This window comes from Pholis gunnellus (assembly GCF_910591455.1).
Source record: "Pholis gunnellus genome assembly, chromosome: 7".
Taxonomy (NCBI): domain Eukaryota; kingdom Metazoa; phylum Chordata; class Actinopteri; order Perciformes; family Pholidae; genus Pholis; species Pholis gunnellus.
In genome coordinates this window covers 14729330-14872601 of record NC_136533.1, presented here as the reverse complement: position 1 = coordinate 14872601, position 143272 = coordinate 14729330, and the positions used below count along the sequence as shown (strand labels likewise).

Genomic DNA, 143272 nt, shown 5'->3' with positions numbered 1-143272 from the left:
CACGTTGCAATAGACTTCACTTTTATTTTCAGCATGCTAACCTTTTGTTTGCCTCTGGGGTTCCCTGAAGATGTGCACTTACAGAGGATGTGCACGACTTGTTGTTTGTTACCCACCTTTGTAATAGAAATGTTTTGCTTCCAGGTGAAGAAGCAGGAGCGACTTGTGAGGTTTGTAAAACAAATAACAAGCAGAAATACAATTTATTTGGAACAAATATGGCAACTTGCACACCACAGTATGATCTTATGCTGTATGACATATTATCACAAAGAAAGGACAGGAGGATTGAGAGCGTTGAGAAAAAAAAAGAATTAAAGCTCCCTTTATGCATCTGCAAGATATGCATTTTGTAAACTCACTCACACTATTCAAAATCTTAAGTGTGCCAAAAATAGCCAAATACATTACCATATTTAACAGACAGTAACTTAAATAAAACGACAGAAACTAAACTAAAGGATTTCTGCATGACCAAGATTATGCCTTATAATCATTCATTACATTCCCAATGGGAGGTAGGCTTCATATTCATTCTCAATCCCTGTTTAATGCCATATATTAAACTCTGGTGGCAACCCAAATGGGGGACAACCAGACAAGTGGGCTCAGTGGGCTCATCTGAGACACATTTAATTAGCAGGACAGAAAATGAAATGTTTTGTGGGGTCTTAACTAACTGTTGTATCTTTTGTAATAGAATGAGGAGCTGTGAGAAGCTATTACAAGGAGGAGCATGACGAACGGTACTCTTTCCTCTGCCAGTGTTTTATAAGGGGGAATAAAAGAACACATATTAAGATAATAAGCTCCCACATCACAGAAACAAAGTGCCATATTTGCAAAGTGCTACGTTTGAGAGAACAGGCTTAGCTCTCTCTCTCTCCCACTATCTCACTGTCCTGTTCTCCAATTCTGCGCTGATCAGACTTTTATAACCTTTTCGATTAATTTACTTGCTCAGCAAGCAGGTAGCGGCTCTGAGTTCGAACTGTCTGTTTATGTGTGGACTTGAAAAAAGGCCCCTCATCAAGTGATCACCTGACAGTGTACCTGTGTGTGTGTACACTCACAGAGAGATTGAGGAACAGAGGAAGACAGGGCATGGCTTACCATTAATATGTTTGTATAAAGGACTGAGGTTGCTCTGTTGTTTTTGCTTCGATCTAGCACTGCTTTTTAAACTCCACCGTGGCGGGGATGTCCACTACGTCAATCACCCTTAAAGCCTCAAAATGGAAACATTATGCAGAGTAAAACACCAGAGCAGTGTAAGATTCAGATTCAAATGACTGGATGCTCTTGATTAGAAATCCACACAGAGACACTCTCTCTCTCTGTGCCTGCCAGAAGGATGCTTCAACCCGGTAATTGGCCACAATGAGCAGACTTGCATGTGTCAAACTCTCCTCTTCACATCTGGTTATTGTCTCTCACAGCAGGTGGACATCACAGGCATCGTCTGAGCGGTCTCATCTGCTCTCTGTCTCTGTGTAACATGGGATGCACTGCTATTATACTTTAAAAACCAGCAAAACTGCATGCATAGTTTGAAATATGAGATCTCTAGTGTGAACGGGTAACATGATGAAGAGATGTGGGTCCTTCACATGTCAGCGCAGTCTGCGAGTTAATGATTTTCAAGGGCTTTATGAATACACAAACACGTGAAATTGGACAGCAAGAGGAAATAGTTGAATGCGGAGGTTCGAGGTTCATGAATGTAATCATGTTCACACACACAAATAAAGTGTGAATCGTGTGGAACCTGAGCTCATCTTCTCTCATTAGACACACACTGCTACATTATTGGCCTCATTAGCAGTCCCCACCGTGCATCACCCAGCATGTGGAGGAGCAGGTAGAGGAAATCAACACTCACAAAATAACGAAAACAATACAAAGCTATTGGTTTCTTTCTCAAAGCTTATGGTTTCTGGATCATTTTAGCTTTTAATTGCTAATGACTGAGACGTTCTATTTTTAGGTGTATGCATGAACAGTGTTTGCAGGCTTGACTTCCAGCATACGCATGAGGATTCATGTTGCAGTTGGAGGTTATGAGTTGTTATTGATGTGGCTGGTCTTTGCACCGTGCAATGTTCTCTCTGAAACTGTTCAGTGTTATTAATGTCCACAGTGTCCACTCTGTGCTGTTATTAATGCGACTCATATACATAAAGAGTTTCCCCATTAGTCAGAGTCGAACTGTGTCACACAGAGTCCTCTCCCTCTTTATCCTCCTTCACCTCTTCCCCATCGTCATCACCCTCATCCAAATGATAATATAGAATCACGTACACACATATTAAAATACAACAGCTCTTCTTGAGTCCACAGATTTACTTATCAGGACTGAAATACCTTTAGTGATCCGGTGACTCAGGAGTTCTCTGATTAATTTAATTATCTTAAGATGAATTACACATAATAATTTGAATGTAAAGCAACAACCTAGTTTTAGGAGTAGGGTTCAATTTAGTTCAGTTTAGTTTAGTTGAGCAATCGTTTCGTCAATTGACAAATTAATCAACAACAGTTTTCATAATTGGTACTTTGGTATTTTTCAACCTGGACCCTATTTTCCCATATTTTCAATTGGGGACAACACTTTTTGAATTGGTCCAGTATTAAGGGATGACGCTGCAGTCGGCAGCCGCTATACGGGCTGAAATGTAATCATGTCGGGCAATGTATGTCCAGTAAAAGTTCTTCTTGTTTTTGCCACTGACAGGCTGAGATTATTATAGGTTATGGAAAGGACTCTACAGAAAAATCAATCAAAAGATAAAGCAAAGGGTAAAGAAAATCTTTTTTTTCTCTCTTGAGGGTCCTTTCTCTAATGTTCTCACACACTTAAAATAACAATCTGAGCCTGTCAGTGGCCCCTTTTTGTGGACCTAATATGATTGCATTGCAGCCCGTGGACGAGATCCATCAATACTGGACCAATTTCAAAAATGGTTTCCCCCATTAGTCACTTAGAAACAAAAACATGGTAAAATAGGGATTAGGTTAAAAAAACACTGAAGTTACCCTTAGTCAAATTGTTGAGCTAACCTTTAGTATAGCCTCAAACAAGAAAGAAAATAAAAACCTTCAAAACATTACTCACTAAATAATAAATAATAATTAACTATTTGGAGAACACCATACACAATAGCTGTACATGATTACAAGCTGCTCTGGTTCCCCAAGTCTCAGACACTCACACAATGAGTCTCTGTGTGTTTTTCTAGCGGGTTGAAGAGGCCACTGGCTCTGTGGAGATCAGTCCAAACAATAGTGAGGTGGTGCCACATTACAGATACAACAGTAAACATGGCTAACGCTGCTTCTCTCTCCTCTGAAGTCTTCCCACACATCCTTTCATCCCTTTGGAGACACTAAGAGATTCAGCCAAAAGAAAGATGAGGCTGTAAACACCTCTGCATGCAGTGTGATTTAGTGATTATTGCAGATGAATGTAAATATTAATTTTAACCTCCCCTTGATAATCCCCTAATCTGTTCCTCAGAAATGGAAGAATCATTTGCCTATAGCTCTTAGTAAGCAGAGGAGTGTGTGAGGGAGCAAGAAAATTAAAGACACATCTCTCTGCGTTATTCAGCACTCTGTCAGAGAGGAAGATGCAGAGACAATACAGCCCACAGGGCATCACGGCCTCATACAACAATCCTTTATATCTACACTTGATTAATGCCAGGAGACAAATGCACTTCCTCTGGGATATTCACTTCTCTGGGGGAGAGCGAGTGAGAAGAATGGAGGGAAAAGTTTGATCGTTGCTGGCCCGAGGGATGAGTGAAGCGGGATGATGAGCAGGCTTCAAGTAATGGGTGGACTTTTGATTATGGCAATATTGAGTGTGGAAATGAAATGTTTATCAGATGTGGTTTTGAGGGAGAGACGGGAGGAGCGAGGGAGCAGGGGGAGGCCTAGGATAAGCGTTAATCTGGCTGCTAAATGGAGGGTTTGACATGTTGTGTCTGTCTGGAGAACCCAGCGGGACACATCCACTCTTCATCTCCTCTTTGCACACTTTGATCAAGCTCACAAGCGCTCACAATTAGCACCTCGGGATGTTGAGAGGAAAATGCAGGAGCATTTGGAGAGTGATATATATATATATATATATATATATATATATGTGTATATTTCTGAGTCTAACTAAAAGAAAGAGTTCTGAGTCCTGAGACACATATTTTTTGGGGAAAAAGGAGGTTATGACAGCAAGAGGGAGTGAGATGAAGAAGAGAGGAAAGTATCTTCAAGCTTTTCCTAAAAACGCACAAACAGACTTAGTAAGAGTTAGTCATGGTTCTTTGCGCACTCACAGTAGATTTGGATGCTTACACTGGAGCAGAGACACCCTTCCTGTTGCTTATCCGCTTCCTGAGCCTCAATTTGTATTGAAATCCCTCACAGGCAATTATCCATATGCGAATGGTGTACTTACTCTGAGCTTATATAAGTTTCTTTCTCGGTAAGCCGCACCATTTTCATTTTAAAACTCTGATTACAATTTCAGAGTTTATTGCGACGAGAAAATGGCAAAAATGGGTGCTCATAGTTAACACAGAGCCTAAAATCCAGCAGGACCTCTCGCTGGCTGTATAATTTGAAAGATTGAATAATCTTTCCCTGACGTGATGTTGAAAATCCCTTTGCAGGAAGAGAGAGACCTGGGCAGCAGTTGGCATCTATGTGGTCAGGAAGACATTTTGTTGAGTAAAGTGTTGGCTGGCAGGAGGAACCCCCCCCCCCCAACCGCTCAACCTCCGCCTCCTCACCCACCTCTCTGGCTGTCAGGAGTGTCATATATCTGGGGGATATCTGAGGGCGAGGGAGATCGCAGCCCAATTACGGGCTGATAACTAATCAATAGGCCACTTATTCCTACAGCAGGAAGTAAAGGAATGGGCCCCTGGGACACGTAGTTCAGATTACTCTCCCCTCAACATGGGACAGCCACTAATGATGAGACAGAAAAAGGAAAGCCGAAAGATGGGGGATATTAAAGAAGAATAAAAAATGGGCGGGGAGAAGCTACAGTGTACCAAAACACAGACACATAAAGAGGAAAGAAAGAGACGGCGACAGAGAGTAAATGGGGAAATCGTACAACAAAGTCCATACTCAAATGGCAGTTTGTTGAACTCAGCCACCGATGTACAGTAAACACAAACTAGATCTATAGAAATTTACTAGCAGGTACTTTAAAGGGTTGGTTCACCCAAATTACCATCACCAACAAAAGCAACAGCAACTTTCCATTTAATGGAAATTACAGAAAGTCACAAAATGAATCTATAAGAATGATAAGTCAATCAAGCACCGTCTTCACACGCCCACACCATCCTGAAGCTGCAGGTAGACCTACATTCCAGCAAAATATCCTCGGTTGGTGTGGCCAAAAGCAGGGGGTACAGGAAATAGTGTGGGTTGGGTTGTAAACATACAGGGCTAGCAAAAGCAGTCCACAAAGATGTAAATTATACAGCAGTTCATTAAACCTTTTACTGTCAATAACCTCTGTCAGTGTGCTTTCATTCACTACAGACAAACATCATCCTTTCCTCTCTGCTGCTTGTGGGCCGGTTCAACTTGCCAGCAGCAGCGAAGCGTGTCTCGACCCGTTCCACATACAAACGAATGGAAAGCAAAACTTTAGTCTGACGGCGTCTCATTAGACAAAATAAGTGATAACACCTGTAGAGTCTGATAAAAGTTATCTTTTTTCTCATACATTAGTGATCTCTGTCAAACCAATACAAATTACTTAAGGACATAGTCGTCTAAGAAAAAAATCGTAGTGAAGATCACTGGCAGGATGTCCCAGTTTACCTTTTACTTTTAATCCTCTTCTACAACCTCCCTTCTTAGTGGTGATCAATAATATGTTCTGTTTTCTGCCTCTACAGAGACTCAGGGTAGTTAGCAGTCATGCTAGCTGCAGACTTGGTCCTGGTATCTGCGTCAAAACGTACCGCCCCTTGATGCTTGATGGGTCCTCTTTCCATGGAACACAGGAACTATTCGTTCTCATTTATTTTGACAGGCCATTCGTTTTGTCGCTCCTCTGTCACTGTCGTCCTCATGAAGAAATATGGCAGCAGTCTCTGCCCCTGTCCCCCACACCTTGTGCCCTTAGCTGACAACCTGCCCAGACCCCGGTCAGGCCCCCCCTACCTCCTCGTGCTCCTCATCCAAGGCCCTTGTCACGCCCACCATTCTTCCATAATATCATGTAAATGATCAACAGTTTCTGGTTCAGACCCTGCCATTTCAGCACAATCAACCCAGGGGCTGGGAGTCTTTGTGTTATAAAGTTTATGCATTATCTGTCAGCACAGGAGTAAAATATTTTTTTTTTTAATACATGCTATAGAGAAGAAATTGAAACTATGGGCATGGCTAGTCTATAGCTGTTTTTTCAGTAGCGCTGTCTAATCAGTGGAATGGTGTTTTTGGCCGTCAGGCAGAAGGCATCAGTGAAAGACGAAGTCCTAAACCGTCACCATTAACACTGATCAGGTTTCTCCCCAAACGGCTTGTTTATCCTCCTTTCTCCCGAGACCAGTACAAAGCTACTTTACAGCCTCTTAAACCCGACATGTTTCTCCCAGACAATACAGACGAACCACAAAACAGTCCTCAATGACTCCAGTGATTAAACACAAGCAGCAGCTTTGGATGAAATAAGACAGGAGAGAGAAACGGCAGCAGAGAGTGAGAGTCTCTCCTCCGCACAACTTCATCTCACAATCAGCTGCATTTGGCATCGTTGGCCAGATCCAAAGTTTTCCACTCAGAAGAACAATGCCATGCTCCCTCCAAATCGATTGGTAATACGTCTCATCCCATTGATGCCTTCTCTAATCCATTCTGGGCTCTTTTGCAAGATGGAGATGGAGAGGCAGAGGGGGAGGTATGGCAAGGAGCGTGGAGAGAGAGGGAGAACGCGTAAATACTGGCTGAGCGGCCATGTACTCTGAGGAATTTGTGTTGTGTCTTTTTTCTCTCTCTCTCTCCCTCTCTCCCTCTACTGCAATGGGGCTGTGTTGTTAAGCTCTTTAGTCCGCGTGGCTAATGAAATAGGGTTGGCAGGATTACACAGGGCTAAAGCACTGTGCCTGGTGAGCCTTGGAGAAACCGCTGTAGCTCCGCCAAGTGAAAGGGAGGGAAAGGAGGAGGGGGTTTGTAGAGCGGAAGAGGGCAAGGACAGGGTTTGGGGGGAAGGGAGATGGTAGGTTAATGGTAGAAATGAAAACACCTAGCAATACAGGACCATTATCACAACTCTCATTCTGGATTGTTTTTTAGACGTTTGTTGCAATGATCCAGAGGTAGTTGCCCTCTGAGTCTGTTGAACCCTATGCTCCCTAGAGGCTCTTAATTTTTAGGGTGGCCAACTGCTGGTGGAGAGAGAAAATAGAGTGAAGATAGAAGATAGCTCACACTTGGCTTCTAATAGCCATAAAAGCAGCAGAAGGTTTTTAACTAGTCGTAAAATCAGTGGCAGGAACAGGAGGATATTAATTAGATTAGCGCATTCATGGTCCTGTGATCACCTCTTCTGCTCCCATGATCATTTCTGAGAGATTGAATTAGATCAGTTCATCATGTGATGGGCTGTGTTTTGTGAATAATATGAACACATTGACTGAGTGATTCTGAGAAAAAACATTTTGAACATATATGTAAAGGCTGGTTTAAAAGGTCAGCGAAACATCTTGAAAGTTTTAAATATTTTTCAGCGTCTAATTTGCAATGATAGAAAGCACTTCCAAATACAGTTTACGATCCGCTACATCTTTAAAGGGGCATTCCTTAAAGAGGGCCTATTTAATAGGCTACATAGTTGTATTGTTGTCGGCTTTTTTGTAATATTTTGAAATGATAGTAATAACAAGCCCTTGCCCTAAAACAACACCTAAAATAACATCCCAAAATTAATCAAGAATAACTTCATCAGGCTTACGTGCACAATTCTGGTCTCCTTTGAAAGGAAAGAAGCTATAAGCAATATTCTATTGTAAATAAACTAATTTCTATTACCATTCATGGAGATGCAATGATGGAAAAAAGAAGACATTTTAGCTTTGCCTGGTACATAATCTAAATTTCAAAGGCAATATCACTATCTTAACCAAGATTCAATGGATATTGATGTAACTGAATGTGTTCTACTCTCTACTACACCTGTGATACAGCATTAATGTTGCACTCAAATATACTGAGGCGGGCTCCATGTTTTGGCCACGCTTACTGTTTACATGTTCACTATTTACTGAGAGTTTTAGCCATGATACAAATGATATAAATCTCCCAAAACATTGAAATTGAAATATTCACAATAAATATTGATCCAAATGCATATTTGTATGTATATGTGATCTCCATCCTGGCAGATAAATGGAGAATGCCAGGGCCCACATGTATGAGTGAAGGTCTGCTGACTCGCCCCTGAGGCTCACCGCGACTTACTGTAGGCCAACTCTCTACTGCACAACAGTGAGTAACTCAAATATGCTGTTTTTGGTGAAAAGAAGGTGGATTCATGTCAGTGTGACTGTAAAATAGGAAGTTCGACTTCGTCTTTTACCCTTTGATAGCGTACGCTGTGTGTGTTGAGTCGTGGTGCACAGTCCTCCCATTCACTTGAATGTCGCGCGTTTAACCTGCAGCGGTGGGGACGGCAGGGAGTGCTGGAAAGAAGACAGAGCGGCCTGCAGAAGTTGAAACAGAATCAACATTTAGAGAAACGCAACCCGATATTATCATATCTATATATGATAATATATAGATATGATATATATGATAAATATATATTATAGTCATGTAACTGCCCATCCAAAACTCAACAACATTGTCATGAGGGAACAAAGGACTTTAACTGTTGTTCAATCATTTGGTGTTAACGGGTCATTAATTGACACTGCTACACTCACACACCGCGCCATATTGCGGCAATGCCCGATTTGGTATGAATGCAGCCTATAAGTCAACATATCCTGTCCTCTGCTGCCTCGACTTTGACTATTCTTTGTTAAATATTCCTTTTGTGATTCCCTCAACTTTATGAAAGTGCGATTCTTAATTGCTGTGGTGCTCCTTTAAAGCATCATTCAGTTGAACCCTCGGTTTGTGGCAGGGAGTCGTCTCTCTATAATCCTTCCTTCTATCGTCTTCCTCTTCCTTTTCGTCTCCCCTCCTTTTGTCACATCACAGGAATAAATCTGTTTCCAAACATAATGGAGCCCACCAGGGGGGAGGGGCCTCAGTTTAGTATGCCACTCTCTGATTGGCTGCCTGGCTTGTTGTCGTATATGATGATAAATCTGGCCCAGGTGTCACCTCCTCGGCAGCAGGTGAGGATTGATGGGATACAGGAGGACTATCCATCATCCTGGGCAGGTGGCACGCTATCGGAATTTGGGAAATCTGTTCCCAATCAGGGTCCCGCAGTGCTCGGCGGGCTTCGCAACGCTGTTTGGGAGGCGTTACTGGAAATCAATGGCAAGCACTCAAGGTCAATGTACTGTTAGAAAACTCCGTAAGCTCTGACGGATAGATCCCTCCACTCTTTCTCTGCCTCTTTCACTTTCTCTCACTTTCTTCATGGGTGAATGCGAGGAGACACTGACATCTTCTATCCTCCACCACCCCGGCCCCTCTGTTAAAGGAGAGGTGGTTTTTTAGGTGGATGTCATAGTGGCTGTCTGGAGTCATTTGCGAAGTAGCCCTTCTCTAGGTGGAGCCAGCGAGTGCCAATCTGGGGCCGAGGCTGGGACTGGGGTTGGGGCCGGGAGTATCGGAGATCTAATAAAAGCCCAGGGCGCCTGCCTGGCTCCTTATTCTTATAGATTACCTGTAAGTCACCTTGTCCCTGCTACTGTAAGGGTTGGGAGTTAAGCTGCATAAAGGCAGACATTCACCCTCACCTCCTTGGCTGGCTGAAAGTCAATTCAAACTGCAGATCAGAGGGAGAAACTTTGTTACAAGTCTGCTGCAAGTCAGTGATTCAGCATCCAGTTAAACTGGTGTCAGGTGCAGCCCCAAAAAATAATTTTCTTTTGCTGCCCCTTTCTTTGTCTTAAAAAAAGTGATTGGCATGTAATAACAGAGTTCATCCATAGCTTGTCAAATAAATACTGTATAGTACGACATGTGTTGCCAGGTAAGTTGTGCTTTATCGCTTTTTACTTCAGCTTTTTTCAGACAATAAGGAATAATTGTATTAACAAACAATAGAAGTAAATAAAGTGTAATTTTTATACATTAAAATACCTTTAATTTATTGTTGAATTACAAAACTCAAAAACTTCAAAGTTGTCTTTCCTTTAAAGCAGCTAAAATCAATATTTTGATTGTTACAGCTGATAGTGCCGTCTTGACCGACGGCATCCACCCCACGTTCCCCCTCAGGTAAACACTGTTAGCTCTGTCAGCACTATGCTGTAGTTTGCCCTATAAGCGCTGTTAACACTGTTAGCTTTGAGCTGCCGGCTCGCTGTCGAAACTTTAAAAGCCGTTTAGAGGCAATCGAAATGCTCCCAATCTCGGATCTTGCACCTTTAACCAAAATTAACTAACTTGCTGTCATATAGAATAATCATCAGTGAACATGCTAGGGTGGGACCAACAACACCTAGATCTTTTATCCAGAATGAACATATCACTGAATTTGTGATTTCTTACAATGTTGCCAACATGTTTTACGCAATTGACTGTATTTTTCTCTTTGGATATTGACAGTACGAATAACAACTCATTTAGTGGCAGAGAAATCTAACCATTTTCATTATCATTATAAAATATAATTAAGGTTTCTGTCTCTAACATCTATTATGCAGGCTTAAGACAACAGAAGAAGAATGTAGGTTTCTATCAGTTTTAATGAGTTTATCTCATCTCATCATATAAAGAAAAGTATATCGCAGATTTGTATCAACATATTTGGTTCCATCTTTATACAGATTAGAGCTATATTTTGAAATTAGATTTGTTGTAGGTGCTTGAGAACACATAAGTTCCTGAAACTCTATTTGATGTGTTAAATAAGAAAGTACCAGAAAGGTAATTTACACAAGTGCACCCCCACCTCACACACACACACACACACACACACACACACTCACACACAGTAGCTATCTGTCTCCGTACGTTGACCTCATTACCTGTCTGGAGGTCAGCTGCAGGGAAGGTCACAGACCTAACCAACTCTGTTTCTGTTCCTGTACACTTTAAGCTCATATCTTCTTCTCTCGCTCTTCACCTTTCATGTTCATTCTTTTTTTATCAACATTCAACTGTACAATACTTTATTTCATACGTCTGTCTTGTATGTCTTAGTCCATCTTACCTTTGCTTCTACTTGTCTTCACATTTGCCACCCTACCCCTCTATCCCAAGGTGACCCTGCCTCCCAATCCCCACTATCGGTCAGACTCGGGCCCCTATTAATCCTACTTCATTTGTCCTGCCTCTTCCCTCCACTTTCGGAGGAATTTATGACAGTACCTTAAATGCTAATGGAGTCTAATCTGTGGAGAGCTTCGCTCTTTTCTAAAGACTCCTATCACTCTTTGTGCCACATGCATACAATGAGTCCACACATACAGGGGCCGAGCCAGACTGGTATTAAGAGAAAGTTCCCTCAGTGAATAGACAGCGTATGTCCATTCAAATGTATTTCCACTCAGGAAATCATGTCCTCTTTGTGGAATAGTGAAAATAATATTTTTTTTTTTGTTAAAAGTTTCAAAAGATGAATCCTCTATCAAAGTTCAACGGCTCTGGGTAAGAGTCACTGCAGTTAACTGGAGAGATTAATTTGGGGCTGGGTTAATTCACTTGGACTGAGTGTGCGTCTGTCCCGTTGTCTGTCTGGCTTCCTCTGTCCGTCTGTCACGGTGACAATTAATGTGGAAACTCCTCGAGAATGTTTAGCCTCACTCAGGGATAAAACCTGTACAAAATAAGTGCTTTCTTTCGAAATTGTGTGTTTATAAGGGAGAGGATAAAAATGGACAATTTTCTGCCTCACTAGTTTATTCAATGCAGGGGTAAAATAATGCACATTTTAAATGGATGTAATTACTAGTTATCACTGGCAGTTACTCCAAGTCACTTTGTGCTGGGATAGAGTGAAGGGACCAGTGATTTCTCTTCAACACTGGAAGCTATATACCAGACAAACAATGGTCCTGTGAGGGGAACAATTGGGACACTTCAGTTCAGCACTTATATCCTCTCCTTTTGACCAGAGGGAGAAATAGAGTGAAGGAAGATATTTGTGAACAACAGACAGAAAAAACTGTTAAGATGCTGTGTTGGAGTTGGACTTAACACATGAGACATAAAACACTTATGTGACCATGCACATAGAATACGCACGCATACAGTACGCACACGCGCACCATCATAGACCACAAGCCGTGATCTCGATATAATGAAGCGTTAATTAGTGAAGCATTAGTCTCTTCTACACATCTATATAATGCCCTAATCTGTTCTAATCCAAATGGCTTCATAATGAAGTGCTGTCTGCCTGCAAAGACCCCACTTCTGTCAGGTGATATATCAGGTAATGGAGAGAGTGCTTTGCACACACACACACGCGCACACACACACACACACACACACACACACTCATTATTACAGCAATATTATTTAGCATAAATACAGTTCTATGTTAAATATGAAATGTATAGCCGTAATTGTCTGGCAATTATCAAACAAAGACAGGAAATCCACTAAATAATTGTTCTTACTTAAATTCGATTTTGCCACTCTAAAAACATTTATTAAAACGTTTGCTTACTTATTCTATAATAAATACTGGTATGAAATGTGGCTTGCATTCAATGTCACATACTAAACAATATTGTATATTTAGACATTTAGGGGGGATTCCACAGACAAATTGGCCTTAATAATCAACTCGGTATAATTGCATCCGTAATATCAATGGAGAAACATCATATTAGAATGCACTGAGGCGTGTGTGTGTGGGATTGTGTACGTGTGAGAGTGTGAGAGTGTGAGAGTCTCTGTGTGTGTGTGTGTGTGTGTGTATGTGCGAGTGCACGTCCATGCGCATGTTAATTCTGTGCTGGTCACTGGAGTAAGCTACGCTAGAGAAGGCAAAGCTGTGATTGCGTTGAGCGCTGTGCTGCGACCGACAGACTTAATACCAGCCCCACTGGGCTGAGATCAGCTATTAAGATAAACCAGGCCAACTTAGTTTAATTCCTGGGCAGAATTACGCTCAGACCTGGCCTACATTTGCATTCATGGGAATTTCATTAAAAGACTAATTTTGGCAAAGATTTAGGTTCTCTTGTTATTTCTGAAGTCAGAACATTGTCATGTGCATGAATGCATTATGTATGAGAAGCACTGTGACATAAAGCACTTTAGGAAAAGACACACCTTTTATTTCAAGCCCTTTTTTATTTATATGAGAGAGGAAGGAGTAGGTGTATGATCCAGTATCATGTGCAGGCCACATCTATTACCAACCTTGTCAGCTGTGCTCTCTTTAGGGTTGTGACCTCTTTGAAAATGCCTGTGTGTGGTACGATTGTTGGTTCATTTATCTGAATATAAATTGAAGCAGGTCATTGACTGATCTGGCAGTTCAGTGAAGCAACCAGAATAACGATAGCTGCTGAGACTTCAGTGAGGCTTCAATAATCAGACCGTAATAAAGCTGGTCATCCTACGGTTAAAACACAGCCTGACAGTGAGCTATTGTTTCCTGGAACTGTGGCTACCCATAAGGCAGTGCTATTCTCATAATCACCACACGTAATGGATGATATGGGTCAACGTGGAGGTGGGGTATTTTTCATGCTCACTTTTAGCCAGCCAGCCTATTCTTTTATAGAACCTCTTGAGCGAGTTGGAACATCGCTGAATCTCACACTGCATTTCTTCCTGTTTTAACCTTGGTTTGACTTGTTTACCTCAAAACGTCAGGGGGAGGTCACACTCCAGGCTGTTTTGGAGGAAAAGAAACAACAGGGTAGCAAGTTAGGGGTAGGGGTAACAAGTTTTACAAGACTGTGTTCTCACTGGCCAACAGTACTGTGTGTTAAATTGATTCTCCAAATTGAATTTAAAGGAGAAATAAGAGAATGCTTTTTAAAATACTCGAAACACACAAACATCACAATCTTTTAAAAGTCCCATTTCTGAAGATGAATGTGGGGGCACACTTGAGGCCCTTGTTATATTTTCATATATGTTTCCATATTAAGCCATGCATTTATAACAGCGTATTGAATATAAAACACAATAAACCATATGGCATTTTTATTTGTTTTCTAGTGCAGGTTTACAGCAACAAATAAAAGTAAATGTATAGGAGTTTTATGACACAACAAATTAAACAAGACTTTTCACTGCACCCTGATGACTGAGGACAGTAAATGTGACAATCAAGAGCAAGAAATGCAGCCTTACAACATAGCCTTTGCACAACACATCTACTCATTTCTATTATAAGACACATGCATATTGTTCATGGTGGTCACTGGTTCCCAACACTGCTTAAATTAATTCAATTCTCATGCTCTGACGAAAACATAATCATATTCAAGCAGAAATACATGCATTTATCAGATCCAGTGTCTTCTGCTTACGTGCAGTATGTCTACACACAGAACAACTGTAGCCTCATGCACTATTGCCTCCTGCTCCCTAAATCCACACTGTAACACTGTCAGGGGCTTTAGTGAACGTGTTTACAGTGCTGTACGGCCACTGATCATGAAGTAGCCTCTTTCTCCCCCCAGCTCCATCTCAACCGCCTTAAACTTTAATAGTGGACAGTTAAATATTAATAACTGATATCAGTGGGGGCTGCTTTACTGTTTTGGCAGCAGTACAACATTAGCCCGCTTGAGCTCCATAACTGCTGGGCTGGTCCTGCTCCAAAGAACACACACACATACACACACACACACACACACACACACACACACACACAAGCTCATACATCGCACACACACATGAAAACACTATACTCTCGGCATAGGCAGACATACACACACAAAAAGACAATTTACAGAAGCATAGTATCACTACGGTTATTACTGCTACTAGCACAATTGCTTCCAATTTTTTTAAATGAATGTTACTGGCAGGAAATGCTAAAAATACACACAAAGGTATTCAAGGTAAATAAAGCCAAACCAGGGCAGACAGCGTAGATATGCACACACTGCAGTGCACTTTACAATAGAGGAGGTTTTATGATTCTGCATAGGAAAAAGTGTGATTCTTTTTCTTTTCCTGAGCCTGAAATAAAATATACATAAGGCCGGAATTTTGTTCTGGTGGGATTCCTGTTTCTGCCAATGTAACACAAACAAGGGAGCATCTTAGTGAAACCACAAGACGATAGTATGAGTAACTATATGGCAATAGTGGAAACATTCAAACAGTCAACTGCTCCCTTTGAGTAGTATATGACAAAATATGCTGATTAGTTGCTTTAGGTTTTAAAATAGTTTGCCCCACAGTCATTTTGGTCTGTGTTTTTGCATGTAAGTCTAAAAGAGCTTTCAGGCGCTCTGTCAAGTCTCATCTTCACCTCTAACATTCAGGTGCACTGGTTTGTCAACACAGATGTCTCAGTGTGTCTCTGTACATCTTTACCTAAATATGCAGGGTCTCCACAGGTCAGCAGACATCACATACGCTGTCTCCTGGTGCCTGGAGGGTCTCAGGTTTGAGCCCAGCCCAACTAGCTCTGCAAAAACACAACCTTTTCCGCCTCAAGGCTGCTCTAAAACAGGCCACACTTCAATCACAATTACCTTAATTAAGACAGAAACTAAAGCTCAGCATTCGCACAAGCGGCAGACAATGCAGGAGATCGTCAACAGAGGTTTAAATCAAAATTTCAGCTACATGCCCAAACTTGTTCATGACTCCATCAGCAAAAGCAAACTAGTTACCAAGACCTTGACGTGAGTCCTGCCTCTGTGGCTACAGTCCCTCATTAAGCCACGTTTGTGGTCAACTTTTATGAGACTTAAACTAAATCGGCACAAAATATCTGAAAATTCAAAGAGTTTGGGATTATATTGTTCTAGAGTAATATTTCACAAAATTCAAAGTAAAAGTAAAGAAAAACATGAATAAATGATTCTCAGTAAAACACATATTCCCAGTGAGCATTTGCTTATTTGCGTTTTATCTCAGGAAACGAGTCATCCAGCCGGCTCAGAAGAGCGAGTGTCAGCACTTTTGGCCCGTTCTCTCTGTTCTTGTTTTTTTTCTGTTTCTCTCCGCCTCTCTCGCCCTCTCGCCTTATGTTGTGCTTTGCATTTCCCAGATGAATCAGACGGGTTAAGGAGTGAAGTGAGCATATACACGTTAATCCTTTATTTGCCTGATGAACATATTTGTTTACTCCAGGGTACTCACTCTTAGAGGCAATTACATCCCCCTATCTCAACCTCTAATTACAGGTTTTGTAATACAATCAAGGTCTTCAAAGTCAAGTGCACTGAAACACCTTTCTTTGAGCTTTCTTTTTTTTGTAACCTGCTAATCATATACTATATTTATGGACATGCTTTTAAATATCTAGAGACACTTGAAGAACATTTGTTTTTAACTTTACAAATGAAATTTAACAAAGTTTCAGGTCGAAGCAGAACTCCCAAATGTCCTCTCTCCCGTAGCGCCATGTCCGGTGAATGTCTCATATAACAGTTCATCCCGTGAAACTTTGTTGACTTGCAGCTGCTGTGATGAGGCTCGGGCTCGCGGCTTGTAAGCCCGTTCTCATCCAGAGGTCATTGTGGAGGAGAGCTCAATGGGCCGGCACCGGCCCCTACTGTGCTGCCAAGACGAGAGCAGGAGCGCTGCTAATCTGAGAATTGGGGGGATTAGGCTGCACTGTTATTGTCTGTTTGATGAGGGATTAAATTTGGTTAATCCAGACCTTCATATGGGATTCCTCATTTAAGATAGCAGCGCAGTTCCATCACACAGCTTAACCAAGTCTCTCTCACTCACTCTCTCTGTCTCTCGCCCTCCTTTTCTCAAACCAATCAATATTTATTTTGCTCCCTCACTCCTTCCCCATGTGTATTTCTGTGTCTACATCTTCACTCCCCGTTTACCTGTGATTGTGATCGCTTCTGATAAAAACTGAAAATAATTAACTGCGCTATTTAAGTTGCATATTACACAATATGTAACTTGGAAATAAAAGTAGTACATTTGGAAATCATATCTGTTATATGTGTGAAGCAAACAGAACATTAGCTTGTGTTAATATGTTTGCATCATAGAACATCATGAGAAAATATTTTACAGATTAATTTAGAAAAAAACTAAAATCATTACTGAGGCCACTACATTGATCCAGCATCCTTCAGCCAGCGAGTTATTTATTTACTAATATTTTTTATTTATTTAGACAAGGTCAGAGGGTCTAGTATTTTCAACTAAGTTACATTAAACCTGCTCAAAAGAGATAAAAAACGATATCCAATTTTGCAACCCAGTCCTGTGTTTTTCCTCCAAAGATAAATGAATAAAAACATGACAAGACAATGCAGCTCACCTGTTTTTTCACAAGAACAATATCGAAATTACATACATGCAGATTCAGCTTCAATACAAGGTAAACTCTGTGTCTTTGCATCATTTCTCAGAGATATATTGACATTATTTCTCCTGTTCATAACACAGATTGATGCATGTGAATAAATAATTTCTCAACTTCAAATATTCATGATGTGAATGTGCTTTTCTATATATTTCTGTAGGTATAGCTGCTCTCAGGAGAACACATAAAAGGACTATAACAATATTCTAAGTGCCATTTTGCTGTATCATCACTGTCCTCGCTGATGTATCCAGTTTTATTGTACTTTTCATTCAGTCAATACAAAAAGAAAGTGGTTTTTACATAGCTCGTCACTTGCCAATACAAAGGCACGACCATAAAAGTATATGATCTAATTGATTCGTAGTGAAAATATATTCCAAAGTTTTATGCATCCGGGTAGACCCTGCACAGGAAACAGATGTAGATATATTTCTTAATCTCCCAAAATATGCTTACTAGTGACAGGCAAATAAAGCCACATATGTACATTTAAACAGTTAATAAAACAAAGCCTGTTTAACAATCAGAGCATGTGGGAGGACAGGAGAGGGAGATGGGTGAAAGTCAGTATATCATCCATTTATATCTGCACAGCAGCTTGTAAAATCTAGAGCATTGTCTGTGCCACACGTGCACCGCTTCCCTCTCGCTGACATCTCCCCCTCCTCCTCCTCCGTTCTCTCAGCCACACCATTTAGAACAGTTGGCATCATTAATGGGAGGGATTGCCTCTAAATTGGCAACAATGAAAAGACAAATTATGAGTGGCAGAGTGCTGGAAAGTAAGAGAGGGCGGGTGGAAGGAAGAAGGAAAGAATTAGAGTATTTTAACAATTTAGCCCCCTGTGGCTGGGATGACAGGAGTGTTATTCTGAAGGAAGGCCCCGCTGCTAGAGAAATGAAAGGTTGTAATGAAACTTAAGCACGTGTGTGTGTGTGTGTGTGCGAGCAACGCACGCATTCGCACACGGGCGAATGTGTGCGTTGCTCTTCCTCAGCGGCTCAGTACATTTGATTTGGCAAGTATTTTCTCACTTAGCAATCAGGCTGGTTATAGAGAGGGCTGGTGTGACATGAGCCCTGTGTGTTTTTCTTTTCGTCAGAAACAGAGAGGCAGTTCAGCATGTCAGCAGTGAGGTTTTGTTTTCCAAGCTCTGTACACACTTTCTCCGAGCAACTACTCTATTTACCAGTGCAACTATACGTACATCAGACCAGCGCTTTCAGAACTTTAGTGTAACTTTTCCAAAATAATAATGAAAAAAAAAGATACTCCACAAACTGTTACCCCCCCTAAAAAATGTGGTGCAATCCATGAAGCATTTGTACTGGACCAGTCAAAGAGTCTCTGTCTTCTATATGTGTGTGTGAATGTGGGCCCAGTGACAGCTCCGTCCCTCACCTGTCCCCCACAGCGCTATCTAGGGACCCCCTCCCTGGCCTTCTCTTTAGGGAAGAGGGGAGACACCCCAGACACCTCCCCACACTCAACTCCACTTCTTCCTTTGAACACTTCCTCTACTTCAATGGCAACTTGTCTCAAAAAGCTCCTGCACTCCGTTCCTCACACAGCCACTTATAAGAAAGAATTCTCTCTTTCTCTCCTCTCTCACTAGCTCTCCTCCTCTCTGCCTCCTCTCTCCTTCTCTGCTGGCACTTGTAATTATCTTATGCCTGGGAGACAGGTTTTAAGCAGAGGTGTCAGGCCAGGTGCTTCCTGACAGCTGGGGATGATTAGGAGAATTCTGGAGTTCTGTCACTGGTCTCCATGGTGCTCCCCACGGCGACCGGGATGCCTTGTTGTCACAGCAACAATAGCAATTCTTAATTTGTTGACGGGGAGAAATTCATCAAGGCCTAGGTGGCTCTGCAACCCTAAACAACAGGCCCTCTGGGGGGTAAGAAGGCGCACCAAGGGACCAGGGATGGAGGGACAAAACTTCTGCAGCTCCTCCTCACTTTGCTCATCACATATTATACACAGTGCTACTTCTCACTTTTTATTCATTGCCTTCGCTCTCTTTCTCCATCTCCCTGTCTCCTGATGTTCTTTCACTGTTTTTTGTAAAAATCTTAAAACTATCCATCCCACTAATTGATCTCCACCCATGTATTTCTCAGTCTGTACACACACACACACACACACACACACACACAGGCTGAGAGACTTAACCTTCATAGTTCGTTAAAGCTCAGCTCACTGTCCTCAGCATTTTGTCTGCATCTATTTGTTTGCCGATGTGAATGTTGTCATGTATGCCAGGTAATGTGCTGTCAAGAGTACGGGCGGCAGTGTATGTGTCTGCTCCAGTGATATAACTTGTGCTTCAGGACTACAAGAAGCCAGCGACTTACACACAGACACAAAGGCCTCATAAATGTTGGATTGGGGTCCCTCTGCTGTGACACACACACTCTCACTCAGCCTAACGATTGAACCACAGGGCTGCTGGGATACATTACAGCCCCAAACTACACATGCAGTCTGCACAGGTAGAGAATGTGGTGTCTTTCAACACAGCTGGCTAAATTCAATCACGTTAATAATACAAACTGTACAGTAACATTATACATTCTAAGGCTTACTTTTTTTTTTTTTGCGTCTGATTGGCTAGAAGATGTGGAATCTGCCAGACTTTTGAATAACGTTAATGTTAGCTGCGGTGAAGCTGGTGGACTGCTGGTCTGAGATACATTTGCAGAGGAAAAGAGAGTGGAAAAGCAACCAAAACTGCACAGAAAGTAAAAAGAGATGTGTAGAAGTCACAGGTAATAATGTGAGAAAGAAAGAGAGACAGCGTTAGACAGCTTATTGGTTAAAGTGTCTGTGTGTATCTGTGACTAAACATGAATTATTCCTTATTTAAAGGAAATTCTAGTTTATTACAATGTAATATTTCCTCAGTTTGAGCCATCATCTCTATCAGTCATGACTGTTTGCTCACCAAAGTAATTTCTGACTTCAAGAAACAGCAAAACGTTGAGCTAGATTATTGCAAATAGTTTATTTCAAGCTTGCAAATTGTGATGGATGTTTACATTGGACAGTTTAGGTAGTGATTTCATGTTTGACCTTTGTTTTCTGTTAAAAATAGGTTCTGGGATTTTATTTAAAACTTGTATGGTTGTCTGACACGTTGGGTTTCTCGCCTCATTTCTTTTTAGCCACTGAATTCCCAGGTCTCGTCAATTAACTTGGTGAGTACATTGATATTATTACTGATACGAATGACGTGCTGAACTCAACAAATGAGTGCAAAGCTTTAACCGGACTTGTCCTTTAAATCCAACTGGCCTTGACTTTCCTACACCTGTCGGTTGCACCGCTGCTCCGTATAACCTCAGCTCTGTCTATTTGTCAAACAAACACTTTAAAGTGCTGCATATATTCATTGAGCACACACACACACACACACACACACACACACACACACACACACACACACACACACACACACAGATGAAAAAAGAGAGGGAGATGGCCTGTCCAATTACGTCTAAGTGATCAGTGAGACAGATTTTCAGTGGAAAGACTCCTCAGTTGCCTGTATGATGAACTCAGCAGGGTGAAGGCGAATAGAAACACACACACACACACACACACGTACACACATGCTTTGTGGAGGCCCAGGGTGGCGAAGCGAGAGGGTCTAATTGAGGGGAGATAATGAGTGAGTTTGGGCCTCCCCGCTGGCACCGCCATGGATGCTCTCTCACCTCGCATCACGTCTCCATTCACTGACAGAGCCAAGGTGCTCAACATGCAAAGGACCATCTTAATGTTGCTTCTATTGATTGGCTCTGAAATTAATATTGATTCAAAAACATACACGTGTTGAATTGATCATGTGCTTGGTATGTTGGATACATCTTGAAGCCGTGAAGAGTGAGATGAGATGGACACGGAGGAAAGCAGCTATGAGCTCTTCTTTGCTGTTCTTGTACGTGGTGACATGTTGAGGGAGAGAGGGTACACTTTGAGAAGTAAAGAGGGAAAAAAAAACAAGTTAAGAGGGAAAGTTAAGTAAAATGCTGACATCTTCAGAAGAGGCTTCGTTGTTAGCATTGTTCATACGCTTTCTTGCAAATACAGAAAAGAGGAATACTAGAGGGGAATAGGAGCTAATTAAAACTAAGATCAAAGCCTCCCTTTAAGTGTTTTTCCTCGACACATCCGGGAAAACTCAAAACACTGCTTTTATTTTTCTGCCACCTCAGATATTTCATTTTGGGAAAAAAAGACAAATACAGTGAACTTTCTTTGAGTACATATTGTTAACTAATCATCCCATTCAGTTTGCTAACATGACCTGCTAACAAAAACAGAGGGTGTCAGTAGTGGCTTGTTCGTTGTTGCAATCAGCGCTCCTTTATGACCTTCCCTCATGCACCTCGAAACCTTTTTACAACCAAGATCGCCCCGGATCCTGATTTAATTTCTCTTCATAAACGATCTTGTCTCAATCCAGCACCAAGCAATTAAGAATGGAGTCTTCGCCTCCATTAACATTTCAATTAATTTCCAGCACAATGTGTGTGTGTGTGTGTGTGTGTGTGTGTGTGTGTGTGTGTGTGTGTGCGCGTGCGTGTGTCTGTGTCTGGAGCCTAGGGTACTGATAGATCCCCTTTAGCTCTGCGAGGATTACACCCCTAATCTACACTGTCACTCTGAATGAGCCCAAAGACACACACACTGCACTGAGGGGTGTGGGAGCTGTCAGGTCCTCTTATTGCAGATGGTGCAGCTTCACACAGACACGCACTTACACACAGAACCCACAATGGATTCTGACGCAGGTTACATATTTTACGTATGGCTCCTACAAGGTTTCCTGTACCTCATCAGTAACTCCTGGTTACTGTCCCGGATTTGGGATCTTGGTTATTTGTCTTGCTAACAGTATTAGGTAAGAATATGAGGCTATATGCGCCTATATGTGTTATAGAGTCATATATCAGGGTGAATGACAAAAGTGACATTTTTCACTCTTTGCACTCACACCATCCAGAAGATATAATGTGGGCTCGTCCATTTTATGTCGGTTCAAGTGACTGAAAAGGTGTGTTTTTTGGTCAGATTCAACAAAGGACCCGACATGCTGCATGTTTTCTCTACAGTTATCTGGGGTTGCCAGTTATTAGCATTATTGATTTATATGTCTTATATATATATTTTTCAAATAATTGATTAATTGCTTGGTCAATTGAATGTTAGAAAAAGGGTGTCCAAGTCCAAAACCCCAAGATATATATTAAAATATACAACTGAGAAAAGAAAGCAAATCCTAAGATTTGAGAAGGTGAACCAGCTCGGTAGACAACTTAAATGCACTCCAGCAATTTGATTTTGCACCAATGGGACTTGCGAGACACAAAAAAAAAGAAAAATGGATATCCTGCCTTACAGTCTGTGGAGGCAAGTAAAGAAATCGCATGCAACCAAAAGGATTCTGTTAGTCACTTCTTGTCAAAATGATTGTTGATTTATTTTCTGTTGATCGACTGACCAATTAATGAATTTATTGTTTTAGCACTACAATCAACATAGACTATCGTAAAATATAGCATATTTCAATCTAGAACTAGAATCTAGCAATTAAATGTGGATCGTTTGAAGATTATTTGTTCTTTTTGAAATTATAAATGACACCTTCAGCTCACAAAAAGCTCTGCTGTCACTGTAAAAAAAAACTACGATGACAATCTACTGCTTTTACCTGCGTGACCTGTGTTGAATGGATTCTATACAATACACAACATGGAAATTCATTTCTCTATTTTCTGATTTATGTCAAGTTTTTGGAAAGGAACAGTATTTCTGTGATCTGTCCATGCTGCCACACTATTTTATTCAAAACGGCATCCTGGTACAGTTTCAGAATAACAAATTCTGGTCTCTGCAGAGTCTGTACAGAAAATCAAGTACCGGAAAGTAAGAGTTTGCTCTATGAGGGAAAGCAAAGGACCATATGTAGAATCCAGGTGGGACTGTAACATCACTATCACTCTATAGGTTTTGTGGAGGTCACATTCTTCTTGTGATGCTCTCAGGTCCAATAGGAAGCAACATTATTACATGGTTCACTTAGGATTGTAAGTGATTGAGCTGTGCTGTTATGTGACACTGTATTGAGTTAGACCCAAACAGGTCACACCAACCCTTCGCTCCTCATCAACATCACCAGGCCTTAAAAATGGCCTGCTCACCCTAATCAATGACCCTAATATACATACATTTGCATACTAACCTAATGGATCTTTACCTTGATCAGACCTGAGCAGCACATGGGCATTTGTCTGTGTATCAAGCACTTACTTTGTCACAGACAGCAGCAGCAGATTACATGCTGGCATGCATGCAGGCTCAATTTGGTTTCATCCCATCTGCAATGTATATTTTAAAGTCTAGTAAAAGATGTTGTTTCTCTTTAATTTATCCAAAATGAACCAAATGGAATTTGTATTGCTAATTAGTTATACATTTTTTTATAAAGGTTTCATTTCGTTAATAATAATTACGTTATACAGCAAAACTTTGGGCCAAATTAAATATTCTCCTCCTTATGTGCTCCTTATCTTTGAGCCTGGCCCTGTTTGTTGCAAGTTTGACATGAAGCATCAGTGGCTAGAGTCAGACTCGTCTGTGTAATGTCCTGTGACTAACGTCCGGTTATGCTAGAAAGCAACTAGGCTTGTATGACGTGTTGTCCGACCTCGTTGGAAGGCAAAAGTGATTATAGCTGTTCTGAACGGTCAAACTCAAAGGCGGATTGAAAAGTTAGCCGTCATAGAGAGTGGAGACGTAATATAGTTTAGATATGTGGATAAGGGCACATTTATAGACAGTGAAATGCATTCACAGTGTTGCACTTAGTTGTTCACATGAAAAGTGAAAGAAATAGTTGTGTAAATGATGAAAAAAACCTGCTTACTTTCTCGCCTCCTAACATCTGACCAATTACCGCAGGAAGTGGGTGTTACAGAAATAGTGGGCGGCAGTCACAGCTATTCAGAAAGATGTGGGGGGAGGGGGTTTCCCAAGCTGTTTATCTATCTGACAACCAGTTCTGCTCGAGCATACTTGTGTTTTAACTGTTTTGCTGAAACAAAATAATACAGATTTAGATTTCCATCCCTCCATTTTCTGTCCACTCGCTTACTTGTACACTACAGATGCTTTTATCCAAATCGACTTACAATTCAGATTCTATCACATTCTACACCGTAGGCACAGCTACGGGAGCACTTTTGGGGTTAAGTGTCTTGCTCAAGGACACATCGACATGCGACTAGCGGAGCCTGGGATCGAACTGCCGACCGTCTGATTGAAGGACGGCCCTGCTCTCCACTTAGCCACTGTAACTCTCTGAATATTGTCTCTGCGTTTGGGTCCATATATTCATGTCGGGTTTACTGCTCCTGCAAAAATGTAATGCTTTCAGAGATAGTTTTCACATACATCCAGGATTTAATCTTTACTTCTCGATATTTCTCGATATTTCTCGATATCCCTCCCTTTTTCTCTGATCTCTAACAAAATCACTATCACAAAAGAGAAAGCGCGAGAAAAAAGGCCAACTGCATAAACTCCTGCCAAGTATCCTCCTCGGGGCAGGCTTAAACGGGTCTGTGGCAGTCCATTTATTTATCAGTGGCTAAATTCAATAAAACGGTCCATATATGAAAGAGGGGAAATAGCAGCGCTGTCTGACCAGACAATTTATCACAGCTGGGAAACATGTTGTTGCTCTTATCTGTCCAACACCGCTCCATTCTTTCACTGCTGATGACATATAGCTCTCCCCACATCCACCCACAGTGACAGGCTAGAAGATAGCCTGGCTAGAAGGCAGACCATTGACTGTATATGCTGTATACAGAAACTGATATCTGTAGAATAAAAGCTGAATTGGAGGTTTGCAACTTGTTGTCATTTGCTTGTTAGCCTCTATTTATCCTGCTGATCGTGCTTATTTCTTTCAAAATAAATGCTTCATTCCGTTTGAACCGGGAAGTCGTAATTTCCCTGTTTCCAGTCTTTATGCCAAGCTAACTGGGTGTGGCTCCAGCAACATATTCATGTGGAGACATGAGAGTAGTATTGGTTACCAAGAAAGCTAAAAAGCACGAAATGTCCAAAAATGTCACACTATTCCTTTTTTGAATTAAGATATATGTTCAGTGACAACAAATATGTAAAGGAACAGGCTTAGATTGTTCTAACTCATCAGTGGAATGAAGCATATGTTGCTTTTTCTTTCTTTTTTTACAAAGTTTCAATATGATGATAATCTCATGACAACCTTTCAGTGATAATAACACCATTTACTTGAGCAGTTACCCCTCAACACACACACACACACACACACACACACACACACACACACACACACACACACACACACACACACAACCCTCACTAAGTTTAAAACCAGAGTTGTTTACAGCTAACAATGTGGGAAGCCTCATTGGACACTCGGTGATTAAATGAGCAGGTCAGGCCAACAGCACATTCCCCTGTCACTCAACTGATGGCAGATTAGTTGTTTGAGTGGCAGCCATCAACTGCCATTTTTGCAGGTGTGTGCATGTACACACACATAGACACACATCGATGTCAGCAGGTCTATGTCTGTTGACAGGTCTGGCCACAGGTCTGCCTTTTCTATTGCCTGTCCAGTCCCGTCGCTCCATCCATCTGTCTTCAGGTACTATAGCAACCACGTCACACACCAAATCCTGATCCCTGGTTGCCTGTATTGCTATTGGTGCCATGTCCACATATCTCCTCTGGCCTCAGACAGACAGACCGACAAACTGAATGACACTTGGACAGATCCATGCAGGTCCCCAAGGACAGTTGCAGTCAGTCTGATTAGGCCCACTCACAGCCCAATGCAGCCACTTGTGCAAACACATTTAAACTGGCACATGCACGGTACAGTGCACTCCAATATGATGCTTGTCCATTGATATTGTGGATGTAATTATACCAAGTTGAATATTAACGCTGATTTGTCTGTAGAATCCCTGCTAAACATCTGAATACGATATCGTTGAGTATGTGACATTCAATCAATCCACATTTGATAGGTTACCAGTTAATTCAAGTTTGGTCTCTTTTGTCTCTTTATTCCATATTGTAAAAACGTCAATGAAGAATCACCAGAGAATTAGTGATATAAATTGCATATTTAACATATAGTATTCAAGAAATTTGGATTAGAAGAGATTAGGAGATTAGCGTGTATATTGAGACTACGACTTGTTGTCTATGATGGTACGTGTTTCCATATGTGTGCATACATACACAGGGTTACCCTAAATTGATATGGCATCATTTTGCACAGCAACCATGTCACTTACTATGGGAAAGCTAAAAAATCCACACCTCAGACATGCCATGACCTCAAACACAGTCTCCATTCTGTTTAACCAGACATTGTCATTATTAGAACATTTCAGGTAATGGATCATTAGGTAGAAATGACCCAAGCAAGGGGCAGTCTGGTGCCAGCCGTAACGTTATCTGTGTCAAATCACCAGATATTAGTTCAATGTTTTAATCAAACTGTGGTTTGTTTGTCCTTAGATGTCCCAGTGTGCAGTTGATCGATGGTGAATGATATAACGTTATATGAGGTAAAGAGATGGATCAGTCTTTATGTCTGGAGATGATTCTGGTGGATGTTTATTGATTGACAGTTAACCCACGTTAAGGTCACTTCCTGCAGAATGTGTCGGTGAGTTCAAAGATCTATCTCAGTAAGTGGGCTATCCAATGGATATGTTTATACAAAGTTCATCAGCAGGTAAGCAAAAATACACTAATTACCTTGAATAATGTGTGTAGTTTTAATAATTTGGCAAATGACATTCAGACATTAAGATTAGTTGAAATTAATGGCGATTTTGGATGTATTTTAATCAAGTCTGAGTCTACTTGAAATGGAAATGTGAACAGTAAACGCTTCATTATCACAGATGCAAACATGAAAAAGTTAAAGAATGATGTCACTCGTGTCAGATCCAACAACATGGCAGAAACAGATTCATTCATTTTGTAAAACTAAATTTAACAATGCAACAAATGTCAGTTATGTCATCAACGTGCAGCACCATCATAATTTAGATTTTGGCATTTCATGTTGCTTTTTTTACTCTCGTACGGTAAACTTACAGTGTTGTACATATGCTGCTAATGTGCGCAAAAAGCTTACTGCACATATTTTATTTACATTTTAACTCATTTTGTAAAAATACAAACTGATTTTAAGACATTTTCGGATTAATGAAAGAATATACCTATTATAACTGTTAATACCACAGGAGTGGAGTCTCTGTGAATTGACTGTGGTCAGGTAGTCTGCGTCAAATGTTATACATGTTGTTATACATAGTTGTTGCTCATACGCCTCTCAGGCGTCTGTATAGGTGTGTTAGAGTTATGCAACAATATTGTTCTGATATTATACAAACTGTATAGCTAAAAAATATCTCCAATCCTTGTTTCTACATAAAATTAAAACACACACACACACATTGCAACCAGCAAGGGAACATTCTCTGTGGTTGCATTCCCATGGTAGTTTGCACAAACCCCTCAGGCAAAGCTTTATCCCCGAGCTAACATGCTGGAAAGCCTCTGAGTACCCCAATGATCAAAGTTGCCCATTTGTTTGAACACACTGAGACAGTCATTAGAAATGCATATTACACGACAGCTATTGCATATTAACACAGTCGGGCAGCCAATTAATCATTAGCTCATCAATATCTCATTTGCATGAAATTATTCTCTTTTAAGAGCCTGTGTCTGAGGTGACGGGGTGAGCTCATCGATAATGCTAATGTCCCTGTGGGCCTAGGAGAGGAAGGGGAAGGGGGGAGAGACGTGGGGAGACCTTGTTCAAGTGTTAGACTCCCACTTTAAATACCATATGAAGAGAATTAGCATGTGCATCAGCTAGAAGAGTTTTATATCAAAGTGTGTAGGAGAGTTTCTGCGAATATGCTTAAGTGAAATGAACATATGCATATGAGACATGCTTGACATGCACACACCCATACAAACACACATACAATCGTGCACACAGACACGCAGACTTATGCTATGGGCTAGGCCAGAGTGAGTGGAGAGTCTCAAGGTCGCCTAAGGCTCAGGGCTCTTATAGATTGCAGCTATGGTGCGTATGTGCCCTGGCCACACCTTTGTGTGTGTCAGTGTGTGTGTTACAGGGCTGGTAGATGGAAATGGCAGCACAGGGAGTGCTTCTGTCACCCTTCCCTAAAGAGGAAGGTGAGATGTGCCATGCATGTTATCCATCAAGACATTGAGTCCACAGATGGAATATGGGAAAAGGGAGAGAGGTGGAAACGCAACAAGAAAACGCATCAGAATGACTTGTTAGCCAATTTGAATAATGGTGAAGCAGACAGCAATTCTAATGAACATCTTTATCATAAAGTCAGTCTTTGTAATTTTGTAATATTCCAATTAGGCATTGAAGTTGAGTCTTGTCCTTGGATATAGTGGTTTGAGAAAAAACAAAAGGTCACTGGTATTCACCTACAGTCCACTGATGAAGACCATTTGATACAGTTCGAGGCTCTAGAAAAAGCTAGTTAGTGGACCTTGAGTTGGGATTGTTTTGTCAAACTATTAACAAGGTCAAGTCATGTTTAACTTTCAAGCAGCGGATTAATCATAACAGCGAATGAGATCTCAATGACAATTTAGCAAAATCCATCTTCTGATGAAGACTGTGTGAAATGGCTGAAAGCTCCAGGAGAAGCTGTGGACCTAAGATTGTTTTGGAAAACTAGTCTCTCAATTTTCCACTTTCTAAAAATTCTTCTACAATCAAAGCTTCGAGACATAACTGAGAAACTACCTTGAACTAAAGTATCAACTGCAGGGTTTTGTGGCAGCTAATTCAATTAAGTGTAATTAAATAAAATAGACTAAACTTATATGAAATGTTTTCTGACACCTATGATTATTACACAAAGTTAAAATGCTTCTTTATGTGAATCTCACCTCTTGTCCTCTTTCAACAGGCTCTACCTTTTCTCCTTGTTTCCCCTTTCCCTCCTCGTCTTCCTCCAGCTCGAGGAGGAGATGCAGGTACTCTTAGCTGATTACCAAACATAAAAAGGTTTTCCTTAGTTCAAGACTTTTCATTGATTACCGACCCCCTCCACCTTCTGCTCACTCGATGCCTCTCCTCTCCTCCTCATTGTCAATCCTCCTGTCTCTCCCCACCCTCACCCTTACCTCTGCCTCTACCCCTTCCCCTCTTTAACAGCGCCAGAACCTGCCCATGTCACCCATGTTAAGTGCGTCAACTTAACACAGCACTGCCAGTTGCTATAACTGTGCAAGTGTGTGTGTCAGTGTGTGAACACAATCTCTGTCCGTCTATTCAAGTGTTTGTGTTTGAAGATACACTTGAGGCCTAATTAGAACCGTTATAGCTGCAAAGGGAGTGGTATAATGGCACATAATGAAAAATGACAAATTTCTTCTCCAATAAAAGCGAAATTGATTAATGAAAAGCACTTTGAGATAGAAGAGGTAAAGCGTTGTTGGATATAAAAGATGATGTATTAATCCTCTGCCGTTACAGATGGTTCAACCCTCCTGACAACTGCTATTCTGTCGAGACACTGTTAGCATGCATAATTATGCTAATTAAGACCTAATTAAGTGCTAATTCTTTAGAGAGTCTCTTTCTTTGGTTGTAATTTAACACGACTCAGCATTTAACACTTCTTAAAGAATTTCACACCCCCCTGTGATTCATTTGTAGTCCTCATTTCGTTTGTTATGTGTTGTAGACACATGTAGACCTCCGCACTGGTCAAACAATGATGTAAAAAAAGGCCACGGTTGAGAGAGAAATGGGCCTGGAGCAAGAAAGAAGAAGAGAGAGAATTCAGTGCACTGGCATGGACAGACAGATAATGGGAAAACATATGATAGGTTGTGTTAGAAACTGAGATATATTAGGTTGCAGTACTTTTTTTCGAAATGGGGAATGACAGGGCATCACTATTCACTGAGTGGTGTTTTCACTCTCCATCAATGAATACAGTGTGCATTGGTTACAAACTTAGTATTTTTTACTGCGTTTGTATTTTCAGTAGTTCATGTGAGAATTAGTTCTCCAGCGGGCTGACAGGACATTGTTATTTTGAGTGACAGACAGATCACAAGTTGTTACAGTATATTGCGTCAGAGGAGAATAGAAATTGTGTGACAGTGATCCAGTATGTGGTCAACGGTGACCCTGCGTACACACGAGCGATGACTCACTGTCATTAAAACAAACCCATTACAAAGTTGACATGACATCTGTCAACCCAGTCATCATCACAGGTCAGGACTCTTGACCTCTGCCTGTCATGGTGCATGTAGTGATCAGACTTAATGCAACTCACTGATTGGCTGTGGAGCCCAGGAGCAAAAGCTGTTTCATAATGCAATCTATTGTACAGACAGGAAGGACTTTTTCCAGTTTCTGCAAACTGGCTGGTGTGTTTTTCTTCAAGAAGAAAACTGAAGTCCTGTTTTTAGAGCCCTGATGGTCTGCAGGTTCAGCATGCCTCCTCTTGTTGAAAGTCACAAAGCAACTTAATGTTTCATCAGATGTAGTATCATATGGTTTTTGGTAACATATGAGACTATATCCTCAAGTTTAGATGGTCAAGTAAATCACAGATTTTATCTTCAAATTCAAACTCACTGAAACCAAACGTTATATAAATTTCAGACTGAAAAATGTTTTAAGAGAAGAAACAGATGCAACTCAGTGTGGACATTTTCTATGTTACCTTAAATCAACGATAGTCCTGTTGGAGCAGGAGTATGTGCAGATAATGAAGTGTGGCACTAAGTAACTGTGGAGTCCCTGCCAAAGCTTAATTAGAGATTCATCCACTGGTATATATCACTGTTAGTGTGTGTCAACAGGGTGCCGTGCATCAGCCACTGGCAGAAAAGGGTTTATGGCTCAAACTGTGTGTGTGTGTGTGTGTGTGTGCGTGTGTGTGTTTGTGTGTGTGTGTGTGTGTGTGTGTGTGTGTGTGTGTGTGTGTGTGTGTGTGTGTGTGTGTGTGTGTGTGTTTGTGTGTGTAACAGCCACACAGGCCTGTGAAATTATTGACCAAAAATTAATGAGAGGTGGGAAGTTTAGCACCTGTTTCAGTCCATTGTTAAAGGAGATCTTGCAGGAAATTCACTGTGTGGGGCCAGTGGTGACTTTAAGATATACAAGGGAACGTTAACATCTGTTGTTTTTCTTTTTTTGTTTTACTTATGTAATGTGGTCCTACAATATCTGATGGCTTGCCTTTATGTGCCAGTGCCACTTTGAGAAAATAAGATGGAAATAAAACGTCGATTCATCAGAATCAATTCTATTGGACCAACTCAAAGAAATACAAAACTCACCTTGTCACTACACTTTTGAAAGCGGAATAAATAAGTAAATACATAAAGTCAGTGTGCAGTATTTAGTTTAAATAAATAAACTTCCAAACAAACATTCAGATGAATTGCTTAGTGTGCTATTTTTATCATACAAATCATTCAAATTTAAACACAGTATTTCCTTCAATATTGCACATGCACCGTTTTGAAAGTGAGGCTAGCAATAAGCATTTCACTCTTCATTAATGACCTGTCATTTTGTGCTGTGAGTCTATGTTGCGTTAAATATTCAATACAATATTAAAAATTCAATATTTAGACATTTTTCCTCGTTTGTGTGACCATCATTCAAACACTGGTTGTCCAAGCAGGCATTGTTGAAACCCATTAAAATCTGGTTTGAATTGGTTTGAAATCATCTTTAAAACAAATACTGGACGTCAATGGAATACTTGACTCCATGGAAACGTGTAAAACGACTTATTCATTCAACTTAGGTTTGAAAATTTCAACACAATATGCACGATACATCCCAATCAATAAAACACTAAAATAGATCAATCAAGGCTCTAATCAGATAACTGGCGATTCCTTTCATTATTCTACATGGTTTAGAGTCTCCTTTCAGTTTAAAATGCATAATATACAGCAAAGTAATTTAACTGTGTGCACCAAAGAGGGCGTTAATGTGAAATAATTAGGAGTACAAAAGCGCTTAAACTCTGTCAACCTTCACAGCTGATACTCAGCCATCCTTGCATCCATGTGCTCGTGTTCATAGTAATTGCAGAGGTTTTCTATATGAATAAGAGGCACACACACATTTGCAAGAGGATTCATGGCACATTCATCCCTTATAGTGTATGTGTGTGTGTGCGTGTGCGTGTGTGTGTGTGTGTGCGTGTGTGTACACTTTACATGAGGAGAAATCCCCTGAGGTTTGATTATATGCCGGTGACCATAGTACCCAGAATATTTGCTAGAGGAGGAAGCACCGACGACGGTCCAGTGAAACAGTAACACAGCCCCTGGGACTCGAGCTTATACAGGCTCTGTGATGTTGCTGGCTGAGGCTGGAGCGGGACACAGACACACACACACACAGACCCACACACACACACACACACACACACACGCACACTGGGTAATGACGAGGTCCCACTGCAGACAGCACACTGCTCAGACAACACTGAGGACTTGTAAGGGGCTAGTAATTGAGGGCTCACCACTCCAGTGGCTGTGAACTTTTATTTCAACCGTCACCAAAATAAATATTTAGATTGTGTGTGTGTGTGTGTGTTTCATTAAAGAGAGAAGCTGTTTAATGTAGTGGGTCCATGAGATGGTTCACATGCTGTGCTTTCCTTTATCTTCTGTAATTTCCTGTTTTTGTTGGCACTTGTCTGCTACTTAAATCAACAACACACACACACACACACACACACACATAAAAAACATCAGTTTACAAAACGGGTAAGGAGGTGAGTAGTAAGACTGAGAGAAACAGAAAGCAGAATAGCGGCAGTGAGAAAGAGACAGCTTCAACTCTCTGTATTAGCAACATGTTTCTTGGCTGTGTCATTTAATCTGGCTAATTGAATGCTCTAATAATTCTAAAGAGATTATTGTCCGACAAAGTGTCACACTTGGGTCAGAGGTAAAGCAGGCCAATGATCTATTTGTCAAATACATCAAGCTCTCCTCTAATTTCCTTTGATTGAAATTGATCATTTTGTAAATGCACGGTCCAGATGGCTGATAAGATTTATCCCCTTTGTGTTAGGGGCGGTTGAGCTAATATTATGGAAAGGAAGTGCGGATAACTCTGGATTAACTCAAGATCCACATGAAGAAAGCTGGTTTTAAAGCTCTATCTGCCACAAGCTGGTGATTCCACGTAAAGCTATCATGGTTTTATTTAAGCCTGTTCTACTTAAAATAGACTTACAGGGTGAAACCTCTATCTTCACTCTGTATTATCTAATTAGGGATCTTTCTTTTTAATAATTAATGTATTGCCTAACAGAGGCTGTTTGATAAAATTGTGACTATTGGTGTTACAACGCTTGGTATGAGCAGTTATTTCAGAAAGAAAGACAGAAAAAACATATATTATGAAGTCTCCAAATGTCTGACAAGTTATTGAAAAGACACCAGACATTCTTCAAGGCAAAACTTTATGGTAAAATCCATTCATTTTTCAATTTCAATCAGTGTATTCGACAGCCAGGGCAAAGCAGATCTGCACACCTTTGTTTGCATTGAGTACAACTTTGGAAACATTCGACAATCAGGATCGCGTGCCAGTAGCAAGCCATCCTCAAATTGTTCCACCTGGTTAGTGTGTTAGCGTCTAGTTCATAATTCACCAACTAGCCCTGTGAGTAGTCACTACTTCTACATCAAGAACCAAATTTAACATAAAAACATGCAGATTCATTTGGATGTGGCCTGCACACAAACAGGAAAAGCAATGTTTCACAATGAAAACGGATCCAGTGAGACAGAGACGAAGAGAAAGAGTAAGGGAGGTGACATTTTCAACTGCAGACATTTTTGAGATTGACCTGTCATCTCTGATGCTTTGTATATGGCTCTATAGTGCAGCTATAACTGCTGAAGTGCATTTCTCTTCTGACGTTCCACAATATAGGGAGGAGGGTCCAGATTATTCCAAAGTCATTCCAAGTTTACCAAAGCAGTTTGTTTCTCCCCTAAAAAGTCACAGTCTATGTTACTCAACGTGAACCCCACTCAGCATTTCGGAGAGTTTTCTGTCAGCCTTGCAAAATAAACAGCTCTCTCTTATGCCCCCTTCTTTCACCCCCCTCTCCTCTTCTCCCTCTGTCTCCCTCTGTCTCCCTCTGTCTCTCTCTCACCCTGTCACAGTTGCTCATTCGCAGGTTGATGGGGGGGCATCAGAAGGGATGAGTAGGAGGCATTTGAGACAAGTGTGTGAGAGACACAGCGTAATATCGGTGGAGAGGCACGTCTCTCTCAGAGCTTGTCTCTGGTCATATCCACAACTGGGAGACAACAGATGATGCAGAAGAAAGGATAACCCGGGCAATCACCCAAGGGCAGGATGGCAACGTGGAGAGGTTACCGCAGCGCGAGGGAACACACAGAGAGGAGGGGTCACCACCAGGCCGACTGTGAGCTGGCTCTCCCGCTCATGTCCCATCATTTAACTGTGTTTTTGTCTGTCTGATGCCCCCCCCCCCCCCCCCCCCCCCCCGCTCTACTTGCCATTCTCTTCCTTCCCAATCTTTCTCTACATGTAGAGCCTCGTCAACTAGATCTGCTCTGACAGGCCCTAGCTGCATGCTTACACTTTGACCGACTGCTCTTTTTGACTTTGTGTTTGTGTGTGCGTGCATGTGCGTGCGTTTGTGTGCAAAGAGAGAAGGGGGAGTAAGACTCTTTTCCTGGCGTTTGAAGGGTCTGATTTTTGTGGCAGGGCTGTCAGATCTCCGTTCCCTCCACGCCAGATCAATGCCAGCACCAGGCAAGTGGCAGCGCCTGATGAGAGCCACCCGCCCCTCTGACGGGTGCCCACTACGACAGGGAATATGTTCTTCCAAATAGCAAGCTGGTAGCAACTGAGTGACGCACACACAGAGTGGCACCACAGAGAAAATTGGTCCCTTCAATGCACACGGAGTGCTTTTTGTTGAAAGCGGCAGGTACGGAGGCTTTGACGTCTGTATGTTGCATTGTCAACACAAACACACTTGTGGATTATTCGTCTTGTATGTGCACAAGGTGTGGTTTCAAGATGTTAATCATAACAAAATAGATAAGTGACTGCCTTCTTAAATCTGTATTCAGCGGAGATATTTGTGCATTTTCTGTATTTTTAGAAGCTGATTCCTTCAACTGAATATGATTTGACATTTTATACAAAACAATTCCTTTCAATTTATAAAAAGATTGTGCAATTAAAAGGTTTTACTTCTTTATCCAAAAAGCAAATACTTCAGCTCGTTAGTGTTTCTGACAAATGACTGCTGCAGTTTTTGCTTGAATTTATTGCTGTACTTCAGTTACAATTAATAGCTTGCTTCCCAATATGCTGGTGGTGAATAAATTATACAGTGTATTGTTTCTAAATAATTCAGAAAAAATAGTTCTCAATCATTGTAAGTAATAAAACACGTCATGTCATGCACATGCAGTACATTAGCGCAGTTTTCAATTCCATTGTCGTGATCAACATGTGAATATCTTTGTGCCCACAGAGGAGTAACACTTTCTTCTTAAACGTAGTTCCGCCTGAAACTCAGTGTAGTAAATTTCACCAAAACACATTCTTCACCAAAAGCCAGATGCATAACACAAGGTAAAGGTACGGCAACAGAGTGTGGCATTTAATGCTCAAAACCAAAGCCATAACACTAAGTAGATGCTGCCCACTTAAATCTTTACATTCTTCATTCACTTTAGCTCACCAAACAGGACAGTCCCCATAGGCGAGTAATGAATAATCATTAGCAAAAGGTCCACAAATTATTGATGTAAAATAAGCAATGATTCTTTTTTTTGTTTTGCAATTTATTGCCATTAACAAGTAACTTGCAATCCAATAAATGTCAGCATGGCTTTCAGTTAATTAAAGGGAAAGATATTATACAGTAATGCAGGGTGGCGTTTATATCTCGATTTCCACAGACTGCAATTTACTGCTGAGCCTTTATTTGAAGGGACCCACAAATAATGGCTATTAAGCCGTCAGAGGATGGACAGGGGATCACATTAATGAAATTAGATAAGGTGGAATGGTGATCTACACAGCCTGGACTCTGGAGACTCACACTGACGCACAAATCCACACAGACATGTATGCACGCAGTACACTAGCATGACACATTAGGACTGGGTGCTGTTTAGTTTCCTCTTTCCACCTCTTTTTATTTCTCTGACCTGCTTGGCTTGTGTTTCCATTTTTCTTCTTTCTTGCCATCACCTCTTCTGCACTTTGTCCAAGCACCAACGAGAGCCCAGTTAGGTGTTCAACATGAGGGCCTGTCAGCTCATCAGGGAAAGTTTCCCTGTTTGTCCTGAGCACTGTAGGCAGCCAGTCAGTCCACCAACCCCGCCATCAACACTGCTAACACACACTCTCTCTCGCGCACACACACACTGGCACACATGTCCACATCTCCCCCACTAACAGGGAGGTGTCACTTGGGGAGGCAGCTGCAGTCGCTGGTGTGACTGCTCTCCTCAAATCAGAGACCCTCGTCCCTGTCAACAGCAACCTGGCCCTGAGGCTACCACTGTCACACAGTGTGCACCCTGTCGTACACACACACACACACAGACACACACACACATAGACAAATGCACACTAGGGGGGAGGAAGAGGAGGAGATGGAGGAGGCAGGAGCTGTGTTCTATCTGGAGAGCTGATTTCCACTGTATTAGGGGAAAAGGGTGATGGAGAGGGTAGGAAGAGAGGGAGAGGGAAAAGGGGTAGAAGGAAGGATAAAGGGAGGGGTGAGGGATGTGTGTTTTAGTTAGAACAGTGGGCCTGATTTCCTTCCTGACAGAGAGGCCCAATTATTAGCTGTGACAGTTTAGGGAAATTGGGCGTGTGAGTGTGATGGGACAGATAGGAGCCGAACAGATAGGAGACCTGATAATTGTTTGACAGACGCCCAAGTCAGGTAGGAATCCAGCTGCAGAATTCACCCCGCTCTGTTTTATGTATACAAATGCAAAAATGAACATGATCCACCAATAAGACATAATTTTACCTAAAACTACCGACACTGTAAAAGTCTTAATATTTCCTTTTTTTCCAGCTTTGTTCTCATCCTCTCAGTCTTTCTCTCTCTGTGTGTGTGTGTGTGTGTGTGTGTATATATATGAATGACTTGGCCTGTATTTGTGCTGGCAGCATACATAAGAGGCCCTCTGTGCAATCGGACAAGGTGCCGATATCTCAGTCATGTGACAGTGACTTCCTGTCTGTATGTCCGACAGCAACTGAAGGCTTGTCAATACAAGCTCGTGCTCACATCCTTTCCCATCTCTTCAAACACAAACTCCCACGGCCAGCAGAGAACCATGAAAAACACTTTCTTCTTTTTACTGTTTGTCAAGCTTCTCCTATGGGAATGAATGAAACTTTACACTATATGACAATTGCTATTTTTACAAGTGAAACTGAAATTGTTCAGTTTTAGTTGTAAAAAATGTAGCCAAGGTCAGAAAGTGAATTAGTTTTTTTTGGCATCAGATCAGTATCATTCAGTGTGACAGGTTGTTCCACCCCAAAATAGTGTAATACATTTGCATTCATCAATTTATAATATGGATATTTTCCAGAACATAGCAGTCGTATACAGTCTCCATCCATCCTATCTACAATCCCTCCAGTTCCTCCTACAGTTTAGCTTTTTGGCTCCGCAGCCTGGAGGCTATTTCAAAGGACAACACTGCCCTCGTATGGCTGGACGATGCTATTAAAATGACAAATTCCTGCCGGCTTTACTCTCAAGTTACATGGGTTGCAATTTGACACATCTGAATTTGGCACATCTGAAGTCATCTGAAAAAGGTGTAAAATGCGCCTCGCGATCAGAAGTATACACGCAAATATTCTCTACAAGTGCCTTTTAATTAATGTGTAGTGAAAAGTAGGATTTGACAGAGTCTGCCCATTTAATGCCACGCACACACTCACACAGAGGTTCATCAGTTAGCCAGCTATGCCGGCAGAATCGAATATTGTTTTTGGACTCATAGATGGCCGTATCTGTTACTACAACCCATCCACTTTCTGCTTAACATTTGTCATTGATCGCAGCCAAGCCCCCATTGGCAAGTCTAATTAATTTACGAACTTGTCATTCCACATCATTGATTAAGTTGTCCTTCAACCAAGCTTTAATTATATGCAAAGATAAAAGATTTCTCATTATTGTGTTTAATCTAATGAAAGGCCTTGTGCTACAGCAGGGGTCGGTTCAGAGGTCCAGACTATTGACCTTGGAGGACACAGCTAGAGGATGAATGTTTTTAATTAGACAGAGCAAACAGCTTTGGGAGGGAGAGCCTTAAGTTGTCTGCTGGCTAGAGGGTGGGACAGGTTGGCACAGAGCAGTTCAATAGATCTCAGCAGGTCACTGTCTCTCACCTATATTGTCTACAGTCACTCTTTAGCACACTGCAAAAATATCTGTCTTAAAAACATATTCAATTAAGTTCAGTCTTTTGAAAACTCATTAGGTGATCGGTTTTCTGTAGCTACGGAGGAGTTGAATTACTTAACTCCGTTTGGGTGAAATTATTTTCTCCCAGAAATTTAAATATGAGTTATACAAGTTGTTAAAATTTGCTTTTTGATATAGAGATGCAGTTTGAGTGGCTATTTGCAGGAATGGAAAGAGTATTAGTCTATTTTACTCAAGTACCAGTAGGCCTACTACTACTTTAAGAAAAATGTGTCAAGTAAGTAAAATCACAGTTTTTTACGGTCCAAAAACTAACATTTCATTAAAAAAGAATAATAACTACTCTCGGAAACAATGCACCCTCAAGCTCCCAGTCTTCTTCCAACTTCTCCTCCCCAAACTACAGTCCATCTGTATTTTAAAATAATGTTCCTCTATTGATTCTCACAGATCCCTAGAGTCGTCGTCTTCTTCCTTTCATTGCAAAATGAAGTTTTAGGTGCATACCGCCGAGGGCTGCAACAACTAATCAATCAAATCGATTAAAATGAAATAACAGATTAACTTAACTAACTGTGAATATAACTATAAATTATATTAAAGTTAAGAAGAACATTAAACAGGTCAACTAAGACAGAATCTTCTCTGTGCTGAATACATTTTTCATTACCAGCTTGCGTTGTGTTTAATGTTTAAAACACGTTTTAAACATTCAAATTCGTTATGAACTTGAAATTATAGGTTGTGGTCTGTAAAAGACAAAGACATTCAGACATCATTCAGCTTGATTTACATTTCCTGAGAATATCATCGTCTCAGATGTTCAGAAATTCAGAATATCTGAAGTTGAAATTACAGCCCATTAAGGGAACTCATTTGTCTTCGTTGTTGGTTCTAAGAGAAAAGACATGTTGGTGGAGGAGCATCTGACTGGATGGAGATGAGATGAGAAGAGGTATAAAAAGTGTATTTTATATTGCAGTATACCATTCAATAAAAAGTCACAGTATAGCATGCCAAGTGTCATAAAATGTTACAGTACTCCATAAAATTTTTTCCTGAAGATCTTTCAGTGTATAGTATGCCAAAAAAAGTATCATGAAATACGTTACAGTACAGAATGTCATTAAAACGTCTTGAAATAGTCATAGTATAACATGTCATAAACAAAAATGATAGTATAGTATGCCATAAAAATTGCCACATAAAAATGTCATGATATATTATCCCATGAAAATGTCATTAAAAATGTCCTATGCCATTCAGTTTAATAACCAATGTCATAGTATAATATGCCATCAAAATGTCATGAAAAACGTCAATGTATAGTATGCCAGAAAACGTTGTCATAAGAAATTCATAGTATAATATTTAATAAAAATGTTCTAAGAAAGTCATAGTATAGTAAACCATAAAAAAGGCCAAGCATGTTTGGTATAGTATGCCATTACATTGTTGTAAAAGATGTCATAGAATATGCCAATAAAATATCATTAGAAATGTCATAGTATAGCATGCTATAAACAATGCCATAAAAATGTGATATCGTAGAAAATCTCATAGTATAGTACGTCATGAAAACGTTTTTTATGTCATAGTATAGTATGCAATTAAAAAAGTGTAATAAAATATGTAATTGTATAGTATGTCATAAAAGTGTCTTGGAGAAAGTCTTAGTACAGTATGCAAGAAAGAAATGTCATTCAAAATGTCATAGTATGATATTTCATAGAAACGTTCTACAAAAGTTATAGCATAGCATGCCATGAAGAATGTCATACAATACATCAAAGTATAATATTTGTAATCTATTTTATTCATTTTTCGAAAGAAATGTCATGAAATTGTCATAGTACAGTATGCAATTGGAATTGTAAAATTTGAATTTTTTTAAATTCATAGAATAGTACGTCATAAAAATTATATGAAAAAACATCAAATCATAGAATGCCATAAAAAAGTCATAAAATACTTTCATAGAAAAAACAAATTCATAGATTAGTATTCCATTATAAATGCCACAAACATGTCATTGTATAGTACGCCATTAACAATTCATAAAAAATGTCTTGTGTGTGATAGTATAAAAATGTCTTTAAAAAAATTTAATAAAATAGTATGCCATTCAAATTTCAATAAAAATGTCAGAGAAGAGTAGGCCTTTAAAATGTCACGTAAAAATGTCAACGTATAGTGTGCCAGCAAAGTGTCATAAAAATGTCAATGTACAGTATGCCATTCAAAAAGTATCATAGAATATGTCCTAGTATAGTATGTCACAAAAATATTATGGCATGAAAAACTGTCATAAAATACATCATAGTATACTTCAGGAAAAGGTCATAAAAAATCATAAAATAAGTCATTGTATAATATATTACAAAAGGTCATAGAGTATGCCATAAGAAATGTCAAAAAAACGTCTTAGTGTAATAGTTATTAGCTGATGTAGTTGTAGTTGTTGCAGCAGTATAGTAGGAGTTGTATTTGATGTAGGAGTGATTGTAGAAGTTGTTGTTGTAGTAGTAGCAGTTGGCAAATATATATTTGAATGAGGTGCAATTTCTTCGTTTCTTTCGATCTCTCCAGATGACTGCAGTTTCTGGACCAAAACAACATCATCAACACTTCTAAAAGGACACTTTAAAAAGTAGGTTTACTTCACAATTTCACAAGCTACAAAAATCCAATTATTTTTTTGTGCAATTTTATAACTTTTATTAAATTAACAATTAACAACAGGAGTGTTAAAGCATGAAGCCAGTGCACTCAACATAGAAAAATAACTCTTGGATGAACAAAGACATCCTCAGTACAAACTGTCTGACATTTCTTTCTTTCAAAAGTTAAACAAATGATTTAACTTCAGGTCTCAGAGAGCACAGCTGTAAAAAAACAACCAATCAGAGAGCTTCAGATTATAACGATCACATCAGAAGGAGAGCTTTGTAAAGCATGCTGGATAAATTCACAAATTTGATTCAGTTAACTTTTGCATTCATCTTGGATCATTCCATTTAGGATGGGTTAAATGGAACTGATAGTTGAGAGGTTAGAGAGAAGGTCAGGAGCTCAATCCAAGAACATTCCATGGATGTGAAACTGAGGGATCAAATCCTGCCCTCCTACTCCTCTAAGCTTTCAGAATATCTGTCGTCATTAATGCGAAAAAGATCAACAGATCAACAATGAGCCCCTAATATCTGACCAAAGAAGTGGCCTCAACAAGAAAACGTGAAAACTACAACAAAAGTCTTCAGTGGAAACATCAGATCGTAGCTCCCCTATCTTGCTAAAAAAGCTCTAGGCAAGATGTTCTAGCCAAACATCTCAAATCAAAAAGCTCAGGATGATAGCAGACTGGTCTGAAGGCTGTGGGTTTGATCCTTATGTGGTGCAGGAACCCGATGTTGGAGGAAGTGAAGAAACAACGTCGTCATCAGTTTGGGTCCGGAACTCTGCACTCATCTAGTGAGAAATGAAGAGGAGGAGGACATAAGAATTTGCATCTGCTACAACAAATACAATAACGACTACAACAGGTTCTCCAAATGTTGATGAGTGAGTGCCAATATAGGGAGCCAGCAAAGGATTGAGGGCCACTTCAAAATACGACATATTTTATGTCGTCATGTATTATTACATCATCTTTTATCACATACTACACTATGATTTTTATATGGCACATTATGTTAATGATATTTTCATGAAACTCTTGAAATATACTATAATATGTTGATTCCATGACGTTTTTATGACATACTACACTAGGATTTATACTATACTAGGATTTTTTAGGACATAAAATATGTTTTTTATGACACTTTATAAATTCTTATGGCATACTATACCATGACTTTTAATGACATACTCTATCGCGATTTTTTTTATGGCATTCTAAGGAAGGATTATTTTTATGAATAACTATACTATGAACTTTTTATGACATTGTTTCTCTTTATCTCTTTATGGCATACACTTGTTTAGGCCTTTTTACGGATTCTTTAAATGATACTTGAATGACATACATTATTGTATATTTCTGAAATATGTTATTGCATACTATACTTTGACTTTTGAGTGATGTTTTTATGACCTGTAATATTATGACATACTATGCCTTTTTTAATGACCACATAAAATATTACATTTTAATATTTTTTATGACTTACTATACTATGATCTTTTTATGGCTTACCAGCATATGACATACTATGCTATGACATTGTCCCCTCTTTCATGGCATCCTATATACACATACTTATATTTTGACCTTTTTATTGCATACTATACTTACTGAAACAATAATCAAAGTGTCAAGACAACGTTTTCTCACTCTGAGTTCATTCAGCATCCTCTTCTGGTCTTAGTGCTCCTCTAGGAGGTGGCAGCTGATTCTGATGAGCTTCTGGTCTTCCAGCGTCTTCTGGAGGACAGAGACGAGAGTAAAAAACTCATTCCAGGCAAAAAACCCTTCAAATAAATAAAAAAAATAACTCATTAACACGGGAACTCTCGTGTGGGGGTTCAACACATCATGGCAGTTCGTGAAATGCTCAAGAAATGTAATCTTTTGGTTTCGTGCAGAGTCACTCGGCAAGACTTCTTTTTCTGCCAGTCGAGATGACATTATGCAACAAATCGAACAAAAACACTTTGTGGTTTACGTAAAAGAAACATAAAGGTTTGGCTTAAAATGACTCCGTACAGTTGGGTATGGGAAACAAAAACAACATTAGAAACCCATCACGAATGAGTCACCTCGACAACATTTTGGGAGAGGCGGGTCTTGTGGTTCAATATATATAACGATGAAAAAGAACATTTACTGTCACTGCACACGTAACCAATAACTTTCATTTTGTGACTCTTTCACGAACTGCCCTGAGGCTGGAGGGGAAGATGACGTGCGACCTGTTTGATAAACTACATAGACTGTTCCCACACCTCACTGTGATCCGAACACCATGCAAGTCAGGGCACTTCGGCATGTGGTCTGATAATGAAGGACACTCACCTGTCTGAATGACTCTGAAACATCTGCAAGTTTACACTTCTCTGCTCTTTCATTCTTAAAGCGGTCCGCTCAGCCTCTCTAAAAATACTGTACGCTGGCTTTTCACTTTAGATAATGAATATGATGTTGTTAAATGTTTTACTTATTTGCTGCATTACAACTTTTTCCACTGATCGCTTCATCCCGGAGACATGAAAGTGAATGGTTGTTTTGTAGAGTCGTGAGGCAAGAGAAGCAAACGGAAGTCTTTTTAACTCCTCATCCTGCCTAACCGTGTTTGATTGTATCTATTGAGCAGCAGGAAGCTGCTCCAATGACACCTCAGACAAGAAACAAAATGAAAATACATTTCCATAAATTACTGTATTTCAGTGATTTATATTAAGTGACTGCATTATCTCCACCCTCGAGGTATTGCATGCAGATGCAATGAAGCATGTGACTGCAGAAGGAGCAGGAGTCATATGGTTGTATTGTGTTTTAAAATAATTGAAAAGAAATAGGACTTTCACAAACAACAGTGATCGGTAAAACCTCAAAATACACAATAATAATACAAATAATAATAAACTTTATTTATATAGCACTCCTCTAAACAATGTTACAAAGTGCTTCACAAAAGAAAAGAAAACCAGGAAAGCAACTTGTGTCCTATAGGAAGATATGTCCCTGTCAGTTCCATTGGTGACCTTAGGCAACGTTATATGTGAGGGATCGAAGGCTTTTATTCATTAAATAAATCGTCCTACCTAAACAAACAGGGCTGAGAGGTATTGAAGTGTGAGGCTAATCAGATGCAACAGACAGGCTACACCACTAGAGGACAGTACTGCCTCATATCAGCCATTATGGAAACAACACGTAATACTGTCCTGTCTGCATGGGGGTGTAGCTCACAAATATTAAGTTATTTACAGAAACAGCTTGTACAACTTGAAGCTTCCAGAGTAATCAGACACCGACAGAGCTGAACAGATAAGTCTGTTTTAGAGGATGTCATCATTTTTATCTTAATTTGCAGGCAGTTTGGTCTGACTAGTTACTACCTTTTGGTTTCTTTACTCTTTATTAAATTGCATTTAATCTCTAATTAAACAAATACAAGAGTTTCAAGTAAAGACCATCCATATAACTTGTGCCAAATCACCATCTTTATTGGCACTTCGATAGGAGCAGGATGTTATTACCAGCATACTCTCCATCTGAAATAATATACTTTTAGGGGTGATACTTGAGTTCTTTTAGATCACCTAGAGCAACATTTAAAAATTAAAAGTAAACAGTGACACCAGCTAATTTGTGATACTACAGTTGGCCCACTGTATGGGAGCAGTAGAAAACCAAAAAGCACACAAAAAGGGCACTCTAACACATTCTTTACAACGTCATCAGCACAATTATTGGATTCTACACTTGTGTTTCTCTGTTAAATCACGGACAATAACAGTTTTATAGATTATTCAGCTCTAGCTGATGATGCTACTCCACAGTCTTATTACCACTGATGTCCAAAGAACACAATCGGCTAGATTTTGGAAATCAAGTCAATTCTTTTCTTAAGAAAAGGAGAAGACGAGAGTGATGAAAAACAGAGTTTTCAATTGTTCCAACTACTCCTAATCGTATTCCCCTACATTCTCACACTTAACAGAGAAATCCAAATCCAGTGCAGTTCATTATTAGTCAATGTACTGTATATTGTTTCATTTCAACACAGTTTGTATTAACACGTTTTGCAACCTGATAAACAAAACAACTTCAACCGTTTTGTATCAAATGTGGCCTTGACATTTCTCGCTCCATCCATTATGAATAGATCCACCCATCGTCTGTCACATCTTTACACCCATTATCCATCTGTTCACAGCTCACGCTCGTTGATCTCCATACAGTATGTAACAGTTAGTGGCCATTTCAGCATCAGGCTCATGATTTCTTGTAAATGTTCAGTGTGAACACAAATAATCCATCACCTCTTCCCACTAGGTGGCATTATGCATTCACCTGGTCGTCCCCGTGTTTCATTCATACATTGATTGAGCCAGGCCCGTCTGCTTGAAGGTCTCAGCCACCTGTCTGGAGTGCTGCATTTTAGCCGACAGTGCCTCTAGAATATCACTCCGGTCCACAGCGGTGGCTGTCCGATAAATGAACGTCCCCATTGACTCCAGACCTCGCATACCTAGATTCACTCCACAACCTGGAGGATGAAGAGGATGATGAAGCGGAGAGGGAATAAAAGAAAAGGAAAGGGAGAACATAAATCACAGACATCGTACACGCATCAAATAAAATCGGTCTCAGACAAACATATTCATGATAACAATTATAGCGTTAATCATTTTGCAGACAAATAGTAAACTGTAGCCTTGAAGATATAGTTATGGCTTAAATGAAAAGAAAATGGCAGCACATAAATAAACATAGAGCAGCATGAAAACAAAACCAGATAAGCGTCAGCTGAAAGGCCACTGAGTGCAGTAATGACTCACACAGACATACTGCACGCATACAAAATAATTCATCCTCTCCTTGCATCTCTTTTATTTCCATCTCATTTATTTCTCATTTATTCAAAGTGCTCTGGGTTCTGCTTGATGGTTTGTCTCACCTTCAGCAATACTTTGAGGATAGAAAAGATGGCACTTATCAGAACATTGTATGGGTTTTGGGCAAAGACCCTCTCCTATTTTCAGCAACACAATAACTGGTATATAATAGACAGATGTACCTGTGTCGAAGTTGAGGACGCGTGCCGCCTCCCCCTCCACGGTGACGGCCACATTGTCGCCCTCTATGAAGGCAGCGCTGATGCGTCTGTGTGATAACTGAATCTCAAAAAGACGCCGGCTGCACTGCATATGGTGGAGCGTCACGTCGTTGAGACGAGGCTCTATGTCCGTCTTATAAACATTGAAGGACTGGTGGAAAATGTTCTTCATGATCTGGGCAGCAAAACAGAGACAGATAATTTCTAGCATCATTCACTTCACAAAGACTATTGATGAGTCTTTGCATGTCAAGTCTTATACTCTGGGATGAGAGAATGGAAAGATGCATCATGACTGAGCTGAAACAACTAGCTAATTAATCGATTTGTTGATCGACAGAAAATGTATCTGCAACTACTTTGATCATCAAGTTAAATATTTCAGTCATTTTATAAGCACCTTCCTGCTTCTTTTTGCACTTCTGGTCAGACGCTAAAACTGCATTTCGTTGTACTACTTGTACTCTGTGCAATGACAATAAAGTTGAATCTGAACTCAAACAAACTTTTGTGTTTGTCATATATAATATTAAATAGCATATCTTTTGATTTTGAACGGTCTGTTGGAAAATAATACCATTCTGACGACATCTTTTCAGACTGTGGTAAACTATGATTTTCATTCATTTTCTTTGTACAATTTTTTTTACATTTCATAAGAAAAGCAATTCATCAACAATAAAAATGAATTGGTTGCAGCCTAATCCAAACTTTGTCTTTTGATAGTGTGCTGTAGGTCAAGACCAAGTCACACTTCTAAAGTATCAGGTTTTGTTGCATCCTTTTTTCTATCTGTACCAAAGCAACTCTGACTCATAAAAGCTCTTTCTCATTTTATGTTAATGCAGGAACAGCGAAGAATAGCTGCTGTGTGCCTTCTCATTGATTCTACAGTAATTGTGGGTATTGAGTGACAAGCCTCTCATGCTCTCTCCGCCTCTTTCTCTCTGCTAAACTCTGCTCTCCTTCGACCCATACTTGCACAGTCATCTGTTACCAAGTAACAGTGCATCTGATAGCCACCCACATAGCAACAAGCGCTCCGAGGATGGTCTTGCTATGTACCTGCGTGTGTATTACATGTTGTTACTACAGGCTGACCAAAGCAGTAGACTTCTTGACAAATAAACCGAGAGAGTTTAAATTAAACACAGACTGCCCATCGGTTGTAAATGCACCCACGGCCTGTTGTTTAGCACAGGAACAAAAAATCCTACTATCCATTTATTCACTGATGTGTAACAGCAGCATACAGATGGCCTCCCCACACACACACAGGCGAGGTCTACTTTCTCCTCCCCCTCTTTCCCCATTTCTTCATCTCCTGCTTTCTCTGGCTCAGACACACTCACATTTAAATAACACTCACTCACGCAAACATAAACCCACATAAGGACACTAACTCCCACAATAGTGCACTAACATGGAAATACAGCTGCGTATGGGTCATACTTCTTTATCAACAACAATAGGTAACAATGCTCAGAATTTATTTTTTTTTTTAAATAAAATAAGGACAAGAGTCTCACAGAGGAGTTGGCCGTGTGCCTGAGGAAGCGAACCATCTTGGTGTCAGATGCGGGGCAGACGAGGGCCATGTAGCGATTTCTGAAGGTGCCATAGATCTTGAGGTGAAAGCCAGGTTTGGCCGCGGGATTTCGGGGCTCTCGGAGGGCCTCCACTCCGTAAGCAGACAGGTCGAAGTAGAGGCGGTGGGCACGGATCTCAGGAGTGGGTACCTGAAGGTAAGAGAGAGAGGGAAAAGAAGAAAAGACACTGGATCAAATAATTTCAGATATAATAAAATATACAAGGACCAGCAGTGAGATCAATGTAATATTTGATACCGTCACTTTGGACAACAATATATCAATACAACAATATATCTGCTTAGTAAATCTAATTCTTGATATACATGCACCCTACATTACTTATATACCATGTCAGCCTATCCGGCTGTAGCCACTTGAGTGGAGATTAAGAGTAACATGATTTGTATTCAGTGGTTCAGCCTGGCAGTTACTCCCCATTTTCCCTCAAGCCAGAATTGATAAATTTTCTTTTCAATGACATAAACCAGCCACATTGGATCAAACAGCATTTAGAGCAACCAAAGTAGATAGAGAGGGAAAAGAGACGCAACTGGGAGGGGATAGGAGGCATGGGAGGGATGATGGGGATGACCAGGTCATATTCCTGGGAGGTAAATTCAATCATTACAGGAAACAGCCAGGGAGAAAAGGCTCCAATAAAAGGCAGCCACAGAGCCTCTTCAGAGAACGTGATGTGAATGGTTATGGTGGCATAAAAAAGCAATGAAGACCATGCTTGTGTTCAGATATTAAACGATATGGGCCCGAAAGCTTTTCACCTCAACCTGTTTATTTGTTTCTCCAAACTAATCATTTCTTCTGTACAGATTGTCACTGCATTTAATCATGAGAGCAACCTTTCGTCCACACAAGTCAATCTCTATGAACAAAACGATTATCAACAATAGCTAATGTCTGGTTATCTGTGCAGGATAAGGAGCAGACTACTGCTGTAAATATCATTTGTCTGCATTTCAATGTCTCCAGTTCAATGGACCAGCAGGGATGGGACATTTCTTATTTTCTGTTGTTATTTCTTAATCTGAAGTTTATGATTACAGTCAAAGAAATAATTAATTAAATCAATTTTACTCTGTAAAAGTGTTCCATATGTATCTGTTCAGTGTTTTCTGGGCCTCTTGCTAACATCATTCAGTCAAGGAACCATCTGCATCTCTAATGTCAAGTGACCTTTGTCGCATTACGTGAAAAAAATGCCAGCTGATGTTTTCATATCTTGATTCATATTCACCTGGAAGGGAACAGATTATGAGTCTGGCAAGGGGAGGGGGGGGGGGGGGGGGGGCATAATGGATCACAAGCTTTATCATCCCCATCACCTGCCTCCATCAGAACAACAGCTGCTGTCATCAAATTCAATGAGTAAATCAAAATAGGGCCAGTGTTGATACTGACGAGATTCAACATTCTGCTCTAATCTGGCTGTTTATATGAGAGTCAGATATTGTGTTCAGCTGCTATTGCCAGGTCCACATCACTGTTTGCTCAACTCAGCTTTATGAGGTCAAATAAAGTCGCCTTCTCTGTAATATCCGGCAATATCCTGTTTCTACTGCCTTCATTCTTTACACAAACAGCAACCTATTGGTTATTGCCTGAGTGTGTGCACATGAGTGAATGCATCCATTAGTGTATGTTCATGTATGCGTTACAGACGGTGCATGTGTGTCCTGACCTGTCTCTGGTCTAGTCTCTCTATAGTTGCATTAGCTCCATAAGCATGGCAGGACTCCACGCTGTAGTCAGAGCTGATGCCCAGCACCGAGCAGGAGTCACCACACGACCCATCGGCCACCACAATCACACGTGGCCACTGATTCCGCTGGATCCGCCGCAGGTATTCCTCTGTAAACTGAAACAAGAGATGAACGAAAAATGAAAGAAATGAATGTTTATTGGATATTTGAGCTGTATCATAGCTTTATATTGACTATACATTATTTGTTCAGTTGTGGCTGTATTCACTTGCAAAACAATTCACATAACATATACAGTAAATCATTATGCATAATGTGTTTTTAGGCTAATTTATGCTCGTTAGACCAACACCAACTTCTAAAGACTTTTAACAGGTTATATGGCTGCAACTAATGATTATTTTCTTAGTTAGTTAGTTAGTTCAATTGTCTTCACCACACAGTCTTTACAGTAAGAGATAATTGACAGACAACAGAAACATACACAGCTAGCAGCAAGCAAAGCAAGAAATCCTCACCAGGGAAAAGCTGGAACTAGGTAATGTTTTGCATTCTTGATGGAAGAATCCACTATAAGGATCAATCAGTTCTCAACACAATTTGTCAATTGATGATTTAGGTTGTGCTTGTCTTGGCAACAGTGTATCTCTCAGAAAGATGTATTATTATGGCTGTTTATGCATCACTGCCCCTCAGTAAACAGCAGGTACTTGCCTGTGCAGAGGAGGAGACAGAGCAGGACAAAGCCAATTGACAGGATAAAAGGGAGAATAAAATGTCCTTTCAGGGGTTGTAATGGCTCAGAGCCTAAGAGATCTATGTTAAATCCATTAAGAGTGCAAACAACAAGTAATTTAAAACACCTCTTTGCACGCTCAAACATTTGAACCACTGATAGGGTGGGTGAAAAAAAAACATTCTTCAAACATAGTGTCCTGTCTAATCAAGAGGAAATAGCCAGCTTGGCAGTGACTCTAAAAAAAACTGAGGTTTGTTGTGATCAATGACCCTATTGAGCTTGCCACGTTCCAAAGGTTGGTGAGTCACTGGATAGCAGGGAGGACAGCAGCAGCAGCTATTAGGAATGACATTGAAGCTGAGGAGGAAAGAAGCTGCTGGCCAGAGCCAGAGAAGAGCGCATGGCTACACACAAGTATAGTGTACCAGTATGTTTTCTACTGTCACACAGCATCTACATTGCTGCAGCGACGCTCTAACTCCAGCCCAACCTTAATAGAGCAGCAATAAAGTCTTGTCTCTGGTTTCCAGCGATGACACAAATATTCACTGAACATTTCATAATTGTTTGCCCACTTTGATCACTCGTTGCTTCTCCCTTTGAGGTTTTTGTGTTAGTAGATTATTTCTTTGTTCTAAGTTGAGGTCTGGCTGGCAGGTTTTGTTTGCATGGTATTGTTCTCTTGTGTATGTTATGTTATGAAGCCCACAGTGAGGGGTACACAAATAAACACAATGTTTTTAGTAAAACAGGGATAACATTAATGATCTTTATCATAATGCAGTAATCACAATTTCTGGCCAAGTCCCGGTCGACACAGTCAAATGTCATTGATTATGCATTTGGTTTGGGGATACCCTCAAAAACATCTGTTGTAGAAATATGCAATTAAATCCTTACCAGTCTAAATAGGATTATTTTGATCATAATAGGTTTGGACTGGTTACTATATTCTCTCTTGTCCGCTCCACTGGCCTAAAAACTGAAGTGAGGATTCTCCTCAGGTTTGAGGCCAGCTTACATAACAGGTTATCTCAGTCTGACATTATACAATGTTATGAGTAACTTTGGGAGAACTGTAGAATACGATATGTACATATACAGTATGTCTGGTGTAAATGAGGATATTGATCTACAGAAAGTCATATATAATGATGATGTTTGCTGCAGTATGAATTTATAACTATATATGACAAATGAACAAATGTTTGGTAAGAAAAACACAGTATGTTTATGATTCAGGGTGCTTTAAGCGAGGCACATGACGAGAGCATCGAAAGGCTCTAACTACCAGAAAAGGAAGGTGTGAGCTACAGGATAGACAGCATCCTTGCTCAAGGGCTTCTGATTGGAAATAGGACAGATCCCTGCTGAAGTGCATGGACCAGCCGCTCTCTTTTGACCGCTGCCACTTAAGGATCAGGTTTTGACTATGAAGGCACAGTCATCACAAAATGAGGTAGCATGAGACTTAAAGTCTTTCTCTACTCTTCACAAAGGCATTACACACTACCTTTCAGATGAGTGTATCATTGATGAAATTGCTGAGAGGAAATTGAAGTTATGCAACATAGGATTTATAGCCTAGATAGCACATGAGGATTATTTTGAGCATAAAGCCCTACGTGTTGAATTGACATAAAAGCCTTGTCACTGTTGCACACAGACTTGAGTGATAGTGGTTTTACCAAACTGTATAGAAGTCAGTGAACAGGCTATACCTTGGTTCCCAGCTGCACCTTGACGTCCACCTTCAGCTTCTTCTGCTCCAGGATGCTCAGCAGGTACTCCTGAAACACGCCTATCCTGGTGAAGAAATGCTCGTCGTGCCAACAGCCCTCCATGTTATCAAAGTCCACTCCGAGTCCCAGCAGAAACTTCACACTCCGGGGATCCAAGGCGATCTGCTGGGGCCGGCAGAGCAAGGCAGTCCGGTACCTCTCATCCAGCACGGTCAGTTTCAGCACCTTACCGGAGCGGACAGCGACCAGCGCGGCCGTCAGCCCCACAGGTCCCGAACCCACGATGAGCACCGAGATCCTGGCCCGCCACTGTCTGAAGCCGTCCAGACTCACTTTAACCACCACATACACGGCCACTGCCACCAACGTGCTCAGAGCAGTGTCATAGGCTAGAGCGCGATACCTCTCCTCGTCGTTTTCCCCAATGCCGCCAACTCCAGCATTTTCTGCCTGCAAACCGTCCATACCGCGCGCAGAAATTACACTCTAATGTTTGCCAGCAGTTGTGTCTTCCCTTATCTATTAGCCCAACGCCTTATCAACATCAGTGCATCCACTGAAAGAGAGAAAAAGGCTTTACATCCATGCACACAGCCAAACCAAACCAAACCAGCCGAGCTGTGGCACATGCGTCCTCTCCGCTCCCTCCGCTGCAAGTTGAGTCTCTCTCTCTCTCTCTCTCTCTCTCTCTCTCTCTCAGAGAGCGTCAGCAGAAAATGAGCAGTTTAACGTATCAGCAATATACATGCAAGGGTTTGAATCAGACATCTTTTTGAAAGTGCCAAGACTTTATAAACTCAATGGAAAACCCACAGGCATGTTAGTCCCGTCCTAGAATCCAATAGAAACAAACTGCAGCTGCTGATTTACTGTTGCTAAAACAACAGACGTCGGTCGATTCTCTCTCTCCCTCACACACACAATAAGGCCAGACAGCAGCACATCAAACTTACTGTATAAACCCAAAGGACTGATTGCAAAGTGTAGCGGCATCTACTCCTATTTCCCAACAACAGTGCTCACTAGGGAATGGAAAGACAAGTGCTGTAAAAAGCGGAAGGTGACGAATATGATTGGATAATGGAAGTCAACAGTCTAAAGCTGCTGGCGAAAGATTAAGAAAAAAGCCATGAGGTCCGCTTGTAAGCTTCACATCCTCTCTAATCTCTTCCATACCAATTGCCATAAATTTCTGACTTATTTGGATTATTGTTAATTTCCCTTTCTGTCCTCTCTGAGCTAAAGGAAGCAGTGGCTGTGAACACACTTCACCATGATGACTCCTCAGAGGACAAGGACAATTTATATGAAAAGATCCATTCATGTGCTGCTCATAGAAATGGATTGCAACGTTACATCAGCAGAGCAGAAGTGATGATGCAGTGGCACTGTGGTGGAGTAACCAGTCGACTTCTAATATCCAGAGTAGTGCGTTCCCTTAACCATTATTTAGTACAATTTTATTCATGATAGCTTTTTACTGTTTTTAATGAACAGAGGCACATCTTTACGCGTCACAGCACTTTCCATTCATTACACGTTACTCGATTAACTTGCACTTTACTGAGTTGGAAGTTCCCGGAACATCATTTCCTTCGTATGCTGCTTTTTGTATATGGAGAGAATGACAATAAATTCTACCTTGAATCTTGATACGCCTCAAAGAAAATAGCAAATTAAGAAGCTGAGTAAATAAATGAAGGTTGTGCTACCAAAGAACATCATTCAGTACCATATTGCTCTCCTTCTCCTCTATGCTGCCACCCTTGAATGACACTTATCAGATGGTTTAGCGTTTTAAACAAGGCTCTGACCTTTAGGCCCCGTTTGAGCCCTGCTAATAAAGTTTGCACTTTGAGGGTGGTAATGACTCCAAGTCAAAGCCTTCACATGAGACTCACAGGGAGGTTCATAATTGCATCATTGTCTGTGACAGGAAAGTGAGTATTTCCATAAACACATTTACATCAGCATGGGATCCCGAAAGAAACGGAGGGGAGAAAGACAAACACAGACAAACAGAAAGAGAGGCATATTGGTGTGATATACCATGCCTCCACCAGTGATTGGTTTCCACCTCTGCAGGTGCCTGGCAACGATCTGTCCAGCCAGTCCAGATGAAAAGAGAAATTAAGCTTTAATTACAGTTAAGCCCTGCAAGCTGGCAGGCAACCATAGACAAGCCATTTCCCTGGAAATGAACGGAGAACGGTCACCTGGAAACAAAATGAGCTGAAATATTCCATAAAGGTGCAGCGATCACAAACTGATGTTTTGATCTTAATTCAGGATTAGTTGAAAGGGCGGCTTGTTGAAGACAAATTCAAAGCAGAAGGTGCAGAGAACATACTGAAACTATCAAACATTAATAACCTGACTAAATAAAGTTTCTACTCATTTGTGAATAATTTTGACCTAAATTGGGATTAATTGAGGAGTGTCTCACCAACTGCACGATTACTTCGTCACATGATGCAGCATGAAACAAAACACTAGAAAACAATTACGCAGCAGCACTCTTGCTTTGATTTCAATATTGGCATGCTAATGTAAGCAGTTACACAGGAGCGATGGAGATCGTCCTGCCATGAATCCTGGGGATTTGAATGTGATAATGAAACTAAGTGGATCCCTCACACGTCCTGCTCTGACACAATACTACGCCTGGACAAAAGGAGCACAGAGAGCAGGTTTTTATCAGCTTTCCCAGATTACAGCCAGTAATGAGACCATGCATACATCTGAGGTCATTAGGGGAAAACAATTTAAATAGTTAGGCCCCGACATAATGAATACAAACCCTCATTGTTGTCAGGGAGTTCAGGCCGTATTAAATCAGCATATTCACATTACATTGGTCAGTGCCAAGAGAACGGGATGAGGCCACCTATTTTTTTGCAGTCTTTACAACATCTTCGACTAGTGTGGACAAGTTAACGTGAAGTGAATACAATCAAGAGAGTGAACGTGAATCAGAGTATCATCTTTTGAGATTCAAAGCATAGATAAATTCAAAGTAGTGAGCAGAACGTGTCACAGAAACACATCAGCTGCTCTCGTGCTAAATGTATCAATACTAGGAACAAGAATATGTTGTGTAACTGCAAACTTGTTACAACCATAAGCATCCAAATACTGCAGTGTATCCAAAATGCAATGTCTTTTTAGCCATTTTTTCCCTTGCTTGCCCAAACATCTTTTTCCTGCACAGCCCACCCACCCGTCACTGTGCTTGTTCTAAGCCAGACATCAGTCTAACATCTGCCTAAGAACCACAAAACTACAATAGGTTTCTCGTGCCTCACCAAAAAACGTGTAAGGATCTCAGAGTAAATCTGTTAGTTTTATTGTGTTTTGAAATTTAATTTAGCTTCTATTTAATCTCTGGGATGTCCACCTAAAATGAAGTGTTTCCTTTCTGTTGGCATAGCACTGGTCTGAAAGATAACGTAGCTCACGCAAACAGCCAGGTGTGATAAAAAGCAGTTATCTTGTTCATTAACAATGAACTGCAAATACTTTCCACCGCACCATCATTTCAAGGCCTTGGCCAAGCAAACGTCACAGCTGACACAACACATTTGTGTGGACAACAGCCAAAAATATTTAGCTTAGTTTTTCTTCAAGGACCGGAAGATAAATGACTCCAAATGAAAAGAAAGAAAGAAAAAGGAAATGGTGAGGGTCAGCTGTGGGTGGAAAGCACTGGTCTTATTCACAGTATTTGCACTGCCAACTGTCAACCTGTCCAGCTGGGTCTCAAGCAGTGACGCGCTCAGAGCCGGCTGACTGCAACTGTGGTAACGTGCACACACCATAACCACAAGGAACAGATCACCATGGTTACCCAGTGTAATAAGGTCAGTGTGTGACGCTGGATGCTACCATCTTAGCAAACTACTGGAAGGTTTCCATCAGCAATCAGTGGTGGCAAATCTTGTTCTGTTGCTTTGAAGAGAACACGGATTCCTTAATTGCCTATTTTCATCCGACTAGTACTAATGAATCCTCAGGTCACACAGTGGGCAGTCTGAAGTGTTACTGAAGCATGTCATGGCACATTTACAGAGAGTCCTTCAGCACAAACGGTTTCCCTGCAGACACACTTTCTAATTACCAAAGAAAACAATGGTGGCTAAAAATAGTCCCATTCAGCCGTCAAGCTGCAGAACACGAGAGAGCAGATCGACAATTTCAGATCAAAATTTATTTTGAAGAAAAATAAAATCCTGGCAGCTGTTCTAACAAAACAAACCTTTATTTTCTTACTAAGATAGTACAGGTACACACATAACTGAATCTGCATTGTCAATAGTTATGAAGAGTTAAGAACTGCCATATTCCACATGTAATAAAACTTACACTACTGGAGCATTTTTGACTAAATAGGTTTCCACATTATGAAAATAAACCCTTATACTTGCTTTCATATGTTCTAAAGTAGGACCGAATGACTGAATATTAATAGCATGACGGGTGAATCGGTTTTCCCAGTAGTTCACAAGTCTTAACAGGACTTAAGGGTTGTTGAGCATCTTCCACTTAAATCTAAGATATTTTCACTTCTAAGCTGGATGACAACTCTGATCGTATACAACAGGTCTTACTCACACAGTTCTGGTCAAATTATCTATTTTCTCAGACCCCCAAAAAATGCAGCTGTTCTTGAAAGCCCTTGATTTACAAGATGTTGACCAACTTCTGCTCAGCCACACTGTCATGCCCAATTGAGTTGCTGCCAAAACTACCATATTGGATTGTGATACAGCTGACCTGACAGCCTTGGCATAAGTTAAACTGAAGTTACAAGTTAAAGAGCGTTGTACTCCACACACTTTGATGGAACAGTCGTGAAGTGTTTCTGGCAGATAGTCATTAGCCTCTTCAGTCCCTAAAAAAGAATAAAAAACAGAAGGCAATTAAGTTGGGAATGAAAAGTATCAACACGGGTCAACTATATCCCACCTGGTGGTTCATTTCTCAAACAGCCTTGCAGCATATTAAGATTGCATAGACACGTAAACATTGCATTAATGTGTATACGTCATGATTACAGTGTTTTGGGAGATATATTGATATAATGTGATGACTTCTAGTAACTACTGTATATGACCATCTATCTATTAACCTCAGCAGTCACTTTAATACACATTATTGACATAGAACAGGTGCAGTGACTGCACACTGAGGAGAATAATGCAGCAACACTTAAATATGTACAGTGCTCAGCACAGGAGGTGTCCCTCATCAATCCCAGTCATACAAATATGTTACTGTATGAAGAGTCAAGATGCATCTTTCTGATGTTAATAATAGAACAATTTCACAGTAAAGTTAGGTCTAAGAACTAGTGCACAATCCCTAACATTTCAGTCCTGGTTGATGTAAAATATATATTTGAGTGAAAACAATGGCATTGGGCTTAGAGTTCAGCAGTCTGGAGTATTTGTGTTGATACACAAGCTTCCAGTTATAAGAAGTGTGTGCATAGTCAATTTTGTGTCTGAATACAATGGAGAAGTTTCTTTCTGGGAAAGTCACCACAGACACCCAGTTTGTATTACTACAAATATTGAATATACTTTCATCAGTGGGATGTAGACTGAATCATCATTGTGTTACCTCCTTCAGCGATAGGTTGTGAATTAACAGACATTTATTTAAATGAAAATCCTTTTTTAAGTAATCAAAATATCAATGGGAATAAAAATGATTCTAATTTGTAGAGTAAAATAAGCCTGAATATGGCATTTCATTTATCGGGAAATGTTGGTACATCCAACCACACACCCATTATTCTAGAGGATACAAAGATGAAAATGATAAAATCCTACAGTGACAGGGTAATATATTTGCGGGTCACAGTTTTAGAAATAATTCTGAAAGCAATAGAGACTCAGATAATCTCAGGGCGTCTCACCTGGATGTACTTTCTCTGTGTCTCGTCGTTGAGAACGTGGGCCACATGCTTGGAGAAGATCTTTTCTCGCCCAGTACGAGCGTGGATACCCACCATGGTCACACCGATTGGCCAGGGAGCATTACCAATGGCCATCTGCAAGTAGGAATCATTTGCCTGGACAAAAGATTGAATTAAGTGGATACATATGTACATCAATAAAAAGGGGCTAACATGGTCAAAAACACTGTTATACAGACGACTAACCTTGACATATTCTCTCTCCAACATGAATTTAATGATGTCTGTGATTGACTCTTTGATGTCAGCTGGTAAAGTCTGAAAAAAGATTAAAGAGAACTTAAAACTATTAGAAATGAAAATAAAAACCAACACATAGTGAACAACATCCTTGCGGCTTCTTTCACGCTCCCCACACACGCTACCTTCTTCCTGAGCTTCCTGAAGAGAGGTTTCAGGTACGACTCTGTCTGTGAGTGAGTGGCACTGGCCAGCTTGCCCTGAACACTTCGCTTCACGTGGTCCTTTCGGCTGTTCAGATCTTTCGCCCAAACACCAAGAAGAAACTAGAATACAACAGGAAACATGGCTATTGACTAAATACTGAGAAAGGGTAGGAAGCACAACAGTGTTGGAGGGGGTCTGACAGCGGTGAAAATACAGGCGTGAAGGAAAATAGTTGCAGACACCATGTTTAAAAAGACATGTTTCAACATAACAGCCATCTTCAGGGTATTTAGGGACGAAACAGCTCCACGAACATTCAATAGGGGATAAGAAACAGGTGTGCTCTATCGTGTAGACGCGTTTCCTCAATTTATATTTACATATTGTAGGAGGAGCAAGCCTGATTCATTCTGTCATTTAAAAAACACATCTAGGCAGAGTACATTTGATAAAGATTTAGGTTGTACAATGCATCAAAAAAGCCAAGCATCTACAAAACAGTCTGATGAAGACACATAACGTTAAGAGAGACATTAAGGATATTATTTTAAGGAGATAAAACTAAACTAAAAACACTCCTGGCTCCAACTGGCTCCCTAGGGGATCGTGTTACACGTGATATCTTAAGTAGATGTAGTGTGAACATATTAGAAATATATTTGTTGTATAGAAACAACTTAATATAAAAAGAACACAGAGAAAATAATGATATCTTGATAAATCATATCATACAGAAAAGGTTAAGGACAGAGAAAGATGGAAGACATCTATACGTATAGACGATAAACTCTACAAAGTCAGATAATGAGGTTTAACTCAAAAACAACATTTAGGTCATTCGGGGCAAGGGTCTTTAAGTAATAGATCCGAAAAGCCTCTCTTTTCAACAATGTGCTAGGACCCTGAATAACATGTTTAAACGCTGGTAAATTATTAAGTAATATTTTTTGCATCATGGCTACGAGTGTGCAATCATTTTCCTGTATCAACAACATATTCTATACGATACATTTGGACATTTATACAACATGACAAATTATGACTATTTGTTCTTGAATGGTTAAAGATACATCGCTCTAAAAACTCCATCATTAAAATAACTTAACATCTCTTCAGCTAGTTAAGAACAATGCAAAGCAACACTGTATATTGAAAACCCGAATAGCAGCCACAGTATTGTAAAATATTTGTGATCCAACAGCTCCCTCTAGATCAAAAGGTAGAGCAGGATTTTCTCGCATTACCTTCAAAAACTTGTCGATGACATCCTGGTCTCCATTATCATCTCCTGTGCCCAGAGTGCTACGAAGAGCCTGAAGGAGAGTTTCAGTATCAAACATAAACTCAATCATAACCATATCTTACTGAAGAACACAGTTCATAACTGATACAAATGTTGCAACTCACAGCTCGTGACACAGAATGAGTTAACGGTTACTTGATCCTGTAACCTACGCAGTATTAACGATGCAACGTACCTCCAATTCTTCTATAGTGGTGTTTTCTTCAAGCACTTTCAGGTCATGCTGAGTGTCCACTTCTCCTGGCTCAGTTCCTCCAACGATCTCATTCAGGTACTGCAGGTCAATCTTGTCCATGGCTGCTTTAAGGTCATTCCTCAAGCCCTGGATGCAGAGTTAAACAGGGTCAATCTGCAAACTGTGCTTCAAAATGAGGACATATCAGATTTGTTTCCGATGAAGGCTCATAGAAAAGTGATGGTTACTTGTATTTTGAAGGCCAGATAATGACGTAGATGATGTGTCCCGCTCAAAGACTACATTGTCCTACCTTGTTGACTTCTGGGGTCAGAATCTCAATCTTCCTGAGTCTCTGGAAGGCATCGTAATCAGACTCTCCAAACAGACGGACGGGTTCCCCTCGTTCTCTTAGTCGTCGAATTACCTACACACACACAAACAGCAATGCAAAAAATGCATTAACCTTTTGTTAGGAAAGAAAAAGCACTTTGACAGAAGTGTTAATATGTTATATCGACTCACTTCCTGTCGTGACAGTGTCATTGGCAGCTTCTCTTCTGTTAGTTCCATTTCTAACACCGGATTGGCTGAGGTGGACGGCTCATCTTCTTTCTTAGCAATCTTCAGGACAACATGGAGGAAACAGAAATATACTTATTATTGAAGGGATTAGTGAAGGTTCATTTCATTAATATTGAAAGATTGCTCTTTCTGGGACAGTGCAAATAAAAAATATACATAACGTGGATATGTGAAAAGCATCTGCAATGTCTTCATGAGATGAGGCCTCAGGAGCGACGAGGATGTGTCACTTTGATGTGTTTGAATACACACATTCACATCCCCATCTTACCTGCAGGCTCCTCTATGAACACAAGGCATCCAATAACTTACCAATAGAAGCAAGCATTGTGAATATCACATAAATATTTCATTTTGAATGTTGGCTGCACCACACACAAACCCAATCACAGGCAAAACATTCAGTATTTTTATATTTTTTTTTTCAAAAAGGAAACTCAAAGTATGCGGCTAGATCATGCTTTTATAGGCACATGCATCCCAGCACTCTTAGATTGTGGTATGAAGAGCACAATCTCAAAGCACAAACAGAAAGACAACAAAAGCCTTCCAAACAAACAATGGCCCTTGATCAAATAAACACAGTATTTTGCATGTGTGCAAATAACACCGCTTCATACGCTAAGACATTTTAAGCCTTGCACAGAGTAGAACAGAAACACAGTTTTCTATAGAGCAGCAAACCAGGAGAAACGTTTAGACGGTCTCAACATTAAAGCTGCCGTCATCGATTATGTGCAAAGAAAGAAGTGCAGCTTGGTAACAGAATTATCTTTTATTTCAGTTCAGTATCCCATGCTGAAAATCACACCATGTCTGTGTCCCACTTTGTGGTTTCGTTTCCTTGTTCCCTTGCTTTCTGACAAGTGAGTGTTGCAGTGTTCGCAAGTAGTTTGTAACATATAACTGGCCCGGCATGTAGTCTAGATGTCATAGTGGCTGCTGCATATGAAAATAAATTGTTAAAAGCATAAATATTGACAATGGTGGCGCATTGGACGGTGAATTTGAATAATTCATATTTTCAAATGGATTTCTGTAATAGGCTATGAAACTATGACACTTAACTACTAAAATGAAAAGAGAAATCCATGACTTTTCAAAATGACTTGGACTAGACTAAATTGATCACGCACAATAAGCAGAGGAGAGCTGGTTTAAATTGGCCCGATATCCAATTAGTATAGGTTTACTGATTGATTGAGATGTCTGACGTAGAATAAATGTCATTATCTCCGGCCTTCATGCAGTGATTTCTAACCTGCACTGGAAAATAAAGATGTCTCCACCATGTTATTTCTGCTTTTATCCTCACTGGTTTTGGAGAGTGAACTTTCAGAAAGGGTGCCAAGGAAGCGGAAGCCTTTGGGACACAGTGTGTTTTATCAGTTTATCATGCATCCTGTCAGCTACTTTCACTGTGCAATCCCATACCTGGCTCTCAGGAGACTCTCTCTGAACCTACAGATGCAGGCAGCAGAGGCAGGTTGGAGGAAAAACAGCACACACAAACACCAATGTACACCTGGGCATCAAAGCCTGACCTCATTTTATTTCCTAGCAAAAAGTTAAACTACAGTATTACAGTTTCATACTAAACATGAGGTAAAACTGAACCAAGGAAAGGCAGTGATTTATATGTGTGTGAGAGAGAGAGAGAGTAAGGAAAAGAGAGTGATCTTGACATCCACCTTATAGCCACATCTTCTGAAGTAATCTTCTTCTTCCTTGCGTGCAAGATCAGACCTTTTGAAGAATGTTTTCGAGTCCTGGAAGCAGAAAGATAATCGACTTGTTTTACATTTTTATTCAAACTTGATGTACAACGCAATGAAAATATCTGGTGGCAAAGCATGAAGTGGCATTACATAGGTCTCACAACAAAGATGCTATATGCTTACCTGTTCCTTCTCTTATGCTATGATTGAAGTGTGTATATCTTTAATACAAAATATCTAGTAATGTACCATATGCATATGGTGTATTAACGTTACAGGTGTGGATGTCTAACATTAACGCTACGTATTTGCTTGCTATTTTCGTTTAAGTTAACCTAGCATTGTTATTTTGAGCCCGTCTATTATCAGTCTGTCCTACCATGTCTAACATTTGCGTTAGCTATATGTTGTGCTTTACACAGTACTGTATCAATACATCTAACCATAAACGTAGCGTTAAAAACATGGATGACTCTGGAAAGGCAGCGTAGACTAAACTAGCTAGCAGCTAGCAAGCTAAGTTAACGCTAGTAAACATTTAAGAGTTGAGTGACCAAGCTAACAAAACTACTACTTTATCAGCCACTCACGTCAACAAGATTTTTGTCTTCGATGAGTTTTCTTTTCCTGGCGATCTCAGCTTTCAGTGTATCCATGTCAATAACGTGTGGTCGTTATTCGTTTATTTCGACAAAGTATCTAGCTAGCTAAACATGTAGCACTGATGCAGAACGCTCAGGCTGCAACACTTAACCCGGAAGTTCACCTCTTAGCCGACCTGAATTTCAGTATAAGAGTCCTCATTTAATCCATTTCTTGTGTTTTGTTGATTGTGTTTCAAAATAAAAATGTAAAAATAAAATGTAACTTGGCTCTAACGACTGTTTAAGTCAGCGTCTTACATATGTAGTCTAACCAAAATCTAGCTTATCATTTCAAGACCAAGCACTCTCCTTTGAATAAAACAGCAAAAATACTTCTTTAGCGAAGCACTGTTTGAATACTTCCGTATAAACTCAGAATATTTTAAGATTGCCTGATCTGACCTGTTGCTATATTTTGGCGCATATTCTAAAATATAAATGACTAAATCAAATTGCAAACAGATGCCAAATTCTATAAAATAAGGATAAGGATAAGGATGTTTATTGTCATAGTAAAAACATACAACGAAATGAAGTTGGCGACTCATCAGTCAGTACAGCAGCAACAGGTAAACAATGTGTAAAACATGTAAATAGTGTGTGGGGGGATCAGTCTCTTCTACCAAGAATGGGGAATGAAAAAGATTACACCATTTTGAAATCGTTTTAGGTTGACAATTGAGAACTGATGAAATAATGACAAAAGTAACACCATCTTAACAGACCTGCACTTGTCATAAGTGACTCAACACTAACTCCTTTTTCATGTCAGTGACTCAGAATTCATACCGTTGCTTGAAGCGAGGTCATGACTGGGAAAATCCCTCCACTGATGCACAACATAATACGCTTCAGATATAAGATACCCTTTCTTCACTATGCCTAAAGAAAGAGGGTTTATACAATCTGCGTTTCTGTCTATAAGATATAATATTATCTCTATTAAATGTAACAACTGAAAAAAAAACAACTCACCAAAGAGTTAGACATTACATTAGAGATGGTCATTGAATTATTATTTTAATGTAAAAAATGAGTCGCCTTAACTACAATAAATGCACTATTACCAGTATGTGTTTCTTAATAATTTTAGAATCCAAAAAAAAAGTTTACAGTCTGATCTCATTAGCTATTGTTTCTGTTCTAGTGACAGTCCAGTTTGGTCACCACAGTGGCAAATGTGTGACTCGACCTTTAGATGAGAACATACCATCAGGTGGCGCAAAGGGATATGTGACGAATCTTTAATATTAAAGTAATTAATTTATTTACATGGCGAAAGGGAAGAACCAGCATCATTTTTGGAAACGAGAATATATCATACAACAATATGTATCAGGTCCATTTAAGCTAAACACGGTGAAAATGTTCCGATGACAGGATCTGTAGCGTAGCCTGAGGGGAAATTTAACTGATTAATAAGGCAGACGGACAATGATTCCGCTGATAGTGATTCCGTATAGTCACTGATTTCGTCTTTCTCAAGAGCGATTTCCGACTGCACGACTTGCTGTAGACTAACGTTAAATCCCCCCTGAAGATGGAGTTTGGAGAAAGGAAGAGAAGAAGGAAGTCACGGAGCTTTAAACTGGTCACGGATGAAGGTAGGATGCTGAATGAATGCAAGACCTTGCAAGACGCGCGTCTCTGTCTGGGTGTTTGTCTGGCGCTGTGTGCCAGCAGAGACGACTCTGTAAACAAAAGCGATGGCCACGACAATGTCCATAGTCTGTGCCTCGGTTATAACCAACAGATAACCTTAATTATTAAAGTATTACATGTGAAAACCTTCCTGGACACCCGTCTCAACATAGATTCAAGAATGAAATGATTAGACAAAACGAATAGTCTAAATTATGAAAACATGTTGCACATTCTGAACATCCAACATGCAGCTTGGATTGTTCACTTTCTGCTGAAGCTATATGCTCTAAGCCACCTCTCTTGGATACACTTCTTCATACCACCTACAGGTGGTGGTTTCTGCATGGGATGGGAGGGGGGACGGGGGACGGGGTGACGGGGGCTTTGGTTTACATCACAGTAGTCCCGATCATTATCCACAGCCTTCATCATTGCAACAAAATCTTGCTGTTTTTCTTGCAGATTTTGCCCCTTCATATATGATGGATTCAAACTGCAGCGATGTGAATGCAGAGCCTAAGGATGCTGCTGTTCCTGGTGGTATGTGCCATAGTGAGGAATAACGTCTATGATATATTGAGGCATATCTCACTTATTATACCGACACCCTTCTTTCTCAACGTAGTTTGGCTGGGGGACGAGGGCGTGGAGATCAAGAGGCAAATCACAGGAATGATGAGGCTTCTGAGTGATAAGACCGGCAGGGTATATCATCGCGTGGTAACAGAGCAGGACAGCTTAACAAAGGATCCTCAGGAAAGGCATCTGACCTGGGTACATCAGCCTGCAATTTCATCTCTTGTATCAGAGGACCACCAGAGCAACAGCTGGAACTCTGCAGGGGACCCAGAGCCTTCACCTTCATCCATATCCACACCCATCCCCAACGGTCCAAGTTGTGGCCAGTACAGCACCCGCTCCAAAGCCCTGAGGAGCCTCAACAATACCAAGGATGCAATCAAAGTGAATGAAGCTAATGGTAGGTTACCAACGCAGGTTTGAAGAGGAGAAAACCAATAGACACAACTTTAATTTCCTCAAGCTGCTGATAGAATAGAGAGGAGAATGTGTCCTGTGCTGCACACCAGACAAGCTTTTTGTTGTAGAGGTATATATACAGAGGTATTAGTGTGTAAGGCAGACACTTATCCATACAAGAAAGTCAAACACTCCTCCACACACATATACACATTTTGTTGTCAGTGACGTGGCAAGAAAGCACTTTACACCCGTATGAGTATGCATGTTTAAGCAGACAATCACTTACCAACGCCCTACTGTCTTCCCAGCAGATGTAGTCCCTCCTGCTGCGACAGAAGCCCCCTGCTGTATGTGTAACTGTAAGGGCACCTTACAGGCTATGTTGCAGGAACTGCGTGCCATGAGGAGGCTGATGCACACTCAAAAAGGTCAGTGGAGGAACACTCACACTCACATACTGTGACAAAGTGAGAAAGAGAAATTGTAATGTGTTACTGTCTTTCTCTAGCGTCCTTGGAAAGACAGGGAGAGGCAGCATCATCGTGCCAACCTTGTCTTGGTCCAGGCCCCGCACCTCGCTGTAGGTCCCGCAAGAGGAGGCCAATCTATAAAGTGGCACCACTGAATGTGTCTAGTACTAGAAGAGCTGCTCTTGGCCCCCTGGAGGCTTCACCACTTATAGCTGCGCCTGCAGAATCTGGAAAGAGGGAGGAACGTGAGAAAGAGCAAGGCTCATCCACACCCAACAGTCACTCCGTCTCGTCTGAGGTTCCTGTGCTGCCACCTCAGAAAAATCCTGTGGCTATCAACAACAGACACAATCCTCTCCTCAACCAACTAAAGGAACATCAGTCATTGGAGGTAATCAGCATGTTAATTCAAATTTACAATTTGAGTTTACTGCACTCCCATAGAAACAGTGCTCATGAATTTTAATTTAATCTTTCTGAAGAATGTATTCTCAAAATGTTTTTTATTTGTGTATTTACTGTATTTACACTGACAATAAATCAGATTTATTTCTTAACTCAACCTAATGCACATCTGAAAAATCATACTGTAGAATTGTCAGTTGTTGAATTCATGGCAGTCATTTGTTCTAAGGCAGTCATTTGTTTTTTATATTATAACAGTTCTCTCTTTAATTTGTTTGTCTCCATCTAAGACATTTAAAATCCATTAACTTCTTGTCCATATGTTAAAAATCATCGCCAAGTGTCATGCTTTGTTGCTAAGGAGAACCTCTGTGTCCCTGTACCACTTTTGATAATTTGTTGTTATTTGATTATTTTTCAGTCTGAGGTGCGTCTTGCAGAGGATCATGACGTGTATATCTCAAAGGCTCAGCTAGACTCCATTCTGGTCAACTATACACGCTCTGGCAGCCTGCTGTTCAGGAAACTGGTGCGCATCAATATTTTGCTGAGAGCCAACTCATTGGCCCTTTGATTGTGGTTAAGTTTGCAGTCATGTGGCACCTCTGGTTACTTACATTTTAATAAAAACACATGTCCAATAATTTACATCAAATATAAAGCTGAGTTCACAAAAGGCTCAACAATGTTTTAATGTGGAGCTACGATGTGTCTAGGTGTGTGCCTTCTTTGACGATACTACGCTGGCTAACTCCTTGCCAAACGGTAAAAGAAAGAGAGGGCTCAATGACAACCGCAAGGGCCTGGACCAGAACATTGTGGGCGCCATTAAAGGTAAGATACAAAAGACTTAATCAGTCTCTTTGTACCAGAGTACAACAATAATGACACATTAATGAAAAGATAAATGACACATTAATGTAGCTGTGTGAACTGTGTCCAGTGTTTACAGAGAAATACTGCACTGAACATAGAATAGAGAAGTTGCCCGGGCCACGTGACTGGGTTCAGATCCTTCAAGATCAGATCAAACTTGCCAGGAGGAGGCTGAAAAGAGGTACTGCTACAGAGTCTACTGCGACGTTTCCACCCTATTCTCTCTCATTTAACGAAATAGCAGTGAGTTTACTAGTATAGGTCAATTACAAAGTTGTCAAAGAGGAGGCCTTCTTTGAACGTGTCAGGTAAACCATGTTCTTCCTTTGACTCCTCAGATGCTGCAGAAGCTGAAGAAGTCTTAAATGGACCTTCCACAAGTATGTACCTCATATTAAAATGGCAACTAACACACGTACACACACACACACACACACACACACACACACACACACACACACACACACACACACACACACACACAAACACAATCCAGTTGTCTACTTGTATCCGTCTGTGTCTTTACCTGCAGGCCTTATATCAGTACTCTCACATCTTTCCGTCAGCCCCCCTCTGAGCCCACCATGTCTTTACCTCTCACAACTTCACTATCACAACACACACACACACAAACTGGTGTTGCTGGTTCGCTCATTGGCTCATATGTCTTTTCATGCTGCTGCTATTGCTGTTGCTGTGACATTTGACATTCTCACACAGCTTCCCGAAATGTCAACTAATTATCTTCACACCATGCACCTTATCCCCCATTTCACCTCTCTATTTCCCTCGCTGCCACAACAGCATTTATCTTTCTGCTGTCTCAGTTGTAGTTGTTGTTTTTTTATTTCAAAAAAGGCGATGAGACCCGTAAAAAAATCCACCAAATGTGTGAACACAGTTGTCTTTTATGCTAGTGATATTCTGTATCCTAACATTGTTTTCTTCCTTCTTTTATAGGTTGTGACTATAGCAAGCCTGCAAGTGTGAAGGGGGTGGTCGTTAACATGACTGGTTGATTCAATGGCTGCCACACTGGCCTTAAAGCATATTTGTTATTTGTCTTTATTACTTCTCTAACTTGATGCATTTTGCCACTTTAGATTTTTCCTTTGCAGCTGTAATCTGCGCTCTCCTATGGATGTAAAGGGAAAAAACAATAGCACCCAATGAAGAAGAAGCCTGCTTAATGACTCTCTGTCTCTCTCTCTCTCTCTCTCTCTCTCTCTCTCTCTCTCTCTCTCTCTCTCTCTCATGCACCTGCTCCAGCTTTTGTGGTCCTTTTCATTGGACAGATCCTGGGATCTGGGTTTTTATGCCAAAAGACACTGAAATATACAGTGGTTAAAAAATGTCAGATCATTTTCATGTTCAGAAGTGACTTACTGTTTACATTATAGACTAAAGCTTTAATTTGCCTTGTTCTCATATGTCATTACTAGGAGTTGCAAATCTAAACCAAGACAAAGTAGGCCACTGTAATAGTATAGCATTCATATATTTTGCACAAATTACCTTTTACAAATTACCTTTTAAAAGGATTGTGCTTTTTAAGTGACCAGTCCTTCAATGCGTGTAATGTGTTGTGCAAGGTCAACCTTAATTACAAATATTACATCCAAAAGTAGATTTCTGATGTATTTTAAAATAGGTTGATAGAACTGTTTTAAAATAAAAAATATAAAGTATTCAATGAATAGTTTTTTTATTTTCATTATTAGAATCTCTAGGCTATGCATATTGTGCTATTGTTATTAATACTGTGATGGAATTACAGTTTGCATTATTTTTGCTTGAATATTTGTTTCCACCATTAAATATGATTTCCTGGCCATTTTGTCTTTGTGTTGTTTTTTTATATGCTGGATGGTAAAACAGAAGAAATTAGAAAAACACTTCGTATTGCTGGATTTCTTTCTTGAGGACCAAACAAACATGAATACAGTTTTGTTGTCAAAAATAAAACAAAAAATATTTGTTGCACTATTAACATATTTCTACCAAAAGATCACACATGTAAGTTTATAAGCTTCAGCCTTTGTAAAGTACCTATTCTTCAAACCAAGGAATGCTATGTTGTTGTAAGAGCAATTGGAGGGAAAACAGTAAATTAAAGGTACACTCCATTGTAGAGATTTTGTTGCCAGACTTCACAGCCCATTAAAGGGGATGTTACAGCCGCCAATGTACGGGCAGAGGACCCTTTGAGATCTTGAGAGTTTCCTCTTTGTATTGTAAACCATATATTGTTTGATGAAGACAACGCGTGATTGGATAGGTTGATTCATTGAAATGCATTCAATATTACGTGACAGTTTAATTTTTTCATCGTCTAGTTCTGAGTTATAAGACAAATATGTCTCACTTTTCGTCAGGCGTTCTCGGAGGACGCCCGATTCCAGCCCCAATGCATTCTGGGGCCGTCCCCGCTCTTCTGTCGGGATCCACCGCTAACGTGAAGCTGGTAAGGATAAACTGGACAGAGCAATTAAAGGGGAAATGTTACAAGAATATAACTCCGCTTTGGTCCTAAAATAACATTTAGGGCAATTGTAAACACTTATATTGCACAATATTAGTACAAACGTTGCACAAGTTGCATGTTCAGCGCTGTTTTATTGATACGAACTGTGATGTTGCACACATCGCATGGTGAGGGACAGGAAAGGGTTAATTTTTTCCGCCGCCGACATTTTTATTCAGCGCTCTACGGCAACTTTTTAACTTACAATGGGCAAAGAAGTGACACTATGTTTCCACAACTGTGGATCACATTAGGGCTGTAGCCCGCACAGGGTGTGCTTGTTATTGTCGTGCAGCTCGCACACTCGGACACTCTCAGCTCTTTGTTCTTATGCTCATCACCTCACGCATTGATCAGCGTTTGCAAAGCGAGAGCTAGCATAGAAACGGAAACTGCATTTTTTTTTTTTTAAGCAAAACAAAAGTGAGAGATGTAACTGTCACTTTCAGTACGTTGTAAACTGCAGCTGACCGCAGCAGTTGACAGCGTGGTGTCCATTACACCGAAGTTTACTTGTGGTCGGCGCTGATATTGTTGCCTCAGGGTTGAATGAACTTAGCAGCATTTTGTCTCTTGAACATTCCCACTGTGAGCTAACTGAGGCCCCTTCAGCAACGCAACAGCAGTTTGAATAACACACCGGGCTTATAAGCGACCAATAACTCTTGTCAGGTTTAAACGTGTTTTCACGCTATTCACGTGTTGCATTTAATCAAACAAAAACAAATATGAGAGTCGACCGGCATGCACCAGCTCATTGTGAAGTGTTGTGTTCCCAGTGGTGTGTATTGGGGGGTCACAGAGGGATGCTTTGCACTTCAGACTCTAGTAACCCCTAATATTTGTTTTCTCACTAAACTGACCAGTTTGAATAAATATTGTGCTTAAAATTTGATTTTGATTTTCCTAATTTGATCAAAATCAATGTAATTTGAAACATGAACAGGAATACATCTAGATATTCACATTCAGTACAATACGATAGACCCACACAATTACTACACCTACGAGTCCTTCATTTAGTATTGAGACGAGTCAGACAGGTGCTGATTTAAGTTTGGTCGTGTTTCTAACTGCGGGTGTTTGGTTGCTTTGCTACGGTGTTCCTAGTATAAAGTATCCTCAAAATGTGTGAATGAGAAAATGTATACGCAGCTAATTCGTTAGTTAATACATTGTTTTAATTATATCCAGCATCTCAATGTTCAGGTTTTGCTGGTTTTCTTTGTTTAATGTAAGTGTAAACTGAATGATACAATCTTTTAGGTTTTGGACTGTTTATCAGACAAAACAAGAAAAGTTTAAAGACATTAAAAAACTAGTTTTATTAAATTCTAGCAGACTCGTTTCACTATTGTTTGAGATTTTATATACTAAAAATAAATCAAGAACATAATTGACAGATTAATTAATAATCGAGATAATTGTTAGCAGCGCTAAAGATGACTGCAGAGTTAAATGAAGAGCTCTCTGACGCAGTCGTACACTATTATGAGACACACAAAGGCAGGATTTAGTTCAGTGACGTCGCTTCAGACGTTTGTACTTTGTCATGATTCACTGGAATTGATGCAAAGATGAGCACGTTTGTGGATAATATAAAATTGCGAGGTGAATTCAGCCCGTTCAAGCAGCGTTTCTAATCACAGTTGTTTTATTGTTCTGTCCTGATGTGCTTCTAGTGGTGAAGACCCAGACTTCCTTCAGACATGTCCGTGAGGGAGTCCTTTAACCCTGAAAGCTATGAGCTGGACAAGAACTTCAGGCTCACACGCTTTGCTGAGCTCAAGGGCACCGGATGCAAGGTTAGCTCTCCATATGAATATGACGCGTCATTGTCTTTGTATATCTATACAAATTAATCAGGATTCCACCAGATAAGAAATGTGATATAAACAAATGCAGGATAATGATTATGGTGTTTTTTGTCTTCGGTCACAGGTTCCTCAAGATGTGTTACAGAAGCTGCTAGAAACCCTACAGGAGAACCACTATCAAGAGGATGAACAGTTCCTGGGGGCAGTTATGCCCCGATTAGGTAATTATGATCCTCGTATAGTACTGTAATAACAAATAAGCCAAGTTACAAAGTGCTTAATAGTAAAACAGCTTAAACAAAGAATATTAGCTATTCTAACCACACATTCTGCTCTTAAATTAGGATTCTGTATGTACCGTACCAGAATGAAAACCTCTTCAAAATATCACATACAGAGCTCTGTTATTTTTTAAAGGCATAGGAATGGACACCTGTGTGATCCCCCTCAGACATGGAGGCCTTTCTCTGGTCCAGACAACAGATTACATCTACCCCATTGTGGATGACCCCTACATGATGGTATGGATCTGCTCTTTTATGGGCATTACTTCTGTGACAAATGAGAGGATGCCACCGTTATGATGCTTTGTCCGTATCATTGGTTGTAACGTAAGCCGTTTTTTACACAACAACCCTTCATGTGCTTAATTGTCAGTATTTCTTCTTTCTAGGGAAGAATAGCTTGTGCCAATGTTCTAAGTGACCTGTATGCCATGGGAGTGACAGAGTGTGACAACATGTTGATGCTTCTGGGAGTCAGCAACAAAATGTCAGAAAAGGTATGAAGCATGTCAGCAGATGTGTTCACTTTCGGATCTTGTTTCTGGGTAAAGAACTGCGAAGAACCAATTGTTGTAATGGTAGAACAACCCAAATACCACTTCTAATAGAGTTACTTGACACAAAGATATTTTATTATTATTATTATTATTATATTATGTTGTGCTCCCTTTCTGTGTTCTGAATTGTCTTGGTCTTTTACAGGAGAGAGACAAAGTCATGCCACTGGTCATCCAGGGATTCAAGGATGCGTCGGAGGAGGCGGGCACATCTGTAACAGGAGGACAGACGGTACTCAACCCCTGGGTGGTGATGGGAGGAGTTGCTACAACAGTCTGCCAACCAAACGAATTTATCATGTAGGAATGAGCTCCAAACTGCATATTTCCCTACTTGTGTATAATTCATCATTTAGTTATTTAGCAAAAAAACCAATGTTGATGTTTGACGTTTCTCAGGCCAGACAATGCAGTGCCGGGAGACGTGTTGGTGTTGACCAAGCCGCTTGGAACACAAGTGGCCGTTGCGGTACATCAGTGGCTGGATATCGTAAGTCCGCCTGCCCACTCATTTTCACTCTAATAATTTTTGTCTTCTTCTTTTTTAGGATACACACTAACACCATATGTTGTTTTTATCTCTCAGCCTGAAAAGTGGAACAAGATCAAGTTGGTGGTTACGCAGGAGGATGTAGAGCTGGCCTACCACGAAGCCATGATGAACATGGCTCGGCTCAACAGGACAGGTAAAACCTCTATGAATGTGTCCAACACGGCAAACTTTATTACTACCTTCAACCTTGACACAGGCAGTGCAGATCAGATCCACTCCTTCTGTTCTTACCTTTCACAATAAAAGCCCTAGAAATATAATCGCAGGCAAGTATTTTGCTTTTTTGTGTCGTTTATTTGTCACAACCCCGGTGTGTAAAGGCCTTTTAAGCTCGGCATAACTACACGAGCTGTTGGGCAGAGAGAAATGTTGAATGAGGGACATTATTTTTGTAATCAGCAGCAGCCTCTGCAGCAGTGTTGCACCCTCTGTGGCTAAGTAGCTTCTGCTAATATAGTAAAACCCAATGCAATAAAACCATAATAATACCTAAAGATAATGTTCCATGTGAGACAGAAGTTGCATACTTTTCATGGTTATAAACACACCCAGAATAGTTGTTTATGCTTTCAGGCGGCATACAGTGTTTGGCCTTCAAGGAGTGATGGCCGTTGTGAATATCAGCACCAGCTGTGTTGTCAGCATTTCTTCAGACCACTTGTGTACATCCCTAATCAACCAAAAGTCATCCAAATGTTCTCTCTCTCTCTCTCTCTCTCTCTCTCTCTCTCTCTCTCTCTCTCTCTCTCTCTCTCTCTCTCTCTCTCTCTCTCTCTCTCTCTCTCTCTCTCTCTCTCTCTCTCTCTCTCTTTCTCTTTCTATCTCTCATGTAGCGGCTGGTCTCATGCACACCTTCAACGCTCACGCAGCCACCGACATCACAGGGTTCGGCATCCTAGGCCACGCTCAGACGTTGGCGCGGCAACAACGAAGCGAGGTGTCGTTTGTCATCCACAACCTCCCGGTGCTCGCCAAGATGGCGGCCGTGTCCAAGGCTTGTGGGAACATGTTTGGACTCATGCACGGCACCTGCCCTGAAACATCAGGTGTGTGTGTGTATTCAATACATATACGTTTGTTTACAGTAGATGGCACATATGTCGAGAGAGCCTCACAAAAGTGCTTTACACGTGAAGACAAATGCAAATTAAAAAGTCTTAAGAATATGACTTCTGATAGGTTGAAGTTGGATTGAAGGTAATTTGAACCTTTTTGAAGATATACTCATCCAGTCTTTAAAACACAACTTGTATAATTGTTTTGGTTCGAGGGAAAGGCACAACTGAGTGTTCTCTGTAGATTAAAAAAAAAATTAAAAATACTAATGATATGTCCAAATAAAAACAAGTGAAAGGTGAACGAGCCTGGACTGAGATTTAAGCCCTGTGGGCCACAAAGGAGAATAAAAGAGATTTAATAACAGCAGTCAAAAAGATAGGATGAGACCCACAGTGCTGCAGCGCCATCTAATGCCATCTGGCCCCTGTCCTACACGACCACAATGTGATCAGTTTCAGTACCAAAGGCAGAAACTTAGATCCAGAAGTAAGAGAACTGAGCACTCACCAGCACCACTGCACATTATAAACATCAATTTAGACTGTTGTGACTGACGAAAATGTCCTTTTCTTTACAGGAGGCCTGCTTATTTGTCTGCCTCGGGAGCAAGCTGCCCGCTTCTGTGCCGAGATCAAATCCCCGAAATACGGCGAGGGCCACCAAGCGTGGATCATCGGAATTGTAGAGAAAGGAAACCGCACTGCTCGCATCATTGACAAACCACGGATCATAGAGGTGGCACCACAAGCAGCCACGCAGAATGTCAACCCAACTCCTGGTGCAACTTCCTAATCTGCATCATCGACCGGAACCCCAACGCTCTGCAGAGTGTTTTTAGACACATAAACTACAAAACCATCCTAGAGTGTTGACATATATACACAAAATAGTATATACACAAAAAAGACTGGGTTGGCGTGTATCTACATGACAAACAGCTCCACACAGTGGCCCAAGGGGCATGTCATCACCCAGTGGACTCAGCCTGCAGTATCCCAATGATAAACAAATCGGTAAGAATTAGAGCATACTTAAAATCCATTTGCCTTTTGTGTCTGTTGTATTCTTTTATGTTACATGCGTGTGATCAGCAGGCGACTTCTGATAAGAGGGCGATGGTGATGAAGACAATAATGTGATACTGTTGATTCATTTTGAATCTTAGGAAGTCTGGTGTCTGTTGCCTCCTTTGGCTCTTTTTAAAATGGCTCTCATCAAGCAGGCGGACCGCATGATGGTGTTTTTGTTTGTCCATTCACTTTGTACAGTTATAAAGACTAGTTTTAGTTCATTGCTGTAACTGATGCCTTGAAAGAAAAAGAGTGACCAGAATGGTTTGTTTTTTATTACTTTCTTTTTGTATTGTCCCCACCTAAACTAATAAATATTACAATAGAAAATGGTTTGTCTTTGCCCGCTCGTTGGGAGCTGCACTCAAAAGTCAAATGTGACATTATCTATCATAAAACTGCAGATTGATGTTGCTTCATTGTGCATTGACGTGACGTCATAGATGAATTGTGGTTTAAAGTCATAGATCATGAGATGAACCGTCTACCATCTGCATTCCCAATAGGTCATCATATTTAAGGTAATGTGGTGATTATATGTCCCACAATCGTGCAACTGTAAAAAGGAGCTGTTCACAACAAGCACTCTAATCAGTGATGTTGCCTTTGTTCAAGATCTGGTGCATTTTGTTTTGCTCTCAATGTTGCTGCGAGCAGTCTGACAAACTCTTATAAAGCTTCCAGCGGATCAAAGTCCCCATCGTCTTTGTTTATCCTAAAAGCCTGAATGAACCTGTAAGGCCTCTGTCAATGTTCATATGGATGTCAGGAACATGACCTTCACCCCACTCACAATAAACTTCTCTTATAATAGATTGTTTGTCTGTTTTTGATTTATTCGAAATGTTTATTTATTTTTAATATGTAAATAACTATGAATGTATGTCCAGTGATTAGTATGATTACATTTTAACTGCACAAAAGCCAGATTATGAGATATATTTAATAGATCATCTATAATATTTTAATCAAAGATGACAACAGCAATTCATAAATATTGACATATTTATAGTTTCAGACAGTACTGAGTTTTATATTTACAAGTTTGATATGCACACACCATAGACCATATATAAAGATCATATTTAGATTTATTACATTACGTTAGCTTTATATACAGTCTATAAACTGACAAGAAGGAGAGAAAAACAACCATTGCATAAACAAAAATTCCCGTTTTTAAAGGTATATAAAATAGAAATACATTAGAGAAGTAACAACTATTTCTTTAATCTGACTGAGTGGAATGACCAGCTCCTATAATGTGACCAAAAAGATCTTCAGTGCAACCTGTCACCCGAGCTTTTGTTTTGCATGAATGAAGCATGACAAAGAGACTCACATCCAGCACACCACTCTACAGTCGTTACAGTCTGTTATTTGTGCTTTTTCCCATTTTCCAGCTGTACATGCGTTGCATGCTCCACCGTCTTCTTATCGTTTTTCCCATTTTCCAGCTGTACTTGCGTTGCATGCTCCACCGTCTTCTTATCGTTTTCAGGCTTGAAAAGCGCTCGGATATCAAGCATGGCGCTACAAATGTGCTGACCAAACCGGTATGAGTCCTGCAGGTCACAAACAAAGGCAAAAACAGAGAGAGACATAAAGAGTGTTGCGTTTTTTAAAGATAGCATTACTATACATATATGATAATATGCATTGCTCTCATTTTGTACTCTTACTGTGTCGGGGCTGGAGAACTTGCTGGAGATGTGGAATGTGATGAGGTTTTCCCCAACAATTATATAAGACACCCCATAACCATCGTCAGCCACCTGGTGGTAGAGAGGAGGCGCTATTACTGCACAAAATGCCTCCAGAACACGACTTCAGGGTGAAACATTACGACTTGTGTGTTGCTTTTGCACATCCCGTTAAATAAAACAATATTACTCACTGGGCCAAATCCACCACCAGCACCCACATATTTAGGGAACTTGTTGATGTCAACTAAATTGAGCTGCTGCTGTGGGGTCTGGCTGGTAGACAACTTCCAGGGCTCTGAAAGCACCTAGAAGCAAATATAGTGAATGTTAGGGCAGGTAAGAAAGGAGAAAAGTTGTGATAGGTAGGGTAAGAGTAAATGTTTGAATCAGAAACTACTAAAATGATAGAGAGAGGATAGATGATAATAGTTCTAACCTTCTTAAGGAATGGCGAGTCAACACCGAGGTATTTGGACACTATGTAGAGACAGAAGAGGTGGCGGTCGATACCAGAACCCGTCATGGCCAGACGATACATGTTTTGATGCTTATCTGCTGCTTTCCGAAACAGCGCCAGTCTCTGGGCATTCTGATCACAAAGACAAACGGCACAAACAAGTCGCATCCAGGCCCGTACATATGACATTAACAACATATCAGTTTAACTCTACAAGAACTTCAGAGAGTTCAGAGTCCAGGGCACTGGCACGAGGAGACACATTGCCTCTAGGTCCTGGTGACCAAGTCCTAAGCAGCACAATGTGACCTCTGACAGCGTGTCCTCTCCACATGTGAGGTGGCATACTTACATAAACACAGAAAGACTGATTGTAAATTTGTGAGCCTGATAAAACACACACATTTGATCAGATATGACCAAAGTCTAATTATTTTTGCAAATTGTTTTAAGTATTGACCTACTCCAGTAAAGGATTTTAATGTTTAAGGACCTGGCTGGACCCACCTGTGATAACATTACAGACCTCTTTGGTTTTTTTATGTTGTGTGATCCTGATTCATTTGAAGTGTTTCTGTGAGTGATTGTGTTCTGCTTACTGTTGCACCTGCATCCTCCATGGCTCTGACAAATGCAACAGCCTCAGAAGTGCAGGAGCGTACCGTCTCTGTCCGACCGTCTCTGAACATACGAGTCATTGATGACTCGTAAGTTAGACAGAACACACCCTGGTCCTAAAAAGGCAGATGGATTGAAGTAATGTTTTGTTGGTGGATGACATAATCAAAGACAACAGTGAGCGATAATGTCAGTAACGTCCTGAAGATGGCAGCCCTACCCTGAACTGTGCCAGCTGCAGGGCCAACTGAATGAAGGCATCAGGGCTGCTCCTGCACTTCTTGATCAGTCCTTTCCCAAACTCATGAAATAGATGGCCATGGAAGTCCACGTCGTCAGCTATCTGCTTGGCTGACACGTATGAAGTCTCAATGACCTCTTGGCACTAAGAGAGGGGAAAACAGAAGGATGTCCTGATTCGTTTTGTGATGAAAATACAGTTAATAGCCTACAGCAAATACCATTAAATGCAAATCAAATAGGTCAATGGCAATTCATGATTTAAGGCCCTACTGCACCTCCTTTGGAATTTGCCACTGTAGTCGAGAGGGATAAGGCAGACCTTTGTTCACATCCCCTTTACAATGTCCCTCCTCTGTGTAGCCAAGATGGAAGCAGTCTGTTGCAAGAACATACTACATAGACAGAAAATGCTGGTTGAAAATATATCTGCACATTTTTAATCATTGTTTTGAAATACAATATCAGCACACGTTTCATACCTCCCACATATGTCCGACAATTGGTGCATCAGCCCAAGAATGTTCAGCATTAACACCCAGTTTTCCATTTGGATAAGAGATCAAGGTGAAAGACTTGTCAAACCACCTGCGACAGAGGAAATAACTAAGTTGTTTTTGGTAAACCAACTACTGAAAGTCTAAGTGCTGCAGCCAATAGCTGGGACCTTCCCCTTGACCCCCGTGCGTACCTGTCGTAACATTTTCCATGAAGCAGGGACTTGGCGTAACTGTCAAGCGATTTGGTCTTTGCAGGGTCATAACCCTGTGGCTCGCCATCTAGCGTCAGGAAGAAGGCAGCCGACTCAATGGCGTCCAGGGACACTTTGTTTCCTCCCTGGCTGAAATATTTAATCCGAGCCCGAGCCCATGGAACTCTAGAAGGAGATGTCAGAGTAAGACAATTTTCCATCTTGTTTTGTGTGTGTGTGTATGTACACGTCTGTGTTGAACGTCCCTCCATCTGTCTGCCTGTCTTGAATTTGCCGGTCGACCCTCATCTACCTGCATGAATGTCTTTTATTGTTGTTTAGCTGTGTCTGACTGATTTATATATTTCACATACTCTGCATGCTTTTATGTTTTGTGCCTCTGACATGGATGTTTTGTAGTGTCTAACAATGCAGCATAATATAATATTGTCTTTAGTCCATGTTTCTATTTAACATAGATATCCCTCCTTTTGTTTGCTTTGTGTGTGTTGAATTTCTTTGCCTCTGTGTTGCATGTCTTGTTAGTACTTGACAATGTAGTATAAGAGTCTCCTGAATGATGACACTACTTATATTAATATTCTCACTTCTTTCATTGTTTGTGCACGCATTGTAAAGGGTCAATATTGTATAACCGTGTCAATTTAATCTTATATTCTGTTTTTCGGTTTACTTTGTAACATCTGCCTTGGGACTCCAGATGAAAAATAGCCTCTTGGCTAACTTTGGCGCAGTTACAGCAATGTTTTTATTAATGTGCACTGTCCCTTATCAAATAAACCAATAAATAAATGTGTCATGTGTGTGCGCATGTGTGTTCCTGTGTGTGTGTGTGTGTGTGTGATTGAATATACCTGTTTCCTGCAGTCAAGGCAGCTAATTTGAGTTCTCCCGGCTGGGGTTCTGATGTATCATTGAGGATCCTTTGAAACTGTGTTTCAAGTTCACTGGGTAAGAGGTGGCGCCCTCCAGTGTACAGCCACACTTTGAAGAATCTGCCCTTGTGGTAGACAACCAGGTGCTTACGGTCAGTCAGGTGCTGCACAATATCTGCAAAGAAGGGCCAAAAAGAAAAAGAAGCATGTGTGGACACGTGACAAAAAATAAGAGAGATGATGCAGTTGGATAATCTCAAAGATAAATTGTAGAATATTAGGAACAGGCATAACGCTTTAATACAAACAGATTGACCAATGGTCCCTTTGTCTCACATTCATAATCATGTGCGCCAGCAGTACAGCTGTTAGAGGGTAAATCAACACTGTAGCACATTGGACTGGGGGCTGAAACTGTCAAACCAGTTGCACTTCTGTTCATACCTCAGTTAGTGATGGCAAAGCAACTTTTAACAGCTGATGGAAAGCATGTGCTATGACAGCAAGTTTCAACCCAGGTCTGCCCAATGCTTTTGAGTGTTGATTAACCCTTTAAACTGCACAGAGCAGTTGTTTACCTGTTTCAATCCCAGGGATGCGGGTGGTGTTAAATATCCTCTCCATCTGAGTGGAACACATAGGAACTGTCCCCAAAGCCCTCAGCTGAGAAGAAAAAAGCATTCATTACAGAGAAGAATGAAGTATGTATATGGTTTTACAGTGGGTAGTTTACAAGCTGATTGGGTAATTTGTTTAGATTGATGGCAGAGTTGTAGTAAAGTCATGGCAAGCGTTACCGGTGCATGTTCACCCCGTTCCAGTTTGCGCCTGTACTGCAGCATGGCATGGACCACATTCCCTGCCCGAGCAGCCTGTCGGTGTGTTGGGGTTATGTACAATAGGTCCTAATACATTCACCACAAAGACAAAGTACACTCAAATAGACAGAAAGCAGAGAGCAAGTATAAGCCACATAGAGACAAATATGATTTAATAAGAGTAATTATTATTTTGGTTACTGGCATTTAGCAAGGTGAAGTTTAGAGAATTAAAGAAATATTTGTTTGTCTAGTATTTCTCGTTAAAAATGATATGAAAAGAACATTACTAATACACCCCAGTATTGACAGTCTACTGTATCTTACCATTATATAGAAGTTACTGTTCACCATGATAGGACTCCTGCCCCTGAGGTAGATGTACTCCTCCCACCAGTCACTTACCTAGAGAAGATAACATATTATCATTGAATAACATTATGATTCAATTCAATTTGAGTTTCGATGTTGTATCACTTGCAGGCACTACTCACATAATTTGTCCCCCACCAGGATTTTAGGTGTAGGTATCTCTGTAGCTGGGCTGCTTTTGAATCTTTAAAGTCATTGGCCAACATCTCCATTTGGTTGTACTGTTCACTGTTTAGCAGAGGGCGGACTGACTCCAGGTACTGTGGAGAAAACATGGTGCGTGCCGTCAGGACAAAGGAGCAGTGAAAAAGCTGATATAGCGCAGCATGCGCTACACAAACAGAAAACCTGAAAGACATCCGGCACATGTGCAGCACAGGGGACATGACAGGTTTGTATCCACTAGTGTACCACTGTAGCTTTCACAGGGTGCAGGAAGGGACGGGAGCTAGATGGTGGTACAGTCGAACTATGTCTGTATGGTCTAACAAGCTACATACAGTATATCAAATAGTTGGAAAAGTGTAGGTTTAGTTAATGTGCTAGGTAGGTTTAGGTGTAAAGGTTAGAAATGGTATCATCATGACAAATGATGATGTTTAGATGTCAGGTAACACTTAATAACATGCATTAATTTAGTGCGTCTCCGTGTCATTAAATTCACTTGTTGTGGTCATGGGAGGTCAGTACTGTTTCCCACCCTATAAATTGTATCATCCACACTGGGCACAGGGAGTCTGGGCAAGGAGGCCTGAAAACTGTAGAGCAGCGGCCTGCGCCCGGAGAACATCTTCACGAGGCTCTGGTAACAAACAAATAAACACACAGAACATCACACACATATCATAGTATACTAGATGACCCTTCATAACAGATCAGGAATCAACATACGCTCTGCGCTGAGCAAGGGACGCAAATACTTAATAGTAAAGATGTACTGGCAGCCGGATAATTGAATGGCACACGCAGTATGATTAAAGCTTCAGACAGAGTGAGTGAAAGACAGAAAGACTAACGTACCAGCCACACTTTGGTAGATGTGCTCATTTTGCCATGGGATTCAAAAATCCATCCATGGTAGGAGAGCAGAGCTTTGAGCATGTATCTCAAGAGGTAGATGAGGAACAGCCAAAGTCCAGTGGCAAACAGAATGGCACTCAGCACCGCTCGGGTCTGCACTGATAAACAGTCTCTGCACAGAAAAGGCACAACACTGCACAATAACTTCATAGTTTCTCTTAAATAGCTGACTTGCTGCGTAGCTCGTCTACGCAAAGCTAAAGTCCAGTAGAATATTTTAAAATCTGAACAACAACAAGGGGACATATTACTGGCTGCAGCAGATCTCTGACCTGTGTGGTAGGTTTTCCGCGATTGCTTCAATCATTCCTAGAGACGGGTCTATGGGGATATACAAGGAACTCATCATGGCAATCACAACTATCAGCCAACTGGACGGACTGGCAGGATAGACTCCAGCTAATACACCATTCTGTGAGTGAAATCAACAAGATTCAATATTAACACAAGATTAATCTTCATCTTCTATGTTATGCTCAGATGATGAATGTATGAAAATGCACAACTATTGTTAATACCTTTGTAGAGCTTAAATGCTACACTCGAAAGCGTGTTTGTAATCTTATTATCGAGTGACTCCACATTTTTTAACACTAGATCTTTAGTGTTGGCTATTGTACCTTGAATTGAATGGCTCGCTTCTTCCATGCTGTGACTCCAGACAGGTAGATGTTTTTGATGACCTCTTCACTCAGTTTAAGGTCCACACCTTCTGGGCGCACAGTGAACTGGAAGCCCACCGCCTGATGCGCCTCAGCCATCTCTGAAAAGTACTAACCTGGAAATCAAGGTGAAACTTTTTAAGTGTCAAAGTGTTTTTTTTGTTGTCAAAACAAAAAACATACATAACTAGCATCACAGGTTAAAAGCAGATGAAATAGGTGAGTTCTAAGTGCAGTTTTGAAAGTGGCGAGTGAGAGAGAATGTCTGAGGTGCTGGGGGAGAGAGTTCTAGAGGGAGGGGGCAGCAATGGAGAAGGCCTTGTCCCTCCAGGTCCGGTGCTTAGACAGAGTAGGGCAGCCAGTGGAGGTTTTAAAGGACTGGGCTGATGTGATCTCTGGTGCGGGAGTGGGAGAGCAGACGGGCTGCTGTGTTCTGGAGTGTTTCTGCGGCTGAGGAGGAGAGGGAGGGGCGTAGATGGGCGATGTTTTTGAGATGAAAGAAGGCGTTTTTTTGTGACGTGATTGACGTGACATTCGAAGGCGAGGGTTTGATCAGAAATGTCTGGAAGTGGCCAATTGATTGTAGATGGTCTAAATGTTTGCTTTGTAAAATGACAGGAAAGAATTACATTTCTCAGCTGTGGAGGAGTGGGAGAGACTTTCCAAAGGTTTAAGAAGTGTAAAAGAGGACCTTGGGGTTGGCGGTACCCAGTGGCGGACCGTGCATTTTATACCTGGGCCTTCACTGCTGAAATACCACCTCATAACCACATGATGGCGCCACAGCTAGGGTTATTATTCGTTTCTTGGGCTGTAACTATATAACGTTACGTATTTGTATTAAACCGTTCGGTACGAGGCTTACAAACCGAACAATACATTTGAATAATACTAGTGCATTTGTAAAATGCAGAAGCTTAAACTGTAGGAAATATAATGTTTTCTGCGCTCACTAGGAGACAACGGTCTGTGTGACCTCTGAACCGGAACAGAAACAGCTGAGGCCCTGCAAGTGTTCTGGGAGGCTAGGCTAACTAGCTTAAAGGAAAAACAACAACAGTAACACGCATTCTGCTACACACTCAAGGGCCATTTAGATATTAGATGTAAAAAAACGAACCAGTTGACTTACCAAATGCTGACCACATCCTCCTTTCTTTGTTGACAAAGAGTTTAATCCCACAGTTAAATCCCAACTCACAAATCTGCTGTAAATTTCGTTTCACTATAGTCACGTGCTCGCCCACTGACCAATCACACGCTGAATCTCACTGCAGCGCTGCTGCTGCTAATGCTGACGTAGTTGTAAAGATAACTAAATAACTAATAACTAAAGATCTGATTGGTTGAAGACTATGACAATCAACAATATCGTCCACATTCACGTTAACTGCACATGGAGGCACTGGTGAGTCTGCAGGCCTCGGGCCTCTCTTCTACCTAGAGACACAGAGGTGAAATCTGATTGGATAAAAGCTCTACTTAAAACAAGCTGCACTGAAACAGAGCAACTGAGGAACACAGTAGCTGTGCAATGAGAAAATAAGATAATGGGGAAAATATTTGTATAAATTCTAATACATGTAGTGTATTTAAGAAAAAATATTAAATTATAAAATAGCTATAACTTTGTGATTCTGTTTAGGCCAGCAGAGAAGGCTTTGCAGGCCCTGATGGCCCACCACTGGCGGTACTGGAGTGGATGATGCCCGAGTTGCAGGTGGAGCATGCAGTGTTGAGAGTCAGCTTGTACTGCTGTATGGATTCCTTGTAAGCCAGGGTGTGTTCTGTGAGGCCGGTTTTGTTGGAGAGTCGCTCTAGTCTGCGTTTCCGGGATTTCATGAGGTGGAGTTCAGGGGTGAACCAGGGAGCAGTGTGGGTGTAAGAGACAGTTCTGGTTTGGAGAGGGGCAAGGTGATCAAGGCAGGAGGATAGTGTGTTATTGTAGAGGCTGACCAGGTCTGTGGGGGAGGGGCTACGGGAGGAGGTGTGGGTGGAGAATCTTTCACTGAGAAAGTCTGTTAACCTTCTCTGTACAATTCAATGTGAAGTTTATATCATCAATACGTATTTCGGAATATTAAATTCTGAAATAAAATAAAAACATTTTTTTTTATAGATCCATCAACTCTTAAACTCATTTTAAGGTCTTCTGTGCTTTTAATATAATCTAAGTCGTAATTCAATCTTGCTTTTGTGTCAGCTCTGGATGGATGCGTGTTTTCCTAAGATCTAAATGACCATATTCCATTTATTAATGTATTAAAAGATCCAAGAGCATACTTTTATTCCATGAAACGCATTAGGACAACTTCTGCTGAAAAGATCCACATTTCCACTTAGCAATGCATCAGTTTTAGAATCCGTTGGTATCCTAATCCTCTTTTCTTACACATTTTTAATATAAAGAGTAACAAAAATCTCATTAACTTTCAAAGATCTGACTCACAGTAGGGACGTTATTTGCACGATAGTGTGTTTGCTCATAATGTGATAGGGAAGGCCACTGATATGGGAGTCACACATTTTAGCATGAAATAAATAAATAGCTATATTATAAAGTTGGAAGGGTTCAGTCATTGTCTTTTAAATGCAATGCCCTTGTGAAATCTTAAACAAAAATATTTGTAGTTCATAAACCACTCCTTGTAATGGACAGTGTGACGGCTCTAGGATTTCTTTTTCCATGTCATATGACTGAGCAGTCACCAAGTGGGACAAAGTTCAATTGCCAGATATAGCAGTACACCGGCTGAGCATGCGCCAGGCCTCAGATGGGCATGCAAATATAAACACAGAGTACAACCAACAGATGAATGCTAAACCCTTTGGCATTACAACACACTGTGAGAAAGAAACTTTGAAGGTATGCATTTGTTTTTACTGAACAACTGCACGAAGAGTGAACATGGATTGATCAGCACTTGCTTGTATAATAGTACTTCCACATTATGGTTTTAACCTGATTTGTTGCATACATGCTTAACACAACATCCACTCAAAGATTTCACCAATCTATCATTTTCACATTAAACTCTTGTGTAATTAAAACATGAAGTTAACACTACAAGTAACCATCTGCAGCTAATACAACTACCTACCTGCAGAACTGAATAAGGATTATAAATAAGAGACAGATACTTTACCTATGTCAGAACAGAGTCAGTATAATCCACTCAGGCAGAGGAAAGCTGTGACTTTGTGTCAGGCAATGAAATTCCTCTGTACTCAGGCTTTTATGATCTGTGTGACTCCAGTGCCCTTGATGTGGCTTTCCTCAGGTAGTGAGGTCAGAGCTGTCGTCTCCTGTGCTTTCCAACCCTCCCTCTCTCCCTCTCTCCTCCTTCCCCAACTCCACTCTCTAGCTTACTCTCTCTCTCTCTCTCTCTCTCTCTCCCCCCTCTCTCACCCGGGACATGCTTCATTTTGTAACAAGACACCAAACATATACAGAGCCTAACCTGATGTGCCTTGAGGTCTCTGCTATGCAACTGAATATGCTGCAGTGCTGTGTGAGGATGTAACTGAGAGCAATGTGACGTTTCCTTTTCATGTACTGAGAGTCCCAGCAGTATTGAACTGTGATAATAAAAATGAAATGGTGTGATCAGAATGACAGCATACAAATCTCAGATTATTATCAGCAGTTTCAGGTGTTGTGACTTTGCCTCGATTACAGGTTAAACAATGGGCCTAGAGGCATAAAAGAGAAGATAACAAATGAAATGCGTGTCTTAATTAATCATGTGACATTTTTTGCAAACCAACGACTTTAGGTCGTACCATCACAACTTTAAAATCAAACAATAATGTAAATAGTAGAGGAGGACATTTTTTATTAATGTGAACAACAAACAAATATAAACACAGGGCGACATCATACTCCTGTCTTAGATTAGGTCTTAAATGTCATGATTCCCTACGTATACCCTTATTCATGATATAGGGGAGTTTATCTTCTTATGTTTGAGGAAGACTTAAGCACTATAACATTCAGCCACAAAAACAATCACAAATTGTGTGCAGTATAGCAAAAGAGCTATCTATGACATTAAAAGTGAAGATAAAAGACAGCTTCATAGCGGGTGGGGATGGGTAGAGGAGGAAGAACTCTGAGGGAGAGGGTTTGGAGATCCATCCTTGCAACAGTGTTGTGCTCTATACTTGGCATCAGGACCTGTTCGTCTACAACTGCCCCCTGTCCTGCAAATGCCACTTTCTCAGCCCTGTGCACCTAAAAAGAATAAAACCCATTTTTACTTTAGTTCAAAGTATTAGGCATGAATATGAAAGACGTCTTCGTGCTTCAGATACACATAACTCTGCTAAATGTGAGGAAGTTGCGATGTTTTTAAATTGTTTAATCAACATATCTCTTTCGCACCTGTCCCCATCTTTGTGACTGCACACAGAATGATGTCACCACATTCTCTGAGTTGTTCCCACCAATCACAAGCAGCTTGTCAGTGGCACCCAGGAAGTAAAGAGTAGGGAGGTCTGCATCTGCTCTGGTAAGGGTGGGAAGCAATTCAGACCAGGAGTCTAATAGACAGAGACAATATAGAAGCACCATTCGTCATACGTCCTGATCAGCGTGTTAGAAAATAGTCTGTACAAGCTGTCTAGGCTGTACAAAAACAAACCTTGCCAAACATTGCTGTGCTCTTCTGCCTTACCTTGACTCGTGTTATACTGCAGCAGCAGTTTCTCTCCAGTCCTCTGGATGCTCCCCAACACATAGAGACAGTGTCCAAGGCTAGTGGCAAGGGGCACATCATGGGACAAGGACATGGTGAACTGGAAGTCAGTGAGTGGCAGTGAGGAGACAAACCTAAGGCAGAGATTATATTCAATCACTAATACACTAACAAATAATGAAAGGATTACTTTTCTGAAGGGACCACACATCAATTAGAAAATGTGTTTTCAGTCTCATCCCAAAAACCTACCAGCTGAACTGATAAAGAAGACACAAACCTCCATGTGTCCTTCCATGGATCATAGCATTCTACAGCTGTATAAAGAGATGTGCTGGAGTCTGGGGTCACCAGTGAATCCAAGTACCAGCCTCCCATGGCGTAAATACAGCCTTCACAGGCCACTGCACTGAAGTGCCTTCTGTGCTGTAGATGTAACAGATGGGGACAGTTTTCATTAGTGTGAAAGAAATGACTGCGGAAGGCCAGGCCACTTTTATTTTGGTTGAGACAGACTGGTCATCTGCTTGATTCACATGGTAGAAGACTGTCTCACCTTGATCAGAGGAGCTGTGGCGGCCCACGAATGAGTGAGGGGATTATACCTAAAGGCAGCCATCTTGAACTCCCAGCCTCTCTTAACAGGCTGGCGGTAGCCTCCTATTACATACAGGTAGTTATACAGGACCACTGCAGTGAAGCACCACTTATCAGCACTGAAAGGAAGCTCTGTAACTGGATACCAATCTCCACTGTCCTCTGACCCTTTTAGGGTGAAGATATGTCGGGCACGTTCTGTTTCTGGGTCTTTCCAAGAAGTCAGGTTCTCTTTCCTAAGGCTGCAGAGACGTCTGTCTCCTTGAATCCTCAGGTGGACAACTTCGTCCTTCTCTGCATCATTCAGACACCTGAGGGGTGAATCAATTTTAGGGACAAGAAAGAAACATAAAGTCAACTCTGTCCTTGTAGCAAATCCTGATTACAGTCCAAAGATTTCATCTCATGTAGTTATACCGTTAAGCGCTGCATACTTGATAAGGTGAGGAAGCTCCAGCAGGTTTCTACTCAGGTAGGTGAACACTGTCATCTTCAGCTCCACACAGCAGATCTCCTGAGCCAGACTCAGATAGGACAAACAGTTACCTGGGCTGAGTTTAGCTGAGAGGACTGACAAGCACCTTGAGAGGAAGGCCTCGGCCAGGAGATAGCTGCTGACCTCCAGTTTTAAAAAGGGGGGGGGGGGGGAGGTTGGTTTTTGGGGTGAACCACGACGCTGATGGAAATCATGCGATGTCGAATAGTGTGCATACCTGGATGTGTGTGCCCAACTCCTCCTGAGGGACTTTAAACTGACCAAGGAAGGAAAACTCAAGGAGATTGTGGAAGGCGGAGGAGGACACATGTTCCAGGTGGATGAGGCTCTCTGAGGTCTCTCTCATTCTGGACTGGGACAAGGCTCGGAAGTACTCACTGCACTCGGAGAGTCTCCCAAGATCCACCTTAAAAATGAATTAGCAAAACAAAGTTCCAGTTATTGATTTTTGTAATTAACTTGTACGGTTGGGAGATTTGTGTTTTGTTACTTACATGGAATGCACATGTGCTGGTTTGGACTGTTACAGTGGTTTCGTCTCCATCTCCAGGGTAATATGTGCGAAGAGCCTCATTGGTTTTCCACTCGGAGTCTTCTTTGCATGATCCTGTATCTGTGATATCTGGGGAGGCTATATGACTTTTGACTGCTGGAAAAGCTCCCCAAAGCCTTGTAAGAATGTTTTTCACCCACAAACCTATCCACTCTAATAGTATCATAAAATGCTGCCTGAGAGGATTCAACACACTGACAGAGTGTTGTTTGGATCCAAGTTTAGACATGACAACAGTTTTTATACCGCCTGTGTTATTTGTTAAAACTCCAAAGGTCTAAAGATGCAATGCACCTCTCACACAACCACTGCTCCAATCACACTTTCAGAATGACACTGTAAGAGCTTGAAATAAGGGAAGACAAGTCCTCTGAGGAAGTTCAAGCAGCCAATTCAATGGAAAGATCGAGGACGAACAAGCAGTTCAGTCCATGTTCCACTGGCTCGTCTCCTTCTCCATGCTGCAGCTCTCACTCATGCTGAACAACTGAGACTAAAGATTTAAGACCACATACCAACAGAAACACTTCATGAAACAAAATAGTGCAGTGAACGACAACATTAAATCTTCAATTTCAGAACTCCTGTTTGTTCCGAGACAGATCCAGTCGACTCAAAAGTGTCCCTTGATCTTTGAGCAGCATAGTATTCTTTCTGGTCTATTTTTGGCACATGGAGGCGGGACATACAGTCAGCCCTCTGGGTTCAAACAAACTCTGCTGATGACGTCACCATGGGCCAATCAAGTTTGATCTTATGAGCGTAACTTCGATGTTCGACAAAATGCATTTGTTAAAATGCATTTTATAGAAGGATACGTAGTACAGGACTGTCTCAGAAAATTAGAATATTGTGATAATCCCCATACGTGTGATTTAGTTTACTGAACCAAGCTGAGTGTTTTTCAAGGCTCAGGAAACCCTTGCAGGTGTTTCGAGTTAATTAGACGATTCAAGTGATTAGTTGAATACCCTACTAGTATACTTTTTCATGATATTCTAATATTTAGAGATAGGATATTTGAGTTTTCTTAAGCTGTAAGCCATAATCAGCAATATTAAAAGAATAAAAGGCTTGCAATATTTCAGTTGATTTGTAATGAATCCAGAATGCATGACATTTTAGTTTTTTTAAATTGCATTACACAAAATAAAGAACTTTATCACAATATTCTAATTTTCTGAGACAGTCCTGTATATAAGAAAGACAGTACAGCACTGATACAGGTTCTAAGCATACATGTTTATTAGTTTTTAAATGATATGTCTGTTGTGCAAAGAGGACAGAAATCATACTGAGACGTGTTAACAGAATGAAACTGTACTGAACCGATGTTACTTTACAAATAACAAGCTACAGGTAGTTGATGCCACACAGTTGATCTTCTAGTTTCTCTTCATAAGTAAACTATGTGTGAAACGGTCTAAATCAATAAAAGAATCATAAAAGGAAATATAAAAAAAAGGGAGCAGAAAAAGTCCAAACCCCACTTCACATTCAAATAAGCCAAAGGGAAAGTCATGATGAGAATTTATTATAATATAGATCTTAATTCATTCTGGATCTAATTTAAGCAATTCAGGTTGACATGGTTACATGCATATGCACAGATGGACATTTTAGTTAACCTAATACAACAGGTCAGACAAAAACAAAAATACAAGCTGAATTAAATATGGGCAGACAGTTGATAGATCCAATAATTGTGATGTAACTGCTCTCTTAAATGTACATTATTGTTGACTACGGTGATACTGTATTAAACAGCCCTTGTGCAATAATTTGCTGAATGTGGGTAAGCTTTTAACTTAACTTAATTGGACCGTGAACAAAGAAATCTGAATACAGAAAGAACATCAGAAGAAAGATGTGAGGTAGAATGACAAAAAAAACACGAAAGCAAAGAGATACACAAAAAACCTACCCACACCAAAATGATTAGAACAGTAAAATGTACAATCTGAAGTTCAAAGACAGGATTTCTCTGGCAGCTAACATTACAATAGCCGACCATCAGATTGACCGAGCCTCTCAAATGATTAACAACATTCAATACGAAAGCGCTATACCTGCTGTAACAAAGTGCCCCACTGTGGGGAGAGTTGCTTCAATAAACAGGATTGTGTTCAAATCTAAATGTCCATCCTTCATCCAACATTGCTTGTCATAAGCAGAGCTGCAGAATACCGGAGTTTGAAGAACATAACACAGTTGAAAAAATAGAGATTCTGACATAGACATTCTGATTAACATGGTGGAAATCCGGAGAAGAGCTTTTTTTGCTTGGAGTAGGCATCAAAGCGACACATGGCATAGTCCTGCAAAACAATATGGTTTACCGTGGGGCAAGGTTTACTAAAAACATCTGGTGTATTGAAATAAATGTAGTATGTTGCTCTGCTTACCATGTATCCAAACTCAATCTTGGAGATCTTCGCTTGAATGATGGACCACAGCCCCCAGAGGAAATGTGATGCTAATGCGTACCTACAAATCAGAACAAAAACGATGGAGACATAAAATCAAGGTTCTGGTGATTCTGTTATAAATGTTAACCGTACATAGCGCTGCTGTAAATCATTGGGACACCATGTGTTACCCGTTAGCTTCAATTATCATGTCCTCTTCGATCCGTGTCTGGTCCATGGTAATGCCAGAGTGTCTTCTCTGCTCTGCCAAATAACCTCGGATGAAATGAAGCTGAAATAAAAAGCAAAATGATTTGTAGTAAATTATCATCTGTTGATGATGTATTACATCCTCATTTGTTCAAGCCCTTTCTATTGCCCTACACAACAGTGAATATTGCAAAATAATCCCTAAATTTGTTTTAGTTTTGTTCCATTCCATTTCAAATGTTTGTTCTATTCGAGTTTGGTTATCTTTAGACGGTTGTGACATTAGTTTCAGCCATTGTGGGGGAAAAAAGCTCCAGAATCTAATTTACAAAACAATTGCGTAAGTGTACAGAAAGAGAAATTATGATTTAAATAATGGATATAGCCCTCTCTTCGACTCAAAATTGTGTTACCACGTTTTACCACTAGATGGCACTGTGTGGTCAGAGCACTGAATCTGAGCATTAAAGGGGAAAGTGAAAATCAACTCTACAATCAAACTGTATTTATCAGAGTGACACAAACAATTGGGAACATTTGTTTGTTGTATTAACTGGTAACTGCATGACTGTAATTATTAAGGGAAAACCGCTGATCTAATGCATTTAATGCTTCCAGTTAAAGAAATAACAGGTTTTGTATTCCATCAAAAGGCTAACCACCAATACATATTTTAAATTTTCTCGAATCTTCCAAATATTTAGCGTACACTTTTAGAATTAAACTAAATTAGGTTTCTTCATGCTAAGTCAAAATATGTTAATGGAGACACCTTCCGTACTGGGAACTACCATAGAGGTGGTCTTGAGTCCTTTGCCAGACGTTTGCCTCTCTGATTGTGGACAGATTTTGTCACCCCGATAGCACCGCAACCGTGTAAGAAACCGGCACGAAACGTCTTTACAGGTTTGTATTTGAGATCAATATGAAGGAACAGTTTGAAAATGGGTGGGGTCTGAGCAATGGCGCTGGAAGTAGGGGGTTGGAAGTGGGGGAAGGGGCCGTTAGAAGGTGTGGACTGTCTTTGTTAGCTGTAAGGGGTTTGGACTGACCTGCTGCTCTCTGGTGGGATAGTTCTCCGGTATGGCTTTGTAGAAGGGCCACTGGTTATAGGTGTAGTCATACATCCACTCACAGAAATGGTTCCCAAAGTCAAAACCCCTACACAAAAGAAAACATTATAGTATGTATCTAGAATTGGAGCTCAAACCACTAGTTTCTCAACAAAAGATATCAATGTGGTTGACATACAAAAAGAGTTTACACTTTACCTGTAGTTGTAGCTGCTGTACTCAAAGTCGATCAGCATGAGTTTATCTGTTGAGAGGTGCTCCTTGTCATCCAGCATCAGAATGTTACCTGCAGCGGAAGTGGGAAAACCACCATCATCATCATCCACACTCTCTTATTTGACCTACCGTGCGGTTTAGACTAGCGGACAGTTTAGCCTAAATCTAAAAACTATTTCTGTCGTACTGACAAATATCTGAACTATTCAGACTGGTCACCACACACACAGGATGATGCATGTGATTGTGAGCCGTTTCTATTAATACCTACACCTCAGCCTTCTTTGACTCGTGTTATATACGGCTCTCTTAAGCAATGCGACAGTGAAGCCAGCGGGCTGATCAATCAACCCAGATTTGAGGCGTGACAAGAGGAATGAGGATATATTTTTACCTTCCTGGACGTCATTGTGGCAGAACACCACTGGTGATGGAGTCGCTGACAGCAACGCACTGTTGTGGAGACGAGAGCCAGATGAACAGAGTAGTTGAGGACAGAAAGATATTGTCAGTGTTGCATTCACAGGTTATTATTACTGGTTTATGAGAAATTAGGCCACAATAAAAGATGTACGAGAGTCCAGGACATCTTCACTTTTATATCTGTGTAGGTACTACGACCTAGACCGCACTAACTACACGGAGGCAATGACACAAAGTCACGTTATCTAAAACGTGGCGGAGGGGTGGCAAACATCTAAATTCTTGTGTAAGCAAAAGAAAGGATGTAATCGAATTAGATATGTATTTAGACGACTGCTGCAATAAGCCAGGGGATTTCCATGCAGACTGCTACATATCTACAAGATAGCAAATGTTCTCATAGATAACACCGACAACAAACACCGGGCGGATGTTCTGCTGGCTGCCGAGGTCAGACTGCCCGGAGGACTGAAGTCGTGGAGGCACTGGGACAAAGGTCAGCCATTACACTGAAACCAAAGACGCAGCTTTTCTTTTCCCCTAAACCATTTTTTTTGCGTGCAACAAATCTCAAACTATAACCTTTACAGCCTTCTTCATGTAGCATATCTATTTTAAAATAAATATACATAATGTTTAAGTCCCAATGGGTACGTTTCACACCGTAAGCTGACATTTAGTTTGAATACGGCACACATTGGATGAATAGAAATGAATGTAGCCGAGCATATGTTAGATAACAGGGAACCCAATGTGCTGTCTCACATTGGTTGTCAGAATCAGATTCTCTGGGTTACTTTGAAGCTGCATTGGAAGAAAAAAAATGTCTACGAACACATTTAACTGTTTAGTTTCCCTCCCCTGTTCCTTTGATCACCTGAGACACGACGATAAATCAAATATTTGTTTGTTTGTTTTTGGTGGCCTTCCAGAGTCAGCAGTTGAACAGGTTAAACTGCCACCCTGTCTAAAGTCTAGATGGAAAATTGAGTGAATACACAAAATACAAACAGTAAGAACAGCATTAACAGTGTGTAACTTACAGTAGGCAACATGACCAACCATCTTGCTTTTAGCAATAGTCATTGCATCATCGTTCTGCTACTTGCCTTCAATGTAGTTTTGAAACTGACTGGAAAACACTTTAGAGGGTTTTGTGTCTCACTGACACTGGTAGGTACTGAAAGGAGGGCAGAGGGGATGCTAGAGGTTTCATCCTACAGTCTTTCCTTAGCTGTACCCACCACAACGTCAGGGCTTTATGTATAGCACATGTACAAAGTCACTCCATCCAATATAGAGCATTTGTGAACGGTGCTCCGGTACTCACCGGAGGCTCTCCAGCTCAGCAGGTAGGTCCAACTTCATCAGCTTCTTGTACTTCTTCACATGTGCTTCACGCAGAAAAGTGAGGGACATCACTTGATCCAAGTATCTGATGGAGGGGGAAAAAAACAGACAGTATGATTAATCAATAAAAAACAGGCAGTTTTAGTGAAAGACATACAGTGACTCCAGGTTGTCCTTACTTGTTAATGGTCCCAAAGAGCCACTTAGGCTCTTTGTTAAAGGGCATGCTCATTTCATGGAAACGGGCCAGCTTGGTGGCAATCTCAGTTGATATGGCTGGATTTGACAGTTGATCCGTGCGCATGCGAGTATTCTGTAAAAACAGAGAAATACAGATTATACAAACGCTTCCTCTACATTAGGAACTCGATCAAGTAAATACACTAGGAGCTTTAAGTCCACACACGTGAAGGCGTTACATAGGCAACTAAAGAGTTTATAAGATAAGATAAGATAATCCTTTATTAGTCCCGCAGCGGGGACATTTACAGGATTACAGCAGCATAGTGGATAGTGCAAACAAGAGACATAGAAAAAACAAAACAAGTGTTATAAATAAGTAATAAACAGTAAAGAATATTAAATAAGTGAAAAATCCACAATAACTAAAAAACTAAAATAATTATATAAACAGACAGAATAATTGTTGTATTGTGAACGTATTTATAAAGATGCTTTTGTAATCAAAGCACAACAACATTGTAGTTCAACCCTCAATGTTGAATGAATTATACAATACATTTTTATCTTATGAAAGTCACGGATATGCGTAACTGTGTCTCTAGGCGTTAAGTGAGCATTCATACCGGAAGGTACTGTTCCAAGCGTCCTTCAGGGAAGACGCCGTAAAGTTGTGGTCCTAGAGTTCGCTCCGCCAGGATTGCAAACATCACGCTCTCCAACACCAGGGAGTCCACTCCCTACATCACAGGAAGACAGTCAGACACAGTGCGATGCTTAGTTCACACGGCCACGTGAAGGAAAATGACACTGCTACGATAGATTGACTACAATGGCGGTATACCATTTTTTCTTTCCCAGTGATAATGGACACGTATTCCCACACATTCACGGTGAAATAACTTACTGAGGACCCCTTCTAGACAGACCAACCTGTAAGATGGCACCATAGACTCTGAGGAGCACCTGGTGAGGTTCATCTCCGACACAGCGTACATGGTCCGGCAAACTGCACAGGTACAGCAGATTACTCAGTCCACCGCTGCGAAGGAAACACAACCAGCGTTATCCCATCAGAGCAAAGCAAATTCAACCCCACAGAATCTAGTCACACGACACCAGCTGATCGTTCTTAGAATCACTGTATTGGCATCGACTTCTATCTAACTATTTTGCCATCAAGTGACTGATCATTTGCACGACTTATTTAGCCGTGACACACTACGATGAGTACACTACATGCACAGAATATGCTCTTACAACCCATATATATGTATACTACTGTCCATGTATATATCCCACCCATAAGTGTGTGTTCATATCTATACAACGTTTTTCCTACTGCATATATCTTAGTGTGCATTCACATCACACCGTTCTTACTGTAGATAGCCTTTCCTTAGCGTATGTATATCCACTCTACTGATGAGGTAAAAAAGTAGGTCTACAGCTGCAATTGCCATTATTTACCTGACGATGCTGATTTGAAAATCCCCCTCTTTGATGGTCTTCCAAGATCCTGACAGAAAGTCTCGGCACCAAGTAAACGCCCTGGCCCTGGTGTCCCGGTCGACCTCCTCGGTTCTCCCATCTCTGAACGCCTCTGCCTCCGAGTCGTCGTCACAGTTTGCCGCAAACAGGGGACTCGGGGTCCTCGCTTTTCTCTCGTTGACGAGGAGCGTACTTACCACTCGTGTCTTCTCCGCCGGAGGATCCCCAGCTTCTGTTGTGACAGTCGGGATGTTGCTGAGAAGGCCCGGCCCTCGCGTCTCTGCTGTGCCTCCGCAGTTGCTGCTGGTGGTTACATTTCGACTCGACTGCATCGTCAGTTCCCGGGCGAAAAGTAAAGTAAGACCGGTGGGAAATGCCGGTCTGAACCAGCACAAGGGACTCGCTTTTATCCGCAGTTCACTTGTTAGACTACTTAGCCGGAAAAGCGAAACATAGCGGTATGGTTTGAGCCTCATGGGCGGAGGTTTACGACAGACGACTGTTCCTATTCGCACGCGCAGTAAAAATTGATGCGCGCTCAGTGTACGATGTCCAATTACAATTTGATTCCGCGTTCGATTGTTCAGCTCATTGGCCGATGGGAGGTGGTGACTTTGTACGTCAACTTCCCGGTATGCTGAAGGCTTCTGGGAAATGGAGTGTTTTTGGCGTAGATACCTCCTTGTGGTTTCATAGAAAATGTAATGAATCATTTTGTTTTTGGTACAACCATGGGTGTGTGAGTAATGTTATAGATTACATTTCAGGCTACGATAGTCTACTGAGAGATGTGGTTTTATGGTAAATGCTCAATCATTGCAAGTTCTGAACGTGTTTTAGGTTTTGAGTTGGATTATTAATAAACTCATATAGGCCTGCCGTTTTAACAACAAATGGGAAAGGTTAGAGAAAAGTATGAACACATTTTTTTCTCTAATTTTCACAGTGTGATCCCTTTTAATTAAATTAATTAATTTATTAATTGACCGCTACTTTCTGAGTACATGTCAACCAACTCTTTATCTTTTCTTACTTTCTTGAATAAAAATACATTTTAATGAATGAAATAAATTAAAATGAAAATGACCCTAATTAATTAATTTAATTTAAATTAATTCCAACAGCACCTTTGGGGGCCCTGATCCCAAGGTTGGGAACCATTGTTGGACCACCTATTTATTCATATTACTGTGAATTATTGTCTTAAAATGTGTTATACGTTTATATTTTAATTTACAACTGTATTCATTAATAAATAGAAACTACTGTTTGTTTCGTTCTTTGTGATGTGTTAAGCATATTTATTTTTCACTGTATTATAGGCCTAACTGCTTTAAGGTGTAGCATGAGTGGTAGTTAAATGTGCAAAGGCATTGAAGAACACTGGCATTGTCCTTTAAAGACTTTGAAAACACACAGGATATATACAAGTTCTATTTTCCAATCAATCACAAATTGCTTTGATGTTTTATTAGCTTAATGCAAGATGTAACTAGGTAGGGCTAAGTCAGCTGATTTATTTAATTAGTGGTTTCAGTTTATTCAGAAATTTAAATTGACAACACTCCATAATGGAGGGCTTTTTGACAGCTAAATTGTCTCTTTATTTTAGTCCCCTCACATTACTGTCAGAACACAACGCAGGATCTTATCTGATCTTCTGGATGTTAAGAACTTCATGCTGAAGCGTAGTCATATGTATTTTCTATCATAATATTATGAGCTTTTAGGCTACCTCTGTGAGGTCACAAGTAAAACATGTATCTGATTGACATGGTATAAGACCAGACCACATAATTCAGCAACTTAGAGATTTATTTGACACTCAATCACTTTTTAGTAAGCTTCTGGAACAGAGATTTCATGAGAAAGTTCTGTCTGCATGCTTCTACTGAGTACTGCTTGAGTTGATGAGGACAAGCTCCTTACTGCTAACCAAGGTGCTCTCAGCTCTGGAGCCTCCCTGGCCTGAAGCTGCAACGTCTCTCCCTGTGTACAATACATGGCAATGGTCAGTTGCTGTCAGACTTGAGGTTAAGACACAAGATGATGCACATAAAACCCTTTAGGTGAGAATGTGTTCAGCTAAGAGTTTCTCTTGATTTTTATACCACACACCATGTTGTTCCTGTATAACACTTGAAAAGCATAATCTATTTAGCTCCCCATATTCATTTTAGTCAAAACCAAGGGCAATAGACTTCAGACTAACACTGTATTAATGGTGTATATATCATCAAAGTATATACAGTACTACTTACTCTTTCTGAAGCACGTGGGTTCACAATTATTTCCAAGAGAGGGTTGGCACACAGCTGTGTCACAGTGGATATACACCTAGTAAAAAACAAATGTATCCTTTAAAAATAATGAAAACAGGGTGATATTGAAAATAATATAAAAACTAAACTAAGCTAAAAACCTTTTTCTTAGATAGCTGGATCCTATACCTTTTCGTGGAGAGGAACCATGACTTCTGGAGCTCCAGGCGTTTTCTTGCTAGGATCGCTAGCTACAGAAGCTACAAATGTGAACATCTTGAAAACAAAACGTCTGTAGTGGGTTGGGTACAAGATATTTGGGGTATCCACACGGACCAAGGTAGTCTGGTAACGGTCATCACGGTATGGGCAGCTGTGGCAAGAAGAGAGAGTGTAGAATAGGGACTGAGTATAACATAAAAAAATCTATAATAAATCACTATTTTCAAGTCAAATCAACAGTCTTACCCGTCGATCAGCAAGTCCCACTGAGGAAGACTATGAGCGTAGGGGTTTGAAGTTGCCCAGCATCTTCCAAGAGTCAAGACAAGGTTGGGATCAGTCCTCTCCAGCATTCGGACTTCAACGTACACAGCATCCCTGAGCACCTTTGTGACGGGGTAGTCAGAATCCATGTAATAGGAGCTGTAGGCCACGTCCTCTGCTCAAGCAGAAAGAATGGGTGCTGACACACTCACAGCAAAATGAAAGAAACTGCACAAAATGTATCTCCATCACACTGACCTTCCACACAACCCTTCAAAGTACACTCTCCGTTGCCCAGCCTCAGCTCCACGCGCAGAGGTCCAGGAGCTGCAACTGCGGGTGGTGGAGGAACAATGCCAACCTCAACGACCAGAGCCTCAATCGAGGTGCCGACATATCTACACTGGAGAAGCAGCCTGAGACAAGGAATGAGGTCTATGTCAGTCAGTCAGAAAACCATTGGAGTTTCTCTTGTAAAATGTCACAATTAACTAACCCTAACTCATTGTAGTGACTTCAAAGTCAGTTTACTGTATCCTCTGGATACCACTGAATTGTCTGAAAACATAAGCTGAGCAGTAGAAGTAGCAATATTTTATGTTGTGACCACTCAGTGTTAAAGAAAGAAAGAAAAACATACTCATATTGGCTGTCCCTGGTTATTATTCCGTAGGGTCCTATAGCGACTTCATATGAGGAGGACATCCTGTTCTCATAGATAAGAACCCCAGGCTCGTCCTACAGTAAATTGACAGTGTTTCAATCTTTATAACCGGAAAAAAATTAAATCCAATCAAATTGAACAGTCAAATGAGTTGCAACCCTTACACTCTTGACAGTGCCGCAGGCAGTGACAGGGAACTGGTATATGGCAAAAGCTGAAGTGGTGCCAACAGCAACGCAGTTTGGACCATCTCCAAGGAAAGAAATTGAGTCTAATTCGAGGTTGGGTAGTGTGGCGTCTCTGGCCACCACCACAATAATTTGGCCGTCCTTGGTGCACTGAACAGTCACTGAGAACAACAAATTTGAAAGCAAAGATGAGTGCTCATGCTATTCTCTTTGTAGATATCTATGTAATTCTGAAAGTAATAGAAAAATGCTTACCAGCTTTGCCATAATAGCAACTGTGTCCATCAAAGCAGCAGTTTAGAGCATCACACACTGAAGCAGTGGTGCCAGGAGTTCCACACTGTACTTTGTATTGATCAGCCACTTCACAAGTGTGAAATGGTTCTGTTGGATGCTTGGTGTGCTGAGGCCTGGTTGATGGATTCCACGTAGGCGGAGACACCTGAGTATGCGTAGGACGCTGGGGATTCGGATTCTGTGGAGTCACCTGAGGTTTCTGGACCCACGGCTGCTGTGGAGTCACCTGAGGTCTCTGGGGGGGCCACGGATTCTGTGGAGTCACCTGAGGTCTCTGGGGGGGTAACGGATTCTGTGGAGTCACCTGAGGTTTCTGGCGCCACTGATTCTGTGGATTCACCTGAGGTTTCTGGATGGGCCGCGGATTCTGTTGACTCACCACCTGAGGTTTATACTGAGCATCAGCCAGACAGCCAAGCATGGCAACTGCCAGAAGACAACCATACATCAACTTCATAGCCATGGCTTCACAGCACAGTGAACACCAGATGCTGTGAAAAATATGATGTGAATTCGCTGACTTTTATAAGGTATTGGTCATGTTGACTTGTTGATGACCCACACCCGATTTGCCACCCTCAACTGCCAATCAAATGCTCCAGTTACTGTTTGGTTTGTGGTGATGCAAGGAAGAGATTGGAGGTAATGCCAAAAAGAAGTGAGAACAGAGAACAAATTACAGGAATTTCAGAGGTATTGCATTAAAAGATTACAGTACACATCATTGTAAACTTCTTATTGCATAGACATTAATATTTATTGATTAGTATGTAATACATGCTTGTTACAAAGAGCTTGCAGATTGTTATTGAATACTGAATGAAAGAAATTCCAGCTTGTTTATGCAATTTCCAAACAAGGACCTTCACAGGGTCTGTATGACCTACAATGTGCAGGTCATGCTGTATTTGTGCAGCAGGACAAAACAAATACCTCTTCTTTTCACTCAGTGTACTTACCATTGCTGAAAATGTAGACCTTGACGAGAAAATCAAATTGAATCGACAAGTATTCAGAATAACCTAGATTAGCATTTAAATTTGTCCAGTTTAAAGAATAAGTAAAGTGGTTGGAGTAGGCAGGCGGTCTGTGGGTATATGGCAAGTCTGTCCATGTTGAATAGCTTGACAGGATCCACATTTGACATATTAGATAATAATATATTCATGACTTTAGATGTAACTCAAACTAAATAGTCTCGCAATACAACGAGCAACATGTAAAGAAGTTGATGTAGTGTTAGGATGACCATTATTGAAAGTTACATTCTTGGTCTTCCTTGCTATCTTTCAGGGGATTTTTTCGACATAATCCGGATGTGTGATGTAAAACACTGTGTTAACACATTTACTACATTCACTTGTCTTAAGTTGAAATGTGACTATGGCAGTAACATGAAACATTAATTCTTATCTCTTCACATAACAATGGGGTAGAGACAAGAATATGTATATATATATATATATATATATATATATATATAATAATAATAACATACTAATTTCTATGCCAGTTAAGACATGTATGTCTTTATATTTCTTCAGAATTTGGGAGAAACTCTCGACGTCATAATGAAAGAAATGCAGGTTGGACTGTTGACACAAAGGACTTTTGAATGATGTATTTCATTTAAAAGTCTCAAATGTGGCTGTGGTAGTAGAGAAGAACTTCCCACATGAGCTCAGAGATTGCCAAGTTATTGGGCGCAATCTACTGCTTACTGCATAATATGAAGTACTACTTTGAGTCCATTCAGAGGGTCATCATGAACATTGAACCGGACCAATGCTCAGCAAGAATCCATGGGCTCAGACATAAACTGCTCAGATATTGCCTGTAAACAAATTAATGCATATCAAGCACCTACTAGGAGGAAGCTGTTATTTTGGACTTCTGCATTGTTCTTCACATAAACACTGTTCATGTTTTTATCGGGTTTGTATGGAGAAAGCAAGTCAAGTATGGATGACAAATTAAAAGGTGAAAAACCTCACACACTGTTCTGAACTGTACGTTTGGTAGTTTAAACCTGTAACATTTTGCGAGGCATCTTTGTTTCATAACAAAGACAAACCTAAATGTTTTAGCAATGTGTTAATTCTCCTATTCCCAGTTTTGAAACTATGTGATTAACTCATCTGCTTTTTGATACTTTACCACACAACATTTTCTTCTTTTTTATATTGAAATTTTATGAACTTGATGTAATTATATACATTTTTTTCATTGTACAATCCACTACACCTGTCTGTCTGTCTACAACCCCACTTTCTGTCTGCCCCTCATTTCCTCCACTTGAGGGCCCGCTCATAGCTGATTGCAGGTTTAAATACTTGTTAAAATTGCTTTTTAGAAATGAAATAAAGTTAGTTGAAAGTAGGGCTGAATAGATAATAGATCCTAATAATAATAACAATAATAATAATGATAATAATAATAATAATAATAATAATAATAATAATAATAATAATAATAATAATAATAATAATAATCGAGATATCTGAGATATAGCTTGATAAATGATGACATTTTCATCAGGATGCTGCGATGTAATCAATTTGCAAAAAAGTGTTATTGTCAGTTTCTCCAATAGGCTAAAGAGTCCTCTTTGTAGGCTATAACTGGATATCGTTAACTGATGCAGAGGAGAGAATAATCCTTAAAACCTGGATCGACTTTTAGTAATGCCACTGCATGACTCGTCTGTAGTGTTAAAATCATTTGTCATGAAATCCCTTGGCCAGAGACTTCAGTCAGGCCACTGACAGAGAGAAGTGAAGGTTCTCTGGGTATTGTTTTAAATCCTTTCATTCAGTGCTCCGCACAGCGCCGCCATGGCATAAACACCCTCTTCAACAAACAGTTAAGTGATATAGTCAAATCATGTAACGGACAATCTTTTTTTTGTATATGCATACATACAGCTTAAACAGATAGGGCAAACATACAAAAATACTTGTGGTGTTGGGCCCAATGTGTTTAACATTTTTATATTCAGCCTGCTCAATACATTATTGTTCGCCCCTTATGTTTACATTGGGACCGCTCACAGAAATCAAATGCCCTTCTACGAATTTAAGTCTGCCCCCGGTCTGGTTGGAGCCTTATTGATTAGCAGTCTTTCACAAAATGTACTTTGGCAAAAAAAACGAGTTTGACATGTCATGCTGAGGGCAAGTAGACCTAACCCAGGGTCAGCATAACGTTTTTGTGACCGCTACTTTCTGAGTACATGTCAACCAACTCTTTATCTTTTCTTACTTTCTTGAATAAAAATACATTTTAATGAATGAAATAAATTAAAATGAAAATGACCCTAATTTGTGTCAGCACATGAATGGTTTTGTGTTTATTTCTACACACTGCTTGTTCATTCTTTTGCACAGTGGCATTGTATGCATTCAAATAATTAATAATCTAAACCCAGCTAATGATGCCTCATCAGAATTGTATCACTTTTGATCAACAGCTACAATCATTTCATTGGCTGAGGTTTACTCTCATCAGGTATGATGGGGATTGGCCAACAGAAGGGGCGGGAATGTAATGGAAGTAAACATGCTCACTCTATTATAAAAGTAGGTGCACATTTCCATCTTTCTTACAGCACCTAGTGAACTGTGCAGGTCACTTGTTGTTGTGAAGCCATGGTGATGAAGTGTACTGCTGTGTGCCTTATGGCACTGACCTTGCTTGGCAGCTTCTGTGATGCTCAAAGATACCAGAAGCCAGGAAAGCCTCCCGGCCATCCTACGGATCCCCAACAGACAAGGCAGACATTTGAGAAACCTCTTACCTGGAAATACCCTACAGATCCCGTGCCTGAGATCGAAATCAATGTGCCTTTCGAGCTGAGACATCCTGTTCCTGCTGTAACTGTTGCTGTCGAGTGCAGAGAGAACATTGTTCATGTGGAAGTCAAGAGAGACCTGTTTGGGACAGGCCAGTACATCAATTCTGATGACCTTACTCTGGGAAACTGTGCTGCTGTCGCACAGGACGATGCTGCTCAAGTGTTAATTTTTGAGGCAGAACTGCAGGATTGTCTCAGCACATTATCGGTAAGCACAATGAAGATGCCAGTCACTGAAAAATAACTAAGCAATTGTAAGGAATATTAATTAAAACTTTGGTTTCTTTGTTTTTACTAATGTTTATTTAGATGACTGACGATTCCCTCATCTACACCTTCTTGCTGAACTATGTTCCCCAACCTCTGGGGGGCTCTCCTGTGGTGAGGACCAGCCAAGCTGTTGTAATTGTTGAATGCCACTACCCAAGGTATGTAGACTATCAGTTAGAGATGTGGTAATAAACAGGCAAAAAAAAAAAGAATAAATAAATAACCTAGAGTCACATAAAAATCTTAAACTGATATGTTATCAATTTCCCTGGCAAATCCAGTAACCATGATCACCAAATCTGATTAGTGCATTCCAATGGCAGATGCACAATAATATGAGGATTACTTCAGTCTGCATTCTAAGGAAACATATTTAATCCTTTAGGAGGCACAATGTGAGCAGCCATGCTCTTGATCCCAAGTGGGTCCCATTCTCTGCGGTTAAGGTAGCAGAAGAATTCTTATACTTCACCCTGAAACTCATGACTGGTGAGTAAGAGAACAATTTATATGCACATTTTAGTGTGATTTTAAGTATATATGTATGTAAACATGCTTAAAATGTCATTATCTCATTGCACAGCCGACTGGCAGTATGAGAGGCCAAGCTACCAGTATTTCCTGGGAGACGTCATAAATATTCAGGCTGTCGTCAAGCAGTACTTACACGTGCCCCTCCGTGTTTATGTGGACAGCTGCGTAGCTACTCTATCACCTGATATGACCTCCAGCCCCAGATATGCCTTCATTGATAACTATGGGTAAGGTACTTTAATGGTTTAATTGAAGTTGTTCTGTACAGTGTGGACAAATCATCACAAACACATTTATTTTGCATCTCTAATGTTAAGATGTATTTTTTCTCTGCATGCAGGTGTTTGCTTGATGGTAGGATCACAGGCTCTGGCTCTAAGTTCATGTCGCGGTCTTCAGACAACGCTCTTCAGTTCCAGCTGGAGGCATTCAAGTTCCAGGGTGCTGATAGTGGAATGGTGAGCATTTAATAATTTCTGTTATACATCAAATTCATTAGAAATACATCAAATAATGATCTAAACCCTTTATTATTCTAACAGCTCTACATCACCTGCCACTTGAAAGCAACATGTGTTACCCATCCCATCGGTGAACATCATAGAGCTTGTTCCTGGGCCAACGTGTGAGTCTGCAGGTGTGCATGATAAAGTGTGATTGGAGGATTGATATGGTATTTACTGCTTGCATCTCTTTCTTAGATGGAGTGAGGCCAGCGGGGTTAATGGAGTTTGTGGCAGCTGTGACATTCCCGGATTGGGACCTCCACCAAGCGGCCCCAAGCAAACTCCTGGAAGGAAGATTCGTGATGTGTCCCAAAGTGAAGGTATGTTACTGAAAAATAGATTGCCTAAAGCATTTAATATTAGATGAGGGAAATTGAAGTCAACATATTTTTTTACACCATTGTTGATGTTATGTTACCATCATCATGATAAGTGGGACAATCACAGTGGTGCATAATGTGACACATGTCTTTTGTCCTACTTTCTAGTTGTCGAATGGGAAGGTGATGTCACCCTGGGTCCCATCCCCATTGCAGAGAGGGTGGTTGCTTAACTCAATTCCCTGCAACGGCTATGGCCATCAAAATAAACAGCCTCAATGGTTCAGAACTGCCTGTATGTTATTCACTTGCTTCTTGTTAATAGTTCAGTTTAAACTAGGAAAGTAACCACATTTACTTCATGAATTGTAATCAACATTTGACATATCAAGAACATAATAAAAGCGTAAGAACCAGAAGAAGATTAAAGTGTAACTTGCTTTATTTTGTCATCTGTTTAATGCTACATATTACATATGGAACACATCTCTCCAGTTCTAAGACTGTAAATCCTACCATTTGATGGACATAAAAATGCAAGTGGGTGAGAAGCTTGTGACATTCATTGGATAGAACCATCACAGAAAAGGCAAACTGTTTGCTATTTTCTCTTAAGCTGGACGCTGACCTATAAGTAAATAACTAGAACAATAAAATAGACTATGATTTCTTATTAGTAAACATTATAAAGTTATTGAATAAATAAGAAAAATGATTAATAAAAATGAAAGTTGAAAGTAAAAACGACTTCATCACTGTTTGTTGCTTTAATGGCTTAGTAAATCCTGTTAAGTCTAAGAGCAATACAAATGCAATTGCTTTGTTAAAGGCTCATCAACGTTTCAATCAGTGAGTTAATATTTACCGCCTCCATGTGGCAAAGATGGTAATCTGCAGTTGAGCAGTATACAGTACTCTTCAGTACCACCGCCTGTGAACAGCTCCACACTACAACATGTACACAGTACAACGCAATACAACACAGTACAACATGATGCCTTTAAAGTCTGAGGTGTGATTCACTGATTGATTGTTCACTGTGATCCAGTGGTAAATAAAAGGAAAATAAAACTGCAACCATCTGCTTAAAGCAATGCCAATCTCAATGTAAATAATGCTAATGTATTTTTCTCTGAAAGACTGTTTTTTGGAGAAAAAAGGGATTAACAATAGGGCTGTATTCTTTATGGCTTATTGTGATGAATGGTAAATCTAATGTGCAAAATGAATGATAATTGAATGCCGGGTATGAAAACGTGCTTTTAGACCTTCCATAATACCACAGATATTATTATTTTTATGATAACATATACGTTGCAGTATAAACACTGTAAAGTGGCATATATTGTTTTTAATTCCTTATTCCACAGTGAAACTAAAACATAACAGTCGTTTTATATTCAGCATATGTATGTTATATGTGTTTTGTATCTTACATTGTGGGATTTTCGTTTAGCATTTTATTTTCTAGCACTTCTCCTTGCCACTGTAGCTACGTTTCATCCGGTCTGCCTTTGCGCTCAGTATAGTGACCTGTTTTCGTTAGGTACAGTTTCTGTTGCTCTGTGCTCTCCTGCTTGCAACACTTTCTCTTTTCTGTCTCTTTGTCTTTGTGTTTATGGACATCGGGATTGACAAAAGTGGGATGTGGTCCAAATAAACCCAAAAGCATAAACGAGAGTCACTCTTATCCATACTAAAACACTGGCGTGAATACAATTGAAACGCATGTCTTTTCCGGGGAAGCCCTGGACCCCCCCATACACTTTGGAAAGCATGTTTCCAACGCACGTTTTGGCTGCTTATTTTACTGTCAGTGTAATTCATTGTAGTTTTTCACGCAACGGCTTTGCTGAGCATGCAGGCTGCCTGCATCCACCCAGGACAGCCTGCTCAAACGGTAACGGCACTGACGTTATATCGTCTCTGCTGCACCCCCCCCTCCCCCCTCCCCCCTCCCTCTGTCTCTGCCTGTCTCCGCACTGCTGGCGCGTATCCGTTGTGTGTCACAGGCAGCATCACAGCAGCAGACATTTGACGAGGAAAAAGACGACTGCGGTCATATTCCGCACGCGTATGCTTTGCGTGGACGTTTCGGGGGGGGGGGGTTGGGAAATCAGGATTGCGTTTTAATTTCCGCGGTGTTGTGCACGATCTCTGAAGATCCCTTCTGCCTTCACACCCTCCCCTCCCCTGCTTGTGTGGATGGTTTACTGCAGATTTGATGGTGCTGAGCAGGCTCGTCTGATTGAAGGCTTGCGGCCAGGGGGGCATCTGTGGGGCCGCGGAGAGAGACGTCTCTGTCCACGGCTGCGTCTGTCCTCTGCCCTGTGCTTGTGAATGGACTGCACTCCCTCTGTGATTTTCTGCAGTTGCTCTGAGTCATTTGTGGAAGAAGATGGCGGACAGGGCTGAGATGTTTTCCCTATCCACTTTCCATTCCCTCTCTCCTCCTGGCTGCAGGTAAGAGCTTACATGTAGAGCGACAGTGGGGGGTGATGGGGGACGACGCACACGGTTGATGAGTGGAGGAAATGACAGCAAGGTGATTAACATTTCTATCCGTTTTGTTTTGGTGACTGCAACAAAACGCACATTCAATACCTTCGGTAGCAGCCTTAATGGATGTTTTTGAATAACCTGCCAGGCCTGCTGCTGCCACCCTGCGCGCCAATAGGTGCTGCAGCTGATCAGGGTCAGTTTTTGTTGTGTTTTAGAGCTGATACGTTCCTTGAAGACAACTGTTTTTGAAAGACAGCTTTCATTATTGTTGAGTGTTGAGAAGGGTAAACGGTGAAATAGATGACAAATGATTGCTCGTAAGCTGTCGCGTCAGGCAGCCGCCTTGCGCATTCTCTGTGTGAGGCCCACGCCCTGTTGAGTCCAAGCAGGCAAGGGCATGCTGCTGAACAATGATTTACGGAAGTCCTATTGATGTTGTTTCAAACGACTCTAATGTGACCTCTGCGACACACAATATGACAAATCTGACTGAACACAACTGCGAATGGTAATCTACTACTGTTACCAGAGATCAAAAACTTCTGCAGAATTAGTGACAGCTAGCATTTTTCTCCAAGGTTGTTTATTTGTTGCTGGAATATTCAGATCTGCTTTGCCTTGATAGGACGATGTTGGATATATATAGATATATTGTGTTTCTATTTGATTTCCATATGCAATAATGGCCTGCCTAGTGCTGCTGATGCTATAGGCCTTCCTCTATGTTACCAATATCAAAGAACAAATCCCATAGGCTATAATGCCACATTTCATTGTCTCTGTGTCTGCCTCCACATGCCCAATGTCCTTACAGAATGCAATCACATTAGCAAGTCAGGCCCCAGTGGATTTTATATCCACTACATGCACTCATGCGGGGGATTTAGTTACACACTAGCTTCATCTCATTGGCCAGATCATATCAGATCAATAGACCTGATTTTTTTGCATGACTACTAAATGACCTTAGTTCAGAGCACAGATGCAAGCTTTGGCCATTACATCAATATTTTTTAATTTACAGCGTTGGCAAACAGCTGGAGCAGCTTATCTTTATTTATCTTTTATTTAGCAAAGAAATAATGGGAATAACTCTTCTCTTCATTCAGTCTTTTGGCCCGCTTATATTCTGTCACTGACTCCAAAGTCTTTCTTGCATTAATTCAATGACGTAGAGATTGATCAGTTGCACTCTATTGTTTTCAATTACTTTTGTGTGCATTCAAGGGTAAACACATGATTTGTGTGTATTTTGGGGCAGCTCTGAATCATTGATTTCAGACTGTGAAATACCAATAATGCACTTTGATTAAATATTTGGAGCATGAGATGTCTGTATTTGTAAACATTTTTTTTTCCCAGTAAAAGTGCATTGCTCATTTAATAATTTGTGTTCATGGGTGTGTGTTTTCCTTGTAGTATGTGTCTTTTGTCTTTGTGTTTTTTGTGTCTGACTGATTCATGGATGAAACCACCGGTGGTGTGATGGTGTGGTACAGTAATCTGCCTTACGTAACCCTAACACCGTTTCCAATGGGCAACATAATCCGTAAGGGAGCCTGACTTTCTCTCCTGAGCTCCAGAGATTTCTATAATTTCTCCTGCACCGAGGGATCCCTCTCTCCACTATAAATGCAAACCTCAAAGGATACATATCAGCCTGTATAGCAAAATGATGCACTTTACAGTTGATGTAACATTTTATTTCTCTTGGTAAGAGAATATGTGAATAAAATCCCCTCCAACATGAACAGAGAGACATGAGCATTCTCTGAAATGTCTCTTATATTTTCTCTTACATTTCTGAGAAAAAGTAAGAGAAGTCAACTCCAGACGCACCAGACATTCTTAACCATCCAGATCTGGTCTCATTAGGGGGATGATTCCCACTTGAACATAGATTGGAGGCTTGTGGTTGTTTATTAGCATAGGTAACGCCCCCTAAAACACTACAATGGGAAGGTGTTGTGCTTTGTGCAAACACTCTGACACATGCCTAAGAATTGGAGAGATGCCACCAAAAAAAAGGCTGTGAGAAGAAGAAGAATTTTAGCTGTAGGGAAATTTAGGTGGTGTTAAATAAAATGACATAAAGTAAACGTGTGTACATAAAAATAAAGATGCAAAAGCAATATTTAAGCCATTCAGAAGCTGAACGCTGTGAGTGTTTGGGAGGGTTGGGTTCGGATAGTGGGTTCCATTTTGGATCTAGTTGGTTAAATGAGTTCAACAAATCAACATTCACATAGTGATGTAGCAAAATAGCATAATGTATGTAATCTATCTGGCAAAAATACATTTTTAAATATAAAGTTATTTCTTAACCTTAAATTAAATTATATGTTACTTAATCAATCTGTTCATATCAATACAAAATATGTTTAACAATTTAGAAAATCCATTAAAAATGGTAAACATTTACTGGTTATAGCTTCTCAAATGTGGGTATTTTCATGGTTTTCTTAGTCTTGACAATGACAATTATTGTCATTGTTTATGACAATAAAATGTATGTATTTATGTTTTCAACTGTTGATCAGACAAACAAGACATTTGAAGCCATTGTTTTAAGCTCCAGGAAACTGTGATAGACATGTTTCCCTTCTTTCTGAGTAACTGATGAATCAAGAAAAGAATTGTGAGATTACTGATATCAATAATGGAAATAATCTTAAATTGCAGCTCTTGATTCAACAAAGGATCTGAACGGTTTGGGATTGGCTTTGAATATAATTTAATAACGTATTTAAAGATTTGATATGATTCTGTCAAACCTCAGTTGTATTCCTTCATAATACATCAATATTTTAGACTACTACAACATTTACAGTCAGCGTACTTCTGATTTCCCCCCTCTCTCCGCAAAACTCACATGTTTAACAGTTGATGTTCTACTTTTGACTCTTTGAAGGCTGTTTGAGAAGGCAGAAGGGGGGAGGTGAGTGGTGGGTATGGTTACATGGGGTAAGAAGCTTAAATCAAATACAGATCCATTTTAGCTTAAGCATTCCATTTCTGCCTCCCTCCTGCTGTATTTCATCTCTCTCTTCGTATTTTTGTATTTCCTCTCTCTTTCCCGCTCTTACACACTCGGTGTACAAACAACACTTGCCATGTCTTTGCATGTCAATCATTGCAGCGGCTGTTGCTATAGCATTGTTTTTCCATTCAGCAATAATTAAATTAATCATATTTACGCAGTCCATGAGATTTGTTTTCCATCATTATGACTCCAGAGAGTGATTTGCTTTACATGGGATGGCTTCATGAATTCAAATACAACCAAATCAACTTGAAAGCATCAGCTCTGAGCAAACCGATGCATCATTTCCACCTTTGGTTAAAAAATGGCGTAATCTTCAGGATTGGATCTGACACAGACAACAGAGAGGGCTTCATTAGGTTAAATGTATGACTCATGTGTATTTGTCTGCGTGTGGGTGTGTCTTACAGAAGACTGATGGTGGGTAAAAAGCCTGGGAAATTGATCTTGTTAATGAGTCAGTAGCAACCACGTCAGATGTCCTTGGCTTTTGAAGATGATGATGTTACCGGAAAGCAGGCGCTGACGGATGAAAGGCAGCTTAATTACAGAAGACTGAGGGTCTTTTTCATTTCTTCTTCTCATATTCTTATTTTTCTCTCATTTCCTTTTTTGAATATGGACATCTGTTATTCTGCTATTTTTCCATACATATACAACTTTTAGTTGTGATTTCACACTCTCACATTTCAGAAACTCGAAAAATCCAACGTCGGGCTTTATTGCTTGAAACATTTCTTAAGTGATTAATCAATTACTAAAACGCGAAAGTGTGTGAAATAGATTCGCTTAGTTAAATATAGCATATAATACAACTCAGACAGAATTAGACAAGCAAAGATGACAGTGTGCTGGTTTGACTATTTCTGGCCTGGACATGACAGTATCAGAGACGGCTGAGAATAACTGTTTGTACAAATGTGGGCTGGTTGGATTTGTTTAAGCCTGAGAACGTCAAGAAGAAAATTCAAAGAAAGAGCATATCTACAGACACACAGAGGTGGTAGCAAAACCTTAGCAGTGCCAGTGAATGCTGGGTGTGCCATTGCAGCAACATGACCGGCACCAGTGAATGGTAATTTTGTGCTGACTTGTTTTCTTGTGGTAGGAGTGAATGCGAGGGATGTCACAGTGTGCTGTGCACAACATGGTATGACAGGAACTGCACACTCACTTGGATGCTGTCTAAACATCAGGCAGAAACATGGACAGTTAATGTCGACACTGCAGCGGTGGCTGTATCTCACCAACTGATGTAGATTCTGAAATCAAAATCATGCGGAATATGTCTAGAAAGGGACATAAACCATCCAAGAGAAAAGAAGCGGTTTGTGTGTGCATGCATATGAAGTGTACCTGTAGCTTTGTGTGCGGATTGGGACCGTCTGTGTTTTCCCTCTTCAAGGAGAGGACAGAGGCCTTTGCTCTGTGCGTTATTCTGTGTCTGCAGCTTTTAACTGACACACATTCTTAGGTTTTGCAGTTTAGGGGAAATGGGGCCACACGCTATTGTGACGTGCATTTCAGATCTACAGGAGAACTCCAACACTGAGCAGATGAGCACACAAACAAAATGGAGTCTGGAAACACAGCAGAATAGAGAACGGAGGACACCAGGAAAGGGAAAAGAGAAAAGACAAATGTCAGACAATAATGAAGGCCCAGTTCATCCAAATTGTCTCAATTACCTTTTTTTTTTAAATCCAGGTTTTGGGATATCTAGCTGAGATTTCTGCCTCCATCCCAGTACAGTGGAAGATAATGGAATTTAGTTAGTGGAAAAAAACATAGAAAGTAACATTGAATTTTTTTTTACCAGAAACTGGGTCCCTGCTACTCTGTAAATCCACACACTTAACTATAAACTAGAGTTTTCATCAGAAATACAGCAGTTTATACTTTTCTTTCTAAAGTTATAACAACGCTTCACTGTTGTGTGGATTATCCAGAGTAACAGACACCGTTTCTCAAAAGTGGTTGCTACAGATTATTTTAGATTGTACATTTCTAAAGCTATGAGCACCATAATGGGGTTTCGGTCGAGAGACAATAAAACAAATAAAATCACAGCTACTCGCATGGCTAGATGTTGCAATAGTTAAGTGAGAAAATATGTTTCATTGTAATTTGGGTGAAATTAAATTTCAATGTTTTGGACATCAGTATATTTAGTTTAAGAAAGAGACCATCAAAAACCACATTTGATGTCTCTACAGCTGTTTTTTCTGGGGCCCCAGTTTTTAAAGATGACAAACCAGCGCGACCCAATCCACAATAGGCCTTATCTATAAATAGTGTGAAGAGCAAATTTGTGCATTAATGAATGTTTACTGCCATTTCAGCATCAATTTATATTATCTTGAATAGGTAAACCAGTCATTTCGAAGAGATATATGTTTGATAAATCACATTTTGTGCATGTGTTATTGAAAAAATATGATATAATTTATAAATTAAACCAAATAAATGCATTTAGGCAGAGTTTATTTTCCTCTCATCAGTAAAACAAACAGAATATACACTAGCCTTCATTTTAGATACAATGTTATACAAAGGCTACAATTATCAGAATAATACCAAACATTCAGGCTCTCTCTCATGTGGCTCAAAGGTGTACTGCAGATACAAATATTGATGGAAAAAGTCTTTACATTTATTTGGTTACCATAATACAATCTCGTGTGACCCACCTGTGTGTCCCGACTTAATCTTTGGAAATGACTGCTCTACAACCTGTGCTCTGCATTTTATCTGGAGTGGCAGGTTGCTTTGTGCCATGAAGCAAACAAAGATTTGTATTTGTCCTGTGCACCTAAACGTTTCTCTTCTTCCTCCCTCCTTGTCCAGCTGAACTGTTCCTCTGTTTCCACAAACAGAACATGGGACTTTACTCCACTTGTGTAGTGGTGACAGCTGCCTTGGATACAGCTATACCGATGTTTTTTCCATTTTGAATCACACCCACATACACATCTACACATACAAACACAGCTTCCTTGAAGGCTTGGATGGATAAGGAGCTCATTAGTGACCTTATTTCTCCAGTTTTGGTTAAGACATACATTTTGACAGATGGGAAGTTAGCCTTGGTGGCTCGTCTGCTTGTGTGTGCGTCCATGTGGAATGGTCTTGAGGCTTTAGTCATAAACAGACTGCCCCCAGGGTTTACACTTCATGATGTCATGAATGTGAATGAATAATTATACATCGATGTCTTACAATGTCTGGCACAAGAAACCCAGCAATAGTACCAGTGTCATAAGGTAACTGAAGTCCACTATTTAACGCTATATAAGCCATTTTACGAAGATCTTTTTCATCTCAAATTATATTTATCATGATTTAATCACAGTTTATGTGGAGCAAAAACAAATGCTCAAAAGCCCAGAGCTCAGAGTTTTAGTGAGAGCTGCACAATTAATCAAAATCTTATTGAAATTGCAATATGGCCAACAGCAATTTTCAAATCATAGGAGGCGCAATATTATATTACAAAAAAAGCACATCATAATGATACGTTTTTCAATGAAAATGAGAATCATGCTTTAAAAATGATTATTTCCTTTCATATTGCAAATTATTTAGCATTTACAATATCCGTCAAAATAATAGCAATTGGATATTTTTTTTTCAACCATTATTTTAGTTATATGTCATAACGACTTCCAGGATTGTAGTTCATTTAAAAAGGCCACTAGTTTTGGGAATTAATTAGACACAAACAGACACATGCTCAAGGTTAATAATAAAGGGCGGAAACCCCTTTGATGTCGCTCAGCCCAGCAGATGTGCTGTGAAGACAATCAGTGCTCATTTAGAAAGATGAAATATTAAAACAATTGCTTCTTAGCCTTTATTCTGTTTGAAAATAGTGCAATTTTATGGACACATTTGACATTTTTTCTGTTTTAAATATACAAATCCAACTAAATCTGTACATACCAATTTAAGGATGTACAATATAAGACACGTAGACCAATATTGCATAACAATAGTTTGAGATGAACCAAAGCCTCAGGTTCTTGGCAGTGTTTGAGGGGAAGCAGACTCACTCATTGTCATCTGACCATGTTAACGGTCAGGTTAGGTTACACTGAGGACACTTAGGCAGCTGCAGCAAAGCCGATACGGTTGTTGGTGCGGTCGTTGATGGAGTAGTACTCTCTGAGGAACACATCTCCAAAGATCCACAGGGGCCGGCCATCACGAGAGGGAAGGTAGGTGGGGGTGATGCCCACTGAGCAGAACTGGTATCCATTCTGGTAGTGCTGGAGGTGGAGACGGGACATTGGAAATGTTCATAATGTTGCACACACACACCAACAAATACAAAAATATGGCATGTACATATAGGCACACACTCAAATTCTTGCTTGTGCTATGAATGTAGTAACTTACATGAATGATGTAAGTAGAAGGAGGCAAGGGGGAAAGACACGCCGCTGATAACAAAGCTGAGAGTTGGCAGGTTGTTGATCTGGCTGCAGTCCACCATGTACTGGAGATCAAGACAAGAAAGAGATGGTGTTTGAGAGCGACAGAAACTCAGACCAAAACAAACTGGCCTAATTTGAACATTGTGTCATAACATTCCGGTGCAGCCTGTGGACAGAACTGCATCTTTATGAGGAATAATAATGGTGGCTTCAGTGTGAGCATGTGCGTCTATCTCTTCATAACTGTCCATACTGGCTCTGTTGAGCTCCAATGGCCTGCATGATGGAACCCATAAGCTGGCTTGGGGCCGTCAGCATGGAGGTTCCAGTGTCCACAATGGACTGGCAGCCCTGAGAGCACCAGCCGGTCTCTTGACCAATGATCTGAAATCTGCAATGCACCACATATGCCAAGAGATTTAGTTTTTTCTTGCGGTCTTAATAGAACAAAGAAAATAACCACTAATCAAGGCAGCAAAACTCAGCAGTTATCAGAAGATCATCAGACATTTCATGCTGATGAAATGTTGAAAAGCACAGACCCATCAACGCCAATCTGCCAGTAGGTCTCAGAGGTCACAGGGGTCCAGTAGATCTGGCCCTGGTACATGCTGTTGTCCACTCCTCTGAAAGAGAGCATGCTGCCCTGCTGTCCTTCTCTACACCAGACCACAAACAAAAACTTATCAGCTCTCCGGTTGGATATACAGTAACATCTGAGTCCATGTGTCCATATATATATTTTACAGTACCAAATAGAAGCCTTGTGGCAGTTATACCTGGATAGGTATAACTGCCTTATGGATAATCTAATCTAATAAGACTTATCCTTATGGATGCTTGGGTAGGACAGGGCGAGGATGCTGTCAAACTTTGCCACCACAAAGTTCTGACCAGGCTCGTTTGTGCTCAGACCGATCTCCTGGTTATTGATCACAATGCCGCCAACCTATGGGTCCAAAACCGGACAATACGACGAGCAAGATGCCAATTCATAGACTGTCAAGCCTCAGCCTATATGACTGTAGACAGCGTCATTAAATAAAGGAGACCTCTGTTGATTCTATACATCATTAAGATGATTCTTCTAGTTGAGTGGTATTGAAAGTATCTTGTGTATTAAAATGTATATTTCCTTGTCTTTTCACGAATTCAACACTTAATACACACATAACAAGCTGCTGCACTGATTTCTGTGTATGGACACTTTCTTTGGCTACACCAGTGTTAGATACGTTTTAACTGTGAGACATCACTAATTGAGGTGATATTACAAATGTCTGCTTTCTGGCAGTTCTCTGTCTCAGATCCTAAGACTAGTCCAGTCTAGTGTTAACAGGTGTACTTGGTTTGTTTGCTGGGTTTGACTCACATTGACAGTGTCATATCCAAAGACTCCGTAGAGGCTTCCAGCTCCGTAGGGCAGGTAGAAGGACTGTCCCCTGCCAGAGTAGGTAGACGACTGCTGGGGGTTGTACTTTGTGTGTGCGTCTGTGAATCGCATAGATCGGGATTATCTCTGGAGCCATTTCTACAAAAGTGTCCTAATGCCTTGCAGAGCCGTTTGACATTCTAAAAATTCACTTGATTTTAGAAATCATGGGCTGAATCTTACTCTACTAACAGTTGCTGGCGCTTGCCAAAGACCGAAAATGCGTAGTGGCATGCCTGTAATTACACTAGAACTCTAAATCCCATGTATGTACAATATGTAATCTCTTGGAAATAGGATGACTAGTTCTGCTCGCTTGGCCTATATCAGCTTTAATAAGTCCTCAAGAGGAGTTCATCACATGCAAATATGTTCTGAAGAGTGTGACAAATGAGGGATTTTGTCGTGAAAAGCCTGTTAGTTTTTACTCACTGCAGGCCTGAGTGTTGCAGTAGACAGAGTCCACCCACAGGTTGGCAGAGCCGGTGCCAAACAGTACTTGGAAGGACTGGGGGGGTGTTCCAATACTGATGGCGCCATAGTAGGTGGTCTGGGGAACAAGAAAGGTAAAGAGGTAAAGACAAGTACAAACCCATCAGTCAATGCTGTGAACAGTAAGTACAAGTGCCGTAAACCTAGGATTTCTTACATCGGCGTAGTTATTGATGTACATGTTGGCAGAGCCGGAAAACTCATCAGCCTGGTACTTGAGAGCCGGATCCTGGTAAGGCAGCTCGATCCCTTTCTCTCTAGGGGCCTCACGCATGGACTTGTGCTTCTGCAGACGGATCCTGAGGAAGGAGGAAGAAAAGACACTTCCTATGACTTTCACTTTAGCAGTGGATCTTCAAAAGTACCATTTAGCTCTTTTTGCTTGTTCTACACCAAAATCAATAAGCTATGTAGGAACTATATTTAAATCTAAAAATGATAAATGAAGAAGTATCATGAATGTGTGTGAATTGTTGTTTATGAAAATGTATGCTGAGTACTGAACTATGACTTTAAGTTTGGATCATGAATACATTTCTCGCATTTTGTAATAGGAGCTTTCTGTAGTTTTCCCCCAAAAATGGAAATCCTCAAGTTGCATCTTTAGTACATTTTTTGTCCAATTAGATAATACATATCAACAGCAAGGTCAAGCTTAATAGTTTGTCTGTAACAAAGGAAAATTAACAAGTTATATCAAGGCATCAGTATCAGTAGCTTAACCACACCATTTATCAAAACCGTTTGTGCTGTTCAGCTTATCATAACTTTTAATATTGTTTAACTTTTGATAACTGTTTTTTCCTTTCATAAGCGTAAGGACTGTATAAAATGTGTTTATGCTCATTAATTACTTGTATCCTCTATGCTTTGACTGAATTATATTAATTGACCAAAGACTTATAACTATATTTACTCTTTATCTCTGTCATGATTAGCTTTGTATTTTACCTGTATTTTCTGTCAGTAGCACCTTGTTGTACATTAAAGCAGACCAGTAGCATGGGGCCGGTCTGATTACAGTGACTTATTCATGACCCCCTTTTGTTATACTTTTAGATGCATCAGCACGTCCTCATTTTCTCCATGGCACCGATGACATTGTGTAGACAGGACCCTATATGACTGTGTGATGTAAGCTTGCATCCATACATAATATGCACTGTCCTTTTCTTTGTAGCAAAGCTGCAATGCAGCATTTCCTTCAACACATAGCGAGCTAACTGCTGTAGATTTGAGAGCCTGCTGAAACTAATGGGGCACAGATGAGATGAATCTTGCAATGCCACAGCTTCCCTGCTGTACTGTGCTGTTGCCGAAGTTCAGAAACTCTGGTGCAAGAGGCAACTGCCAACAATTCACTGACAACTCTGTTAATACCATTCACATCTTGTATGATCAAATTTAGCCAACTTTATTTAAAATATAGGCATTTAATTGCTGTACTTTTATGTGTTGCTGTTGTTGCTTGCTGCAGATGTCATTCTGCACCACTGGAATGTGTCTCATCTTGTTAGTGTGGATTGTTATAAGGGAAGAGAAGATAGAGGACGTGGGTGTGTGGCTGCCTCGGTCCAGTATATGTGACTGGGGCCCAGCTAAACAGTGACAGTCCATGAGTTAGAGCAGGTCTCAGTGTGTGGGCATAATTCAATGAGAACTTCTCCCCTCGAGTGTTCACCGATGAAACAGGCATATTGCAGGTATGAGTGTTCTTCGTCAAAACATAGTAGTGAATGTACTGTCTCTCTTGTTTTTCCAGGCCAGCCCATGACATCAGCTTGGAGGAGTTTGATGATGAAGATCTCTCTGAAATCACAGATGACTGTGGGATTGGACTCAATTATGACTCTGATCCATATGAGAAGGTGAGCCCCTCCTTTGTTGTTATGTTGTTTCTTTTATTTAAATTGTACCATTCCTCGCATCTTTTGTGACAACGCAAATGGACATGAGTACAGTGCATGTGGTTTTACTGATTGCAAACTGTGAATATTGTCTGACTTGTAAACATTTTGGAATGATGGATGTTTTTCTGTCTGGCTCCTCTAAGGTTGCTTTGGGTGAATTCTTATCACACAGTAGTTCATTAATGCGTCAATCTGCAGGTAATACAGAAAGAAAATGGCAAGCGTAGTAGCAAGCTATATTCAGAATGAGCTGAAAGGTGTAACGTATCTAACCCTTGTGCCTTACTACAGATATTTTTGGCTTTTTCATTTTCAGTTTTTTTGTGTTAATGTGTTAATGCAAATTGGTAGGATTGTCCAACCGTAGCTTCTATAATAAGTCTATAATAAACTGCTCAGCTCCTTAAGAATAAAAATGTCCCCATTGAAACCCATTAAAACCACAATATTTTGACAGCCATTACAGTATAACAGCGTACGTTCTATTATCTCAGGCTGTCAATCTAAAGCTCTGGCTTCAACATTTTTGTTTTTACTATATTCCATCATATTGAGCTATTTTGTCATGTTTGCCCTATGAGGCAAATATGTGCTATTTCCACGAGGGGCATCGCAGTGATATTATGGAACTGTAGCAAGTATATACAACTAAAATAATGTATGTGTGTTGATATGGAGGTCAGAGAGTGGTATATGTGTGTATGGAAAAAATAGTGTGTGTGTGTGTGTGTGTGTGTGTGTGTGTATGTAAGAAGCAAGAGGTATAGACATTATATTGTACTGCAAGTCACAATTCCTCCCCCCTTCCTGTCTCTCTCATTCTCTCTGCCCCTCACACACACACACACACACCTTCACCCAACACAGAACACACAGGCTTTCAAACTGAGTATAATATACCTCCTAGGTTCAGTACATTTCTGTACATGAGTAACAGTATAGGCTATTGAGCTTTGAAGGTAGGTAGGTAGGTGTGTGTGTGCGTGTGCCAATATGCATGTGTATTTATTTGCATGACAACATAAGCCAAGAGTAAGTGGTTCTCCTGGCATTGTTTTTTAATTTGCTTTGATTTATGTATCTTTTACGTACATATATAAACTTGACCGATTACAGCTTAAGCTCATGCATTCCTTAATGTCAGGCTTTCTGTCTAGAGGTGTCTCAAGGTACCAATAGGGAGTTTTTCTCTAAATCTGACATTGAGCAAAGAATAATCAAAATCAATGTTGTTGCTAACCATTGACATATCCCAGCCTCTGATAATCCCCCCCCCAAAAAAAATTCACCATGAATTTAGTATATGGAAACACATTTTCATAAATAAATCAACAACAACAGTTACTCTGTAACAGACTATGACTATGACAGACTATGTAAACAGACTGGTATTTAAAGGGCTAAAATCCCAAACATAAACAAACACTTTGTAGTTATGATCAGCACTGATGTTGGTTGAAAGATTTAACACAGTGAAAGTGGAAAATAACATTAATATATCATATTTTTATTGCTGTTTTTTGACACTGGCGTGTTTGTCCTCTAACGACACTAGAGCAAGTTTTTTCAAGTGAGGCACACGAGTTAATGTGACTGACAGAAGGAAAGACAGAGACTGACTTGGTTTGTATAGTTGTTTAATGTTGAGAACTGCTTATTTACATATAGCTATCTTATGTAAGCCCGTGTAGCTCAGGAATTTTTATCTAAGCTACCAGCACTGCAGTGTGATGACTGCAGTAAGCCTTGTATACCATATTTTAATGCCAGGGACAAAATGAGAAACATGCATGGCTTTAGTGTACAGAGTGAAGCATTCTCCACGTACTCTGATAATCATACAGATCATCATAATACATACGGGATCTGAGCAAACCGTAAACATTCACTAAACTCCTCGGCATGTAATATACATTCTATGTAGCACTTCCAAGCATCCTATTCAAGTGACTGTGTTATGAAGTGTATGCAAACAATTGAGTCATTAGCTGTATCATCCCAAATGTCCGACCAGCTTAGACCTTAATTACACAATTTCTAAGAACTATTATCTAATTTCCTTTCTCTCTCTCTCTCTCTTTCTGTCTTTCTGTCTCTCTCCATCCTGTGGGATGTAAATGTTTTATGGTGGTGGCGTGGAGCCACAGCTGCAGCAGAGGGTGGGTGACCCAGTGCAGTTTGCTGCTATGCAGAGACAACCTCCTTCCCTCCCTCTCTCCCTCCCATGTGTCTTCCCTTCCCTCCCTGCTTTGCAGAGTGTTGCTCAGAGACAGAGCTCAGATTCCCTCCTCCCTTGTTCTCTACCACTTCTCCACTCCCTTTTCCCCTTAAAGCTTTGCGCTACTCTCTCTCTCTCTCTCTCTCTCTCGTTCTGTTGAGGTGACTGGGAACGGGGATTTGGCTCAGGGATGGTTGGGTTTAAGCTCTGTGCTAGATATTTTGCTTCCTCCAATTTAATCCACCAACAAAACACATTATGGATAGCATGCAAAACCCTTCTGTAACAAAGCTGTGTTTGCATAGCATGTGGGGAGACCTACAGAGAAAGAGAGACTATGAAGGGTGGATTTATTTTTCTTGCGCTAGAGAGGTCATACAGTAGTAAACCATGCATCAGTGGCCTCAGCCTCCTCCTACCTCCCTCCCTCCCTCCCTCCTTCCCTTATGCACACAAACAAATCAGACACACATCAGCAGAGGCCCCGACTGCTCTCTTCACAAACAAGAAAGCACCGAGCTGAGATAGTGTCTGTCCTTGTTACATCATTGCCCAGAGGAAGTAATCTTGCTGACATGGGATGGATAGGACACACCCAGTTGCCCTCTGAGAGTGTGCGTGTACAACAGAGAAAGAAAGGCGAGACCGAGAATTTTGTGCGAGTATTTCACATGGTATTTGATTTTGCCTGCATCAGGCTGACACTCTGTCAGCTCGTCAGCAGCCGCAGTCCCTCCCTGGTGTCCCGCACTCTGCTGATGAGGAGAGAGGCTTCTGGTTTTTCTGTCAGTATGATTCAGCCATACTGGGCAGCATGTCTTTGATGTTCACGAAACAGTGAGATTATTTCTCCGGCCCCAATCCCCAGCTCTGATTCGTTATGGGGTTCAGGTCTTAATCTGCATAACCCTTTAGATCAGTGCTTCGTGACAGGAGCACACGCACAAACACATACACGTGAACAAAAAATAACAGACTCACACACGTGATGCCTTGAGATAGCTTATCCATACCATCCGGAGCAGAAGGCAGGCAATTAAAGACCGTTCACATGGGTTTGTTTTCATTGTCTGATTTGATGTCTTTGAGGAAATGGTAATTGCTGGCCAGATGCCAAAATGCATATTGCATTTCTGGCTCCAGCTTTCCTTTCTCCATGATGTCAGAGGGGATTAGGTTTGACAATGTGTTTTCAACCGTGTGATTTGTTTTTTTTTTCCCTGACCTTTAATTTTTTTTTCAACCGAGCACGTCAAGCAGAGCGACCACAACAGAGGGAGCCCCTCCCTTTTTTTTTGTCTCTGAATCTTTCCTCTGAGTACCACATAAACACACACTAACACACACACACACGCCCTGCTGCTTTCTGCTGCATCTCGCCCCTCATTCTTCACTTCCTGTCTCTCTAAGATCCGTCTCTCCAGAGCCCTGATTGAACACCATGAGTGCATGCATAATTCAGTATGTGACAGAGCAGTGGTGTCTGTGTCTCAGCTGTGGTGCTAGTTTGAAATGTGGAAATTGAGAGATGCACTGATAGACGGAGGTCATCACTCACTAGGTGGTCTCCATTAATAGGAGGCTAATCGACATCTGTCGCACACTCCCGCATAAAACTGACCCAGATGACGAGCCACATTTGGTGAATGGGCTTTACGTGGGCGCACATGCACCCACACACAATTTATAGTATCATTGTACAAACAAAACCAGTTTAGCAGATACATTTGGGACAGTGGCGATTATGAAGGTATAACTTTATTCATGATCAGGATGTGAGCTAAATGAACAATGAGTGTAGATGTAGTAAATAGTAAGTCATCTCCATTTTTTCCATTATTGAGTGATCCAAGACTAATGGCTTTGCAGGTGTGTTCAAATACAATCATGCAAAAGACCGACAAATAACTGATTGCAACATGATCCCAGCCAACAGATAACATCTGCAGTAATTGGGCAGCATTGCATTCATGGTTGTATTCAACAGATGTATATGAACCTCTGCTGGGTGGTTTTTTCACCTCCACGAGACCCTTCCTGTTTTTTGTTGACCCCGCTGTCTGTTAGATCTTACAGTAAAAGACCACTTTATTCTAAGCCTCCACTGAGATTTACCAGTCCCTGGCGTCCATTTCATTTGCAAAGCACGAGCTCAGATTGTTTCTCTCATCTGTCCAGAGTTTTTCTCTGTCAGCTGGTGTGCTCAGTAAGCAAGATGGCCCTGCAGTTCAACCCGAAGCCTCTCGTCTGCCCAGTCAGGACAGCGCTGTATAGTGGAGCAGTCGTCTCACTATGTGCTGCAGCAGAAGCAGTATAAAATGACCCATTAGCCCGTGGTCTGCTAATTACAGACCAACAAGCAGCTCCGCCTTCGACTTTTTTTGTCAGCGATATCTCTTTGCCAACTGATCAGCATCAGACACTGCCCTATTGGAGCTGCTGTTAGAGAGAAAACATGACTGTATAAATGTTAGTCATAAGCAGAGCTGTTAAAAACACACATTGTTGTGTGTTCATGACTGCGAAGCAATATAGTTTGAATGCATTTGGGCGTGTCTGTGTCTGATACAAGGAAGACCATTTTTAACTTTACAATAATTTAATTTCTATTGACTGCAGTTGCGCTCTCCAACGCTTCCCTCTGTGTGTGTAAGAGGACTAAACTCATTCACAACACCTCCTCTGCCAGCAGGAGAGTATGACTGCATAAGTCTGCTGACTGACAGAGGAGGGACAGTCACGGGGATAGATGGGTTGTCCTTGGGAACTGGAGACCCTGTGGATCGCGTCTCGCCAACACATAGTCCTCATCTATAGTTCTCTTTTTTTCCATTTAAGCGTGCCCGCCTGTCTGTCAGGTGGCCTCGCCAGAGGATGTCTCCTGACAGTGCAGATTATTCTCCCAAGCAGATGTGGCATTTTCACAACCTCGCTGATGGATATCTCGGTGTTATGGATTGATGTCACAGAGTTATAGGTCACATATCCCCAGTGATGGATTATAATGGGTCAGTGTGAGGAAACAGCATTGTGAATCTTGACAGTAGATTATGAAGCAAGAATGCTTATAATGATGGACTGAAAGGTTTCTCAACATACAGCCAAACTGTTACGACTCGTGGAACCACAGGGAAAAACAGGACTCAATGGCACAACCCAGAGAGCAGGATAAGGTGCAGAAAAACAGACTGTACTTCTCAGAAACAGGTTTGCTACAAATGAGTTCCGTCAGGTCATCAAGCAAACAATTCAGGCAGGGATGAGGCAAAGACGAGGTCAGGAGTAACAAGCAGAGATCACAAAAAACAGGACCATTATCACAAGGAAATCACTTGACAGAGGGAACAAAGACGAGTTGTGGGTGATTACACACAGGTGGATCCAATCAGGGGCTGGGCAGACAATCACAAAGGCGGGAAACACACAAAGGCAGGAAGTAAAGACTCTGAAACGAGAGTAGAGGCAAGTAACACAAAATAAAACAGGAAGCATTGAGATAAAAGAAAACATAAAACGTAAGGAGGAAGACTAGACATGGCCCATACACAAACCTTTAAAAACATTTCTTCACATCTGATGAGCTAAATCACATATAAATAGTTATGCTAATTAGATGTAGGTATGCATATTCATGTGAACTCTCTCGGTAATAGATTGAGTGGTAATATTTGTTGCTGTGGCACAAAGTGGATGCACCAGGCGTCAGCAGAATTGTATTGGCTGTGCGAGAGGGTGAGCTTTGATTCCTCCATTAAAGAGACTGCACTGAGAGGCAGACAAAGTGCTGCGCTGTTCAAACTGCAAAGCCGAATAAATCAATCATTGTGTTTTCATTGTCAAATTCAGATTAGGGAAGGGATGGTAACGTCCATGGAAACGATGATGTAGCAACTTTTATTAAAATAAGTGTGAGTAGGGATGGGACGATATGGACTTTTAACGTGGCTCGTGATTTAGAAAAACAGTCACAATAAGTTGATCGTGGTGAATTTCTAATATTGCGATAATTGGGAACGTCACAAGTGACTTGAAAAAGCTTTCTAGCTCGCTATCATGGCAGAAAGCCTGAATAAGTTTCATTAATTCACGTAAGAAAGAACCGACTCACAATGTTATTGTTTTTTATTGATTCATGTATGTTTTTTTATGCAATTTATAGATTATGAGTACGTTTTTTTGTTTTTCACTAAAAAGATTTTTTACTAAATAAAAGGTCATGCAATAAATAAAAATATTTGTTTCTCAACAAAATGTAAGGTTTAGCAATTCCAGTATGCTTTACTGTCATTTAAGGGTTTTAAGCATATTTTGATGATCATCAGGATAACATTGTGAATCATAAATATTTTGGCCAGGATAACCATGACATGACATTTTCATATTGTCACTTTTGTCTGCTCTGTAAGGTTGAATGTAGATGAGAGATTATACAGTTCCAAAAGCAGCTATGACCAATTGTGTCTCGTCAAAGAATTATATAATAATGCAATTATCTCCTCTTCCACGACAAGCAGCCAGTGTCAGATGTGTGTCAATAAGCTATTTTGTAGACTTCGCACCATCAATACAGCTTGTATCTGGCAAACATTAAAGCTACACCGCTACATTGCAACATATACACACTCTTGGAGGTGTGGTCTGATAAACCTTTAAATCATTCAGTGCGCTGCTTTCCGGTAAACCAGCTGAAATTTGAGAGATTTCTGATTGATCCGTTCTCATTTAATTTCCCCTCCTATGTTTTTCTTTCATCTTCGTCTTTCGCTCACATACACACTATTCCTCCCTCCTCTCTCTTCCAAACAGTCCATTCTCAAGACTACTCCATTGTTCTGCTCTGCTTAGCATTTAGTGACTTAATTAGCTCAACCTTTTCACTTTTATCTTTTTACGGGGAGGTGGTAATGCTGCTGATGCTGAAGCCTGCAATTAGCTTCTCTGTCTTATGTACTCACATACATGTATTCAGACTTGCACACACACACACACACACACACACACACACAAAACACCCTAGGCTGCATGAAAAAACATCAGCAAAATGTGCTGTGGCTGTTAATGTGAACTCTGTTGCAGTGTTGCCCACTACAGTGCTTTTATGTGTGTGTCTGTGTTTTACAAATGCCCTGTAATCATAGAACATTGTGTTGCATGCCGTCCATCTGTGCTCTCCTTGTTCTATTCATCTCTCAGACTGGCCTGTTCTTGGCAAAGCTTTAAAATGAAAACGGAAGTAATAGGCAGTGGACTGAAGGTAGCAGCTTTTTCCCTTTGTGTTGGCTCACTACATAATAGTTTCCCCTCTGCTGTCAGGGCAGGAGATGCTTTAATTTGTCTGAAATAGGCTGAAGGTGGGAAAGTATAAAGCTTCATTTACTTTATCCCCTGTACCCCATTACAAGTCTCTCTCTCTTTCCCTCTCTCTTCCGGCATCAGGACTCTCTCATCCTGGAGAAGAGTGACATGCACCGCCCAGTATGCTCCTTCCAGGATGACTTCCAAGAGTTTGAGATGATTGACGACGAGGATGACGATGATGATGAGGAAGATGATGAAGAGGTTGACCCTGATGCACCCCCGTCCCCCTCTGCCTCCCCTCCTCTCTCCCCTACTCTTGGCACACTGAAGAGTAGACCCACCACACTAAACCTCACCACGGCTGTGTCACAGGTAAGCAGCCTGAAGCTGTGGTCCTAAGCACACACCAAACACAGATTATGTGTAACTCTTAGTCTTTGTAATTGTACTGTACATTTTTATGAATACCTCCTTCTCTCTCTTCTCATTAGGATTCACTTAACAATAACAGCAGTCTGTCCCCAAAGAAAGGAAGCTGGCAGGACTCTTTACGCAAGACCTCACAGGGTAAATACACACAATTATCTCTATAGATTTGGGTACGGACGATTTTTTTAAATTTTAAATTGTATTTGTTAGTCTACTACACATGATACTTCACAAAAGATGCAGCTTATTTTGACTGACAAGATTTCGGTTAAACTTTGGAGAAGTTATCAGAAAGAATTGTAATTAATTTGCATGTTGCAGGAATTATGTTGCTTCATCGTTTTTCATACGTTGGATGCAGTACAACCAACATTCATTTATTTGTCTGGACAACGCTATATGGAGTAAGCTATGTCCTGATCATAGATCAGGCATACTGTATGGCATACATCAAAGCTTTGCCTTGAATGGAGATGGATTTCTCTCAAGAGACGCAATTAGAAAGAAACAATTAAACATAAAAAACTAGAAAGGTTTACTTAGTGAGAAGTGTCTGCAATGTTGTAATGTTTGAATGAACCCACAATTGGCTCTCACTCACACATCTCACTCATCAGACATGCTCTCCTTTTAATCACGTATCAGCTCTGTCTCAGGGCATGACAGTGATTTGAAGCATTTATTTGGGCTTCAAGTCTATCTTTTAGACAACACACGGGTAAACTTGATGTCGATGCCCAATAAAAATGCACTGAATAACTGTGTCTCTGGCAGCAGCTGAGCGGCGGGAATGCCTTCATCTGTGTGTGTACCGGTAGTTGTGTTAGCTGTTAGCTGCTAAACAAACCGTCGAAAATAATCAAATTTAACAAACCTTTTTTCTAACCACTCAATGTGCTTTACACATGTCACCATTCACCCATTCACACCCATTCATACACTTATGGGAGAGGCTACATGCAAGGTGCCACCTGCCCATCAGGACCTTTTAACTAATTCACACATCCAGGTTGGTGCAGCAATGTGTCAAATCAGCCGTGGACAGATGGCTCACTCACTCACACACGCACATACACAACCGATCTCATTATCTCTTTGCAGAGATATTAATTACTTGCCATAACAATCAATTCATTAGACATTGAAGTATTTCAAGTTTTTATTTTTTTTTCAAATTTTTCATTTTGTAATTGATTGTCCCAGATGGGCAGGTTTATTGTTGCCTTGTTTAAAATAAAGTATTATAAACAATCCTTACACTGCAGGCATTACATTGAAAATAAATATCTTCTCTACCTGCAGGTCGTCTGTCTCCAACCCACTCGTGTCTGGAGGATGGTAGCCATGTGACAGGCCAGTGCCCCGCCTCTCCAGTTTCCCAGGCACCAGGGTCTCAGAGCAAAGGTACACCACCAAAACAGGCAGGGGAGGGCGGGAACCCCCAATCCCCTCACAGGCCCCTCCTTTGTGACATGGAGGGCAACAGGCGAGAGAGGCCCGAATACGGTAACATAAAGGCCAGCCTGGCAAGCTTCGAGCTCATTCCATTATCATCGGTGTCGTGTAGTGCCGTGATGTTAAATGCAGTGATGTGATGTGAATACCTGTTCAGTGTATGTTCAGCCATGTTGATTCTTACAAAGCCCTTTGCACTAGTCTATTTTAGGGAATCAAATTAATGTGTTTTTAAATGAAGAGTTTGCTGGACTTGCTCATTCCACATCTTCTTTTTCTAAACTGATTATGAATTTAAGAAAAATGTCTCTTTGTTATTCTTTAGGCCTTTTTTGTATCTCCTCTCTTTAATTGTCCAAATTGCCTCCACAACTCTTATGACCTGTCACCTTTGACTTTTTTCATTCTCTACATCATCTTCCTCCATAATCCTCAATGTCATCCTGTATTTTCATTCTCTCATGGCCTTTCTTGTTTCTCCTCACCTTTTTATATTCACAGGCTCATTTGGTCAACACAAGACCCACCCTCGCTCTGGTGACATCACTGAGCCAAAGGCAGACCCTTTAATTCAGACGACCAGAGTACCTTCTGTAGACGAGCACTCCCAGTGTTCCGACACAGAGGTGGACCACGACCTCAACAGTGACCACAACCACAAACACTCAAACCGGCGTGCCACCGACACTTATACGATCACCAGTGAGTCAGGTGTGGAGCCTGAGAACGACTTAGACCTAGATGGAACCAGTGGTTGCTTGTCATCCACTGCACCCATGGGAGTCAACGACGGTGCCGATACACCCTTGTCTGATGAGGAGCTGGAGAAAGATTTTGAGGTGGAGTTCATGTGTAAGGAGACGTACGACATGGTGTGTAAGGAGAATCGGTCGTCATATGTGGAATTCCCCTCCATTGAACCCTTCTCTAGCTATGTCTCCTCCAGCCGCTCAGATGCTCTTGGCCATTACAACAGTTCAGATGCAGCAGTTTCTGCCATGGAGGCAGCAGCTAACGACTCAACCTCACCTTCCTCAGACCCAGGGATAGCAGATATGAACCAGCAGGGTTACATGACTTCAGACCAGGACAAGGACCTCAGCTCTCCTGGCTCTGACTCTGACATTGAAGGGGAGCTGGAGGCAGCGTTTGCCTGTGGAGGCCCCGTGGTCTCCAACATGATCTCCTCTATCTCAGAGACAGAGCTGGATCTAACCAGTGATGACAGCAGCAGTGGACGCTCATCTCATCTCACCAACTCCATTGAGGAGGCCAGCTCGCCTACATCAGACCAGGAACTGGACCTGGATACAGAGTTAGAGCAGGACAGTGGCATCGTGGGACTCAAAGCGTCTCTACTCCTGGGCCAGCCTGACCCAATCAAAGAAGGGTCTACTCTTCCCTCTCCTTCGCCTCTACCCTCACCTACTATTGCTACACCATCCCCTGATGACTCACCCATCTTACCTCCTGAGCCCTACGATGATGATCAAGCTCTGATGGGGCTGCAGAATGTGGACGATGAGCTGTCCTTTGAGCACCAAGCTGACCCAGATGAGACTCTGCCTCCAGCCCAACGATGTGAGGACAGTCTGTCCAGACAGATGGTGCTGCAGATAGAACCAGACCACAGTCTGGAGAGCTTCAAACGCTCCTTCTACCTGCCAGTGGGACCCAGGCTAATGCCCAGTGCAGATGAATATGATGGAACCAGTGAGGGAGACTCTGAATCAGAAAGCGAAGACGACCTGAGTGAGAACTCAGACTCACCGTGGCTGCTCAGCAACTTGGTCAACAGGATGATCTCAGAGGGCTCGTACCCAATCAGCTGTCCCGAGGACTGCTTCAAGAGGAAAGTGTCTGTGTCAGACACCATCTCACCATCCTCAGACATTGGAGAGGGAGATGGTTTCAATGATGAGGACCAAGAGAAGAAATCAGAATTGGAGGGATCAGAGGAAGAAGAAAAGGAAGGTGAGGGGTACAGAAAGGATATGATGGAGCCAGAAGAGAGGAGAAAGAGCATGGGGACTTCAAAAGAAGGAGCAGTGATAAGTCCCTGTCTGTATATGAACAACCCTACTGGTGACACCATAACCCCATTGATCTTGGAGCACTGTGCAAACAACGGAAGGGGAACCACAGATTTCAGCTCCAAGTATACCACTAAAGACTCTGAGAAGAACTTCACAGACAAACTATCTAAGAACGCCAGGAGACAAGAGGAAAATGAAGAGCCTAATAATGACTTGATGATGCTGGAGGGTAGGAAGGATCTGGACTCACCGAGCCTCAGTGAGAGTGTGGTCAGCGACAAGGACGAAGGACGAGAGACGGAGCCCAGGCCAAAGAGCCGTTCCTCAGCATCTCTTGAGCGTATCACCGAGGTTAAACACAGCCTGACACTGGACATACCCACTGCCCAGACTAACCGCTGCTTTAGCCTCACCTACTCCACAGACAACGACGAAGAGGAGGATGACGGAGACTCTTACCCATTCCTGGGCGGCTTGAGGAAGGAGTCTTACCGGGGTAGTGACTTGGAGCTTGACAGTTCACCACCTATTGATTCCAGTGTGCAAGACCGTCCCTTACCTGACCATGACCTCCCACTGTGTGAGAAAGATCTGGCTCTAAGGGAGCCGAACGAAGAAGATGAACTGGCCTATGACTCCATGAAGTACACGTTAGTGGTGGATGAGAATACTACGCTGGAACTAATCAGCCTCAGAAGGTATGCTCTAACAATGAGTGAAATGTGTGGAAGCTAAATATAAACTGGAGTATGTGTGTGTCTGTGTACAAACTGAGCAGAGCAACTGGAATATTATTTGCATAATTCTTCTACTAGAGCTAATATTGTAAAACATTCCTTTAAAATGCTCTAATTAAACACTACTTCAGAATGATGTGCCTTCTAGTGGTGAATCAAGCTGTCTGTCAGTACTTGTGGATGTCTAGCCCTAATTTGAAATTTGAAACGGACAAACTGTGTCCTATCAGGTGCACCTCCGTTCTGAGTGATGACAGTGAGCTGTCCACACTATGTGATGAGGAGCCTTTGGGGACAGGAGAAGTGGGCTATGGTCGGGATGATGAGGAAGTGAGGCCAGAACTTCTCAGTTCTTCTGAGGACTCCTCTCCCGAAGCTGACCTCCCATTCTCCAAGAAGTTCCTCAATGTGTTCGTCAACAGCACCTCCCGCTCCTCCAGTAAGTTGCGCATAAGGCTATTTAGACACCGCACCCTTCCGCAAAACTCTCAGATATGTAATTGCAATCAAAGATTTCTAGTGATTAAAGGAATAGTTTGTCACTTTGGGAAATACACATATTCTCTTTCTTCCTGGGAGTTGAACATCTATACAACTCTTATATTGGTCAATTAAATATAAAACTACAGTCAGGAGATGGGTAGCTAAGCTAACTAAGACAAAGTACAAAGTATATCTTGGGTGTTTCATTCAGAATGCACATAAAACCAATACTTGTTATTTTTACACTTTGGTTTGTTAATAAGTGATCTTCAAAGGGGGTTGGGTTTTACCTTTGGATGGAGCCAGGCTAGCTGTTTCCCCTGTTTTCAGCTTTTATGCTAAACTAAGCTAACCGTCTCCTGGCTTAGTATACACACATGAAAGTGGTATTGATCTTCTCATCTAACTCTAGGCAGAAAATGAACGTCCACAATTCCAAAATGTGGAACTATTCCTTCAACATAAGGCCCCTGTAAATAATTTAGCCTACAGCTAATGGCCCAGGAGCATCTTTGCTAAAATTGTTCACTCATAAATATACAGCATTAGGGTTTAACTCATCACTGTCAGCATTATACATTAACATGTGATCTACATTTGGCAGGGAGCCCACACAAAACCTATGGGAGGGCTCTGCTTCCCAGTACATCCATCATCAATCAGTGCTCTCGCTTCAAGACTCATGTTCATAATGAAGGGTGATTTGCATAATGAAAGTCTCATTACAAGGACTTTAGTTGTCATTTCTTTTTTGACAAATCCAATTAGCTTCCATTTAGACTTCCTCACATAAAGGTTATTTGAGAATGTTCCCCCAACAAAAATGATTATTTGTATTTTATTTTGGACATTTACCTTTCTATTTGAAATAAAATAGTTTTCAGGGCATTAAAACAGCCTAACTGGTGTCTGTTTACCATGTAGGCACAGAGTCCTTTGGACTTTTCTCCTGTACCATCAATGGAGAGGAGAAGGACCAGACACACAGGGCAGTCTACAGGTAAGACCATCTACAGTACACTCATTGTTAATAATGGGACCTCAATGTGAATTGGTGCAACAATCATATTTATAAATAACTAGAGATCATACCTACCTCCCTACTTCCAGGGTCCTTGCTTAGACCACAACTATCTTCGAACTTTGCCTTCATTCTGATCTCAACTACAAACCTGTAAAGTGTCATAACTGCGTCTTGCTCATTTTTCACGCTATCACATGGACAAAATCTGTCCACAGACATATAAACACCTGGCAGAGTACTCAAATCTGCTTCTGCTGTAATTCCTGCCACAGCAGGTGTCTCCAAGACCACATTTGACCTTGATGACAAACACACACAGACTCACAAACAAAACAATATTTCTTTCGAGGTTTCACTAATTGTGTTTAGGAGGAGAGCAGATGGCCAAGCTAAAGCTGAGCTCGAGAGCTGCAGGGTGACCAGTAATAATCACATCAGCCACCACCTGTGTCTGTGCTTGTGTGTGTGCGAGCTAGAGGGAAAGCTACATGCACCTCCTTTGTATACATGTTGTGAATGTATAATTATGTATTTGCTTTGCCACGGTCCTCTATCAGTAAGTACATCCCCACATTTAGAGCTCGTTGTCTTCCTCCACCCACCCCACAATCTTTCTCTGTCAGCTGTTTCATCCCTCTTCTCTCTCTGCTCCCCAATGGGGAGTAACCTGAAACTCAAACAGAGGCTTCCTGATCAAATTACCTCCACTCTATAAGATAACCAAGCAGCACCGATACCATGTAAGACAGTGTGTGTAACAGTAGTTTTTGTATTTTAGTCCTCCTCTCTGCTGCTCTCTGCAGGTTCATTCCCAGACATGCAGATGAGCTGGAGCTGGATGTGGATGATCCTTTATATGTAGAGGAAGAAGAGGATGACTACTGGTACCGAGGCTATAACATGCGGACAGGGGAGAGGGGCATATTTCCTGCTTTCTATGCCCATGAGGTCATAGGCCAGTCCAAGGAGCTGTTGGGTGAGTTGAGTGACACATCAACTGTTGTTTCCTCTGCCTCTCTGTTAGGGTCAGAAAAATCACATGTTCTGTATGTGTGTGTCCATGTTGCTCCCTGTAGGAATGAAACGAAATCCAGCATGGATCGAGACTTTCAGCGTTCAGTTTTTGGGGTCTGTTGAGGTTCCTTATCACCAAGGCAACGGCATTCTCTGTGCCGCCATGCAGAAGGTAAGTGGACAACAACAAAACAAATGTGCGATCACACAAAACAGAGCCCATCATGTATGACGTACTGTGTGCACCATTAAAGCATGTTTGTTTTGACGTGTCAAAATACTTTCTGTCAGATTGCAATATCGAGGAAACGGACAGTACATGTGCGACCTCCTTCTCTGTGTGAGCTGGAGATTAGCTTGCAAGGAGTGAAACTGATCATGAGCCTGGAGGATGAATATGACATCCTTGATGAGGTATGGAAAAACAAAACACAAATACACAAATCATATATTACTGAGACAATTAATCCAAAGTCAGTCTTCCCTTTAATATGAAATGATGTGGCATTGATAGCTTTTTTCTTTCTTCCTGTCTGTCTCTGCATCTCATAGTATGACAGATGTAGTCACTTCTTCCAGATGAAAAACATTTCCTTCTGCGGATGCCATCCGAGGAACAACTGGTGAACAAACACATTGGTTTTCTGCCCTCGTGTCAGCGGCGTACAGTGTAACATCTGACTGATTTCATCATATTGTTTTCTTCTCTTTGCAGCTACTTTGGCTTCATCACTAAGCACCCGATGCTAAACAGATTTGCTTGCCACGTGTTTGTATCCCAGGAGTCCATGCGACCTGTAGCAGAGTGTGTTGGGTGAGTACAAATCACGTTATTAAACATATATCAAGGCATGGTAATGTCTGTGCACCTTTTTTCTGTCAATTTGTTTGATTTGATATGTTTACTCCACTTAAACTGTAAATGCACTTTTATTGTCAACATGCTGAAAATGCTAACAGCCATTAAAAGGAGATTGGAGAATGACGTGCTCATTAATGGTTTGCTATTGTAGTCTGATCTCAACGTCCTGGATTAAAGTGCATCTTCACTACCAATCACTCTCATCCGTAGTTGCAACAGTGATCGGGGATCCGGGGTTTATTTTGCACTGCGGCCCTTTATGTTCGTGCATACGTGGAAGCTTAGTCATGTCGGTTGAAGCCGTGTCGAGTTTGAATAGTTGAAGACGCAGATAGTCTCTGCGAGTGCAGACAGCAGAGCGTGATTTGGGCAGAACTTGCTTCTATTCAGAGTAAAATATGTTACTACCAGATGCATTACTACAGAAGGCCGTGTTCTAATAGCTGGCAGGTTCGTCTTTAGTCATCTTTCCGTCTCTTCCACAGACGAGCCTTCCAGGAGTACTACCAGGAACATCTGGAGTACGCCTGCCCCACCGAGGACATCTACCTGGAGTAAGAAGTGTTGCCATGACGACCGCCTTCTTTCTCCGCAGCTTGTGTATGTTCATCAGGTTTGCCGCCAGAGGGCGCTGTCAGTGGGGTCTCCTCTCCATTGTAAAATACTCTTCTGTGAGATCTTAATTTTTACAGTATGCTAGGCATTTGACTGATTTCATTCATCCCTCTCTCTCTTTGTTTATTTCCATCATCTAGATGGATCGATTGCCTGTTTCTTTGATCTTTTTCTATGACATAAAACTAAGATGCCGTGCACCTTTTTATTTAAGGGTTCCTCTTTTGAAATGAAAACAATATACCTACTACTGCTGTTTCACTCTGCATGGCTAGTAGGGTTACTGCACACAGACACACTAAGAAATACACATATCCATGAGAATGGCAAGCAGCTCAACAATCAATACGGGAATGGTGTAGAATCCAGAGGTTGGTGTTTGATTAACTGTAAATATGTATTTGTTCAATATTGACAAACTGCTAATTTGATTTCTACCGATAGTGACATTGGAGCAAAGTAGAGAGAGTGCAGTGAACTGTCCTTGGTCCGATCTTACCCTTGTGTCGCGTACAAGACGTAGTGTGTGTTGTAAATACGTGTATAGAAAGTAGACGTACAGGCGCCTCATCCAGACTAATTAAGAGACACTCACAGCTGAGACTGATGGAGGGCATTTTGATTTGTTGTGGGTATTAATGACTCACTCTGACAGGAGTAACTGCAGGTGTACGAGATTTAAAAGTAATGACTTGTAATGAACTTTGAATGTCATTTGCCGCGCAGATATTTTATTCAGCTTGGATTAGGTGCAGTAAGTGTCAGCACATTTGGATGATATGGCAGAACCGTTTTACTTTTGTCCCGTCCTCAAAGTTGCACTGCTTGCTGACCTTCACACTGGGGAGCTTTCATAGGAAACTATTCAACTGTTAAATTGTTGCAAATCATAGATCACTGTAGGCTTTGCTTTGATTGATGTGAGTTTCAGGTCAAAGAAAGCAAAGGCCCTCTGAAAAGCCATATTCTTACACCTCAGACTGTTTAACTCTGGTTGTCAGTGACGTCCTCGTCTCCATTTTCTTTTGACTTGACAGTTTCAATGAGGGAAAAGGAATGACTTACCGGTAGCCATGTGTCAGTAATACCGTTTTGCAGTGTGCCTACTGTACAGGGAGAGCGTCCTGCTAATACTTGGTCCTGGTATCACAATGTTATCGAACCTTTAATAAAGCAAAAGGGAGGTTTTATAATTATGTAAACGGTTAGACTTTGATCTTGTTTTTAAAGTAGGATGGATAAAAGGGATGGCAACATCTTCCCACGTTCATTTATTGCTCTTCGTCTAGTTCAATGGTTGAAGCATCATTCACACATTTCACAATAACCTACTCTGGGGTTGTTGTAGCATACCATAGCTTACAGTCTAGCACCTTATATACAGGAGGAAAGGGGTTATATTTAACAATTAGTGCACTCACTGCAGTCATCTGAAATATCAGGCTTTACCCCCCCCCCCCCCCCGACCATCCCCATTGTTCTTTCAGACACTGTTTAGCATCTTGTTCTGCTGCTTTCAGTCATAGTCCACAAGAACAAACACCTCAGTTCACTGTTGATATGGCAGGAGGGAGGTGGGGTGTTATCTACATATGTATCGCTGTCAGTTAGATCATGTATATAGAATAGCGAATCTAAGATAGTGCTGTGTCCTTTATGTTGAGTATGTTATGAAATAGTATGTACATGAATTAAAAAAAGAAAGATCACAACCAGACAAAAACCCCCTGAAAGAAAAGAAAAACATAAAAATCTGTGATCTGCAATAATTTGATTTCAGCGTCTTATGTTTCTTCACAAGATGTTAACTCAGAATCTGTGAACCAGGTGGCATTTGGGTTCCTGCCAACTTCATTACTCTCTGCAGACAGGCTTCAGCAGCACATTTAGGGCACATTTGTGAGATGTGACATCATTAGTGTGACACACACCCACCAGACTACTGACCGATCTGCTGTTAGAGCTGAATAGTGACCGAGTCAGCCTCCACTGGAAAACTATTATTGCATCTTGCCGATTATAGTAATCACCTTCGAGCTCCAACAGTGTGACCCATCACTGATCTGTATCTATTTGCTTCTAATTATGTTTTTCTATCTCATCACAGCCCAGTTAAAACCGTTCTTTCCACACAGCTACACAAAAACAACCTCCGAGGATGATCTAGTCCCATATAGCCGCTGAGACATAACTAACAGTTAAACCAAACTTTTGACTTTAATACATTAACAAGATTCTTCACTGTATACTTAGAGCAAAACATTGTGACAGAACCAACATATCCTATCTTGTATCTTTAAAAACAAGGACTTGTAAAATTAATGAAAATTCCAGGGAAAAACAAAGAAAAAAATGACAAAAGAATCACTCTGCCTTGTCATGGGTTTGGTCTTATGAATAAAATATATGCTTGATGTCCAAAACCTTTTTTGTTGTCTTTATTGTTCAGATCCACTCTTTACTCTTTTTAGGCATTTCACATAAAACCCATACATCTATTCAAAATGTTATGATTCCAAAGAATGTTGAGGTGGAAATGGAAGGAATGTATTCAAATAGTCTGGACATAAACAGTACAGTGTTATACATTAGTTCTCAATGTAGTCAATATAAATATTAAGAAAATCATCTCCTCATTGAGGAAACTGATTGTTTGTCATGTTGCTTTTCAGTACAAACTCTAATTATGTAATTATACTGTAGCTGTCCAGTAGCAATGCATCATTAGATAATTACAAAATCAGCTTTTTCACAGAACAACCTAATAATCAGTGCAGTGCCTCCAGCCTGTCCCACATCTTTAGCAGTTGTGGGAATCTGTCCCATTAACACTCGCAGCAGCTGGGCTTGGGGCTACACTGAGGATTGCAGCAAGGCTCCAGGTTCGGGTCTGATCCTTTCGATATCTGGCTCTCTCCAAACACCATGGAGGCTTCAAACTGCCCCTTGACTTCCTTGATCCTCTCCAACACGGCTTGGAGGTCGGGTTTTCCCATCAGGGGGAGAGGGTAGTGCTCTGAGGGGTCATCCTCCAGGTTAAAAATAAGAGGGGGGTCGTGGGCCTTGAGGACTGTAAATAATGAGCAGTCTTGGTCCGGGGTAGTACTGCTGTGGCTAGCACCTGAATGCACAAACATGGACAAGCAGGAGTCAAAAATACCTCAGCTCTGACTGTGTGATTATGCTTCTTGACATTTCAACTCATTGTGTATATGACGCCTCTTGTACCTCGCGTATAGAAGTGGGCCTTGTACTTCCCAAGCCTGAGAGCAAACAGACCGTACATCTCACTGGGGTCTGTGGGGTAGAACATCATCGCCTCCCTTTTACTCTGCAAAACAAACGGTAAAATTAGGTGAGGTTGGCAGAGCATACCAGCGATGGTACAGTAGACGGCATTACCGTCTACTGATTCCTGATTCCATGTGAAAGCACCATTAAAGATAATAAAATGAATACGTCCGCTTGGTTTTCACATTATTTCCATCTCTTCAGAGTGTGAGGTGTGATGTCACTACCTTTCCTTGGTTGACAAGGGTTTCTGTCATATCGACCCCATCCAGCATCACCTGGGGTAGTTTGGCTCCTGCCAGACTTGCAATGGTGGGGAGGATATCCAGAGTGCTGGCCATCTCACGAGTCACACCTAAAGAGATGCGTACGGAGAAAGAACAAGCGACAACCGCTAAAAGGCCATGTGTAATGCGCTTGCATTCATTTTAATCTGGTATTTATATTTTCATACTGGATTGTATGAAATCAGTGAAAAGACGTGTGGTATGCTTTTGAAAGTGGTCAGCAGTAAAGCTTAGCATACGTGACTGAAATAAGCAAAACCACCAGTATGGTCTTTGAATATATACACCAAGTGGTCTGTGGAGAAAACTCTGGTTTAGAAACCTTTTTTTTTTTGTACTTGGTAGCATCACTCAGCCTAAACTTTTGGTGAAGAGGATTAAGGAGTCCAGACCTGGCCTGATGGTCCCTGGCCAGAAGGCGATGGCTGGCTCTCTCATGCCCCCCTCATAAGTGGTGCCTTTTCCACATTTCAGAGGACCAGCGTTACCTCCACGGGACATACGCATGAGTTCGGGCCTACACACGGAGACGGGAACAACACAACATTATCATAAGAAGGTAAAGTAACTACAAATACAACACAGGCCATAGATTCATAAACAAACTGGCAACAAAAACCAACCCATTGTCTGAAGTGAAGAAGACCAGTGTGTTGTTGATCACTCCTGTCTTCTCCAGAGTTGTCATAAGGTTTCCTATTGTGTTGTCAAACTCCAAAAGTGCATCTCCAAATGGGCCCCTTAAAGAGCGCCCGGCTGCCCCTGGACCTGCATACTGGGGGTAGTGGGTGTGCTGTAGGAAGAAGTAGAATAATGGGTTTACAGTCTCGCTGCACTACCAGTGCGCTCACGTTTTGCCTTCTAAAGACTTTAACCGACCAGGAGAGAGCTCTGATTGTAAATGTTGTTTTGCTCGAGAGGTACACCATCAAAGACTGTCTTTTTTGCTTACATGGGAAGGATAGTAGAGGAAGAACGGTTGTTTTTTCTTGGCTGAGGAGGTGATGAAACTGGTTGCAAAATCACTGTAAGCCCTTTCCAGATCGAGGAAGTTGACTGGCTGCTGCTTGATGACCTCATTTCGCATTAGTGGGACAGTCACAGTGGCAACATCACACAATCCAAAACACTTAACATCTGGAGGGAAACAAGTCAGGTTCTCACAGGGGCCCTGGGAAAGAAAGAAAAATAGACAAACAATGAAATAGACACTAAAATAGACATTGCAGAAAATAAATCACATTACGCTATTTTTTCAACAATTACCAGCACAGATTACTTTTCAAAACTTTGAATCATTTTAGTGTGGCACTAATTTCAATTGCACTGACCATGTCATGGGAGTAGGGGATCCCCAGGTACTGGTCAAACCCCTGCCTGGTTGGAAGAAATGTCCCGTTGGCCCCTACTCCTAAGTGCCACTTCCCCATGGCAGCAGTAGCATAGCCCACGGGTTTCAACACTTCAGCGATGGTGGTCTCATTTAGAGGAAGACCGCCTCTGGAGCCTGGGTACAACACTCCTGGGTAGATACCTGAGCGGGTCTGATAGCGCCCCGTCAACAACGATGCCCTGGAAAGCCAGTGAAGAGGTAGGAAGTGTATAATGTGTGTGGACTAGAGAGATCAGTTTTGCAAAATGTGGCTAAAAGAATATAAGGCATGTTTTACTGTTTTCTTTACATAATTATTGTTTATATTAACCACTTCATATTCATCTGCTATTGTATTATATTCTTTATGAATCATGAGGCTCACAGTTTTGGTGACATATTTTCATCCTTCAAACAAGGGAGCAAATTCCATTTGTTGCAGTATTATTATCAATATTATTGTTGTTGATTTTATTTGTTTCAAGTATGTTCCATGTCTCATATCTGTGCTTTTATGTTTGTAACTTCTATGCTGCCATCTTGGCCAGGACTACCTTGGAAAAGAGATTTCATATCGCAATGGGACTGTCCTGGATAAATAAAGGTTAAACAAAAAAATAAAATAAATCAGAGAACCCAGGAAAGATGCAATTAAAAAGTAAGTGTGAAAAAAAAAAAGATGCAAAACAAAAACCGCAGGTCGAAAGCTATTCAAATAGGCCTACTGATTACTGATTACTTTGAATCCTCAGGCTGCTCTCAGGTGTGCAGCCGCATTTTAAAGTCAGAGACAGCAAACAACTACGGGATTTAGCGGGACTTTAACATTTGTAATCGTGTCTACATAGAAATGATTTCATTTGCCAGGAGTGATAATCTCCCTGATTCTCCCTCTCACCTTAACCGTAAATTAAATCAACCAGCGGCGGCCCTGCGTGAACAACAGACAGTGGAACTACCTGGACGGGGAGCAGACGGGACTGGTGCAGTAGAAGTCTGTGAACCGGAGTCCTCCCGCTGCAAGGCGGTCCAGGTTTGGAGTGAGTGAACTGGGGTGTCCATAGCAGCCCAGGTCCCCGAAACCTAAATCATCTGCGAAAAGAAGGACAAAATTCGGAGTTGAAGCCGAGCAGGTGTAAAACAGGCAAGTTGTCAAAAAGCAGAAGCGGATGTTGTCCATCCTGCGTCGTTCTTCATCTGAGTGAAGATGAGCTGAGAGGAATCACGAACCAGGAACCAAAACAAAACGTCACGTGTTCAATTGCGGAAACTGTCGTGTACAGTTGACGTCACGCACAGCCAGGAAATGTAGTTTGGACCAGTCCACACAATTCAGGCAAATTAATGTTATTTAAAATGACGGAAATTGTGCAGTTCCCTATTTATGAAGAACAATTTGGACTTTTCCTGTCCTTCGTGAGGAAGGTGGTTACAGCTGTTTAGCTGGACTTTGATTGCCAAAGCACATTAGTTTGTATCAAGACATCCTTGTCTGGTGACTGCGGGAAGACAGAGACTGTCCCCAATGTCCTCAGCTGTTTTTGCCTCCTGAATGAAATTGTGGGTCTGAGGGCCTGCGGCTGAGTTTCTGTCCTCTGTGGTAACCTTGGTATCTGCCTTTAATGCAAACTGACACATGGTCAATTACGCAAACAAGGTGAGAAATAAATCACCGGCGCAGTGCTGCAGGAGCCACCGGTTTGAGGAGAAATGGACGTCACAGCTGATTTTGTTATGTACAGACTATAGTCCAGTTCTGGGCCTATTCATTCAGTTATTTATTTATTCTCAGAGTCAAGCGTCAGCGAGTTGGACGGGACATGAACAGGAGGCTACCACCTGCATTCAAATGAG

At 40.9% G+C, this 143272-nt stretch overlaps 11 protein-coding genes across 12 annotated transcripts; 4 read left to right on the top strand and 7 right to left on the bottom strand.

Moving 5' to 3' along the window:
• Positions 1 to 57024: 57024 nt before the first annotated feature.
• prpf18 (PRP18 pre-mRNA processing factor 18 homolog (yeast)) lies at positions 57025 to 63720 on the bottom strand. Of its 2 annotated transcripts, XM_079162483.1 has the most exons (11): positions 63576 to 63720; positions 62959 to 63036; positions 62702 to 62728; positions 61208 to 61306; positions 60996 to 61109; positions 60683 to 60829; positions 60449 to 60517; positions 59183 to 59323; positions 59004 to 59075; positions 58758 to 58913; positions 57025 to 57728 (listed from the first exon to the last, which is right to left on the bottom strand). In XM_079162483.1, the coding sequence occupies exons 1-11, from the start codon at positions 63639 to 63641 to the stop codon at positions 57648 to 57650; spliced, it is 1050 nt and encodes a 349-aa protein (XP_079018609.1). In that variant the 5' UTR covers positions 63642 to 63720; the 3' UTR covers positions 57025 to 57647. The 2 variants fall into 2 exon arrangements, with proteins under 2 accessions (XP_079018609.1, XP_079018610.1); XM_079162484.1 differs by lacking the exon at positions 62702 to 62728.
• A 1449-nt stretch (positions 63721 to 65169) lies between these two features.
• On the top strand, positions 65170 to 69024 carry bend7 (BEN domain containing 7; the record flags this gene model as incomplete). The annotated part of the gene is made up of 10 exons (XM_079163520.1): positions 65170 to 65233; positions 65736 to 65813; positions 65899 to 66252; positions 66566 to 66682; positions 66763 to 67115; positions 67551 to 67658; positions 67846 to 67963; positions 68073 to 68186; positions 68344 to 68385; positions 68966 to 69024. The coding sequence occupies 10 exons, from the start codon at positions 65170 to 65172 to the stop codon at positions 69022 to 69024; spliced, it is 1407 nt and encodes a 468-aa protein (XP_079019646.1).
• Positions 69025 to 70434: 1410 nt separating this feature from the next.
• Positions 70435 to 76650, top strand: sephs1 (selenophosphate synthetase 1). Its single transcript, XM_079162188.1, has 10 exons — positions 70435 to 70469; positions 72212 to 72334; positions 72471 to 72567; positions 72764 to 72867; positions 73020 to 73127; positions 73333 to 73487; positions 73587 to 73677; positions 73774 to 73873; positions 74574 to 74786; positions 75377 to 76650. Exons 2-10 carry the CDS (start codon positions 72239 to 72241, stop codon positions 75589 to 75591), a joined length of 1179 nt encoding a protein of 392 aa, XP_079018314.1. The 5' UTR covers positions 70435 to 70469; positions 72212 to 72238; the 3' UTR covers positions 75592 to 76650.
• Positions 76651 to 76851: 201 nt separating this feature from the next.
• On the bottom strand, positions 76852 to 86678 carry cpt1b (carnitine palmitoyltransferase 1B (muscle)). Its single transcript, XM_079163761.1, has 19 exons — positions 86556 to 86678; positions 83368 to 83525; positions 83020 to 83159; positions 82688 to 82859; positions 82368 to 82469; positions 81790 to 81927; positions 81623 to 81700; positions 81275 to 81382; positions 81056 to 81140; positions 80457 to 80652; positions 79582 to 79767; positions 79373 to 79478; positions 79169 to 79285; positions 78871 to 79035; positions 78632 to 78766; positions 78012 to 78164; positions 77767 to 77880; positions 77552 to 77644; positions 76852 to 77434 (listed from the first exon to the last, which is right to left on the bottom strand). The coding sequence occupies exons 2-19, from the start codon at positions 83506 to 83508 to the stop codon at positions 77246 to 77248; spliced, it is 2418 nt and encodes an 805-aa protein (XP_079019887.1). The 5' UTR covers positions 83509 to 83525; positions 86556 to 86678; the 3' UTR covers positions 76852 to 77245.
• Positions 86679 to 87256: 578 nt separating this feature from the next.
• Positions 87257 to 90352, bottom strand: LOC306699179 (kelch repeat and BTB domain-containing protein 2). The gene is made up of 8 exons (XM_079163707.1): positions 89694 to 90352; positions 89417 to 89605; positions 89138 to 89322; positions 88663 to 89014; positions 88387 to 88532; positions 88086 to 88240; positions 87794 to 87951; positions 87257 to 87643 (listed from the first exon to the last, which is right to left on the bottom strand). The coding sequence occupies exons 1-8, from the start codon at positions 89979 to 89981 to the stop codon at positions 87461 to 87463; spliced, it is 1656 nt and encodes a 551-aa protein (XP_079019833.1). The 5' UTR covers positions 89982 to 90352; the 3' UTR covers positions 87257 to 87460.
• A 623-nt stretch (positions 90353 to 90975) lies between these two features.
• Positions 90976 to 97565, bottom strand: chkb (choline kinase beta). Its single transcript, XM_079162486.1, has 11 exons — positions 97083 to 97565; positions 96546 to 96654; positions 96239 to 96352; positions 95612 to 95745; positions 95413 to 95517; positions 94054 to 94112; positions 93642 to 93729; positions 93423 to 93531; positions 92352 to 92452; positions 92158 to 92239; positions 90976 to 92070 (listed from the first exon to the last, which is right to left on the bottom strand). Exons 1-11 carry the CDS (start codon positions 97433 to 97435, stop codon positions 91999 to 92001), a joined length of 1326 nt encoding a protein of 441 aa, XP_079018612.1. The 5' UTR covers positions 97436 to 97565; the 3' UTR covers positions 90976 to 91998.
• Positions 97566 to 98991: 1426 nt separating this feature from the next.
• LOC306699018 (zona pellucida sperm-binding protein 4-like) lies at positions 98992 to 101462 on the bottom strand (the record flags this gene model as incomplete). Its single annotated transcript, XM_079163519.1, has 8 exons — positions 98992 to 99092; positions 99365 to 99440; positions 99554 to 99737; positions 99833 to 100025; positions 100109 to 100266; positions 100491 to 100588; positions 100679 to 100863; positions 100958 to 101462. The coding sequence occupies 8 exons, from the start codon at positions 101460 to 101462 to the stop codon at positions 98992 to 98994; spliced, it is 1500 nt and encodes a 499-aa protein (XP_079019645.1).
• A 3181-nt stretch (positions 101463 to 104643) lies between these two features.
• Positions 104644 to 106891, top strand: LOC306698111 (zona pellucida sperm-binding protein 3-like). Its single transcript, XM_079162289.1, has 8 exons — positions 104644 to 105060; positions 105162 to 105280; positions 105508 to 105611; positions 105706 to 105883; positions 105997 to 106114; positions 106199 to 106281; positions 106358 to 106482; positions 106651 to 106891. The coding sequence occupies exons 1-8, from the start codon at positions 104647 to 104649 to the stop codon at positions 106713 to 106715; spliced, it is 1206 nt and encodes a 401-aa protein (XP_079018415.1). The 5' UTR covers positions 104644 to 104646; the 3' UTR covers positions 106716 to 106891.
• Positions 106892 to 108880: 1989 nt separating this feature from the next.
• mapk8ip2 (mitogen-activated protein kinase 8 interacting protein 2) lies at positions 108881 to 136411 on the top strand (the record flags this gene model as incomplete). The annotated part of the gene is made up of 14 exons (XM_079162515.1): positions 108881 to 108945; positions 120150 to 120255; positions 127952 to 128185; positions 128305 to 128380; positions 129545 to 129748; positions 130199 to 132431; positions 132701 to 132909; positions 133878 to 133953; positions 134781 to 134953; positions 135054 to 135163; positions 135283 to 135405; positions 135544 to 135614; positions 135707 to 135805; positions 136339 to 136411. 14 exons carry the CDS (start codon positions 108881 to 108883, stop codon positions 136409 to 136411), a joined length of 3852 nt encoding a protein of 1283 aa, XP_079018641.1.
• On the bottom strand, positions 116131 to 119422 carry LOC306698924 (gastricsin-like; the record flags this gene model as incomplete). The annotated part of the gene is given in 10 exon segments (XM_079163424.1): positions 116131 to 116295; positions 116426 to 116455; positions 116457 to 116525; positions 116707 to 116854; positions 117006 to 117179; positions 117288 to 117412; positions 117836 to 117954; positions 118328 to 118445; positions 118545 to 118686; positions 119409 to 119422. Coding segments are annotated over 10 exon segments (1104 nt in total).
• A 2386-nt stretch (positions 136412 to 138797) lies between the features above and the next one.
• On the bottom strand, positions 138798 to 142634 carry arsa (arylsulfatase A). Its single transcript, XM_079163727.1, has 8 exons — positions 142378 to 142634; positions 141378 to 141618; positions 140999 to 141217; positions 140670 to 140839; positions 140439 to 140563; positions 139987 to 140114; positions 139697 to 139799; positions 138798 to 139589 (listed from the first exon to the last, which is right to left on the bottom strand). Exons 1-8 carry the CDS (start codon positions 142596 to 142598, stop codon positions 139294 to 139296), a joined length of 1503 nt encoding a protein of 500 aa, XP_079019853.1. The 5' UTR covers positions 142599 to 142634; the 3' UTR covers positions 138798 to 139293.
• Between the last annotated feature and the right edge of the window lie 638 nt (positions 142635 to 143272).

Coding starts and splice junctions, on each gene's coding strand:
- prpf18 (XM_079162483.1), bottom strand. CDS start 63,641: ATGGATACACTGAAAGCTGAGATCGCCAGGAAAAGAAAACTCATCGAA. Junction 60,518..60,682: donor CCACTATAGAAGAATTGGAG/GTACGTTGCATC, acceptor ACTCTCCTTCAG/GCTCTTCGTAGCACTCTGGG. Junction 57,729..58,757: donor CACAGAGAAAGTACATCCAG/GTGAGACGCCCT, acceptor ATTCTTTTTTAG/GGACTGAAGAGGCTAATGAC.
- sephs1 (XM_079162188.1), top strand. CDS start 72,239: ATGTCCGTGAGGGAGTCCTTTAACCCTGAAAGCTATGAGCTGGACAAG. Junction 72,335..72,470: donor TCAAGGGCACCGGATGCAAG/GTTAGCTCTCCA, acceptor CTTCGGTCACAG/GTTCCTCAAGATGTGTTACA. Junction 72,568..72,763: donor GGCAGTTATGCCCCGATTAG/GTAATTATGATC, acceptor TATTTTTTAAAG/GCATAGGAATGGACACCTGT.
- cpt1b (XM_079163761.1), bottom strand. CDS start 83,508: ATGGCTGAGGCGCATCAGGCGGTGGGCTTCCAGTTCACTGTGCGCCCA. Junction 81,141..81,274: donor AACGGGGTGAACATGCACCG/GTAACGCTTGCC, acceptor TTTTCTTCTCAG/CTGAGGGCTTTGGGGACAGT. Junction 77,881..78,011: donor ACTCGCCATTCCTTAAGAAG/GTTAGAACTATT, acceptor ATTTGCTTCTAG/GTGCTTTCAGAGCCCTGGAA.
- LOC306699179 (XM_079163707.1), bottom strand. CDS start 89,981: ATGTCTAAACTTGGATCCAAACAACACTCTGTCAGTGTGTTGAATCCT. Junction 89,606..89,693: donor CCAGCACATGTGCATTCCAT/GTAAGTAACAAA, acceptor TTCATTTTTAAG/GTGGATCTTGGGAGACTCTC. Junction 89,015..89,137: donor GAGCTTCCTCACCTTATCAA/GTATGCAGCGCT, acceptor TTCACCCCTCAG/GTGTCTGAATGATGCAGAGA.
- chkb (XM_079162486.1), bottom strand. CDS start 97,435: ATGCAGTCGAGTCGAAATGTAACCACCAGCAGCAACTGCGGAGGCACA. Junction 96,655..97,082: donor TTTCAAATCAGCATCGTCAG/GTAAATAATGGC, acceptor TTTCCTTCGCAG/CGGTGGACTGAGTAATCTGC. Junction 92,453..93,422: donor ATCCCACCAGAGAGCAGCAG/GTCAGTCCAAAC, acceptor TTTTTATTTCAG/CTTCATTTCATCCGAGGTTA.
- LOC306698111 (XM_079162289.1), top strand. CDS start 104,647: ATGGTGATGAAGTGTACTGCTGTGTGCCTTATGGCACTGACCTTGCTT. Junction 106,282..106,357: donor GCTTGTTCCTGGGCCAACGT/GTGAGTCTGCAG, acceptor TCTCTTTCTTAG/ATGGAGTGAGGCCAGCGGGG. Junction 106,483..106,650: donor TGATGTGTCCCAAAGTGAAG/GTATGTTACTGA, acceptor CCTACTTTCTAG/TTGTCGAATGGGAAGGTGAT.
- arsa (XM_079163727.1), bottom strand. CDS start 142,598: ATGGACAACATCCGCTTCTGCTTTTTGACAACTTGCCTGTTTTACACC. Junction 140,115..140,438: donor GCCAGGGACCATCAGGCCAG/GTCTGGACTCCT, acceptor GCATCTCTTTAG/GTGTGACTCGTGAGATGGCC. Junction 139,800..139,986: donor CCCTTGTCAACCAAGGAAAG/GTAGTGACATCA, acceptor TTTGTTTTGCAG/AGTAAAAGGGAGGCGATGAT.